The 144,179-nt window shown below is 38.6% G+C and overlaps 1 protein-coding gene and 1 long non-coding RNA gene across 3 annotated transcripts; one reads left to right on the forward strand and one right to left on the reverse strand.

Moving 5' to 3' along the window:
* Window positions 1-4,014: 4,014 nt before the first annotated feature.
* On the forward strand, window positions 4,015-24,977 carry LOC121402162. Its single transcript, XR_005966635.1, has 4 exons — window positions 4,015-4,053; window positions 4,931-5,025; window positions 24,141-24,217; window positions 24,665-24,977. It is a non-coding gene; the product is annotated as an uncharacterized LOC121402162 (long non-coding RNA).
* Window positions 24,978-29,596: 4,619 nt separating this feature from the next.
* LOC108712923 (hepatocyte nuclear factor 6) lies at window positions 29,597-61,088 on the reverse strand. 2 transcript variants are annotated; one of them, XM_018255448.2, is made up of 3 exons: window positions 59,545-61,084; window positions 41,867-41,971; window positions 29,597-33,587 (listed from the first exon to the last, which is right to left on the reverse strand). In XM_018255448.2, exons 1-3 carry the CDS (start codon window positions 60,893-60,895, stop codon window positions 33,295-33,297), a joined length of 1,749 nt encoding a protein of 582 aa, XP_018110937.1. In that variant the 5' UTR covers window positions 60,896-61,084; the 3' UTR covers window positions 29,597-33,294. The 2 variants fall into 2 exon arrangements, with proteins under 2 accessions (XP_018110937.1, XP_041444241.1); XM_041588307.1 differs by lacking the exon at window positions 41,867-41,971 and having other exon boundaries at window positions 59,545-61,088.
* Between the last annotated feature and the right edge of the window lie 83,091 nt (window positions 61,089-144,179).

Consider the following 144,179-nt stretch of genomic DNA (forward strand, 5'->3'; position numbering starts at 1 on the left):
AACCTTCCTTACAGCCTCACTAGAATTAAACCCATTTCCACAGGACAGCCTTCCTGTGAAAAGTAAGCTCCAACATGTGAACTGGACCACTGGAATGGATTGCCAGCTTCCTCCTTAACACTATGGGGCAAATTCACTAAGATCTGAAGTTGCGCCAGCGCCAGCTTCGCTGCAGTTCGCAAGACGTAGTTTCGCCAGTGTTACGCAAATTCACTAAAATGCGAAGTTGCGCTAGCGTTAATTCATCAAGCAAAGCGAAGATACGCTAGCGATGCCTAATTTGCATACGACGCCAAGTTAAAGTACAATGGACATATGTGTAGCAGCAAATACATTACACTACACAAGCCTGGGAAACCTTCATAAAATAAAATAGAGTTGTTATTTTGCCCTACACATGTGCCCACTGTATAGTTGAGTTGCCATATGTTAGGAAATGTAGGGGGGGAGGAGGGTACCCCCAAAAAAATTTACGATCTTTTTCAGACTATCACCCTTAAAAAAGGAAAAGACGCCAGTGTTTTTTGGGACTTAGAAAAAATTTCAACGTTTTTTGAAGCAATCCCTATCTACTCTATTGCTCTTCGCCTGGTCTGAGGTGGCGAAGGCAAGTCTGGCGCAAGAGGTAACGTTCAGTAAAATGCGCAAAGTTAGTGAATTAGCTTAGTTACGTTCCTTTGCCAGATCGCAACTTCGCCTGGCGTAAGGGTGCGAAGTAGCGCTACAGTAGGTCCACTTCGCTAGCGAATTTATGCCAGCGTCCGTTAGTAAATTGGCAAAGTAACAAAATGACATCACGCTGGTGAATTTGCGCTACCGTTTGCCGCTTCGAGCTTTAGTACATTTGCCCCATAATAACTTCCAGGGCCAGACCACAATATCCTTTTTCTCTGTTTAGACACATCTCCCTTGCAGCTTTCAACTCCTACAGGGAAGAAATTAAAGGCAAAACACACTTTTTAACACTTCTCTGGGGTCATTCTACCACAGGGTGAAAAGGTCTCCTGCTATCTATCTATAATGTCCTCTAATACACTTGTAAAGTGTAATCATGTCCCCTCGCAAGTCTACCATCCAACCTTGAGTAACCATCTTAATGTCTAGGATTTTAGCATCTACTGTATTCATGGGAAAGGACTGTAGTGCCAGCATCATAGATTCTCCATTTTCAGGAACCAAGAAAAGAGAAATTATACTACTGATGGGCTAATTTGTGATGGGTGTCAATTTGCGGGCATTAAAAAAATGGAATTGTCGCTGGCGTCAGAATTTTCACTGCAATTTTGCGAATTTATTCGCTGGCTGCGAAACGTGGAAATGCACTGCGAATTCGCACCTGCAAATTAAATTCGCTCATCATTAATTATAACTAATTTATAGCATATATGTGACATGCTCATGGACAAAAAGTCACTGGACGAAAAAAACACGCCAAAGGGTCCATGTCCATGATGTAGCACTTACACTCTAATATCTTATAAAGGCAAGTTTTATTACGTATAAACATACCAGTATAGTACCAACAAAAGGTAATAAAAATATAAAAATAAGCCTAATCCACATACCTACCCCCCAAACTCTATCTGCAGAGAGGTGTCAAACCAATCATACGGGTGCATATTATATCAGTTCAGCGTTAGCCAACCTTAGCACAAATAGAGTATGTCAAAAACTCAGAATATGTATCTTTCCAAAATCAATATGCCAGGAGCTCTTTCATTTAATCCATGCTGTAGTTAACATGGCAACATACTGCATAATACAGTATGGCAGATCAAAGAACCACTGGCCCAATGAGATCAGCAGACATGACTTTACACAAGTATTTACTTTGCCCTGTTTCGCAGGGCCACAAATATAATGAGTGAATGGCAGAATCTGGCTGTCGGCAGAGAGAGCTCCTGTTCTGATTTCATAAAAAAAAAAATCACTCAACTACATTAACCCATTTCAACTAATAACCAACCAGCTTTTGTCAGTGCATTAATTAAAGCAAGTGCCTGCTGCTTGGCAGCTGTGGGTTATAGCTTTGGGGGTTAGTAATACATCAGCCTGGTTATATAAAATGACAACTGTTTTCAAGTGAGTGCATTATAATGAATCCCTTGTGTTATTCTTTATATGCCCCTATCTATCAAATGCAGGGATGGACAACTTACAACCTTGCATATGTTTCTGAACTTTATTTCTCATCATCTGACTGGTGAATGCTGCCTGAAAGTTGTAGTGGTATTGGAATTATAATACTGTTATTCCCACTTCAGAGTATGTCCATTCAGTTGCTGCTGCCTAATAAATACACAAGGCCATATATCACTGCACTCACCCAGAAATAGTGGCAGGGGCAGTGTTAACATATTAATGATGCTTCTGTGTATTGCACTCTCCCTCTGTGCTGGACTGTCTGGGAGTAATTAAATACATTTCCTCATATGAGGAAAACCATATAGTTCTTAACCTATAGATTGGGCCCCATGTTGTTTGGATGGGATACCCTTATTACCCCTGAATACAATGACATTTCCTCCTGCTATAGAAAGTAGTCATTTGAATTGGATAAAATAGCCATTTTGGGTTGCAAAGCTAATTCTCTGACATAGCTAGGAAAATTTCACCTCTGTAGAAATTTAGGTTGCTGCTCTTTTTCCAACAGACAATGTCCATTCCCATAAAATGGATTCACACTGATACTTTTGATCTTTTACATGGATCTGACGACTTCACTAATATCAAGGCAGGTCATAATTAGAGCCATGCAGGCCATCAGGATAAGAACTATATCAACACACAGAAACAGGCCTCGTTCCAATGGGAAAATCAAATCAGTCTGATGAATATCTGCCCAATTTCTGGCCAGACATTGACTGGGCAGGCCTGTTAGGTGGCACCATACACAGGCCAATAAACTGCCAGTTTGGTCTGGAAGGACTGATGTGTCAGCCTTTATCAGCCTGTGTATTGTCACCTTTATTGGGAATGGGAACTATATGTACTAGTGCACCATAAACTTACTGACATTATCTACAAGCTTATTGGATTTCAGGATGATTAGTCAAAACATACTTACAACCTTGCATTCATGCCCAAATGGCTGGGTAGTATAGCCAAAATCAGCCTATTTGCCTTACAAAATATTTACTTTTCAGACAAGCCCCCATATGTAATCAAAAGAACTAAATATGTCCAGTAGCAGTTACTCATAGTTACTCATAGTAACCAATAAAATGTTTGCTTTAAAACCTGTGAGCGGTAAATTCTACCTCCTGATTGGTTCCTATGGATTACTACTCCTGGGCAAACAGTGTCTTTTAGTACATAATCCGTGTGCCTGCATCACAAATCATAGACATTTGGTCTGTTATTTTGCAGGCTGTGGGAACATGTATAAGTTATAAGTGGTGCTGTAATAACTGCAAATGAAAAAGCCATCAACAGTATCTTGCAACTCTAATCATCTAATCAACATTAAAATTAAGCATCTCACATTAATTGTGTAGGGATGTGAAAATCTTAGACACCCTTACAATTTACAGACAGGCACATCCCTAGTAATATGGACACCTCAGTGGGTCCTTATGGGGACCTTGTGCTTATGTAAGCCCTGCAGTTCACACAGTGTACACTAGTGGCACTGTGCCAGAGTATAAAAGGTTTAGGAACCATGTGCTCTGGGTCCATTGCTTTAGCCCAACCAAGCAGGCTGGAAGGGAATGGGTAGTGCTGACCCTAGGCGCCTTGGCCCTAGTAATTAGACAGCTATACTCGTTTTATAGATCACTCTAGGAGTGATAGAGAGGTTATTTAGTTGAGCAGCTCAAGGCTCCGCCGAGGAGATTAGAGATTAGATTAGAGATTAGAGATTAGAGAGGAGATTAAGATCCCAGGGTACTACTGACCCAGAGTAAGGAACCAAGTGTTGAGATAGGGATGTCAGGAGTTCCCCTAGTCTGCCACTGGAAGATATCCTGAAAACTGGGCAATACCCATCACATGCTGTCAACTTACTCTCTGCTGTATATTCCCTAGCCTGTGGGGATTCAGCCTATACGTGCTGTGAGTATATGCTTCCTTTATGCTGCTGTGTATGTTCTATACTCCATTGTGGATCAATGTGGTAAATGATCTCTGTGCTATTGTTCAATAAATACTGTTCTTTGTTTAACTGTAAAAGAACTACTGGCGCCCATCATTGTGCTATCGCATCAGATTACAGTTACACTACACCCTTGCCTCCACACCGTTGCGAGGGCTTACCCCTGAGAAAGAGAGCTCATCGGTGGTCTCAGCCCACCAAGGAAAGTAGCTTAAACTGCCCTAGCACAAGTCAGTTTACTATAGCGCTACAATTGTAACTGACATTATAGCTGAGTCATACATTATCTCTCTGCCTGTTCTCATTTAAATGTTGCTTCCTCTAAAACGTTTGGTGCTCTGAGTAATGTGGCCTAGGGCCTTAATAAAAATAGATCACAATATTGATAGTAACACTGCAATTGGTTAAGGGACACTTTACGTTTGAAATTTACCCACGATGCAGAGTGAATTAATAATTGCTGTTTTGAGGTCTCATTCGGATGCTGACATTCATTTTGCGTTTGTGATACAATTCCCTAGGAAGTGAGGGATGATGAAAGAGTCACATTCTGTTTTTGTTTCTCTTTGATGTAGATGTTTACCTTATAGATTCTAAATAAACTGCTACTGAGTTATATAAGCAATTTATTTTGTATATAACCTTGACCCTCCCAGATGGTGACAGACCTATAAGATAACCCCCCTTCAAATGACTTTTAATTGGAAAAATAATAAAAAATGATCTAGGCTATTTAATACAGAGTAATATGTAGTCTTATGTGTATGTCTTGCCTTCCATAAGTCAGCCGTTTTCTATATCTTGTTTAATGACCTTCTGGATCATATTGTATTTCAGGGTGGTACCTACAGCTGGCCCATGTTACTTCCTGGTCCTGATGGCCTTGTGGTCCTACATTAACACTCATTCTGGGATTCAATTAGTGTGCAAAGGTAAATACCAGGGATAGGGCTGTATTCATGTACAGAAATAGCCTAGATACATAACCTCTGCCTGCCACTACTCATTCCAACTGGCTCCCACCTTCACTGGATTTAGCAAAAAATGTCTAGCGACAGGCTGGGGGAAATCTTTCTTTTTATACAGGCACCTCAAAACATGGGCCCTCAGTAACTATATAGAAATATGTCCTTGACCAGGGGATTCTCCACTGCACTGAATTTACACAGTCGGGTATCTACAGTATACTTTTGAAACAAACCAAGGGTACTAATGCTCATTACTCCTTGGCAGAGATTTGGGTTGCTCTACTAAATGACCTTGACTACATAATAAACCATACCACCCTTTGTGACATAAGCTTATTAGGTTGGGTTTATATAGAAAAGATATATAAACAGTCTCTGAACTTCTAGAAATAAGTATAAATGTACTTACATGCCATAGGCTCCCATTGTGAAGTGATGGAATCTGGGACTTAAATTCCCTCTGCTTTTCATCCCGGGTGGTACACAGATTTGATACACTTTACAATAGAACAGTGTGAGGAAGGGGTTGGATCACTGTGCCTATTCAATGGAGTGGAGGAACTGGTCCCTGTGACACAGGCAGACTATCATGGTTTCCTTTCAATCTATGGAATCAGGTATGTCTGTTTAAAAAAGTTATTTTTGGAGGGTCAGATAGTGTTTATACAGATTTTTCCCATAAGCCCAATTGAATAACTCATGACATAAAAGAGGAACATTTTCCCTTTAAGAGTGACTACAAGTAGGATACTGTATATGCTGCCACTAACTAATCCTTGGGGCCTTTCTAACCCATTAGCTCTCTTCACTGGTGATTTTCCTTCCCCAGTCTTCTAGCATCATCTAGCTTACTTAATGAGGAGAGTCCAAGAGAACTAATGTAACATAATACAAGAATGGTGTTTTGTTGAGAAATTGAGAAGTCAATCTTCTTGAATGAACATGAATTAAATTGATGTATTACTATCAGGCTTTAGTGCACAGTTGGTGTTATGTTGCCTTCTTTGAGATGATTAAAATGTAATGCGTCTGATCTTTCTAAATAAGTCACCATTCATTAAAGAGTCATACTTCAAATGCTTGGAAATTGACTATGACTTGAATTATTGAAGTAAAGCAGCGACACCTTCAGGAATCTAAATATATTGCACTGTTATTTGTGGGAAGGTTTGATAAAACAGTGAGACACTGTTTTATTTATATACTGTTGCACTATTCTTAAAAAAGTTTGTGGACGGTGCTGAAATGTTAGTTATAGAAAGATTATGATGCATTGATATACAGTATATGCAGGAGTGCAGGTGATGTCTTTATACATTGCATAACCATAAATTATGACATCACTGCAGTAGAATGCCAATATATTGCACAATGTACAGGCACCAGCATTTTTGTACAAAGATATGATAAGCAGACAACTGCATGGGAAATACAGAAGCTGAAGGAGCCAACCCGATACTTAACAGAAGCTCTCATGTAGCATTGCCCCAGATGAAAGGGCTAGAACACTAAGGGGCTGATTCACTAACTTCGAGTGAAGGATTCGAAGTAAAAAAACTTCGAATTTCGAAGTTTTTTTTGGGCTACTTCGACCATCGAATGGGCTACTTCGACCTTCGACTACGACTATGACTTCGAATTGAAGGATTCGTAGTAAAAATCGTTCGACTATTCGACCATTTGATAGTCGAAGTACTGTCTCTTTAAAAAAAACTTCAACCCCCTAGTTCGCCATCTAAAAGCTACCGAAGTCAATGTTAGCCTATGGGGAAGGTCCCCATAGGCTTGCCTAACTTTTTTTGATCGAAGGATATTCCTTCGATCGTTGGATTAAAATCCTTCGAATCGTTCGATCGAAGGAATTATCCTTCGATCATTCGATCGAACTATCTGCGCTAAATCCTTTGACTTTGATATTCGAAGTCCAAGGATTTTAATTCCTAGTCGAATATGGAGGGTTAATTAACCCTCGATATTCGACCCTTAGTGAATCGGCCCCTAAATAATGCAACTTTGTTCCCCTTAAGGCCCATGCACTTTGTCAAACGCAGGCAAATCTGAATTCACAATAAACTGCAGCTCTTCACTCTCCATTCTAGGAGTGCAAAGAGCTGAACCTTAGTGTGAAACCTTTGGGGTAAAGTACCAAAGAGAAAAGTGTTTTATTTCCTCACTGTTTCTTACTCTCACTCCTTCTCACTCTTTCTCACTCTTTTGGACCCTCTGTCAGAAATCTTGCAAGGAGCACCTTTCATGTCCGGTTTAGGGTAAAATAATGTTCTTTCCACTTCCAGATTATGGCCCCAACAGTGCTCACTGGTACATTCGGAAACATAGATATACATCTGTAACCAATGCCATCAGTATGTTAAATATATATTTACTGAGAAAAACATTGACATATCAATACTCGTGTGTGTGTGTGTATATATATATATGTGTATATATATATATATATATATATATATATATATATATATACTCAAGAAAGATGCTGCTGCACACCAGGGTTTATTGTGAAAAAGTTAGTCCTTTATTTGATCGACGTTTCGGTCCTCACCTTGGACCTTTATCAAGATACATCAACAGACAAGTGAAAATAATTAGGGCTAGCCCTAAAAAAAACTTTTTGGAAATCACATGTCAGTTGATTGAAGGTTCACTTAATGATTATCACACACACCTGCAACAGGGGCGTGGCTTGGTGGTGGGTGTATGGTGGGTGAGTCTATAAATTATTTTCACTTGTCTGTTGATGTATCTTGATAAAGGTCCAAGGTGAGGACCGAAACGTCGATCAAATAAAGGACTAACTTTTTCACAATAAACCCTGGTGTGCAGCAGCATCTTTCTTGAGTGAATATTGCATCTCTGTATTGCACCCAGGTATGTAACTCCTTATGTGTGTGCCCTAGCCTTCCGTTGCATATATATATATATATATATATATATATATATATATATATATATATATATATATATATATATATATATATGTATATATATATATATATAGGGAAAGAGATTTGGTTCAGGCTCTTCATACAGCTAGGCAAAAAGTGAAGTTACAACAAATTAAAAATGAGAGGTTTGCCCACTGATTCTCTCCACTTGCTTTAATGATCTTCTATAGACCAGGTCATTCAGGTTAAATGGAAAATTATAAAAGCAGATGAATATTTGGGGAGTTTGTGCCCAGAACCACCTATGATAGGTTATCGTAGGGGTCAAAATCTCTGGGCCCTCTTCGTGGAGAGGAACCCAGTAAATTGTTAAATGACAAATAATTTATTGACATCTTGGTTACCTTCCAAAAAATGGGTATGTTAGAGGTGCCTATCGTGTCTGCAGATATATGAACCTAGGGACAAGTTTTGTGCACCCACAGATGGGACATAGATGCAAAATTCGACATCATATTACATGTACAACAACTCATGTCATTTATTTATTTACTTGTCCCTGCATATTGTCATATGTTGACAGAGTTTCCAGGATGGCGGTTTTCTAGCCAAATTGGGCTACTTTTAAAAGTCCAACCCCGCCAGTGTATAGCTTTGGGCTAGTTTTGGAAGTTGCTGCAAATTTGGACTTTCAAAACCTGCCCCAATTTTTTTATGCAAATTACAATTGCGCCAAACTCTCCCCAGCAGCCTACCTATTCTGCCAGTACATTACCCAGTGCATGCTGGATCATCCTAACGACAAGGAGAACCGGAACTCATTGATATGGGGGATTATATGAAGCTCCAATTTACATACGGTACTAATATGCATGCTTTTGGCAATTTCATTTATTGGGAAGCACCCAGGATTTAGTTGAAATATGGTAAGTGCCGTTATCTCTCTTGCACAGAGAATTCTGTGTAAATCCACAAAATGTACTACTTAAAGACACACCTTATGGAGACACACACATATAGATATGTATAGATACAATATAACATATATGACAAGAAAACTAAAAATGTTGTACACAATCTGTGAGTATTATGTAGATCAATTATATCATCCCTATAAAAGTAATTACATTGTTGACTGTTGTTGGCGCCCAGGAGGGTGAAATAGCATTGAAAGCCACCCTGCATCTTTTCTACTGCAGAGAAAGATCTTTGTGTTATGTGTGCTATGCTGGATTTGTCAATTGCCTGTGAATATGGCCAAAATGCATTTATAGCAAGGAATATGATTTAAAGGACCAGTAATAAAAAAAAAAATACTATTTATATCCTATATATACAGTGCAACGGAACATTGGTACCTATTTGTATCCAATATATATAGCAGAAAGGTTCTTGAGTAACAATATTTTGTATATACAGTGGAGAAGAACCTGGGTTCTTATTTATGTCCTGTATAACCAATGGAGAACCTGGGTATCTGTTTATATCCTGTATATACAGCAAAGAATGTGTTTGTGCGTGGGAATAATTGTTGCTATGCTTGCCATTGGATTGAGTGCCGCATTAACATGCAGATGTAGTCCTCAATCTGATGGGAAAATCAAACCTACCTGATCAACATCTGCCTGATTTTTGGCCACATATCAGTTGGATAGGCACATCAGATAAGATGCCGAATCAGTTTTAATGGGGCAAATCGTCATCTTAATTCTGCCTGTGTATGGCTAGAGAGACTGACAAATACAAGAGTCCTCTTCACTGACATTTTGTGTATACTGCTACTAAAAAATGCCTTACCCTTTAAACAAAACAGGGATTGTTTGTCCATATATTGCAATATATATATTGCAATATTTATTCAGCTTAAATATATTGCAATATATGGACAAACAATCCCTGTTTTGTTTAAAGGGTAAGGCATTTTTTAGTAGCAGTATACACAAAATGTCTATGTCTTAAATATATTGATAATGGGTTGAGTGCAGAGGACTCTTGTATTTGTCTATATGTATTTTGTGGTCACAGACTCATTGCACCCCCGCCTAATGGTTTTAAAAATTAGTGAGCACAACTTTTCCTTGTTTGTTAGAGAGACTGACACCACGGAAGCTGAGCAGTATTAAAGTGTATGGTTTCATTTGCAAGTTTTAAGACTTTAACCAGTGGCACAATAAGGGATTATTGTAGTTCTACCCACAAACAGTAGGTGTCAGCAGTCATCAAATCCTGCCTTTAGTATTGAAACAAAAGGATTCCTCTAGCAGCGTCCAATTTCATATATTCTCATTTTGGCTTTCATGCACAAGATCCCTCCATGCCATGGAGCCAGCAACTAGATATTAAGGCCAATGGTAAATATTTATCTTCTACATTAGCTCATCCAGCCACAATTCTTATTATTAGATGGTTGAATCTGAATTATTATGAATTACTTAGTGGAGATAGTATGTTAGATAACACCAGTAAAATAAAATAGTAGTACAATGGGGCTTTGAGATATTTTATGAGAACTTTTTAATTACCGTTAGAGACAAAATTAAACTTGTCCAGAAATTGACATTATATCTTTATGCAATGTTCTTGCATTGAAAGGACTAGGTTAGGGAGGGATACAGAAGCCAGAGGACACTTAAGATATCTGCAAAGTTGCCTCTTGACCTCACTTACCCCCATATGTAATATGAGGCACTAAACTTGCCCTGGAGCAGTAACCAATAACAACCAATAAGATGTTTGCATTTAAACAGGTGACCAGTAAATGGCACCCGCTGATTGGTTGCTATGTGTTACTGCCCCAGGGCAAACTTAGTGCCTTTTATTACATAACCCTTATGTTCTGGCCAGCCCCTCTGTTGTAAATGGTATAATGAGTTGCAAATACAAGGGCAGAGCATACAACAGGCAATGACAACAGTCATAGAGAGGCAGAGCGTAAAATGTAGGCGGAGCTGGGTACCTGTAGGCTTATACCATATCCCTATGATATGGGTACAATTATTTTTGTAGTGCAAATTTGACCTTATAGCTTAAATTGCTTCTATACATCAAGTGCTAAACATCGAAGCAGATGCATTTAGCCAGCTGGTATGGCATAAATGCAGTGCAAAAAATCAAATAAAGTCCTGGAGTCAGGCTTAGGCATGATAAATTTAAGAATAAATGGAAATTCAAGAATTTGCTTTTGAAATGCAAAATGAACTGAGCATATGCAAATTAGGGTTCGGATTCGGTTTGATATTCGGCTGAATCTTTTGCGAATGATAGCGGATTCGGTGCATCCATATGTGAAAGTGAAGCGCATTGTTTCCAGACTAGAGACACTGGTAGTGCCACCAGAAACAGTATTAATTTATGATCCATTAGTGCAAATCCAACATACCAAGAGATCTCTGGAAAAATCCCTGAAGCAAACTTCAAAGCAATGTTTATTTCAGGACACCATCATGTGCTGCATACTTTGCCCCTTATTTGGCCAAGTGTACACAACAGTTGAAAGTTGGTGCAAGGCACAAGAATTGAGGAACACAGTGTCAGGCTGGCCCACTGGGATACCAGGAAAACGCCCGGTGGGCCCAGGTTTCAGTGGGCCCTTGTGCTGCTAAATATTTGGCCTATTTCATGGCCATTCCCTATTTCAAAAATGTTAAATAGATGGAATAATAGATTATGGTATGTAAAGAATAGAGACTAGGAGAATAGAGGTTGAGTGAGGAGAAGATGAATAATAGTACTGAGAGTGGGCCCCTGGTCTATGGTTCTTTGGTGGGCCCTTGGTCTAAGGTTTTTAGGTGGGCCCCTGGTGTCCCAGTCCGACACTGGAGGAACATGACACATTGTCAAGAGTTAGAGTATACTTTCCCCAGAGAATCACGTGGCAATTCTGAAATTTGTTTTTGAGGCACATTTTTAATGCATTGGTTGCAATAGACAGGTGGGTCTCTCCCTTACAGCTGCAATAAATCTGGAATTATGGGGAAAATGCTACATTGTGGGCAAAAACATGGGCATCTAAAATTGCACTTGTAAATGAGCCTTTTAGACAACTTCTGTAGGGGACATTGACAGAGATGGACTGAGGGAAAATTTCCATAGGAGCTTGTAATGTTTGAGCTGGTCAAGCAGTTTGGTCAAAATCAAAACTTTTGTTTGAAACTTATAGCCAGCTTAAGGGATAGATACCAGCAACATTTGCAGTTTATACCCAACATACATATTGCTACGTGAACTTTATAAATGTAGCTCCATCTTGTGTACAAATATGTGAACAACAACCTTGATGTGTAAAAAGAGGATTTCATTCAGCCTCATTCACAAAAGCACTTGGGAATGATGTAAAGAAATGTTGCAAATATGTACGAGACATGCTCCATATAGTACAGTAAAGGATCAGTAACACCAAAAAATAAAAACATTTTAAAGAAATTAAAGGGATTCTGTCATAGGAAAACATGTTTGTCAATAGAGCAAACAGATTTTTTTACATACAATTTTTTATATTTAATTTGACATGGGGCTACACATTTTGTCAGTTTCCCAGGTTCCCCCAGTCATGTGACTTGTGCTCTGATAAACTTCAGTCACTCTTTACTGCTGAACTGCAAGTTGGAGTGATATCACCCCCTCATTTTCCCCCCCAGCAGTCTAACAATAGAACAATGGGAAGATAACCAGATAACAGCTCCCTGGATGATATAAGAATATTACAAGTAAAAAAAACAAAACAAAACAATATATATATGTGTATATATATGTATATATATATATATATATATATATATCATATTTATATGTTAGAGTGAATTATTTTCAGTGTAAACAATGTAATTCAGAAATAAAAGCATAAGAGTATCCCTTTAAAATATAATGTACTGTTGCTCTGCAGTGGTAAATTTATGTGTTTGTTTACAAAGACTACTATAGTTTATGCAAATAGGCTATTGTGTAGCCATGGGGGCAACCATTCAAACTTAAAAAGGAGAAAAGGCAATTTGTTTATTGATATGTATATTACATTATGTTTATTTACATGTCAATGTGGCAATGTAGCTTTATGTGATATGTTTTCATACAATGTAATAATTCTCCTCTGCGTAGGAGAACGAATGCATTTTATAAAGAAAAATTTAAATGGTTTGTCAATATTGATGGATAATAAAAAAGTTTTGAAAGAAAAAGGAGAAAAGGCACAGGCTACTCAGCAGATATGATCTGTAACAGCATGTGGGAATGCATGTGTTATCTGCTATGTAACCTGTGCTTTGAATGGTGTCCCCATGGCTACACAGCAGCTTGTTTATATAATATATATATATATATATATAAGGGAAAGTTGTGCTCACCACTATTTTTTAAAACCATTAGGCGGGGGTGCAATGAGGCTGTGACCACAAAATACATATAGTCAAATACAAGAGTCCTCTGCACTCAACCCATTATCAATATATTTAAGACAGAGACATTTTGTGCATACTGCTACTGAAAAATGCCTTACCCTTTAAACAAAACAGGGATTGTTTGTCCATATATTGCAATATATTTAACCTGGCCAACTACGTCAAAGTCATCCCATATCTGGCCAGTCCTACGCTCAATTTTATCTGATTCATTAAGAATTCTATTGCTTCATTATACATTTTACAAAGGGACTAGGTTTTACCTGCAACTTACTTGCTGCTTTCAAAGTAAACCTCCATACTTGGCTGCCCTTTTATTAGACACCAGTGGGATCACCTGACTATAGCTGGGAAGGGTGGGAGCTACAACATGGAGCTGGTCACTGCTCCTGTATAACTATAACAAACAAGGGAAAGTTGTGCTCACCACTATTTTTTAAAACCATTAGGCGGGGTTGCACAAATGTCGCTGTCTTAAATATATTGATAATGGGTTGAGTGCAGAGGACTTTTGTATTTGACTATATGTATTTTGTGGTCACAGCCTCATTGCACCCCCGCCTAATGGTTTTAAAAAATAGTATATATATAAATATATATATAAATAAAAAATACAAATGTTGGTAGGGATTCCTTTGGGGTTACATGCTGTAAAAGAATGTGTCTTTATAATATATGTGTGCAGTTTAAAACTATTTATATGGCGCAACAGTAGCTTTTATATGGACATTCCCACATGTTTTTAGGATATTTTTTACATGAATTTACTTTATTCTTACTTCACATCAATCAGGAGATGTTGATGTAAACTGTCTACTATGGATGCACTAGCACGTTAGCACATGGATTACTGTTTGTTTTTATATGGTAATTACTGAAGGGTCACTTCCTGTTTGCATTTGGGAGGGGAGGGTATTTATTCAGTGAATTGTTTGGCACATGTTTCACCTTGAGAAAGGTCCCAATGGGGACCGAAACGTCGGTTACATATGCAATAACACTCTTCTACTTACAAAAATCCTGGTGTTGCTGGTCTTTTTTTATTTTATATACTGGTCTTACCGAGCACCCAGGTAAAGGACTTGGAACGGAGTGCTGTCCACTACAACAAGATATATATATATATATATATATATATATATATATATATATATATATATATATTTTTTTTTTTTTAAAAAGCTACAAAACGAAGGAAAGAGAATCTGAAATGAGCAAATTACTTTAAATATCATATATCCTTGAAATGCTACTCCTGATTCAGACCTAATGAAAACAAAGTTTTCTGACGCATATCTTCCTAGAATAATCTTATGCCAGCTCATCCTTATTTTGGTGACTGTGGTTGCAGTACAATTGCTAGGGGAGTCATATGTTTGTTTATAGAGATGTAACAAATAAGGGAACGTTGTGCTCACCACAAAATAATCCTTTGTTTCAATACTAAAGGCAGGATTTGGGACATTTGCCATTGACTTCTACACAGGTCTGAGTTGGAGTACATTTTATTCTGACTTTTAACACCATTAGGGTTTAAAAAATATCAACAAATCAGAGTTTTTTAATTTCTATGAAAAATTGTGTTATTTTCCTTTAAAGGTCCGACCAGAAATAATCTGACTTTAATAAATAACCTGCTGAATGTATCTGAATTTCTCTTACTTATGCAAAGGGAGTGTTTTATTCCATGCATCCAGGGGTGCTGTTTATACCAATTTATTATTGCAAGACTATATAATAGTTTCCTGGATTTTTGAAATGTGCCTTCTTGTAGCAAAACACCATTGTCCTATAGTTGTTAGCATGTGAAGTTCAGTTTTTTCTTTGTGCCTTGTAGAGTTTTACACATTCACTTGAACCCAATCACTATGTTGCTTTTGCTTTTAACAAATGTATCCCCTGATGCTCTTTCTGTCTCATAAGCAACATTTCATCTGTAGCAAGAGCATCTTTGGTATTCATGGCGTGACCCAGGACAAACATTTGTGAAGCCGAAGATTTCTTCTTTCTCCTGATCCACTGGATGCTTAAAATTGATGAGGAGTTTTCAATGTGCCCCTCTCCCCTCTGTGTATTGTTTTATAGATTCCATATAACAGTTTTTAACTATATGTTCTTTGATATAATCCTTTACTACTAAATCAGGTTTGTTTGTCAATTTCATTGGGGGCTGCCTAAACTCTTGCAGCAAACAGTTAACGTTAGCCACACAAATAAATTAAGATGGCATACGAAACACACATGGCCATGATCATGACAAAAAGATTTTGTTCCAAGCCATTAGACCTGGAAACAAATAGAAGCCAAGGCTGTCTCCTTTCTCCATGATATACATCATTGTGTTAAGAACCTTTGTCCTGTAGGAAAACATTAAAAAACATATAAAGAATCTAGGGTAGACCAGGAGAAAATTGAACTATCTTGGCTGATGATATATAGTGCAAGGCTTCTAGTCCACTAGAGAACATCCCACAAATTGCAGCCACTGTCATAACACTTGGATTCTTCTTAAAATTTACAGTTCATTTTCACATATAAAATTGAAAGAAAATGTACTACATGTTTGACTGGGAATAATTTTTCCTTGTCAAGGATTAAAATAAACACATTGAAATAATTGGTAGGGTCTGGTAAAAAAAGAAAGTTATGCTGTATTACTTTAGTAAACATTTGTGGATTAGATATATATATAGTGCTGTCATTCATGAGCCTAATTTAAAGTCTGCAATAGGATTGGATTGGAAAAAACTAACTACAAAATGCAGAGAAAAAAGACCTCTCCTATATTATTAAATGCGCTGATTCCCGGCAGCTTAGAGAGATATGAGATATTATCTGTCCAATATGTGCAATTACTGTTTCTATAGGTCAACTACAATCAGAAATTGTAGGAAGTATAAATCAGTGTATATGACCTACTCCATAACTGCTCTCATTCATTTTTTTAACGTTATTGTTCCATAAATGGAAACGGCCCATAAACTTAATTTGAGATTGAAAAAGATTGCTATAGAAAATTCCTTAAAACAAACATAATTCATTTCTTACTTCGAGTTTTATGCAAATGTTTTAAGACTTTTGTTTTTTTAACATGAATGAACTCAGGTGTTAACACTTATGTGAATTTAAATTAAAAAATGTACTCTATTTATGGATTAATTGACATAATGTTTTTGTGTATATGAATTGTATAATTGGCCTTCGCTGATTTACTAACAGGCACAGGCGTCACTTCGCTAGCGAAAGAGATAGATGCTAGCGGTGATTCGCACTCTATCGACAGGTAGATTTTTCTCTGGCGAATGGACGTTACTCCGCAAATTCATTAAGATTTGCCAGCTCAGACCAGGTGAAGTGCACTGGAGTGCATAGATCTTCTTCATTCTTTTGGTACTTACATCATATTTTTAGTGGAAAAAGTTTCTAAGTCTTTTTCTTTTTTCAGAGTGATAGCCTGCAAAAGTCCTTACATTTTTTTTTTGGGTAACCGGGTTCCCCCATACATTTTCTAACATATGGAACAAAAACTATATAGTGGGCTCATGTGTAGGGCATTATAACAACTCTACTTTCTTTATTAAGGTTCCCTGGGCTTGTGTAATGTCATGTATTGCTGCAACATATACATCCATTCAACTTTAAATTTCCCGCCATATGCAAATTAGCCTGATCGAAGACCTCTAACAAAGTTGCGCTAGGCAGAATTGAACGCTAGCACATCTGCTCTTTGATTTGCTCACATTGCCGAAGTAATGCTAGCAAAAATTTGCCAGCGTTCGGCGCCCTGGTCGCAACTTCACATTTCAGTAAAATAGCATTGTCTGAGCGAATTTTCGCCTAGCGAAGTGTTTTGCGATGGCTGCAAAGCCGTGGCTGGAGAATTTTTGTAAATTTACCCCATGGTTCCTTGAGTAAGTGCGTATTCATATACAGTGGAGCATCACATGTGTAATTACAAATGTATGCAGAGCTTGCAATTTGTTAAATCACTTTTCTCTGGTCAGTTCTAAGCAGAGCAACACAAAATATTGCTTTTCTCACAAAACTTATATTCAATTGACTTTCACTGTTCTGTTGTTTCACTTTCATTATATTAGCAGTTTGAAAACTGCTAATATCTTCGAAACACTAGCAATAACTTAATTACATAAGAAATGTCTTGCGCTAGTTAGTGAGCAATTTTCTCCCAAAATTAATTTATAACTGACTTTAGCCAGTCAACCAAAATTAAATGGTAGAGTTTTTTGAATTACATCCTTTATGGGCTTAAACATATTTTTGATAATCAGGAAATGCTTCACTTGGGACTCTTTCACTTCTCTCTCTTTTCCCTTGACTCACTTGAATGTTGAACCGGTGGTTGATTTGAATAAAAAAAAAAACAGAAAAAAACCATTACAATAAGTGATATTTCTGCAGAGGAATTGTGTTTAGGGAGCTTTGTAAATACATTAGCAATAATTAATAAATGTTCCAAGAATATAACAGGCAGTGGCACAGATAAACACTTCTAATATTGCAGCTAGCTACTTTAATATTTAATAAGACAAGCAGTTAAGCTGAAATCTAATTTACAGCTGGGTTGAAAGCTTTTATTTCCTCCACACTCCAAATCAGTTCCACTGCGATCAAAGCAATTTCATCTCACATCTAGCTTGGGGAACACAGGAACAATGTCGGAAAAAATGTTCGCGAACATGTTCGCGAACTTCCGGGCAAAAATGCGAACGGTTCGCGAACGTCGCGAACCCCATAGACTTCAATGGGAAGGCGAATTTTAAAAGCTAGAAAAGACATTTCTGGCCAGAAAAATGATTTTAAAGTTGTTTAAAGGGTGCAACGACCTGGACAGTGGCATGCCAGAGGGGGATCAAGGGCAAAAATGTTTCTGAAAAATACATTGTTGACACAGCGCTGCGTTTTGTGCTGTAAAGGGCAGAAATCACACTACGTCACTCAGGTGATGTTTCTGGACACGGAATGTGAAAAAGCTCACACAGCTAGGTGGCAGTTGTTTGAAAATGAAGAACACACTGGGCAAACAAATTGAAACAATGCCTGCAAGGTCAACGTATACACTACAGCAGTGGATACGGAATATATTATTGCTGCTTGAAAAACGTCACTCGGGTGGTGTTTCTGGAGACGGTATTATTATTGATATTTAGACAGAATGTGAAAAAGCTCACACAGCTAGGTGGCAGTTGTTTGAAAATGAAGAACACACTGGGCAAACAAATTGAAACAATGCCTGCAAGGTCAACGTATACACTACAGCAGTGGATACGGAATATATTATTGCTGCTTGAAAAACGTCACTCGGGTGGTGTTTCTGGAGACGGTATTATTATTGATATTTAGACAGAATGTGAAAAAGCTCACACAGCTAGGTGGCAGTTGTTTGAAAATGAAGAACACACTGGGCAAACAAATTGAAACAATGCCTGCAAGGTCAACGTATACACTACAGCAGTGGATACGGAATATATTATTGCTGCTTGAAAAACGTCACTCGGGTGGTGTTTCTGGAGACGGTATTATTATTGATATTTAGACAGAATGTGAAAAAGCTCACACAGCTAGGTGGCAGTTGTTTGAAAATGAAGAACACACTGGGCAAACAAATTGAAACAATGCCTGCAAGGTCAACGTATACACTACAGCAGTGGATACGGAATATATTATTGCTGCTTGAAAAATGTCACTCAGGTGGTGTTTCTGGAGACGGTATTATTATTGATATTTAGACAGAATGTGAACAAGCTCACACAGCTAGGTGGCAGTTGTTTGAAGAACACACTGGGCAAATAATGCCTGCAAGTGCACTACTATTGGTGCACTACTATGAAGAACAGCAAACAGCACTGGACACGTTAAAGAACAGTAAGATAAGTAAAATAAAAAAATATGTATATTTATATTAAAAAAAATAAATTACTCTGGTTGGTGCTGAACTACTAGGAGCAGCACACCAGTCCCACTCCCCAACACAGCTAGACTAATAGCACTGGGCTCTTATAGTAGCAAAGTAAAAAAACAAAAAAGAAAATAAAAGCAGTCCTTACAAGGACTATTGGGTTACAGGCAGCAGTCAGCAGATGAGAGATCAGCAGCAGTGCCCACAGCAGCTACATACAGAGCACTGCAGTAGAAGGTAGATTACTAGCCAGCAAAGCTACCTAACCTAAAATGTCCCTCAAATCCCTGCAGAGTTCTGTCCCTACAATACAGAGCAGTATCAAGTAGATTACTAGCCAGCAAAGTTACTATCAACTGTCCCTCAAATCACTAACAGCTCTCTCCCTACACTAGCTCTTCCAAGCACACACAGGCAGAATGAAAAAACGCTGCAGGGCTTCAGTTTATATATGGAAGGGGAGTGGTCCAGGGGGTGTGGGGGTGGTCCAGGAGGGAGAGCTTCCTGATTGGCTGCCATGTATCTGCTGGTCTGGGGTGAGAGGGTAAAAATAAGCGCCAGCTAAGGCGAACCCAAATTGGCGAACGTCGCGCGACGTTCGCGAACATTCGGCGGACGCGAACACCCGATGTTCGCGCGAACTAGTTCGCGGGCGAACAGTCCGCGACATCCCTACTGGTTATGATTTTACACACTGGCATTTAGTGCAGATTACACTGTGGTTCCACCCTTCCACCTCTTTGACTTACTACCACATGATGATTATTATTATTAAGACATATGTTTAAAGTGTTTATATCCTCAACATTGTGCAACAATGAAACATACAAACTACACACAATACTGATCAATACAGGAGTTACAGTTGTCCCTGGGAGACCTACTACAGGGCAACAGAGCAAAGTCTACATTAGTTGTACCTCTACTGTCCTGTTTGCCTGCCAATTATACACACTTACACCACTAAGGGCAGAGACAGGTGGAGATTCGGGGAGATTAGGGATGGGCGAATTTTTTAGCCTCGTTTCGCCGAAAAAATGACGCCCATAGACTTGTATGGCGGCGTGCATCAAAAAAATTTTTGGCGAAACGAAAAGTGTCAGATTCGCCCATCCCGTTCGTTTTCTGAAGTCGCCCAAAGTTGCCTCACGAGGAAACTTCGGGCGACTTTGGAAAACGAATCGCTCCGAGTGCCATCCTGGTGGTGATTCTAGCCAGCAGTAAGGCAGTTTGGGGAGTTTAGTCGCCCAAAGAAGAGGTCGACACTCCACATGTGTCTCTGCCCTTATACCCAGATAACAGAGCTACAGGGAGCAGGTTGTAAAGGCGGAATAGGAGGTTGAGACTGAGGCAGGGGCTTTGGGAGCCCTGAGGCAGAAGTCCTGGACCTCCAGTACGACGCTGGTTAATACCAGTCAGGGCAGTGCACAATAGTAAACTCAACAGCAAACTCTTCTGTCTTGTCTGAACAGAAATGTACAACAATACAAAACAGATAAGCTCTGGAAGTATGTGTTTTCCGTCCTGCCTAAAAAGTATCTATCACCTATAAGTGATATAAACATTGATATTTGCATATTAAGATTAGTTTACTTGTTATTGGGTTCAACATCCTTATTACTCTGCTTTACTGTTGATTGTGTTCCAGTTCTTGAATCAAAGTCTGTTCTTTGTTTATGATCCTGTCCTGGATCTACTCACCTAGCCTCCTACACCACTCCAATCCTTCAGGACTGCCTTCCTGGCTCTCACCCTGGTCTTGCTTATGACCTTGGCTATTACAACAAATCAATCATAGACTAAGAGCTTTATTTATCAATTTAAATTTGTGAAATCTCCATTTTTTTGTACTTCCAATAAACAAACATTTTTTTGAAGGAAGATATTTTTACACAATATGCCTTCCCCGGTTCTGTTATGGTAGTTATGAACACTGTACATTGCATTCACATTTTTACAACCCAGATCCATACATTTTAATAGGTATGGGATCTATTATCCAGAAACCCAGTATCCAGAAAGCTCCAAAATTTACAAAAAGTTTGTCTCCCATAGAATCTATTATACCCAAATAGTCCAAATTTTTTAAAATGATTTCCTTCTTCTTTATAATAATAAAATAGTACCTTGTACTTGATTTCAACTAATATATATTTAATCCTTATTGGAAGCAAAACCAGTCTATTGGGTTTATTTAACATTTACATGATTTTATAGTAGACTTAAAGGGATACTGTCATGGGAAAATTTTTTTTTTTCAAAATGAATCAGTTAATAGTGCTGCTCCAGCAGAATTCTGCACTGAAATCCATTTCTCAAAAGAGCAAACAGATTTTTTTATATTCAATTTTGAAATCTGACATGGGGCTAGACATTTTGTCAATTTCCCAGCTGCCCCATGTCATGTGACTTGTGCTCTGATAAACTTCAATCACTCTTTACTGCTGTACTGCAAGTTGGAGTGATTATCACCCCCTCCCTTTTCCCCCCAGCAGCCAAACAAAAGAACAATGGGAAGGTAACCAGATAACAGCTCCCTAACACAAGATAACAGCTCCCTGGTATATCTAAGAACAACACTCAATCGTAAAAACCCATGTCCCACTGAGACTCCTTCAGTTACATTGAGAAGGAGAAACAGCAGCCTGCCAAAAAGCATTACTCTCCTGAAGTGCAGGCACAAGTCACATGACATGGGGCAGCTGGGAAATTGACAAAATGTCTAGCCCCGTGTCAGATTTAAAAATTGAATATAAAAAAATCTGTTTGCTCTTTTGAGAAATGGATTTCAGTGCAGAATTCTGCTGGAGCAGCACTATTAACTGATTCATTTTGAAAAAAAATTTTTTTCCCATGACAGTATCCCTTTAATAATAAAGATTCAAATTACAGAAAGGTCCATTATCCCAGGTCCCGAGCATTCTGGATAACAGGTCCCATACCTATCTTAATATCATGTTATAAAAGCAAAGATCCCACAACATTTTTAGCCAACTCAGATACTTCTAAAATCCATATTCCTAAATGACTGATAACGGGGCCGATTCACTAACTTTGAGTGAAGGATTCGAAGTAAAAAAACTTCGAATTTCGAAGGTTTTTTGGGCTACTTTGACCATCGAATGGGCTACTACGACCTTCGATTACGACTACGACTTCGAATCGAAGGATTCGTAGTAAAAATCGTTCGACTATTCGACCATTCGATAGTCGAAGTACTGTCTCTTTAAAAAAAACTTCGACCCCCTAGTTCGGCATCTAAAAGCTACCGAAGTCAATGTTAGCCTATGGGGAAGGTCCCCATAGGCTTGGCTAACTTTTTTTTGATTGAAGGATATTCCTTCGATCGTTGGATTTAAATCCTTCGAATCATTTGATTCGAAGGATTTAATTGTTCGATCGAAGGAATAATCCTTCGATCATTCGATCGTACTATCTGCGCTAAATCCTTCGACTTCGATATTCGAAGTCGAAGGATTTCAATTCCTAGTCGAATATCGAGGGTTAATTAACCCTCGATATTCGACCCTAAGTGAATCAGCCCCAACGTGATTTTAGGTATTTTTGGGCATTAACAGAGAAAGGTAATTAAGTCAAACAATGGTAGCAATTACTGTGTTTTCTACTCACAATGCACTTTTCTTTCCCATTAGTCCAGCATAATTGAACTCACCTCTATAAAGGGCAAATCTTTGCTCCTGGTTCTGGAACAAGGGACCTATAGGCAAAAGGTGCAACTGCATCACTGTTCTTAAAGTGATACTGACACTAACAAAGTACTTTTTAATATATGAATGTACATTAAAGTTACCTATAGGTCATGTGGATCATTCTTTGCTGAGATGTTTGTTTTTGTAAGTAATTGTTAGTTGAAGTTCCTAAACCTGACTGTTTTGCCAATCTGCCTGTCCCTTCTCAGTCTGTCAGTTAAAGTTTCTAATGCTAACGGACTCTTGCTGCACAAATATGGCAGCCTCCTCATAGGCAAACACGGGGAATCAGGCAATGTAAAATCATTGGGTAAATTTTTTATGGCAAAATTATAAGTAGCATGGAAGGCCAATATTAAGATAGATGTAAAAAGTGTAAACGTTCTGGTGTCAGTATCTCTTTAATGCCTGTTCAGGTCAGTGCAAAAAAGACTTACAAGGAATATTGAATATTGTAATTTATGTACAAATGACAAACTTTATGGACATTTGCCTTTTTTAAACTCTATGTATCTATGTTAAATATTTAAGCCCAACAGACACAAGACAACAAACATCCTAATCAGTGTGTAATGATGGTAAATGATCCTTATAGTGTAATATTAATCTGAAAATGTCTCTGCACAGATCATTGCCCCTGGCACAGCTGCTAATTGTATGGCCCTAATTGGATTTAATATTCCTCCCCTTCGTGCTCTTGCATTTGTGCCTGGGGCAATGGTAAATGAGCCCTATGGTGTTAAATTAATCAGCGCAAGTTACAAATGAAGCAGGTTTTAAGAACATGTTCATCTCAGCACTATTTAACAGATACCGCGCTTTCTATTGTAATTAATGGTGTCACCATTGGAGTAACTAGACAAAACTGGGCCCCAAAGCAAATAATTTTTTCAGGCCCCCAAAATGTCTAGAGGTTGACCTGTTTTACCAATATTTATTGAAATTGTACATGAGTTAGGGCCTCATGGGGCCCCTGTACCTCCTGGGACCCCCTACAGCCACAGGGTCTGCTTCCTCTGTACTTATGCCCCTGGGTGTCACTCTGCAAGTAGCTATTTGTGGGATAAACTGAACTGAGATTGTGTGTAACATGCAGCCTGCTCTGCATTTCAGGTATGGATAAGATGGACAAATCAATTTACCTAATTTCCCCTAGGTCTCTCCTGGTGATAGTTGCCCGGTGCTGGCTGGAGGGGTCGGCGCCTCTCCTTTGCTATGATGGACAAATGACAGGTAATTATAATCCCTTTGTTGAAAGACCATAAAGATGGCCAAGTTAGTGAACTCTTGATACAAAGGCACCCTGAAACCTTCAAGTCCTGATACTGCAGAAATGGCACCGGAAGCACATAAGATAAATATGGAATTTACATTAAATATCTTGCAGGTGATGTCTGAATAAATATAACATTAAAAATCATGTATCTATCATGAAACAATCAACACTTTATTTCAAAATGCATTCTGTTCAAAGCTGTATTAATATCAAAAACTGCCAAATATTTTCATTTGCTGTTTGTAAAAATAACCAAAAGCAAAAAAAAAAATTTAAAGTGCTGGGAAATCCAACAATTTATTTACTACAGTTTCATGACTACATAAATGCAGAACATTTTAACACTGAAAAACATAAGGACATCTTTACTTATCTTTTTTTCCTTTCTTTTTTTTTTTTCTAAGAAAACACAGTAGATGATATTGCACGGTGTATTGTGAGAACAGTATGGAAGCGGAAAAGAAACATAAGGAAAAAGAAATAACGTTTTAATGTGGCACAGGAAAATACGGGAAAATAAAGTAGAATGCCTACTTCATTACTTTAGAAGCTACACACAAAAGTACATAAGATTCTATGGACCGAGAAAAGGACTAATATTAGAGAAGTACTGGGAGTAGGTACAATCCACATATACTAAAAATGTATATGCAAACATGACATATAACAACTCCTTCACCTGTCTAGGACAAATTAAAATTATGGTATACAACCATCCCCAAATTTGTACTTTCTTCATTCAAATATTTTCACCACTTATAATGCCAGTGAGCAGTAGAATTAGCTCTTTCAGGCAAAGCGTTTTTAATGACAATGCAAGATCTTCCTAAGCCAGTCTATTAGAAGATTGTATATCTCACACTTCACCAAGCATATTCAGGCTTTAAAAACTATATTTAATAGTTGTAAATCTAAACCCTCATTATCCTCAGCCACCCAGTTGATAGCTCATGATAATGGGAGCTGGTGTCCCATAAAAGCTGGAGAATCGAGCTTGGGATCTCTGTTATTTCTCACCATGATTGTCTTCAATGACCTTTTATCAAATCAAAGCTAACTTAGATGTGGAAATAAAATATTGCAAATAATTATGTTTCTATGAACAGAATGGGTAGACATTCAGCTGTTTGGTTCAATTTACATGTTTATTTTTGTGGCTAACATTTGGAGCAACACAGGTGTTCACCATGAGCAAAGCACACAATCAGGGCTACAATATTTTGGGGGGATTTATCGCCTTGTTGTGTGACTATGGGATTTCCCATCAACTATGATGGGACAAAATCTTTGCAACAGTCCCGAATTTTGTCCTTGTGCCTTTTAACAAAACGACAATGAAACAGTAATTGCGATATTAGAAGACAGTTCTATGTTCACTTGTCACTATGTTCTGTGGACTGACTGAGTTTACAGAATCAGGCCTCTGATCTTTTGTATGGTATTGAGATGAACAGGTAGTAATGGAGGTCAGATTGTTTTGAAGATAAAAATGTATTGTTGGATATTGTTTCTAATAAACATTATCTAAATGTGGTGACCTATTGATGGGTTCCTCTCACAGTCAAACATCTCTAAAGTGCTTAGATATGTTACGTTTCTAGACTGCAGGGTGTCTGTTGGATGATGATTTGCTTATTCTAAATGTGGTACCTTGGATATTATTTGTCTGATTATTGGATTTCTTCCATCTTTTAAACATGCAATGGGCCCAACCAATACTCGTCTAAGAAAACCAATCCAATGTAGGATAACTATTTAGAGCAGGGGTCCCCAACCTTTTTTTTGAGCAACATTCAGATTTAACAGGAATTGGGGAGCAACACAAGCATGAAAAATGTTCCTGGGGTGCTGAATAAGGGCTGTTATTAGCCATTTGGTAGCCCCTATATGACTGGCAGCCTACAAGAGGCTCGTTTTGGCAGTACACTTGTTTTTTGATGCATCCAAAACTTGCCTACAAGCCAGTAATTAAAAATTAAGCATCTGCTTTTTGGCTACGGGGAGCAACATCCAAGGCTTCGGAGAGCAACATGGTTGGGGACCAATGAATTGCGAAGGCACAAATAATTGTAAAATGCATATTAGATGTCTTTGTTGTTCTATTGGACTGTGACCCAAGAATGTATTTCACATTTTCTATAGACAGGTTTGATCCAGAATTACCCTAATAGTTATATCAGGTGACTAATGATTTCCTGACCATGTCACTGACAGACTTTTGAAAACATCTAGCAAGTCGAATCTACATACATTTATTTGAAAACTTGTGTATTACTAAAATTTTCAGTTTTCTCTTGGGCTGGCATATTTTTTGATAATCACTGATATTGAAATGGGGAGAATTTGGGACGCCCCCAAAGTTATAGAGCATAGCTTTGTTCTGGGTCTAATTAGGTACTTTGATAGTGGACAATAAATAAGGTGGGTTTGTGTTGGTTCAATACAAAAAAAATGTTTCAATATACATATGCAAGTAATAATTTGAGGTATCATAATTTGTGAGTGTACCTAGGAGCATTTGGTAACACTGGTTGTACTTTAGTATGTCTCACCAATATATTGCATTAGATCATTTGCACAGGACTGCTGAAAAATATAGAAAAAGGGCACACTGAACAGAAGAGAAATCTATTCGGGCAATTCCCTTTCTTTTATGTTGAAACCATAAAAGGAACATTGTTATGGGAAATAAATTATAATATCTAACTAACCAGGAAGCTAATAAAATGGAATTGTCCTAGGTTTATTTATGAAATGCATGCAAGGTAAGTTTTGCCAGTCTAGTGAATATTGAAGGAATCTTTCATGTCATTTACTTATACTGATATATCTCGGCAATATACCGTTTTTTTGTCACTCAGAGTAAGTAGTTAAATTGCTGCCATATCAATGATCAGTATATTAGCAATGAAATCTATTCCATAACTGTGTGATCCAATTCTTGTATAACAGACCTAAACATTATATAGCATTGGACTGCTAATAAATCCTGTAATGATTGGTTAACCACTGAGATACACTGATGCCGTTTATTTTCTGACATCCTCAAGTAATTGTCACTGCAAATGAATGGAGGGTATGAAATATGCCGTGTGGGTATCAGAACAGAAACAAACATGTGACATTTTTTTTTTCAGCATTACACTTTTACAGTAATCATAGCAAAATAATAAAACATGTTCAGACATTTACTCCATCGCTGATAAAAGGTGTCAAATAAAACACCTACAAATTTAGGACCTAATTCCAAGCTGCGACGAGTTTAATTGCCATCTGACATTGACAAAAAAAACATAGGGATCTCTGATTATTGTGTATGTGAGCACACAAGTATGACAATGCTAAACACAGATATCCTATCCATGTTTAACAGTATTCCTTGCATTGCTCAATGTTGGATCGCAGTTAAACAAAGTGCATCCTAAAAGCAGGTGCAAATGTGCTTGTGTGCATAATCCTTCCCCAGTTATTTCAAGAATATGAATTGTATTTCATGTTTGTCACCAAAGTACACAATGTTTGCAACAGGTAGCAGTCCAGCTGCTTTTGGTGGCTTTTATTGTATACCCGGTAACCAAATACAATGGTCCAGTGACATTGGGTGCCCATCCACCTCTGTAAACCACAAATTCAATTTACAACAACCATTTATTTATAAAGTAGAGAGATTTTCCAAATACAAGTCAGTTTGTCTCCACCACGTGACAACTCATCCTTCTATACCCGTGCTTATGGCAAAAATTACCCACAAATATTTACACAAATGAATCAGTGGGGAAAAGTAATGCTTTCGACAATGCCAGTGCTTGATCAACATTTAACAATGCTTGGAATAGTTTTGGGATTTGCAGGTTAAACCCACAAAGTAATCCCTCTGAAATAAATTAACAGAACACAAAAAACAGAAACTATACATAAATACAAATTACTGTTTTTTTTTTTTTTGGTTTGATTACAATACCTTGATCCATACATTAGACAAATACAAGGTAAGGGACTCTGGCAGTGTTTTTAAACACGTATCAAGGTGTCTTGCTAAGATTAATCTTTATACACCCTGCACGATAAAGAGAAATGCAACTCTCCCTCAGTACATCTTAGCAAATGAAACAATAAGGAAAAAGATTGTAACATGATAACTTTGGTTGTTTTCAAAATCGACTATTTACAGGCATTTTCAACTACAGTCATAAATTAAGCAGAGATTAAATAAAACAGCAAAAATAACAGAAACAAAAGCTCACTGAACATTTAGAAAAAACAAGAACTAATTGTTACATCTGAAAATGCTTTTCTTTCGTTGTTTTACCCTGTGAAAAGAACATTGAACATCAAACACAAAGCAGCAGATGTATTAAGGGTCGAATTAAAAATTCTAATTTTTTTATGGTTAAAACTCTCAAATTCGAATTGTGAATTATCCAAACTCGATTTGAGTATAAATTTGAATTTCAAGATTTATCACACTCTGGTCTTTAAAGGGGAAGGAAACCTCGTTGGCGCTAACCCCCCACCCCCCCCCTCCCGTGTATTGCCCCCCTCCCTCCTCCCCCCTGGCCTACCCCTCCCGCTGGGCAAATGCCCCTAACTTGTTACTTACCCTTCTGCGCAGGTCCAGTCCAGGGAGTTCACAGGCGACATCTTCTTCCACGCGATCTTCTTCCTGCTTTGACCGGCGCATGCGCAGTAGATCCGTACCGGCGAACTGCTCCTACTGCGCATGCGCCAAAACGCCGGTCAAAGGAGGAAGAAGATCGCGTGGAAGAAGATGTCGCCTGTGAACTCCCTGGACTGGACCTGCGCAGAAGGGTAAGTAACAAGTTAGGGACATTTGCCCAGCGGGAGGGGTAGGCCAGGGGGGAGGAGGGAGGGGGGGCAATACACGGGAGGGGGGTTAGCGCCAACGAGGTTTCCTTCCCCTTTAAGAACTCGACTATTCGCCTAAAAAACAGTATAAGCCAGTGGGAGAGGTCCAGGGACCAATTTGGACATGTTAGTAGCCTTCCTGACATTCAATTGAGTTTAGTCAAATTCAATTCGAGTTTTCAAGTTGGTAAAATTCGTGCCAGTTTAAGATATACGATTTTTTAATTAAATAACCCCCAATCGAATTCAAGTATAGTTGAATTTAATAGTGTTAAAAAAACTCACATGAATTTGAAATTTGACCTTTAATAAATGTGCCTCAAAGTGTCGTTGTCTTTGGAAAAAAAAAAAGCAAAGACGCTTTAACTTCATTGCATTTACTTTTGCAACCTGTCCTGACCCAACCCCTTTCTTATCTTACTGGAAATTTTTTTTATTTAAGAGCAACTCAGTTAATACCAACAGAACAAAAGCCTACAAAATAAATAATGATATAACTTTTGTATGAAGGTTAACAGTTATCAAACTAGTATGTTTTGTGTTATCACATAGACTTTCTATACAACATGTTCCTAAAGATTTCTTATACTATGAGGTATTTGGAGAAATTGGTAAGAGAAACTGCACGGCCTACATCCAGGCAACAGGTACTCAGAGCGAAAGGATCAGGTTGACAGATGCTGCCAAAAACTGGGACACACTAAGACTTTGGTTTATCAGCTAGAGCGAAAAGGAAATGCCTTTGGTATCAAAGAAAGGTTATTTGCATGGTTGCAATGCAAAAGCACCACGGTGAAGAATTATTCCATTATTAATATTATTATTTAATCAGTGTCCTTTCTAAGAGGCTGAGGTATTCAAAGAGTATAAGGTGAGATAGATAGAAGAGGTCAACGGTGGTTAACACTTTGGTTCAAGCAAGGCACTCGTCCTATGGAGTTTACAATGTTTGCAACATATTTGCCTAAAGCTTTGTTTATTTCTAAACATTATTAATAGTTTGTTGCGTACTATTCTAGGTTGTCCAGATGACAGCAGATGACTATGGGCAGGCTGCTGGAATCTGATGTCCTGGTTTTAAATCTCAAATTATCTTGCAGACTTTACAGACGTGGCCATTATTTCTACTAATGGGTTATAAAACTTTATCAAGGTCTTGTAAAAATAAAAGTCTTCCCAGTTTAATTTAAAAAATGCAGTTTGTGGTTGTTATGACATCAGCTATGCCCAGCATAATAGGTTTTTATTCGGGCACTTCCAGCAAGGAAAATTGATGAGGCTAGGCCTTGATCATGAGAAGCCATCTGGTCTCTTTGCTATTGACTTTGTCAGTCCCAGGGGTGTTTTAAGCACCTCTGACCCTGAAGGGGTAAATTGTAACATATCTGGAAAAAAAGAAAAGTGTAATATATATATATATATATCTAAAATGAAGGTCGGGGTTGCATGTCAGGAGTCAGGGGAAGGTCGCAGAGTGCCTTTGGCAGACGAAGGCCGTGCAAGAAAAATCTTTGGTATTCTTTGGTATCATCAATGTGATTAAAATCACGAAATGGAAATCGAGTGAGGTAGCGTCTTTGGTTCACACTATAAATAGTAGATCTTTACATTTTTTTACATGTGGAAGCAGCTATCTCTTTGCTGCTTTGTCTTAGTCTTAGGAAATAGTTACCAAATGTATTGTAAAGCTAACCACACCACAATAAAGCAGAAGGCCAGCACAAAGAATCCAGACTGGCTTCTATTACAGGATTTGAACGCACCATAAACATCAGTCAGACAAAAAAACTGCCTGTAGTGCTTTCTCTTTGTTTGTTAAATGCATAGTTTTCTTTTCTTTATCCTCCCTTCAATTCTGTGTAGAATAAAGGGACCTTACAGTACTATTGCCTTTCCACCTCGACTGAGAGGAGAATGTAAAAGGATTCTTTGGTATATCAAGGGCTTGCAGGACCAGCACAAAAGGAGCCGTTGTCAAAACAAATAAACAGATTGAAAAGCTATAACAAAAATCAGATCTTATGTCTATGTATGACCATTAATAAAATGTTCATTAGCATATAACAATCGCCATGAATGTATGTTAAATCTAGAATCTGAAGCCCTGAGATCTAAACACTTTACTATATCCATGAGTAGATGCTGCTTTGTTTGAAGAATGGCTTATTTAAAGAAAGTTGGTGTGCTCCATGTGACATAGATGCCAGATATTATGGATTAGTTATCTGATTATGCATATGGTGAAGAGTGTCTCAAAATGCATACTCCAAGGTCATTGCTCTCAGGATAGTGTATCTTTGGTATAAGCAATTCGTTGGGAGGTTATATTCCAAAACATTCCAAACATTATAAAAAATGAAACATAGAAAGAAAATATTGTTATTTTACTTAAATATAGTATGTTTTCTCTTGTGCAATATATATATTTTATCTTTGGGATATATTGGAGTTCATCTACGTAATAAAAAAAAAAAAGAACAAACAAATATTTTTTAAATAAATCTGCAAAGACTGCATGTATTAACGACTAATTTCAGTGCCCTGTATAAACATTCCAAACTGACAAACTAATCTCCAAAGGGATTTTTACCTTTGGCTAAAAAGTTGGGAAAATGCCACATGCCATGGTCAATTTTCTTAATCACAAAATAAGACTGTGCAGCAGAATATATTGATTTACCATTCTTGTTTGCACTAAAAACTAGATCAAGTTAGGTTTGGAAGAGACACCATATAGAATTTTGTAAAATGTATAGATTGTTATGAAATGATGATGTCCTTTATTCATTCTCATTCATTAACGCAAATAAAAATGGGAGTATGTAAAATAGTGGGTATGTTAAAAAAAATATTCAATAACATACTATACAGCCCTCAGGACTTTGCAGAAAAAGTCATGGATAATAACAATTTCACTTTGAGGGTGTTCCTTTTGGTCTCTCTTCCAGTTTGGAAAGTAAGACAGGGTTAATAAGGGGAGGGTCCAGATTTCAATGGTGTTTCAGCATTGGTTTGAAAGAAATGGCAAGTCAAAAAACGATTCATAAAGGTATAACCTGCTATATCCAGACAGTAGCAATTTGAAATATAAAAGTTAGTCATTTATTGGCCTAAGCCCTAATAAATCACTAATTCAGATTTTTGAGTGCTGCTCGTATGTATTATGACTCTCCCAAGCTTTATATTAAAATGAACCTATTCTATGTGGGATGGTATTTGAAAATATGTATATTCTTTAACAAAATACTTTTGTAGGGTATTATTTGCTGAAACTTGTGCTGAATTCATGTATGAAGGCAAAACTCTTAAAAAAAGTGTAAAATGGTAAGTGTGTTATAATAACACATAAACTAAAATTTTGTGCTCTCTTTAAAATAATAATATTGTAAGTACAAATAAGACTTTTGCACATAATGCACTTTAATTTAAAAAAAATTAAATGATCTATAACTATATTTTGTGTACTGTGTTTAGTGTAAAAACATTGCTGAAAAGAATCAGTAGAATAAACTCCAAGTGAAATACTTTTTTTTTCTTTGGTATGATTCTATGGTAGGAAAGGTGTAGTTTCTTGTATGTAATCAACCCTTAACAAACAGAGAGAATGCACATGTTTAGGTACTGTTCAACAGTTTGAACTTTACCACCATATGGCGGAACTACTTGGTTCAAACAGTGAGAGTCTTTTACACTCCAATAATCTCAGATGACTTGTTGGTCAACCCACATCCCATTCCGTAGACATTTTTTGACCATATTCCTTACCATGGGTTTGTATTAATTTCTTATCTGCCCTACACCTTCTCGGAAATGTATTGTGAGAATGAAGACCCCATAAAATGTCCATTCAATGACAAGAGATCACGATGTTCTAAACCACCAGACATCAAAATACTGTGGGAATAATGATGATGACAGGTGAAGGTGTAAGGTCAGCGGGATTGGTTTTGGTATTTTGACTCCATTTTTTTTTTTGCAAGTCGTTCTCCTGAAAAAATGTCTTAAGAATAAAAGTCACCAGGAGAAATGAGTCTTTGGTTTCTTTGGACTTATAAATTATTTTGGTTTCAAATAGTTCTAAAGTATAAACCTACTAAGCTGAGGTCCTCGTCTTTGTATTAAAGCTTTTCCACCGAGGTTTAAGTTTCTGGGATTTGTGTCTTTCCCTTCATGCTTTGGTACAAGTGCTTGATGAAGATGATGTGTTGCCAGACCCAGAGTTTCCCTCATCCTGCCACTTATCAAGACTCCTCCTGCGAGCATTCATGAAAAAATTACTGACTGTGGTGAGCTCCAGGCCTAGCTGCTGGGAAATGGTGATTTGTAACTCTTTGGATGGACGCTTATTTTCTTTAAATATTGCATGGAGAGTTCTGCGTTGGACATCTGTGAAGACCAACCTTGGCTTTTTTGGTGTGTTCCCTCTGTCTTTTCCATGTTCTTGTTCTTTTCGTTTACATGCTACAAATAAAAAATAAAAGTACATGTTAGCAAGTGTATTGAATTGCATAGCAATAAATGCACACGCTAAAATTAAAAGTCCAAGTACATTCCAAAGGTTATATTGTGGTTAATGAAAACATCACAACAAAAACGGACTTTCCTATAAGCCCATATGACTTATAAGGACTATACATATATATATATATTTGTTGCATGCTGGGCTACATGAGCATTAACATTTTTACAAGTGCAATCTGACAAATCATTTTCACTTTCCACGTGGGGACACTGCATTAAACAATACCCAATAAAATATATCTGGTCAATTGCCAACTTTGTGCCAACTGGGTGCATATTGTAGGACAGAGTGTGATGTGATCAGTTTGAGTTGATCAAATTCGTCATTAGTTAACACTTTTGCTGTGTTGTTCTGGGTTCATTTGGTTAACAGTAAAAACAATGCTATAATAGCCACAAAAATACATTCAGTAATATATTCCCATAATAAAAGAAAGATCAGAGCTTTAGAGAGTTTGATCCACAGGGTGCGGTATTAAGATTGGGGAAAATAATTATAGAACCAAAAAGAAGTCCAACATGTGTTCCTGCAGATGTAGTTACACTAAAGATCCCAGTATCCAAGGTGGGGCCTTGTAGGGTCACATTCCAACCCACAGGCTTCCAACTAGAAAGCCCTATTGAATCAAGATATTTCTACATGATTCTACATGATTTTATTATTACCAGACCCAGATTTGTGGCGAGGCCACAAAAATGTAGGGATGGCATGCCGCCCAGTAAGCTGAGCTGCACTGGGGACGCACAGGTCCCTGGTGCTCCAGCTCATGCATACGTACGTTTGTGGGGCCGGGGGTGTGCGTGACATGCAGTTGGTGGACCCTAGGACCGAGCAGCCTCAGGGCGCCTCAGGGTGCCGCCGAGGAAAATCCGGCCCTGATTATTAGAGAGAAATTTGTGAATTATTTGATTAAAATGGACACGGGAAATTTACTAAAGGGCGAAGTGGCACTTCGCTGGCATAATTTCGACAAGGAGATAGACTCTGACAACAATTCGCACCCTAACGCCAGGCGAATTCTCGCTCTGACGAAAGAGCATTACTACGCAAATTCACTACGTTTTTGATTTTATTGACCGTTACCTCTATAGCCAGACTTGCCTTCACCACCTCAGAGCAGACGAAGTGCAATCAAGTAGATATAAATTACCAAAGTGCTTTAAAATCAATCTTGAGAATTTCTCACTGTGTGTTTTTGATATAACATGCATGGCTATTTCTGGACTTGTCTTATTATAAAGGTGGCTAAAATTTTGGTCATGTTGTTGGGTTTTTTTTTTCAGTAGAAACTGACAAATGCTTCTAAAATTAAAATAAGGATATATATTATGCCAAATGCATTTAAAATGATAATATATTTAAAAAATAATGACTGGGGCTAATTGAGTAACTAAATCCTGCATGACTAGTAACATCATTTGTTTATAGATAACAACAAGGAAAATGATTGTTCTGAAATTATGAAGCCTGTGTTCACATTAACACTATGCTCCTTCGTTTCCTGGGGCTTCGTGATTCACTTGGGTGTTAGAGGACACCCCATAGAATGAAGTGTGTCTGCTTTAGCATTGGTCAACAAGTTGGTCTTTTCAGTAAACACTTTCCTGACTGTCAGCAAAGTGGTAACTTTTAAAAATATTGAATGGCAGGGAATGCTTTCCTAGCTCAGTATTTGATGAATCTCTCTCTACGACTTATTTTCAAAATGAAAGTAAATCGACCTTTCCATTTACTCAAAGGAGAAGGAAAGCTACAGAGGCATTTTATTGCCAATAGATTAGCTGCAATAGTACAAGCTAGAATGCTATATTTATTCTGTAGAATGGTATACTATACCTGAGTAAAAAGCTCTAGAAACTCTCTGTTTGTTTAGAATAGGAGCTGCAGTATTAACATGGTGTGACATCACTTCCTGCCTGAGTCTCTCCCTGCTCTGGGCTCAGATTACAGCAGAGAAGGGAGGGGAGGGGGAAGAGGAGCAAACTGAGCATGCTCTTGCCCAGGGCAATGAGGTTTAAGCTGAAAACAGGAAGTCTGATACAGAAGCCCATGAGTACACAATAGAAGGAAAGAAATGTGCTGTTTCTTTTGACAGGGGACTCAGAGCAGCACTACTTTGGGGAATTACTGGTATATTTAGATGGACCTTTCTGATAAGGCTTACTTAGTTTTAACCTTTCCTTCTCCTTCAACACACCTACACTATAGTGTATTTTGATTTTCAGTTCCTTTTAAAAACATCCAACAGTGTATAAGACTCAGCTAGTGCTCAGTATTCAGAGATTAAACCACACAATGCTTTTTATTGTGCAAAGGATTATTGAACAACATTTGAATATGTTGACAAATCAAAGCAAATAAACAAATAGTGTATATAATAATAATGGTATCTTTGGCTTTCACATTCCATGGTCAGCACAGGAAAATGAGTAGGATTATAGCCAGAGTTTTAAACACAGAGCAAAGTCAACTTTAATACGAAATACGGTTCTACTCTACTTTTATCTTTTAAGTAAAATTCTTGTGAACGTTAATAAGTTAATGAGCACATGGAGACCTATCTCTTCTGTGATAAGGAGGCGCCTCACATATTGTATTGCTAGTAGCACTTGGGAACAACACCTATCTATTATCAGAGTTTTGTCTGACTTTATTGCTCTTTAACATTCACACAAAGACTATACACAATATGCTATGGTTCAGGAAGACTGTGTGTCTGCAAACTTATCTTCAAGAAATATAATTGCAAGAAAAAAATCAATATTCGACAGCAATAATACCTATGTAATAATAGCCATACCATTTGTTGTATTTTAGGCTCATTTCTGCAATTACTGACTTTGTCTGTGCATTTAAGGTGATAGGAATCTTATTTGAAGATAAATGTTTGTGTATCTTACATACCTAAAGTTCAGATATTTATAAACGTTTGCTTACAGTGGCTACTCTGTAGCAACAACTGCTTTGTAAGAATATCACTTCAAGTTTCCAGCTCTAACTGACCTCAAACAAATGTTCACACATATGGTATAGCTGATGATAATGGCCAACCATCAGAAGTTCTTAGCAAACATTGTAACCTACCAATTGCTAAGTGGGGTAATTAAAATAAGATGTTAACAGTGATTGTTTCATGGAACTGATGTCCAATCTGGTCATCAATATGTAAATTTGTCTGATCCTGGGATGGGGCAGGTGGCAAAAGAATATGAACTGAGACTGGTCGAAAGAAGAATTCACCATGAGCATAATAAGAGTATGTTTACTATAATTGTATTCAGGTATTCAATCTCCTATTAAGATAAGTGTTATTTCCCCACTACTAAAGAATGGGCACAGAAAGTACAGGAACTGTATCTGTTTGAGAAATTAAAGGACACTGATGGGAATCGATGCAGCCTAAAGTGGTTTCACTGGCTGCTATATACAGAAACTCCGGAATATAAGGCCTTAATCTCCTCAACACCATAAAATTCTTAATACTGAGATCATCTGGTGGATGGATGGGTTCAGTGCTGGATCGCATAGGGGTGCTCTTGGGTTCCTCCCTCCTGCCATGCGTTTGAAACAACCTCAGGTTCTAATTTCCCTCGCCTAGATATTACCCCTGAAATATTAAGCTGCAGATACCAATGCCCGCCATATTGCTTAAAAACCGAGCGACTAGGAAGTCCTAGCAATCGAGCGGCACATCAGATAACTTCACTCTGATCTTGTTGAAGTTCCTCTCTTTCTTTTCTGAATCATGTCTGTTCCCCTCCCCTCTTTTTATTTTTATTTTTAGTTTTTTTCTGGATTACTAGCATCATACCAATAGCTGATTTATATGTCATAGTGATACTACAACGTAGAAAAGTGAAGTCATAAGGGAGTCTATGTAGCTTGAGAAGTATGATATGCTGATTTTGGCCAAACTCAAATGTTGCTGGTTTGGATAAATAGGACAATAAAGACTTATACTCAAGTAACACACTCCATAGTCATAATCAATGGTAATGATGTGTGTAGATGTAAAGGTTACAGTATAGGCTTTTTAACATGGACTTAATCTACTTTCAGCTATCTAATTGCCAGGATGTATAAACCTCTATTTGGCAATAATTTTTGCTCACCCCCTGCTTCCCCCTTTCTTTTTTCTGTATCCCATTTTCTCTTTATCAAAATGAAAAATAAAGAATTTAAAAAAAAAAAGATAAGTGTTATTTTTGAGTCAGAAAGGAATATTTTTTGTTGAGGATGATTCAGGATTCTATTGTTATACTACTGACTGACAGTGTGAATTAGCCCTTAAAACCTATAAATATCAATTATATAAAACTGTAGCAATAGACAATTATTAGGAAATAATCTAGGACCGTTTGTTGCATTGATGACTTCCTTACTTCCACCCGCTCTCTTTCCTTCTCTATAAATATATTGATTATTGCACAAAAGTTCAGGTCCATCTGTTTAGACATGTTGGATGTGCACATAAACCATCCTGACATTATCAGGAGATGGCTAATGATTGTTAGAAATCTCTTCAATCTGCATTGTCCGGCCATTAATAGAACTACCCTGTTGTTGTATAGACATGTTGATGTGCCAAGTTCTGAACGCATCTTATTGCTTCCTTCTCTGCTTGGCTAGCAGCTGGGTATGTATATATGGCGCCGTCTGCTTACTCTCCTATTGATTTTTCCTCCAACTTTCGCATTACGCAACTTTCAACCAACTTGCGCACCTAAAATCATAATGATGGGTAGTTGAGCAGAGCCTTTTAAAATGTCCTCATATATTCATACCAATTATGATCTTATAATCTAGATATACAAAAAAGGAAGCTACAGTTATTAGTACAGAACACTGACAGACAGAGGGAGAGATGGACTTTTAATGAGAGAACTGGAGAGAGATTTCATTCTGGAATGATGAAGACAGTAGACTGTATACCTACATATGAAATAATTCAAGCCGAAAAAGCATGAGGATAAACTCAAAATGCATAATGTTGTATGTTGCCTAAAGAATTGAGAACACTCGTGTCTTGTAGACAGCCAAAAAGATACACAAAGTCACATGTTGTACAGCAGTGCAGCCAACAGCAGGGATCATATTGCGGTGACAGCAGTGACACCATTTTAATTCTGCATCCAGCAGCCACTACAGTTATAGCAACAGTTTAATTAAGGGTTTGGTTCTCCTTTAACTCTACTAAAAAACCTTTTAAAAATGAAATATACCCAATAGGACTGTTGGACCTATAATAAGGATTAACTAAAATATATCTTAGTTGGGGGTTAAGCACAAGGCACTGTTTTATTATTACAGAGAAAAAGCAATTTGTTTCTAAATTTTGAATTATTTGATTAAAATGTAGTCTATGGGAGATGACCATCCCGTAATTCAGAGCTTTCTGGACAACGGATCCCATATCTGTACTTGTATTTACAGTTTAGCCAATAGATGTAATTTTGTGTTAACCAGTTAACAATCAATTAGTGTAGGGCAATAGGCTGTCTTATTACATCTCCATTTGAAAGCCAAGTGAAATTAAATGTAGTTTTGCATTATGTGAAACATTAGTTTTCAGCTTGGCTATGGGCGTGGGGGTTTATCCTGTGAATGTGGCATGAGTAATTAGTATGTAATTACTGCAACTGAATCTTCATTTGCCTGTGTGCATTAAAAGAACCACTAATTGCAACAATTAGGTTCTCTTAATGAACGATTTTTTCATTTCATCAATACTTTCATTATGTTAGCTGATTGCATTTTTTCAGCAGAGTTTGCAATTAAACCAACAGGCAGCGCTGTTGGCAGGCAGCCAAGGGTCATTTGATTACACGGCTTTCTATATAAAAGGGATGATGTACCTACAGTAAAAAATAAAAACATAACCTATGAGTTCTGTTACTGTATAAATACACAAGATGTGTCACATTCTTGCATTCATACCAAAAAATTATATATTTCATTGAAGGAGGTGCATTAGTTTTTTATAAATATAACCTGCGCAGTATTTGTTCTTCGGCCATAATTAGCTTATACTGGTTAAAAACTCAAACATTAAACACATACTTAATATACACATTATTTAATGTTGTAGTTTTATTGAGGTTTGAATGGGACATTTGAGCTGGTGGGATGTGGGATTTGTTTAGCCGGAGCTTGGGCTGTCTGCAGTTCTGAAGCAGATCAGACAGAAATGCATTGATTATCATTACTGGGTGGCATAGGACTGTCTAATGAAGGGAATATATGCTAATAAAATATTATCATTTATTTTTAATTTCTTTATCTTCTGTTTTTATGCCTTCATGTTGACTGTCTTTCCCATGCCATCATGTTTTATTTTGTGATTTGAGTATTAAGGAGAAAGGTTTAAACATTTCCAAGGCAGTCTATCTGTCTGTCTCTATCTTTCTTTAGCCAGCTTTACATTTCTATCTATCTGTCCGTCCATCTATCTAAGGGACAAATTCACAAGCGACGAATTCGCTAGCATTGGTCATTTTCGTTACTTCGCAAATTCACTAACAAACAATGGCGTAAATTCTCTAGTGTTTCTTCGCACCCTGACGCCTGGTGAATTTTCGCTACGGACGTAACTACGCAAATTCACTAACGCGCGCATTGTACTTAACGCTACCTTTTACGCTAGACTTCCTTCGCCACCTCAGACCAGGCGAAACGCAATAGAGTAGATAGGGATTTCTTCAAAAAAAGTTCAAATTTTTTCTAAATCCCAAAAACACTGGCGTTTTTTCTATATTATGGGTGATAGGCTGAAAAAGATCGAAAAAATTTTTGGGGCTCCCCTCCTTCCCCCCTACATTTCCTAACTCATGGCAACTTAACTATACAGTGGGCACATGTGTAGGGCAAAAAAAAAATTTTATTTGATGTTTTGAAGGTTTCCCAGGCATTTGTAGTGATTCTACGTATTCCTCCATTGAAATCTGAATTTGGCGCCGTATGCAAATTAACCATCGCTAGTGTAACTTTGCTTCGCTTAGCGAATCAACGCTAGCGCAACTTCGTAACCTTATGCTAGCCCTGAGCGCAACTTCGGATTTTAGTGAATTTGCGGAGCGCTGGCGAAACTATGCCTGGCGAAGTGTGGCGAATTGCGGCGAAGTGCGGCGAAGTTACGCCTGGCGCAACTACGAATCTTAGTGAATTTGCCCCATATCTATCTATCTCTATCAACACCCTGTGTCACTCCCGCATGGATAAGGTCAGCATTTCCCAACACAGGCTGAATCTGAAAGGGCATCCTGCAATGAAATAACATTATAACCTTTACGACCTGCAAGAAATACCGACATGTTATGCTTTATAGAAACAATTCTTCATGTGGACAGATTTCAAACACATTGTTATTTTGCATAAGAATATTTCAAAGTAATAGTCAAAATGTAAATAAACCCAAAATGTTCTATCATCTATCTAACTATATTTAACTATATTTATTTCTGTATGTCTGTATATCTATAGCTCTTTATATATTATCTGTGTAGCATATATATATATATATATATATACTCCAAGAAGACCAGCAACACCACACCGGCACTTTTGTGCAAAAATGAAGGTTATATTTTATGTGAGCATATAAACAGCCAACGTGAAGTTCCGGTCCACTCAAGGTTGAGAAAGGTCCCGGAGTGGATCAAAACATCACCTTGTTGCTGGTCTTCTTGGAGAATGTATGACAATTTACATTGGATAATGTTACATTGGAAGTGGAGTGTCATCCTTATATATATAAATATTTATGTATAGAAATATACAGATATATCTGTCTGTCTGTCTATCTGCATATCATCTGTTTATCTATCATCTGTCTACCTGTCTTTCCACATAATAATAATAATAATAATAATAATAATAATAATAATAATAATAATAATAATAATAATAACAATAATACTAATAATAATGTGTTTAAACTGTGAGCAATTTGTTCAGAGGCAGCTAAAATCAAAACACATTATTCATGAAAATGGCATGACACAATGGCTATAGCACATACAGACTTTGTTACAGCTGATGCTGGGTGGTGTGCAGACTATTGGCTTCATACATTTTCAGTTCAATCCACTCTAAAGAAGTGACATGGTTTTCCATTAGTCATTATAACACTTTTACAGGGAGACTTTACTTCTGTACGATTATAACAATGGCTCTGGAATATTGCCTCAAGAAATGTAGTATGTATATACTGTATACTCACACATGTGATTAGACTGGGTGCTTTGTGATGGATAGCCGATTTTAACGAGGGTTTCTGCAGGCAACTGTCCAGAGTGCTGAAATACCGGATCGGCTGGTACCAAAGCTAGTTTAGCAAAGACATTAAATAATTTAAATAATGGTAGTTTCCACCTCAATTAAGCAAGTCAGTTAATGCATTTTCCATTTTACTTATTACAGTTCACTGCACAGGCTGTATACATTTAATTAAAAAAAAAGAATACAAATTTTGACATTTTCTTCATTCATGGAGTACCCCTAAAATTAAAATTATGAATAAACTATGTTACTTTACATAGAGGAGGTCTTATAGAGCTAAATTATCAAATTACTATACTATGACCTTTATATTGGCAAAAGAAAGAGAGGACCAGCAGTGTGCTGTAGGTGACTTTGCACAAATGGATGGGGGGAGCTTTTCTGTTAAAAAACACGTGTTGAGCATAAAGCAAGTTTAATACAGTGGCTTTGCCCACTAATCTTGGTCATTAAACAGTCAAAATATTGATGGATATTGTATGTTAAGATAGATCAGAGATGTGAAGGGCTAGCATTTGATAATAGGGGCCCCAGAATTGCAGGAAGTTGGGGTCCAAGTCTGAGTGAATAATAAAGGTAACAATATTAAATCTTACACTCTTCAACTATTCTTGAACTCCAACTCAAAAGCCTTTTTCTATAATATTGATGCTGCAGGGAGTTGTAATTCAGGAATAGCTGGAGGGCTGCAGCAGTGTATATACAAATATATCTAGCAAATACAATCTGTCATCTGTGCTTTTATCATCGTTTATGATATTATCAAGGCAGAGGAAAACAGCAAGGGGCCTCTGTAGGCAGTATCCAATCTCTAGCCTCCCGGCCCTAAACTGCACTCTCACCTCCCATGGATGCTGGAAGTTTAACAAGAGTGACAGAAGCAGAGATTGGGCATGGCTGGGGTAGATAAGGAAAGATCATATTACAGTCACACCAAGAGTTCATTCAGTTGGCTATGTATTCTTTGTAATATGTCTTTGATATGACACAGTTCACATGTACTTACAGAATTGTGCTATACATATTAGTATAAATTCATTAATAAAGCAGTTCATGTTATGCACAAATTTGATCCAAAAACCAGTGCAGTTTTAGTACATTAAATCTTTCATGCAGGATCAAATGTAATGGCAGAAAAGGGCTGGGTGAATCAGAGATGAGTTTGAGGCATATGTTACAGAAATCATGACTACACTAGCCTCTATCACCCCAGTCTTGCTACTGGGCAGGTCAAGTTGCATGGCAGACAGGACATTTGCATTGCAGAATGCTAAGATAAATTAAGTATTCATATCAGGCATGTCCACACTGATGACCCCCGGCTGTTGGTTTCAACCTCTAGCATCCCAGCAGCAGCCAATGTAGAGTATAAACACAGAAGGATGTTCAGTGATTGGAAATCCCTGAACTTCATATATGTTTTCTTAAAAAGGGGCCCCAGCCTTCCTACATTGATCAGGGATCCCTCACCTCGAAATAAACAATTCATTTATAAACTGTTACCCATGAGTAAAATGACGCAACACACATACAGTACATACAATAAAAACATTCAAATGTTCACACCCTTTCAAAGAGAAACCCCTAGGTATGGTCATAGATATTTAGAATCATTGAGTCAAAATGTCAAGCAACAAGCTTTATAAACAGTCTATGTTCAATATTTCCCCTACTGAACTACAAATTTTAAAATGCTTAGCAAGTGGTTGGCTGGGGATGATGGGAGCTGTAGCTGAACTGCGTCCAGAAGGCAAAAATTGGAGTACGCTGCTGCAGAGGAATGTGGTTTATTATGAAATGTTGTTTAAAAATATCTTCGTATTGCAGTATCTGGCCATAGATAAACATTAACCCAAAGCAAATGTGGCAATGCATTAGTTGGCTATAAATCAATCAGTCTACAAGGACACTGACAACAGACCATTTCACAGGTGGAGGACTTTCTCAGCAATGGATTTTCTATCTGTTTCCTTATCACAGGCATAATATTGCTGAGGCTGCTCTTCAGTAAACCAAGGAGAAGGAGATGAATACACTTAGCTCTGTGTGTGCCCTGCAACATCGGCCCACTGATCTGTATGCTCACCTCCTGTATCTTCAGCTAAACACACAATCATTAAGAACAGGTTGGACTTTACAGGGAGATTAACAAAGATGCATTAGTTGTAACTGCTAAGGTATGGGTGGTGAGGGCTATTTCTTTTGAGTAATCAGAAGAGAACAACTGAAGGATGGAGGTTTTATTCTTAAAAGAGGCATTGTAGTTCTGCCTCTGGCTCCAAGTGCCAGAATATCCAAGTGCTTCTTTTTTTTCATGGCAGTATATAAAAAAGTATATCTCTGCATATATAAAAATCCATTCTGCACTTTATTATAGCATGATTAAGAAATATGCAAACCCTACAGTATATGACCTTATGTGTTTTGTGCCTAAATGACATTTTAGCTTCCATTGTCCTACCTGCAGCTTGCTAAATAAAGCCAACCAAATAGTTTATCAGTTGCTATAGGTTGTTGTCTACCCAGTGTTTATAAATGAACTAGTATGCTCATATTTTCTGATGACTGCATTGGTGTTTGGATGCAGTCTGGATATCATTTGTCCAAATGTAAAAAACGAATCCGGGATTGAAGTTCCCCCAAAATCCAGCAACTTCTTTTAGGGCTCTCCTCTGCCCAAACAAAAGCTTCACAGAAATAAACGATGTTGCTGTATCCCTCAGAGAGGAGGGGGGAGATAACAGAAAGTATAGTAGTAGTAATTTCAATATTGAGTAAAATACACCCACAGTGTCCTCCAAACCTTACTAAAACACTTTTTTACTGTGATGCAATAAGAACATACATTTGTGTGTTAAATTAACTTATTCACCATATGTGTTCAATTATAGCTTTTTCACCCTTATTTTAAACAGGAAGACAGGGGTGGGTGGGTCCGTAACTAAGGGATAGTGAGGTTAGCAACACAAATCCGGATTGTTGCTTTCCGGTGGTATTATATACTCACAAGAAGTGAGTTTCAACTAGGGAACTAGTGTAATAATTTCAATATTAAGTAAAATAAACCCACACTGTCCTCCAAACCTTACTAAAACACGTTTTTACTGTGATGCAACACAGTAAAAAAGTGTTTTTATCATGGAACTCCGAGGTAACTTCTAATACCCTCATATTTTGCAACTGGGGTACATTATTTATTATAATACACAAATTTCAGTGAGTCATGTGACAGAAATGACATCAGAACTCACCGTTTATAAGGATATCATTTACAAGATATTTATAGCTTTTGTGTATTTTATATATATATATATATATATATATATATACACACACAGTTATGGGACTTAAATTAAGTCCAATGCTTTAATGGTGTAAGCTTTGCACATAAATTAAGTCCCATTAGTGTTCCGTGTTCTTTATGCTGATATTACTTTTTGCGGCAGCACCTGGGCTTTTTTGCCTTTTTCTAGGGGTGAGTGTGCTGCTCTTCAGACGCTCTCTCTCTCTCTCTCTCTCTCTCTCTCTCTCTCTCTCTCTCTCTCTCTCTCTCTCTCTCTCTCTATATATATAGGATTATAAAATCAATAACTTCAAGGGGCACATTTACTATTGGTCGAATATCGAGAGTTAATTAACCCTCGATATTCGACTATCGAAGTTAAATCCTTCGAATTCGAATATCGATGTCGAAGGATTTACCACAATTCATTCGATTAATGATTAAATCCTTTGAATCGAACGATTCGAAGGATTTTAATCCATCGATCAAACAATTTTTCTTCGATCAGAAAAAGCTAGGAAAGCGTACGGGGACCTTCCCCATAGGCTAACATTGGTGCTCGGTAGGTTTTAGGTGGTGAAGTAGGTGGTCGAAGTTTTTTTTAAAGAGACAGTACTTTGACTAACGAATGGTCGAATAATCGAACGATTTTTAGTTTGAATCGAATGTAGTTCGCAATTCGTTCGATCGAATGATTAAATCCTTTGAATCGAACCATTCGAAGGATTTTAATCCATCGGTCGAAGTCGTAGTCGAAGGTCGAAGTAGCCAATTTGATGGTCGAAGTAGCCAAAAAAATACTTTGAAATTCAAAGTATTTTTTATTCTACTCCTTCATGTAAATGTGCCCCCAAGTGTCTGCTCTACACCTTTGTCCTGCTTTACATTTTTATCTTACAGATGTTGCATATACTCCACATACAAATTTGATAAACTACAGACACCCACATTAAAGAGATACTGACATGTTCCTATAAAAATCATAGGAACGTGTCAGTATCAAGTAGTTGCTGCACCTGGAATAGTTCCCCTCAAGGCCCCCATAAAAGCCACCCCTGGCCCCGTGAACCTGAATGAACCCGACCCTCCGACACTGCTAAAAGATCTTCGGTGCTGTTTCAGTCACATTGGGCTGGGGGCGGCACAATCCTTCCATAGGCCAATTATGAATGAAAACAGGACTTCAGCCTATGGAAGGATCGCTCCGCCCCCAGCCCAAAGTCACTGAAGCAATGCGGAAGATCTGTTAGTAGTGTCAGTCTGCTGCACCAAGGTTCATAGGGCTGGGGGCGGCTTTGAGGAGCTTTTGCGGGTGCAGCACCTACTTGTTACTGACACGTTCCTATGATTTTTAAAGGAACGTGTCGGCATTGATTTAAGGGGCATAATCATTTGCAATTTTCAGTAACACATATAACCCAGCCAGGTTTGTGTGCAGTAGACAGGGTAGAATGGTAAAAGTATATACTGTAAATTAGAGTACATAAAATTCAGCTTTACCATAGCCCTAAAAGAGTAATCTTCAGACTTGGGCTCAAGCTCTGTTTGTGGGCCAACATTTGGACAGGGCCCCCTCTCTCAAAACAAGCTTATCGATATGTAACAATCTTCTATAATTCTGCCTATTTTATAGGCCAAAAGATGTCCATTCACAGAAATATTCCACCTAACTGCCCTTTATAGGCTAATTTTAAATATTAGAAGAACAAATAAGCCTTCACTTCAACTTTCACCCTAACTGGCTACCATCCACCATTTGGGTTCCATCAATGGAACCAGTTTTTAAGTTTGGGAGCACTGGTTGTTCAATTATTTCATTTCAAGCCTCCAACCTTTATTCCAGCTGCCTCTTAGTACACTAAATGAATACTGATACAGAAAAATATAACTATCTCAGTCATAGCTCAACATATATCTAGCAAATATATATATATATATATCTCTATATCTCTATATCTATATCTCTATATCTATATATCTATATCTATATATCTATATATCTATATCTATATCTATATCTATATATATATATATATATATATATATATATATATATATATATATATATATCTCACCCTAACTGACCCTCAGACTGGGATTGCAGTTGCTCTAGGAGAGCAAATAGCCATTTCCCCCAGTTCTCACCATAACTGACCTTCAGCTGAGCCTCTCTGCTACTATTCCAAGAAACCACTGACCAGAGGAAGGCACAAGTTAAGCCAAAGCAGGAAAAACACCAATTCAGCACGACTAGGAAGCCTTCCACCTTATGCCACATTTACTATGGATTGGAAAGCATGTAAGAGTGAAAATTAAACTTGATAATAGGCATTTAAAAATGATAATGCAGACTGGAGACTGAGCATTTGCATCTTACTGGCCCTTACACATAAACACAAATATAAAGGAGCAACATTGCACAAATCTGTAATTTAGGTATATCCATGGATAAAAATAATGTGAAGAACCACTAATTTCCTCTGTCTCCCCCAAGTTTTGATACTAAGAACTTCCATATACTGCTGACATCACTTAAACCTTCTGGTCACTCCTGCTGCAGAACATAGCTGGGGTAAATAAGAATTTCAATGTAGATTTGACCCTAAATACAGAAAGTGGGCACTTTGCTTAATTACTCACAAATCAAATCATGGCCATTTCACTGTACCCATGCACCAGAGATTAATATACTGTACGTGCACAGGAACACCGCTCAAGCACACATGGTGATCCATTGCCAGCCTGTATCATGAAATGTCATTATCAGTGATATTTGACTCATTATTTGCAAATGGAAAGCCCTGTCACCCCTTATCTCTACTGGATTTTGAAACTAATTCACTCCTCCGTGATTAAATATTTCTCATGGGTTTAAAACAATAGCTTACTATACCAAGTTCTTTATTCATTAACAAAGTTTCCTAAGTGTCTCATTACAGCTGCTAGTCGTAGCACTGAAAGTGAGCTAATGACCAGATATAGTTCAGCGACCTTTAAATGGGTCATTTTCTGCGATATCTCCACTCACTTATTAATCGTAGGGCCAAAGTTCCGTTGATGATGTCATCTGGGGCGTAGCAGCCCTGTTGCTCTTCTGGAGACTCGTTTTTATGCACCGACTCATGCTAATTACCTACTAATTGAACGCTGCCATGATTATAACAAAAAAACTGACTTTCACTGAAATCTCAACTGTTACCTGGATCATCATCCAGAGCATGTGAGCAAATGCTAGCAAAAGGGAGCTATGAAAGGCTATACATTTATATTCAGCATATGCTCAAAAGTTTTGCTTTGTTTTAAGTTTAAAAAAATATACACAAAAAATTGCAAAGCAAATCATTATGTTTTTACTTACAATACAGCATTTTCTTTACCCACAAAAATAAAAACTTGCTGCCACTTGCACTTTGTTCACCATTCAAACAAGTGTCTGGTTTGGGAAGTTTGTTTTTTAATAATTATTGTGTAGGCAAATGCTATCACTTCTGGCTTGCTGATACATACAGCCCATTAAACAGTGTTGGTGTTTGATTCATGAGGTGCCCGTCAGTTCCATGTTTAGGTGCAACATGTATTAGGGACCACTGGACGTATCAGATACCTACTGAAAGTAGTTTGTAATTCCTGGGTCTGTGTACTCTGGACTTTGTACCTTCAATGCAAATCATCACATGCTGTGCATGCGCAACGGCACTAAGTTGCAAGGAGTGTGTGCAACTGCAGGTAGCTTTGTGAATCACATTTAAATTCCTGCAGCTTTGTGACTTATATAAATGAGGTTGGTAGTTTTGTACCTGGAGCATTGCTTGTTCTTATGCTTCCTACCTTGGAAAGTGCAGTGTCACATTGAGAGGAGAGAAAATATTTTGATTTCCCTTATTGTTAGAAGAGATCCAGCAATATGTGTAATTGATAATGGTCATTTTGTATGTGGTTTTTGCATAGCAGAGGTGCTTGTTCTGTTTGCAGATGGCAATTGGATAACCTAGCTAAATCCATCAGCAACATATTTTGATCATATTGATCCTTTGAACATGATTGATCCTTTGCATGAGGCCTCGACTGTCCTATATATTAGGTCCAACTGTAGGGGAGGGGCAGCAATTTGTTCAGTTTACCACTCTAACACAAATTAAATTAGTTTAGATTAGTTTAAATTTCCTGGCTTAATGTACTGGTGCATCTATTTTTGTTCATTTCTATTATAACCTGTATTTCCGATAGTTCGCTTTCATTTCTTAAAACATTATGTCTAAAACTACTTTAAAATCCACTTTGTAAGGCTCTTAGGGCCAATGTGTAATATCCAACTATCAATGGAAGTGAATGGATTTCAGTTTTACTTTTCCCTTAAGTAATGATTAACAAGCCTCACTAAACTATATCTTTCAGCAATAATGTACACACGCATGTGAGCATGTGCTCCCTGAACACAATATCATGTGATGCCGAGGTTTACAAGATGTGACAGAGGCAGGCTTATTCCTACAGAGGCAGGACTGGGACATTTTTTGGAGGAGCTGTGCTGTACAGTCCCAGCCCACAGAGGCCATATAATTTCTGTAAAGTGCAGTGGAGTATTTTGGGACAACTCTAAACTGTGACATTGGGGTCCACAAGTATAATTAAGAGAAAATCACAGGTGGAATAAAATATGATGACACAGTACCTTGGATTAGGTGCCTTCAGGTGGATTTGGACCCAATATTTTAGGAAGCTAATATAATTCCAAATCTAGACCTATTGATTGTTAATATTAGTACTCTTGCCCAGGAAACCTCGAATCACTAGATTCTGAGTGGCTGGCATCACATGCTAACCTCGGATTGGCAAGGGTAACAATAGAGGGGAATAGGGTGCACCTGAGTGACTATAGTAGTGCAAACACCTAAAAGGTAGTTAAACACATATTTAACAACACAATCTTGCAGTTGTATTCATGCATAAATAATGTTTTACGCATACTCCTGTAACTGTTTCAGCTCTTTCTTATTTACTTGTGGTAAGTGTATGAAAATAAACATGCAAGCAAGCAGATTGGCCTAGTCCAGAGATTGGGTGAGCTTCACCCCTCAAGAGAAATGTCAGTATATTCTAAGTCAGCCAGAAAAAGAAAAAAAGTTTCTAACTTAATTGGCTTTTAGCAGAGAGCACAGAACAGCTAACAGGTGCAAATAAGATACTCTGTAACAATTTTGAGACACAAAAAAACTGTTTTGATGAGAATTATTTTCAAACTTTCATAACCTGCCAAATTTTGTAAAATGAACATGGTAGTTAGGGGGTGTGGCCACTGAAAGGGGTGTGGTCAAACATTACTGTGCTACGTGCAAAAAAAATTTTTGTCCCTCTTTTTACTTCCAAAATGTTGAGAGGTATGCAATATGCAAAAAGTCCCATTCGAACAATATAGCTTCAGTTGTAGGCTTCAGGCTGTGGCACATTTGGTAGCAGAAGATGGTGACCTTTTCACAAACTATAGTCTTTGTTAAGAAATATATACAATATTCTAGGCTTGGCAGCAGCATTATAAGTAATTGTATGCAACTCCAAAACATAGTAAGAGATGGTGAAAACAATACTAATAACAGTACAAAAATAGCAGAAAGCTCTCCCTAATGTTTTACTAATGTTCAGCTTTCAATCAAATATTGTCTGCCCCCTCCTCTATGCCAATGGCATAGAGGCGGGGCAGACACTTACTTTCACTTTTCATTCAGCACTTCTTAGATGTCTCTCTCCACACATTCCCTCATTCTCTTCACTGTTAAATTGTGTAGCCAGGGCATGGGGATGGACAACAGGTTCCCCATTCTGATGCTCAAACAAGATTCTGAGATTATATAATGCTTGCCTTAATAACAGTGTCCACAAAATGGCTCCTGCCTGCTTGCTATAATTTTGAATTCCCAGACTGAAGGAAACAAGAATCAAATAATTTATATAGTGTAAATAAAGTTCATTTTGCTTGACTAATGTGATAAAATAGGATTTTGAATATTTATTTTGGGTGATGGGTCCCCTTTAATTCTATATCTTCTAATGCTGAGAAGGAAGGATGCTTAAAACGCAGTGTTTTAGCCATAACCATCAAGCACGTCATGGTAGGAAAGCACATTTAAGTATCCATAGAAGCTATTTTTGCTTGTTGGCAAATATTCAAGCAATCTAGCAAGGGACAAAAATATTATTAGAGGAAGTGAGCATGCAGAAATGCAAACGTATAAAGCATTCAGAATACAAGACTGCCTGTACTGCACATAATTTTTCTTAGTTTCTATAAACACGATTTGCAGAATATTGGTACTGTAACCCTCCAGGGAGATGTCCCTGGAGGACGAAGTGGCTAAAGCTAGCGAAAATTTGCCAGTTTCACCATCCGCAGGGACACCGCCTATTTACTAATAGGCACAGGCGTCAATTTGCTAGCGAAAGAGGCCGTCGCTAGCGTTCGTTCTCACTCTATCGCCAGGCAACTTTTCGCCAGAGTTGACTTTGCCACCTCAGACCAGGTGAAGAAGCTAGATCTTCCTCAATCTTCTGTCACTTATATCATATTTGCATTAAAGTTCCAAAAGCGCAGGTGACTTTTTCTTTTTTTAGGCGGAATTGGCTGCAAAAGTGCTAACAAACTTTTTTTGGGTAACCGGTTTTAATTTTTTTTTATAATATATGGAACATTCATTTTACAGTGGGATCATGTGTACAAAATTATATTAACTCTATTGTATTAATTAAGGTTCCCTGGACATGTGTAAAAAGTGGTAACAAGCATTTGCACCAACATTTATAATAAAGACCCCCATACAACTTTAAATGACCCGTCCTATGCAAATTGACCAAAGTGCAAGATCACTAGCGAATTTTCACTAGGCACAAACGAACGCTAACACATCTTCGCTAAGAAATGCTTGCACTGCCGAAGTAACGCTAGCGAAAAGTCATCAGCATTCGGCGCCCATACTAGTGCAGTCATACCTCATTTGCGACTGGCAAACTGGTGCAAGCTGTGCGAAGCTGAAGCTGGTGGAAATTTGCCCATTAGTGAATATACCCCATAGGCTCAGACTTAAGGGGTAATATGATAATAGAAGCATAGTTCAAATCAGGTTTCAAAACTGGATTCTTATAGGTGTCGCTGACTGATCAACATCTATGTTTATTTACCTGTATCCACCTGTCCATCTCTGATGTCACCAGAGGGGGCGGGTGGGTGTACCTGTTTAAATAACAGCGACATAATAATGTTTTTTATGTTCCATTGAAGGCAGCTGTTAGAATTGATATAATAGTTGCTAATATTCCACAGATACTGCTGAGAAATGTGTCAAATAATTAGGGATGCACCGAATCCACTATTTTGGATTTGGCCGAACCCCCGAATCCTTCGTGAAAGATTCGGCCGAATACCGAACTGAATCCCACTGCCAGACTTAACTACCAGAGACGGGAACATTCAAGTCAACTAGAATTTAAGGATAAAAAACAAATTAGAAAGAAATTGAAAAAGTCTTTATTGCTGATGTACAATCTGAAAACAACTGAACTTAAAAAAAAGTGTTAGGAAGGAGAACAGTCTCTTTAAACATTTAAACATGTTAGACATATTTTCCAAATTATTATAAACATATTTTTAAGCAGCTACTACATTTTGGTGAACTGTATGTTATATTAGAGTCAGTTACCCTTTAACTAGAAAATGAATGTGCTATAACTGGCTGTTTTATTGTTGTGGTATTGTATCTCTTAGCTGTCTGAACAGTTCTAGGTATCTGTAAATAATCGATTATTTGAATAAGACTTTTCCTTCTATATAATAATTGAATAAACTAATAGACTATAATGAAACAGAGGGTAAAACTTCTTGTCCTTCCTGTAGGCCACATAAAGCAGTACTTGCTATTCTATAAGGCACGAGGGATTAAAATAACTGTTCATCTGTGGGTCTCTGAGAACCATGTAAATTGCTAACAATCTCCCTAGCACCTTTGGCTTTGACCATTCCTTGCCACTACATTTATTTCAAGCAGAATTTACACGAAAAAGTTAGAAATACAGCAAAGCAGACTTGGAAATAGGATCTGTCTATACTATATTGTTATGATATTTTCAGCGTAAATAAAACTATTATTCAGCTGTTTTACAGGGAGTAAGATTATCATATGGCACTGCATGTGAGGCACGGGCTTTACCCTTACCAATAATTTATTTGGCAAAGTGGCTTCTTTATATGCTACAGTTATAATGGTTATCATTTAATTCTAATGCTACTATAATTGTTTAAAAAACAAACAAACAAAAAAGGCTAAGTAGCTTTGGGCTGCCATTTCCAATTGGGGGATCATTCTGTGATGTGTTACATTTATTCAAATGCAAATCACAAGACATAATTATTACTTAAAATCTCTTAAAGCTGAACCTAGTCAAAGAAATAACACCATGTCCAATACCCAAGGGACCCATTTATTATGGATGAATACATGATGCTTACTCACCTCTGCCATAAATAACTGTATGCAGTATGTGGCGGATTTAATCTCACTTGTGGTAAATAGATTGAGCAAAGCTTCTGATATAAATACAAATATAAACTATTAGCAGAATAAACAGATTTTAATTCCTCCTCTGCCTTTTATATATGACAGCCACTCCCCCCCAGCAGCTGCTCATTGGCCCTTTCATATTATGGCCTCTCCTAAAAAAATAGTGGTAATGTCTAATGGGTTGAAATGCCACTAGAGACCACTAATTCTAATATGCCACTCAATAATACAGCAAATATTATTAAAGGATTTATTTGAAATATTACTATACCCTAGGCAGACACACACTACCTTTCTATAAATTGTCTACCAGCTGGACCAAGGATTTTGATCCTTCCCAGTTCCCACAATCCTCTGCTCATTTTCAAGCTCTAAGTAGGGATGTACCGAATCCACTATTTGGGATTCGGCCGAATCCCTGAATCCTTCGTGAAATATTTGGCTGAATACCGAACCGAATCGGAACCTTAATTTGCATATGTAAATTAGGGGTAGGAAAGGAAAAAGTGGAAAAAATTCTTCTTTTGTGACAAAAAGTCATGTGATTTCACTACCCGCCCCTAATTTACATATGCAAATTAGGATTCGGATTCAGTTCGGCCAGGCACAAGGATTCGTCCGAATCCGAATCCTGCTGAAAAAGGCCGAATCCCGATCCGAATCTTGGATTCAGTGCATCCCAGTTTAAGTTCCACAGTTTGTAAAAGTATTCAAACGGCTAGGGAGCATACTAATCTGAGCAAGGCTACACCCCCACCCCAAAAAAGAGGAGCACACCCTGACACCAAAAAGGGATATCAGATATGCCAGATTTAATGGTCTCCTCTTCTGCAGACAACATGGACAATATGATCCCATAGGAGTCAGCTGCTGCTGTACTCTTTATATGTAACTTCCTATGAATACTACAACCAGCAGGGAAATATGCTGCTTTAAAGGGGTGGTTCACCTTTACGTCAACTTTTAGTATGTTATAGAATGACCAATTCGAAACAACTTTTCAATTGGTTGTCATTAATTATTTCTTCTAGTTTTTCGATCATTTGCCTTCTTCTTCTGACTCTTTCCAGCTTTCAAATGGGCGTAGCTGACTCCCTTCTACAAAACAAATGCTCTGTAAGGCTACACATGTATTGTTATTGTTACTTTTTTGTACTCATCTTTATATTAAGGCCTTTCCTATTCATATTCCAGTGTCTGATTTAAATCAAGGCATGGTTGCTAGGGGAATTTGAACCCTAGCTACCAGATTGATTAAAATGAAAATTGAAGAGCTGCTTAATAAAAAGCTAAATAACTAAAAAACCTTAAATAACATAAAATGACACTCAATTGAGAATTGTCTCAGAATATCACTCTCTACCTCATATTAAAAGTTACCTCAAAGGTGAACAACCCCTTCTAAATCCTTCTAAAGGGAAATGCATATATCTGTCACTAAGGACCCCAGCATCTCCTGCATTTGTGGCACCTACATTAATAAGAACCCAGTATCCAGGGTCCCACCTCTCACACACCTTGCACACTTTAACCTGCCATTCCCTTGTACTGAATACATCTGAAAACAAATCGAAAATATAGATTTTCCCTAACTGCATAAAGAAACCTTATATACAAGCAATTATTATATAGTGAATAAAGTACCCCCTCTTGTAAATGATAAGGATATTATATTATATTATGACCATATAAAAGCCCAAGGCCGAAGGCAGAGTGTTTTTATACAGGTCATGGAACTCCAAGGTAACTTCTAATATCCTCATATTTTACAACTGGGGGTACTTTATTTATTATAATACACAAATTTCAGTGAGTCATGTGACAGAAATGACATCAGAACTTACCGTTTATAACTGATGACATCAGAATTCACTGTTTATAAGGATATCATTAACAAGATATTCATGGCTTTTGTGTATAGTTATCTATGGAATATGGAGGCTATATACCCGGGGCCTAATGATCCCAAGAGTAGGTGACAGACAGGCCTCTATAGTAACCCGAGAAACATAAGTTTCCTCGAGATGGATATTTGAATTGTAAATAAAAGTTTATATTAGAAAAGGAAAAGAACAGAAATAAACGACGCGCGCCGGCGACAAGCAAATCGCGGTCGTCGAATCGTAATTCTCGGGATACATTTGTGATTCCTACAATAAAAACTCATACAATTAAACTTCGTACAAAAGAGACAGGGCTCCTGCTGAGTTGCCAACCAGTGACTGTAGCTCTGCAGCAATAGCAAAGCGCAGGAAATAACCTGATTGAGCAGTCTGTGCGTCTAGAAGCGCCGTGTCGCACACTCTCACTTCCACGCAGAAAGTGGGCCTGGATTTTAACTGGATATTCACGTGGCGAATGGAATCAAAGACACACGTTAATCAATAAAAAAAAAACATTCGTCTATTTGAAATACCCCGCATTTCACAACAAGTATTTATTCCTATCTGGTTTTAATCTATCTATCTATCTATCTATCTATCTATCTATCTATCTATCTATCTATCTATATCATCTTGCTATTAGAATTATCGATATTTCCCACCTAAACGACAGCTATTTGAATTTCTTGTCTGTCGCCTGCGTGTCAGTCGAAACGAATGAATCGGGTAATTATTTTAATTGAATCTGCATCTGAACAAACGTATTCAATACGTGGAAAGTGAATACAAATAATTGTTACAGTTGCTAAGCTGGCACATTACTAATTAGTTCCAGCATGTCCTCACTTTCACTTTTCTTTATTTTTCTGTCTTATTCTATGTTGAATAATATATATATATATCTATATATCTATATCTATCTATCTATCTATCTATCTATCTATCTATCTATCTATCTATCTATCTATATATAAATAAATATATATATATATATATATATATTATTTGCACGAATACCATACGTATAAAGCCATTACACCACACTTCGATCGGATCATTAAAAATAACTACAGTAGAAAACCCATTTTACGGTTTTCAGGAGACCAGAAAAAGATTATGTGAAATCCAAGAAAATGTAAAATCAGGGAAATGTATTTTGCATAATATATAGGTGGGACCACAAAACAACAAAGTAAAATTAGGGAAAACGTTAAAACTTAAAATCAGGGGATGTTCTAATGTGTATATATAAAATTATCTGTAGTTGGCAGAATGAACGGCTTAATAAAATGATGTGTGTGTCTGGGGGTGTGTGTGTGTGTGTGTAACCGATTACATAAAAACTAATTGAACCAGGGGATCCTACATTATCATTCAAGTGGTTGTTTCCCCTATCGACCTATGTAAATAGCCTGAGATTCGGGTCACCCAAATTTTCGTAAAAATAAACTCCAAATCGAAGTAAGCACAGTCCTTTTTCAGTCATCACCTTCAAGGCGAATAGGGCATTCAGTATTAAAGTCTTCTCAGTCCTCCACCCCCACCAAACACACACCCTGCCCCTCTTCTTCTCTCTCATTAGCTTCATCTCTCATCACTCCTTCAGCCTCACACCCCCTTCTTTCTCTCCTATCCTTCTGCTACTCTCATTTCTTCCTGCACCCACCTTGTGATTTACACACATACACATATACACTGACATACAATGCCTAATAAAGTCATTAATTAAGCTAAGTGTACAATTAGTCTTCATACTTGATAGATAGATAGATAGATAGATAGATAGATAGATAGATAGATAGATAGATAGATAGATAGATAGATAGAAAGATAGATAATAGATAGATGATAGATAGATAGATAGATAGATAGATAGATAGATAGATAGATAGATAGACAGACAGACAGACAGACAGACAGACAGATAGATAGATAATAGATAGATAGATAGATAGATAGATAGATAGGTAGATAGATAATAGATAGATAGATAGATAGATAGATAGATCCAATGAACTGTACACACACGTGTTGTAGAACAATAGTATTCTACAGATGTGCCTGCATTCCTAATATGCTTTCAATGAGAAGACTCCCCCCCCCCCCACAAGGAGTATCATAGTTGCACCCTGCAGAAATGCCAGCTCTCTGGAAAGATCCAACAGAAAAAAAGGGGAGGCGGCAGTGCAATGAACCCCCTGAAGGATGGGATTGGCCCTTCCCTTTTTTGTCCGTAGATGAGAGCATCTGACAGCAACTCCAGCTGACTGCCTGGTATTCTCCAGGGAAGAATTAATGAAGACCCACCAGTTAATTAACAACCCCTCACACTTATGGATTTCCATACTGAAATAAATATACAAGTGGGGTTACACAACCTCTGGGTTCTGATTACACTCTGCAAACGTACTACCCCTAAATACACACACAGCATTAACCCTCAGCTGACAGCCAGAGTATAGAAAGGAGAATGGCCCAGGTTGTCAGGTGGTTCAGCAAAGTGACACAAGGAATGACATATATCAGTGCCAACGCCACTAGGGAGAAAAGCTGCGATTCTGAGCAATTCTGTAGAAACAAAACACAAGCTCCCTTTAACAGTCTCTCCCACCTCCAGCCCAGTTCCTCCAGTAGCAGTAACAGCAGGGTTACAAACATGCACAATCTCTACAGCAATTAAACCTACTGGCAGAGCGCTATGGCAACTCCCCTCTGGATAACAGAATGTTTTGTTTTAAATAGTAAATGCCTGAACTGAAACCTTAAACGTGTTTATACATTGTACAGAGTAGTTACACATTGTAACTGGAGAGCAAGAAAAAATGTTACATCTCCGCTGGGCTGAAGTCTCAGCAACTATTGATTTATCGACTGATTATCAATGAATCGATGTTAATTGTTTGAGAAAGACAATGGGCAGAAGCGTGTGTGTGTTTGTGTGTGTGTGGGGGGGTTATAGGGATTCTCTATGGTCTAGTGGCTGTTGGGATATTACCTACTCACTTTGTAGCAATTGCCAACAATAGTCATTAGGGCAATGGTGTGTTGCTATTGTGGCTTAGCTGGTTTGGGCTGTGCGGCTACAAATATTCAAGCTTTATAAACATAATGGAGTGAATTAGTATGGAGAACTGGTACAATGTGCAGTGAGCAGACAGCTAATTCGGTCTCCAAGACACAAATAATAACTATCGCTTTTCAGGAAACTCAGCAGGAACAGGCTGAATTGAAAGGCATTAATTCAAGCATTTACTGCAGCTGGATATTTAGTTATTCAATATTTAGTAAAGGAATGCACCTGGGCTTCATCTGCATTGGGGAAAAGAAGTTGTCGGCTATTTGGTGTTCTGTATGAGTTTGTAGTTGGGGTTCTGTATGAGTGTGTAGTTGGGGTTCTGTATGAGTGTGTAGTTGGGGTTCTGTATGAGTGTGTAGTTTAGGTTCTGTATGAGTGTGTAGTTTAGGTTCTGTATGAGTGTGTAGTTGGGGTTCTGTATGAGTGTGTAGTTTGGGTTCTGTATGAGTGTGTAGTTGGGGTTCTGTATGAGTGTGTAGCTTAGGTTCTGTATGAGTGTGTAGTTGGGGTTCTGTATGAGTGTGTAGTTTAGGTTCTGTATGAGTGTGTAGTTGGGGTTCTGTATGAGTGTGTAGCTTAGGTTCTGTATGAGTGTGTAGTTGGGGTTCTGTATGAGTGTGTAGCTTAGGTTCTGTATGAGTGTGTAGTTGGGGTTCTGTATGAGTGTGTAGCTTAGGTTCTGTATGAGTGTGTAGTTGGGGTTCTGTATGAGTGTGTAGCTTAGGTTCTGTATGAGTGTGTAGTTGGGGTTGTGTATGAGTGTGTAGTTGTGGTTCTGCATGAGTGTGTAGTTGGGCTTCTGTATGGGTGGCTATGGTAGGAGTTTCTCACCTGCAAGCCTAAGAGCTGACATTCTCTGGAACTCAGGCTCCTGCAGCCACTTCCACATCCTTCGGAAGGTTTCCCGGCCGGACTTGAGTTTGCTCCAAGGCTTGGGGTTCCTCAGCAGGTCGGACAGGGTCCCTTGAGATCGGCACAGAACCCGCTGGGCAAAGATCGCCTGGGGGATACTGTAACGCTTTAGCTCCGTTGTGATTCTCTGAGCGACTTCTTTGGTATTGATTTCTTCCATTTGCCCTGAATTACTTCCATTGTTCATTGGTGATCCAGTCATAGAAGGGGGATTTTGATCCATGGTGGAGGTCAGGATCTGTCCGTGGCTTTGGCCATTTAGATGGGCATGAGGGTGATGGGCAATGCCATTGAGGGGCACCATGCCGGCAGATTGAGGGGTGAGATGTTGCTCCCCGTGCCTCTGTAGCATGGCGGGATGGTGGGCTTCAAATCCATTGGGGGTGAGCATTTTGTCGGTGGGCATGGCGGCACTGGGGTGGGCATAGTGGGGCAAGCCTTGCTGGGCACTGTGAATACTCCCGAGGCCGGATCCCGAGAGCGGAGACAGACTCTGGCCCATGCCGGTAACCTCCTTGTGGTACGGGCTGTACAGATTGTTCATAGACGCCAGTCCCCTCTCGTCCCTCATTAGGGTGAAGCTGCCACTGACATTGGCCGCTATCCGCTGGTGATGGTGATGGTGGTGATGGGGGAATTTGTCCGACACGGTGGAGATTGGGGGTAGAGGCTGCAGAGGGGTGAGAGTGGTGTAGGTGCTGCTCATGCTCATGCCGGGAGGGGCATCACAAGCCATGGTCATAGTGGGGTGCAGGGGCCCCGTTAACGCGTGATCTGGGGGTCGGTGGTGGTGGTGGTGGTGGTGATAGTCCCCTCCATCGAGAATGGAAGCCATGCCCATGGCCCGGGGGTGAGCGGTCAGATGGTTGCTCCGGTGACTGACTGAGCCCCTGTGGTGGGGACTGTTAACCATCAGATCAGAGGGCAGCGGCTCATGGCTCACCCCGTGCAGATCGCCCATCGAGTCCATAGTCAGCTGAGCGTTCATGATGGGACGTGCAGGCGAGTGGAGCGCACATCTATCTGCCGTGTGCTGGGCAAAAGTCCCGGCAGTTGTGGGCATTAGATCCCGCTCCCCGATCTTATTCCTACAGATTGGTCCGATGGGATTGTTTAAATGCAGCTGGAAGGCCCGATCCCCTTTGTCAGAGCAGCAGCAGCGACGATTGGAGCCTGCTCTTTCCCCTCGCCATCTCTTTCCATGTCTCTCACTGCTCCAATGTGTAAGTGACAGAGCTGCCCCTGCAGCTGCCGCGGGTGTACGGCGCATGCGCTCTGGCCAGGAGTGTACAACTCAACACACAGCTCCCTGTGACATCACTGCACGGCTTTGTATTTACCATCACTGTGCCCTGCAATCGCAGCCGCCGAACAACAGATAAAGAGGAAGGTTCCCATGTGCCTCGTACCTAGAGATCACAGTGTGCACAATACACATCGCCCAGCTTCTTTATCTCAGTGCCTTTCACTTCACCTTACAACTCAGAAGAATTTATTGTTGGGCTCAGTGATTTTGCTTGCCACTTCTCAACCATAAGCCCTAACAATGGGTAACCTTTTCCTTGTGCCCAGGTTATAATGGCTCACACTTCATTGGCCTGACATTGTTTGCTATTGTGCTCTTATGCCAGTGTAATGCCATAGGGAAGGGGAATAGTTTTATAAACAAAGCACATATACATCGCCTATAGCACAGGGTGGGTATAATAAAGGGAATAGAGTTCAAAGGTTGAACTTGATGGACGTGTGTCTTTTTTCAACCTAACTTACTCTACTATGTATAATAGTAATTGTATTCACAGGTCCCTCCTCTTTGGTGACTATGCACTGGGACTTCTCAAATAGAATTTTAATATTATCTGCAGGGGTATTCCTCTTCATCTTCCTAGCACCAAGCTAATAATGCACTGATTTCTATGTAAGGAACATAATAGGGCCAGCTCTCTTTATTTATTAGTATGTATATATATATATCCATGCAACTGCTCCCTTATTAACTCTGCAATTAATCTGGATTCCTCTGATAGATTTCATTTTCCCCACCTAAATCGGCATGTGTGTTTTCTGAGCTTTCAGGCTTACCAAATTGCAGCTACAGGCAGATGTTAGGAGAAGCCAGTGTAGGATTTCTGATGAAAGCCTGGGCAGATGTGCCTATTGTCTAATACACAACAGAAGAACACATCACCCAAAATGTCGTTTCGTTTTGTCCAAGCTGAGCTGCCAGGGAGATTGATTTCCTGACATTTAACCCATCTGCTGCCATAGCCTACTGCCTCTCTCTCATCTATCTATCTATCTATCTATCTATCTATCTATCTATCTATCTATCTATCTATCTATCTATATCCATCTATATCCATCTATTTCTATCTATCTATCTATCTATCTATCTATCTATCTATCTATCATCTATCTATCTATCTATCATCTATCTATCTATCTATCCATCTATCTATCTGTCTATCTATTTTTTTTTTAAGTATTTCTCATAGTAATCAAATGCTGCCTGAGTTACTGGACATAAAAGGAAGGGAACTATTTGCCACTATTTACAATATTTGCCCCAGCCTTTTCCTACGTGACTATCATGTGCTACCGAGGTGAAAATATATTTTTCTAAATATTGATTAGAAAATGGATGTCGTTTTTGTTTATTTTTTTTCTCCAAAGAGATGTAGCTGCTTAATGTACATGTAATTAGTGATAGGAGGGAGCTCGGCGGATAACCTAGATGGCTAAAAGCCAAGTATACTTCGGCTGGACCAAAAAAAAAAAAATACACGTGTTAAATTTAACCTTGAACAAAATACATTTAAGCAAATCAGTCCAAATCAATCACTGTTAATGTAGCAAGCACCATATATTCAGCGGAATAATCGTTATCTCCTTAAGGACTTTATTTGATAATCGCATGCAAAAAGGAGTTCAGGGCACACTTCTCTAGCTGGGTTCAGGGCAAGAGGAATTGTTTCATTTTGATGATGGATAATTATACTGGGTAACAAGATCGCCACGATCCACCTATCCACAAGCTGTATTTGTCTGCAGCTAAAATAACCTGCCCATATAGATGCCATTGCTTGTGGGATTCCAATGTATGGAACAATTCCCCATAGGGAAATCACATATACGTTAACTGGTTAATTGCATGTTACTTGGAACTCATGCTAAATATGTATATGTATATGTATATATATATATATATATGTGTGTGTGTGTGTGTGTAGATAGACACACTGAGTGCACATTGCAAAGAAGTAGTATAAATAAACTTTCAGCTAAATATATGTATGTCTTTCCTCTTACACCATCAATTTATCCACAGTATCTGTCAGTTTTTACCCTTTACTTCATTACTTTAGTTATCTATCTATCTATCTATCTATCTATCTATCTATCTAATCTATCTATCTATCTATCTATCTATCTATCTATCATCTATCTATTTGTTTATCATATTTTTATCTACCATCTCTACTTTTCTTATATCAGTCTCTTATGCAGTACAATCATCTATAAATCTACTGTATTTGTTCATCTATCTAGCTAACTTCCTCAGTTCTATATCAATCCACCTGTCTGTGTACATTTCACACTTATTTTTATTCAGTAATAGCTGAACGCATGTAAACCTATAATTCCACTTGTGTAGGGCAAAACATTCGTATCTAAATACCCCCCCTCCAATCAAACACACACACACACACCTGCCTTTCAGTTATTTGTATTGCAGTTGGTAGAAGCAAGGAAGGAGCAGCCCCCTGCAAGCTGTGCTTGTTTGATACATTTTTGCTCCAAAGGGAAGGAGGGGAGGGGGCCTGATTAGCTGTCTAATTAGCAGCCAGTGTATAGAGTTGCTGGGGTAGTAGGCGGATGATTACGCCCCCGCCTCCCTGACTGTCCATGTTTTGGAGGTGACAGCTTGCATTGGTCAGTGGTTGGGGGGCTTTGCTCTTCTGAGCCAACATGTCAAAGGTGAGGCGTGAATGCAGCAGCTGCCAGCTGGACAGAAGTATATTAGCAGCCTTCCCTCTAGCTGCCTTCTCTACAAGTACTTCCTCTCCCAAACACATCTGCCCTTCTCAATTCCAATAATAATGGAGATAAAACCTGCAGAAGGCCTGGAATCATTTACACACTCGTTTACAGAATGTTTATTGCACAACACGTGCATGTTGCATAGACTCATCAAACTTCCACACTTTCTGGCTTTTACAGGTATATTACTACTCCAAGGGTACGAAAGTTGAGTGCGAAGCAGGGAAGGCCCAGCAGCGCCGACTTGTTGCCTTTTAGTAAATACGGTCGGCATCTGCTCGCGTTCTCAGGGCGGTCGATATTGCAGATGAACTCGTGTCTTTCTGGTTTGCAAAGGAGGAAAAATAGACTTTTGCTAAGAGCCATTCGAGCGATGGGAGTGCGGTATCTCTGCCTTCTATCAGGCCATTAGTTCACTAACATCACCTACACACCAATCGCAAATCTTTCCACTTGCACTGGGTTCAGCCAGGGTGGGAGCCGGCTGGCAGGGAAGGGGTTAAGCGCAGAGCCCTCCATTGTGGGATAAATGGCCATTAGTATAGAGCCAGTCCGCATTATACACATTATAGTTTTTGTGGGCAGAATTCAGTAATGATATAGCTGAGATATCTCTGCCACATAACATAAGCCAAACTATCTATCTATTATCTATCTATCTTTCTATCTTTCATATCATCTATAAATCCCTTTCTCTATCTATATCATCTATAAATCTGTTTCTCTCCATCATCTATATCATCTATCTATCTATCTATCTATCTATCTATCTATCTATCTATCTATCTATGTATCTATCCATGTATGTATCTATGTATCTATTATCTCTCTCTCTCTATTATCTCTCTCTCTCTCATCTATCTATCTATCTATCTATCTATCTATCTATCTATCTATCTATCTATCTATCTATTATCTCTCTATCTATTATCTCTCTCTCTATTATCTATCTATTATCTCTTCTCTATCTATCTATCTATCTATCTATCTATCTATCTATCTATCCATCCATCCATCTATCTACCTATCTATCATCTAATCTATAAATCCCTTTCTCTATCATCTATAAATCTGTATCTATCTATCTATCTATCTATCTATCTATCTATCTATCTATCTATCTATCTATCTATCTATCTATCTATCTATCTATCTATCTATCTATCTATCTATCTATCTATCTATCTAACTATCTCTATCATCATATCATCTATAAATCTCTTTTTTGTCTATCTATATCTATCTACCTGTTACCTATCTATAATCGATATATTTGTTTATCTATTATGTGTTTCTGCGTATCATCAGTCTTTCTGTCCATCTGTCCCTCCAAGTTTGCACAGAGTAGTGTTTATTGCTGAACACGGTGTCTCCTCAGCAAATAAAGTGCAGACTTGCCGGTACAATTACATTGTGGCCCCACTAAGTTAAAAACCTTAAAGTAGCATTATTGAAAGAGACATAGATTCCTGTATTAATAATTTATCTCTTGATGCCTTCCTTCGTTTCTGACTTATTATTAATTAGGCGCCTCTAGTCTTTGCACAGAGAGCTCCACGGGGCTGGTTGCAGCTTTAAATATGAATTAAAAGCAAATCCAAGCTACTGTAATGCGAAAATGATTCCATGTCTTGCATGGCAGAGATGAATAGCCAAATGGATCAATATGGTGAAGCTATGCTGCAAACGACAGGGTTATTGATAGCTTGTATTAATGATGTTAATGATGGACGCCAAAACAAAAGATCAATGCTGAAACTTTCCTAGCTGCTAAAATGCAAATCATAAACAAGTACTCGACACGAATTAATAGGATTTCAGCATATGAAAAGGAGAAGAAAACCCAATTTCCGAAATCCAACTATGGCGGAATTGCATTAAGCAGCTAAGCGCTCAAGCACTCAATCGCGCGCAAAGTTAGCGACCTGATCGCTGCGGGGAGGCACAAGTTTTACCCCCTACAAGTTCCGAACTTCTGAATATTACAAAAAAAAGTGATTTTGTGAGCGAGAAATGAGAAAAGACAGAATTTTGAATCCTTAGAGAATAACTATAAACAGAATAATAGCCAATAATCACCAACTCATTGGAATAACGCTTTTGTATTCGTTGACTATTCCACAGTTTCATATAGCAAATAAATATTCATGAATAAAAAACTGTATCCATAGCTGAAAAGTTACAATATTAACATCTACTTTTTGAAAGCTTATTTATAGTTATTTTGGGGGGTTGTATTTGTTGTTGTTGTTCTTAAACACACGGTAGAATTTGGACAGTTAAAGTCAAATGCTAATGATAAATTGGTAATCTTTTAGGCCACTATGCGCAAGAATAAAAGAATAATGGGGAGAATAATTGTTTTTTTTTTTTTAAATAAAAAAATAATCCTGATACCTGATCCTGATGTCCCAGCCGTGCCATTTATATAAACTACGGAAGGGGGTCAAGGCATTGCCCCAAATATTTGGAGTTGAGCTAAATACCTCCGCATTGATTCATTTGTGAAATTTGACTTGGAACTGCACCATTTGGCTAGAAAAGAATGGCGTTGCCAAGAGACGCTGCGGCTTGTGTGTCCCTATCACTGTTTAAATATCAAGAAGTTGACATTTGCACTCAAAAAAAGTTAAACATTTCCAAGTGGTAGTCATAATGTTTGCCAGATTAATCTACTGTCTCTTGCTCCTCTACATTTTGTGTAATCTTAATGATAAATATAGAACGATAAGGACTGGAAAATATCTCTTACCACTCACAGGAGCTACGGGGGACCTGATACTCCACAAAAAAAGACAATTGTAATGACACTGCTAAACGCCGAATTGATTTCATTGGAATTTCAAAAGCACTAGCTGCACCCGCAGCCATTTATAGTCAGTGATTTACCAAAGCAAACACGGTTAAAGGACAGGAAATCTGCTTTGGAAATGATCCCTTGCCATGGAGACTGAAATTACTGGGCTCAAAATAAGTTATTAATTCTCAAGCAGTCTAGGATAAAAGAACAGGTCATGCATTCGTTTTTATATCTTTAGAATCAAGTTAAATTAATGAATTAATAACCATAAGGCCAATAACAGATAGTCATCTCGTTTAAATATATATATATATATATATATATATATATATATATATATATATATATATATATATATATATGTATGTATATATATATATATAAATATATATATATATATATATATATATATATATATATATATATATACACACACACTCAAGAATAACCATAAGGCAATAACAGATAGTCCTCTCATTTAAATTCATAATATATATATATATATATATATATATATATATATATATATATATATTCAAGAATAACCATAAGGCCAATAACAGATAGTCCTCTCACTTAAATTCATAACATATATTTGGGATATATTTATTTACTTTACGACTGGCACCCAGACATTGTCCATTTGAATGGATGTGCGTCCCACTATCGCTCTGTATATATATATATATATATATATATATATATATATATATATATATATATATATATATATATATATATATATATATATATATATATAGATATAGATATAGATATATATATATAAAATCAAGAATAATAATATAGTAAATATATTTTACATAGAGAATCAAAAGTAACAATACACCGGTAACAAATCATTCAATAATACACAGAGAGAGAGAAGGGCTGTGCATAAATAATAAATTCAAAGGTATTATTGTTGTGTTTGTATTTTTTAGGTTTCACTTTAGGTGTTCCCGGAAGGGAAAGTATTCTTTTGTTGTTTTTATGTGTGACTTTAGTCCATAAACGCTGATTTTATTCTCGCTCAGAAAGGATAAAGGGATCAGATTTACATCTCTTGTTTATTCTGCAAAACAAATGCCTCGGACGAGGAAGAAGAATCATTTTACAGATGTCAGATCTCCAGATACCCGTTCATTCAATGGAGGGGGAAAAAATCGATGCAAAAATTAGATTTATAACCCTTTTAATGGTTAAATAGAGAAGAACTGGTTTCATTTTCACAGACAAACACAGTAGAAAATATATTTACTGAAAATAATGTGCTAACCCTGCTGCAAGTATCAACCATACCTGCTCCTGACAAAACAATGGTTAGTGGGCTCCTCACTTGATATATTTTAAATTCATTTACTAAAGTGGCTTCTAATTCAGGAAGCAATTTCGATACTCTGCTTAATGTCAATTAAGAACAAAGTGGGATTTAAAATACAGTCGTTTCTGCAAGAGGGGAGGATCACAAGCATACAGATACAGAGCTATGGGTAAAGCATGTGCCTATAGGATCTGCTTACCTCTCATAGTATATTTGCATGTGTTTCCATATCTATCTATCTATCTATCTATCTATCTATCTATCTATCTATCTATCTATCTATCTATCTATCTATCTATCTATCTATCTATCTACATCCATCTATCTCACATATGTGAATTTAAATGACTATTTTGACCAATCAGACCTCAGCTAAATCTTTTTTTATTGCTAATTATTATTGAATATAATTAGTCATGTGTCACAGTTTCTACTACACAGAGCCAATAGATCTCATGAATTAGCTGAATATTACTAAACCCAGTAAGCAGAAAAGCTGAACTGCCCAAATCCCCACACTGATTCAGCTTCCACTTTCACATTCTGCCTTTCCCAAGCTCTTGCAGGCAACAACATATTTGCATATTGATTTGTTTGTTAAACCTCAAGACACTAAACTCTAGTCAATCACATTTACTCAGCACTGTCCCTGCTGATTCATTTTAGCCCAATGCATTACTACAATGCTGAAATGAATATTTGTTTGGAACAGGCTTCTACACCAAACACACTTGTGTTTCCTTTGTGTGCATTTGTTAGAATATTCAAGTCGAGACACACCAGTGTACAGAGACTGCCAATGCCACATGATGTAAGGATATTTATATACTAGAATATAATCAGTAATGTGCAAAGTGGTGCCAAAAAAACGAAGGATCTGATTGCCGGGTTATTTCCCTGGCTGCATTAAGTTCATCCAAGACCTGTGTGCAAAGCATCACATTTAACTGTGCAGCTACATTATCGATTCCTATGTCAAGCCTCATCATAAATTCTCGCTATGGTTTTTTTTTCTGCCACGGAACCACAATATTTTTGTATTTTAAGCCTGTAGGGCACGTATCCATTTAATTATGTATAACTGCATATACAACCGTGTTTTTACCAGATACAAAGATTAGGTAAACAGTGCATTTTCCTAGTGATCTGATGAGCTTGACCTGCCAGATATTTTTTTTTTAATTCACTTTCTATTGGGCCCCAATCATCATTTTATTCCAGTCGCCATTTCTCCTTGCCCCTATCAAATTAGAACCGTGTGATTAATTGCTAAATATTCTACTGTTAACTCTGCCAGGTAAGATGGCTAGGGGCGAATATTATCAATACAAAATAACATCATATTAATAATACAACACAGGACAAAACAATATCCCCATTATTTGTCCTGGGTATTCTGAAGGTTTCAAATTAAAATAGGTAAGATTAGGAAACCGAACTAGTATTTCGATGGATCATGCCTTCAATACACATACACACCTCATAGTGTGAGCACATTCAATGCAACGTTTCGGTCTTCACTATGACATTTGTCTAGTATAAATACCAGACCAGATGGGCTCATAAAAATGGAAAGAGAGAAAAAGAAAGAAAGAAAGAAAGAAAGAAAGAAAGAAAGAAAGAAAGAAAGAAAGAAAGAAAGAAAGAAAGAAAGAAAGAAAGAAAGACAATTGCAGAGAAAGGATTCCTCCTCTGTACGGCCTGAATGTCCTAATGAAAGTTGCAGGCAGGATCAATAAAAAGAGAGAATAGCCTTTCTACAAACAGCTGGGGTCTGTTAGCCTGGGAAGACATATACATAAAACTAGAGTGAATTACTCACACATTTGGTATAATAATTATTGCAATATTGCTGCCGCAGTCACCGTTTCTAATTATTTTGTTTCTTTTTTTTCTGTAAAAAAAAAATAATTGCCAAGTGAATCATTACTCTTCTAAGCGGAAATATAGATATTAGTATATACACTATGGACTATTTTAGTTGCCGGGATTAAACAAAGAATGCTACAATAAAGTCGGAAATTTTAACACTTAAGGTGGCCATAGACTCAAAGATCCGCTCGTTTGGCGACATCGCCAAACGAGCGGATCTTTCCCCGATGTGCCATTAACAGCATGGCTATATCGGGGGTAATTCGAACGTTCGGCCGTATGGCCGAACGATCGAATTACGATGCGCCAAGGGGCTCCGACGGGTCGGTCGGTTAAAAATCCAACCTTCCCGATCGATATCGTGGCCAGATATCGATCGGGAAGACCCGTCGGAAGCCCCCATACACGGACAGATAAGCTGTCAAATCGGTCCAAACGACCGATATCGGCAGCTTTATCTGCCCGTGTATGGCCACCTTTAGTGAGGCTCCAAAGGCGAAACGATCTGGGCATTGTGCTTTCTGCTGCAAGCGACATTCGCGCCTATGTCTGGCTACAATCAGCTGTGCGCTTATAGTGCGCATATGGCGCAAATCTGCTCCTGCGATTGTGCTGTACTGTATAAGTGCGTTGACATCTAAAACCTGAGAGGTCTTCCTGATGTTATGTACAGAAATATGGGAACTGCTAACTATAACATAGGTGCACATTCTCACACCAGTGTGCGCCAGCCAGTTCGTGGGGTACAAATAAAAATACTCTGCCCATGAGCATGAATTTTACCAGTGACTGTATCTTATGGTTCGCCTAAGGCAACATGGGCTATTTATACTAAACAACCACCACAACCAATTGTGCGGTATGGAGGGCGAGTGCAAAGTGAAGAGCCCCCAGTGCAGTATAGAATCAGTGTACACAACAACCAACAGAGCTAAAGCTAAGGTCAGTATTTAGGCTAACCTCAGCCTGTGTGTGACCTGACACAGGCTGATCAGATTCAAATCAATGCAGCAGGGCCACTAAGCAGATCTGCTTCTCTCAGCCTGCCAAAATACGCAGCCTGGCAACAGCCAGAGGGATCAGTGTCTTTTTGGGGCAGAGAATGACAAAGTGTCTGTTCACTTCTACACACCAGTAATGACGTAGCCGCCAAATAAATGTTACTCAGTCGCACCAATAATAGTGTAAGAGACTGAATGTGTAGAAATTAATTTTCCCTGCCCCACTAATATGTGTGTGCAGAGTGAATATTGCTCTGCCCTACTAGTAACAATTTTAAAGGGATTGAGTGTGCAAAGTGAATATTCCCTGGCCCCCCTTGTAACAGTGTATTAGGGACTGAGTGTGCAAAGTGAATATTCTTTGGCCCCATTAGTAACAGTGTATTAGGGACTGAGTGTGCAGAGCAATTATTTCCCTGTCCCACTAGTAACAGTGTATTAGGGACTGAGTGTGCAAAGTGAATATTCCTTGGCCCCACTAGTAACAGTGTATTAGGGACTGAGTGTGCAGAACTGAATATTTCCCTGCCTCACTAGTAACACTGTATTGGGGACTGAGTGTGCAGAACTGAATATTTCCCTGCCTCGCTAGTAACTAACAGTGTATTAGGGACTGAGTTTGCAAAGTGAATATTCCCTGGCTCCACTAGTAACAGTGTATTAGGGACTGAGTGTGCAAAGTGAATATTCTTTGGCCCCACTAGTAACAGTGTATTAGGGACTGAGTGTGCAGAACTGAATATTTCCCTGCCTCACTAGTAACACTGTATTGGGGACTGAGTGTGCAGAACTGAATATTTCCCTGCCTCACTAGTAACTAACAGTGTATTAGGGACTGAGTTTGCAAAGTGAATATTCCCTGGCTCCACTAGTAACAGTGTATTAGGGACTGAGTGTGCAGAGCGATTGCTTCCCTGCCTCCAGGGCAGCCATCAGGTGGGTACAGGGGGAGAGTTGTAGGGGGCCCCAAGGGTAAGGGGGGCCGGCCACGCCACACTTACTTGATTAGTCGGGCCCCCCATCTTTCTGAAAGCTGCTGACTTAGGGAAAGCATGGATGTTTAAGGGGCCCTGCCACCAATTTTCTCATAATGTGCGGCCCCTGGCCACCAATTTTGCCCACCAACTTTTTTTTCTCGTGTGGGGTCCTAGCCACCAATATTTTTTAATGGGGGAGCCCTGGCCACAAATGTTTTTTTATGGGGGTGCCCTGACCACCAATATCTTTTTATTTTTTATTAACATGTGGGAACCCTAGCCACCAATATTTTTTTTGTGTGGTGGGTGGGCGGACCTGTGGGGTGGGGAGGGCGGACTTGTAGGTGGGGCTTGCGGTGGGTTCAGCCCAGGGGGCCCAGGAAATTTTGTCCTATGGGGCCCTGCGATTTCTGATGGCGGTCCTACGTGCCTCACTAGTAACAGTGTATTAGGGACTGAGTGTGCAAAGTGATTATTCCCTGGCCCTACTAGTAACAGTGTATTAGGGAGAGAGTGTGAATGGCGAATGTTCCGCCAACCCAACAGTAAGTAATATACAGATGGAAAGACAGAAGAGCAGATCCAGCAGTCATATAGAGTGGAGATGAGGAGACACCCTTCAGACAAAGCTGTGTGAACCTTTAGGTGAGTGCAATGCACAACGGCTGATGGTGCAGAGTGAGTGACTGCCCTCTACTGGCAGTGTCATGTGTACAGTGAGCGGACCTTCCCCCCAACAACAGGGCACAGGGGAGTCTTGGACAGCTGCAATTGGCCAGTGAAACGGAATGACCCAAGTGTAAGGGGTGCAAGGACTAAAGCCACACGAGTGCCCCCTGCAATCATTGTTGTGCCAATATACGTTTTAACGGACATTACACAGAGGTAACTGAATGTGAATTGTACTTAACAGCAAATACCAACTATTTGCACAGTGACAGCACCGACAGTTAATGAATGTGTGCCTACTGTCTACTCACAGGTCTATCCTAGCTAACTACTGTATCAGGTGCTACTCACAGGTCTATCCTAGATAACTACTGTATCAGGTGCTACTCACAGTGACAACTCATGAATGACCGTGCGACAGTGCCGCAGAGAGTGTGCGCAGTGAATGAGCCCCATAGCGACAAGCCGCTAAAGAGTGCGCGGTCTCTAGTGATAGGATACCCAGACAATTCACTGGCACATAAAGATAAAGCAATAGGGTAAAACCCTTACAATTTCATTTTTATCCTAGCATAAGAAAAATATTTGAGGGTGTCGATCCCTCTCTATCATTGTGCACCAGGCTTCTCTAATTTGTGGTTAGAGGTAAGGGTGTGAAAGCGCTGCTATAAGTGTGCAGAGTGATTGACCCACACAGTGAAAATGCAATTACAAGTGTGTAGTGAGTAATTGATGCCAACAGTGATAGTGCAACAGTAAGTGATTGGGCAAAGGTCGGTGGGCAAAGTGTGTGATCCTCACAGTAAGTGTGCTGAGTGAATGAGTCCCACACCGACATGCAGAAGTGATTGAAGGTACAGAAGTGAGTGTAAAGAAGCAAGTGTACAGAAGTGAGTGTACAGAGGTGAGTGAGTGTATAGAAGTGATTGACCTGACCCAACAGTGAGTGCAGGGTTATTGATCTTCGCAGAGGTATGCAGAAGTAAGTGAGTGAGTGAATGAGATGACAGTTCAGCAGTGAGTCAGTGGCTGAGTGAATGAGATGACAGTTCAGCAGTGAGTCAGTGGCTGAGTCAATGAGCTGACAATTCAGCAGTGAGTCAGTGAATGAACTGACAGTTCAGCAGGGAGTGTGCAAAGATAAATGACCCCCCCCCAGTGACAGTGCAGATACATTAGGACAGAGGTGCGATGCCCGTTGCTGCTGTGACCTCTGTAGCCATTGCGCTCACTAAACACAGTTTGGTACCAGATGATCTGTCACCTTTGCACTTTCTCCAAGTGCTGCCGCTATAGCGCTCAGTGAAAGCGACGTGTTTGCGCTCTTGGCTCTGAGCTCCATCCCAATCCGCAGTACAGGGGCGCCACATGGCAGCTTCCTCTCTGACGTCCGATTACATTTCAGCACATTAAGTCCCTACAAGGCATCGGCTTCATTTCAAAAGAGACAAGGGCACAACAGGCTGCATAAAAAACGCGCAGTTAAAGGCCAAACATCAATGGATCTCCGGGCATGGGGGGTGGAAAAGCATTGCAGAGACTTCTGTGTATACCTCCTCTATAGGCCTGGGGACATGCTGACAAAATCCCCCTTTCCTTCTCCATCCCCAGTCCCTCGTGTGTAGGTCGGGGTAGTGTCCCTCGCACAACAGTCCAGCTCGCAGCATCTCCCCATCCACTTGCCCCATTTTCTTTCCATCAAAACTGCTCCGATGCCTTTTCCCCTCCATAGAATCCAGGACCAGTCTGCTGCCTCCATGCAGAATGTAGATTGAGAAATTAGAAGCAGAATGAGACATGGAGCAGGGGCTGCATTATCCTTGCCTGAGCCTGGCTGTAGCTCTTTAGGCGAGCCCTGCCTGCATTTAAGGCTGCTTCTTGCATTTGAATAGCTGGCTGGCTGCTTATAGATCTGTAGGGCTAGCAAAGGGAATCAGTATGCAAATTGTTTCAGTTACAATCGAAAGGTTCGATCTGCAGTTGCTGCGGAAGTTGATGTCAGCTCTCTCCCTCTCCCTCTCTCCATCAGCTGGGCCTTGATGCCTTAGCCAGATCCCAGGCTCTAATTAAACACACACAGCTATGGATGCTGCTTATCATTAAGCCTGGGTGTGGATGGATGACATTACTAGTTGGCATTTATTAGGCAGCAGGTGTTATTGGTTCCCTTGAAATAAAACATTTATAAATGGTTAAATGCTTGCACTGAAGTAAGTTGATTAGGTTTGCTGCCTGAGCCCTCCTGTCCATGCAATATGGGCTGCGGATCAATATGCTTTTACTGTAACCCCAGTGATTGCAGGAATCACAGCTTTCATTTTAAAGGAACAGGGACCCTCTCTAGGCACATCCTATTCACACTGCTGCTGTGCCATTTGCTTTATCAGGGGCACTGCACACACCGCTGGATATTTATTTAAAACATTTAAAATTATTCGATTATTTAGAAACCTTGTTATGCTTTATGTTAAGTCAGTTGCTGCTTAGTAATATGGGGGAATAACTACATGGGTGCAGGCAGTGGCACTATAATGAATAATGCAATTGATATCAATGCCTGAAAATAATGAATGATGTTAGTATGGGGGGAAATGGTTTAATTACTGGCTGTGCTCACACAGGTAGTTCTAATCAAACGCTCAGGTCTCATTTTCTCTCACACAGTGGTGATTTATGGCTGAGATTTTTGCTATCACTCTAGCAGACAATCCAGGTCACAGTGGCCAGAGGTCTTATCTGAGGCTCAGGGATTACAGCATTGCCCGATATTGAGCCTTAGAGGGTTTGAGATATGAAAAACAGGGCAAAAGAAAAAAAAAAATTCCTTTTGAATTATATATATATATATAAAATGTAATACATTGGATTACTACAATAAAAGTATGCATTTGGTAACAGAGAAAACTACACCTAAAATTATACATGATATAAAAACAGTGATGTCTTGGCAGTGCAGGTAAGGGACCTGTTATTCATACCCATGCTTGGGACCTGGGATTTTTACGAATAAGTGGTCTTTGCAGAATTTCGATCTCCATACTTAAAGTCTGTCTAAATCATTCAAGTAATGTAAATAGTGTGTGCTTCAACCACCTTTCAAAACCATTGCGGGCAGGGTGCAACACAAAACAAAACATACACTAGAAGAAAATCGCTGCAGCACCTCTTTGTTTCAAAAGTGAGTTGTGTTTATTTGGCCAGAAAAAAACAGGCAACGTTTCAGGCTGAATCTCGCCCTCTCTCAAGCAGGCTTAAGAAAGGGCAAGATTTAGCCAAAACGTTCCCTGTTTTTTTCTGTTAAAAGCATTCAAACATTAGCCAAACCACATAGGATTGTTCTGCCTACAATTAGGACTCATTATAAATTAGTTGGGATCAAGTAAAATGTACTGTTTTCTTATTACAGATAAAAACAAAATATGTTTAAAAATTTTGAATTATTTGATTAAAATTGAGTCTATAAGAGACAACATTCCTGTAATTCAGAGCTTTCTGGATATCAGGTTTTCGGATAATGGATACCATACCTGTATCTATTTCGAGGCAGGATACCCAGTGTTAATCATTAAGGCAAACAATATGGCCTTTTCCATGTATAGATATAAAGAGAATAAATATTTTGTGTACACAGAGAGCTATGCCTCATGTTTTAGGGAATGATGGAAGTCTCTACTTTTTAAATAGGGTACATTTTGATTTCAAAGGAGTGGGATAAGGCAGGAGTGCCCATACTTTACTAATGCGGGGTCTTATTTTAATGATGTTGTCCCATTATGATCTACATCCATAAAAGCATTGTTAGCATTCTGTTCCATGGAAAATATTACTTAAATATTATATTGAATTATGAGAGAATTTATATTTCTATGTTTAACAACTTTTTCTTATGTAACCTTCATTTAATAAATATCTGAATGAAAAACATGAAACAGGAGGGTGATATAGACAAGGTGTTTGTTGACAGCGTCTTGAGATCTACTGATCACCAGCTAAAGGTCTACTGGTAGATCCCGATCTTCCTTTTGGGCACCCCTGGAATAAGGTTTACTTGAGGTGACTTTTATACTCGGGTCTGGATGATGTGTAAGTAAGGGGCATGCACAGTGGGTGCACATGAACACCAATGGGCTTTCTACAATGCCCACCCTTACATGGCAGGTGCAAGCTATACTTGCAAGCACTGTGAGCAAAAAACATGGTAATTTGTTCAAAATTTGTCCTCCCCTTCATGTCTATTAACATAACTCGCAAGCTGTATCTCCAAAGTGATCTTCTTATTCCCACCCTCTATATAGTAAGCTTTAAAACCAGATTATGGGATATTAACACCAAAACATCAGGTCGCAATAGGTGTTGTAACGGAAAATAGGAGTTATTAACACTCCAACACTCACATATCTCTAGCTGTATATATTGGCGTGCATGCAAAATCGAAAATAGCTTTTATTGGTCTTAATTGTAACAATTTAATTTAGATGTTATTTCCATAAATAGGACAGAGCCAATAAACAGCTGATGACTCTATAGCAAATCATTCGATATTTCTAAGAAATAGGTAAATTATCATTAAAAAAAAGAGAGGAAACATCAGTCTTTTAGTGAAATGCACCAATATTGTGTTAAACAAATAGTTAATATGTTGCCCAGTTACCATGCTAAAGAACAGAGAACTATTCTAGAACTGAGCAGTGCACAGTGTGTATTATAGACCAGAGTTATGTAGAATAATACTGAAAATCCAATAATCAGCGGGGGATGCAAGAGGACCAATAATGTCTTATGGTTTTTTTTTTCCAAATGAAAGCGTGAGTGTCTGTGACCCGAGCAATTCATTTCCCTGTGTTGCAATCATGTCCCGTTTAATTAGAAATATTCATCAAAATCACCTGGTCATTGTCTTTGCAAAAGAAGCCATTCTTCACATTAAAGACAACACAATGGGCCAAAAATGGCATTGATAATGCAAGTAACCTTTAGCATCTCTAGAGCTATCAGCCAACTGACCCCCGTGATCTTTGCAAACTTAATTCACAAATCCTCTGTGTTGGGCATTTGGTGTCCAGAGGTGTGGGACCATTATGAATAAATCATACATCCCTATTACTATGACAACCCTGTCTCCTGTCTCTATGGTACACGGTGTATCACTACTGCGCTACCCCAATCCAACAGTTCAATTAATGGGGGTTCTCTGACATCTGGTCCTTTTTCTTCACCTTATCTTCTGCAGCATGCCACCAAAAGAACAATATGTCTCCTTACAATCAAGCAGATCATTATACCATTTAACATTTAGACAATGCAGCTAAGCCCTGGGTAAATAGAATAATACAATATATAGAGGCACATTATTAGATTAACTCTTTAAGGATAAATAGACACAGTCGTCAGATAAATGTTAGATGATAGTAGATAGTGAACAAATTAAAAAAAATGAGTTTCTAGATATATCATCATATATTACGGAGGCAATAGCATCAATAGCGGTTATATGCAAAAAAAGAAAAAAGTTTTAAAGCTGGGCATAAATATAGAGATAAGTAGAATTTTGTAATGATAAAATGAATGTACATGCTGCCTTATAGATCCCACCCATGTGTATCAAAGTCAGAAATAAAAGAGTTGGGGAGCAATGCAAGCATGAAAAAGGTTCCAGGGGGTGCCAAATAAATGCTGTGATTGGCTATTTGGAAGCCCCTATGTAGACTGGCAGCCTACCGGAGGTGCTGTTTGGCAGTACTGCTGTTTTTATGCAACCAAAGCTTTCCTCAAAAATAAGCACCTGCTTTGAGGTCACTGGGAGCAACATCCAAGGAGTTGGTGAGCAAGGAGCCCCTGGTTGGGATCACGGATCTACTGGAACAGTACATAAGTATATATATATATATATATATATATATATATATATATATATATATATATATATATATATATATATATATATATATATATATAAATAGACACTTCATCTGTTGCCATTAAGAGCAACTGTGCAGTCCTACAGTTGTTGCTGAATTACAACTTCCATCACCCCCCGAGAGTCAAATAGGTTGTCGGGAGCTGCAGTTCAGCAAAAGCTGTAAAAACCCATCTATGTCTCTGCTATCTAGATTCACTGAGCAACACCTACAGTTCAATGTATTTTGTATCTTAAAACTCCAAAGGTGGAATAAAATAATGTTTTGTGTTATATATATATATATATATATATATATATATATATATATATATATATATATATATATATATATATATATATATATATATACTGTATAATCAAATAGAAAAAGAAAGGAAAAAGTGAGGTGTTTGGCAGAGGGGTTGTTTGGTCATTGTTGTGACATATTGCAATTTATGGCAGTCAGAAACTACATCAGTAAGATAAATTATGTTCTGTAAAAATGTTATGTACCATGCCACCATCACTTCCAAATAATTACTCAGTACAAACGGACTGAGCTGATTCTGTTTCATTAAAAAAGAGAAAGTGACATCCAGTCTTTCAGATTCTATTTTTATTTGGTCCCAGTTATGAGAGCTAGAAGCTGAGCAAGCATAATGGGGAGATATTGGAATTAATGGCAAGGGTGTACCTCGGCCGTATGGCTTATGGCAGGGGTTAATTCAAGTGAACCTAATTTACAAGGGTCAACGTCCATCAGCCCCCATATACATTCTGATCCAGCTCTTTTGAGAAACAAATACCGATTTGCTTCTCCTTGCTACTGGCATGGGCCACTTTAGGGCTTCTGGTTCTCTAAGCTGACCATCTGTCATTCAATTAAGGTTTCAAGGCAGCTGATAGGGGAGCAGAGGGCCAGTGACCTCAGGACAAAACGTCCTGCTGCCTCCAAACACAGAAGAAGTTCAAATGTTAAATGCTGTACACACTGTCCCATCCTGGCTCTTCCACAAGCTTTGCCTTTAGATCAACAGCTCTTTAAAGAAACCAGTGGAGGAGAGGAGAACATTAGTCATTAGCACTCAGAAGTCTTTCTAAGAGCAGGCACCCTTCTGTTCCAGCAGTAGGATTAAACCCATTACATGTGTGCTACTGCTTTCTAAACTGGGGGGGGGGGCAATTAAATCAAACAGAAGCACAAATCTATAGTGGTTTGACATTCTTTTTGTGATGTGCAAAATAAAGCCATCATAGAATAATGGGGAGACAAGATGGCCAAACAAACCCAATCTCTCAGCAATTAGTGGAGAATCAAACTACACACGTGGCTAAAATAAACATAGGATTAGCCAACCTTAGCAAAAGAGAAAAAAAGAACCCCCCTATTTTAGCTTTAGTTTATTGGTGCAGATTAGAGCAGTAACAACAGAAAAAATATTCCTTTCATTCATAACATACACAGTTGCACAATACAATGTGACAACCTCACAGCATCCTACTATAGACAATAGTCTCCACTAGCAAGAGAGGAAGGTCTGCCGCTCTATCCCTTTTTTAAATCATCCTTGCACCAGCGTATAAGGAATATCCACTGTAAATGAGAAACTTCAAATGAAAAGGTCATTAAACTGAATGAGGGGTTTTCTGAAACATGGTATATATTAAACATTGTAAACTTGCTGTGAGTGTAGGCTGGACTTTTTGCCAGGACTGACTGTGTTAAACGGGTGGTTATAACTTTTAGTATGTTATAGATTGGCTTATTCTAAGCAGCTGTTCAATTGGTCATCTTTTCTTTTTTATAGTTGAATTATTTGCCTTCATCTGATTCTTTCAATCTTTCAAAAGGGGGTCACTGACCCCATTAAAATGCTCTGTAAGGCTACAAATGTATAGTTAATTGCTACTTGTTATTACTCATTTTTCTATTCAGACCCTATTCTAATTATATTCCAGTCTCTTATTCAAAACAGTGCATGGTTGCTAGGGTAATTTGCATCCTAGCAACCAGATTGCTGAAATTGCAAAGCTACTGAATTACTGAACTAAAAAGCTCAAAAACGATAAATAAAAACAAAAGGCAAATTATCTCAGGATATTAGTTTCTACATCATACTAAAAGTTAATTGAAAGGTGAACAACCCCTTTAATAACTCAGTGTGTATAGCGTTAAAGGGGTTGTTCACCTTTGAGATAACTTTTAGTATGATATAGAGCGTGATATCTTTAGACAATTTGCAATTGGTTTTCATTTTTTATTATTTATGGTTTTTGAGTTATTTAGCTTTTTATTCAGCAGCCCTTCAATTAGCATTTTAAGCAATCTGGTTGCTTTGGTCCAAATCACCCTAGCAACCATTCACTGATTTGAATGAGAGACTGGAATATGAATATGAGAGGTCTGAATAGTAAGATGAGTAATAAAAATCAGCATTTGAGAAGGGGGTCAGCGACACCCATTTGAAAGCTGGAAAGAGTCAGAAGAAAAAGGCAATTAATTCAAAAAGTATAAAAAATAAATAATGAAGGCCAAATGAAAAGTTGCTTAGAACTGGCCATTCTATAACATACTGAAAGTTAATCAAAAGTTGAACAACCCCTTGAACTAAATACAATTTCTAAAACTGTCTAGATCACCTTCATACTTTTAAGACAGATCTTGCCCTGAACGGGAAAATGCATTCTGCCTGTTGGAGCCACTGTCCCCAATTATTGATATTTATATTGCTTTTATTAATATTCAGGCCCTCTTCTACTGACTTTCTGTTTTGATTCCCTTACTGCTGTCTGGTTGCCAGAATAATTAATCCCTAGCAACGAGATAGATACTAGGGGGCACATTTACTTAGCTCGAGTGAAGGATTAGAATAAAAAATACTTCGAATTTCGAAGTATTTTTTTGGCTACTTCGACCATTGAATTGGCTACTTCGACCTTCGACTTCGAATCGTTCGACTATTCGATCATTCAATAGTCGAAGTACTGACTCTTTTAAAAAAAACTGCGACCACCTACTTCGCCACCTAAAACCAAGGTCCCCATAGGCTTTCCAGCCAATTTGTGATCGAAGGAAAATCGTTCGATCGATGGATTAAAATCCTTTTAACCGTTCGAATCAAAGGATTTAATCGTTCGATCGAATGATTTTTCCTTCGACCGTTCGCTCGTACTAAATGCGGTAAATCTTTCGACTTGGATATTCGAAGTGGAAGGATTTTACTTCGATATTCGACCCTAAGTAAATGTGCCCCTTGGATTACAAAAATGAAATAATTTAAAAAACACAAAAAAAATAATGACTAGTTATTATTGTTTGTATCATATTCACATTTAATTTTTAAGGAGAACTACCCATTTCAGTCTGTGGTTATGTGTAAGGAAATAAAATGGAATGTTTTCATCAGGACTGAATTGGATGTTCACAATGCCAAGAACTTCCCATTATAGTTAATAGGAATTATTCTGCTTAATACAAACTCTTCTGCCTATGACAAACACCCATGCCTTTTCCCCCACAAAAAATATTGAGTCCAGAGGTCACAAGTGCTGTGGCCCTTATATTTAACCTCGGAGCCACTAGAACTGTGGGGATTACTACATTTATTAGTGAAACTAATTTAATCTGTGTTCTAAACGCATTGTGGGTTTGTATATGAATCAATCACATTTTGCTTTGCACTTTATCATCTGTTTCATAGACACCACCATCATAAACATCATCTATCTGAACTCACCTTCCCGTTGCCTTCTAACAGGCCATATTTTATTATAGTTGACCTTGGCTGCAAGGTAAATGGTGTAACAAGTTTCTTTAAGCAGGACCAGAGTAAATACAGCTCCGGAATGCTAAAGTGGAGCGGATCCATCTCTTTACTGCTGACCACTAAGGTACAGTATTTCCAGAGGGCAGTCATTTTTTTCCCTCTTGAAATCACACCAGAACAAATTGATGAATTGTGCTTTCACTATGCTAATTTAGATATTATAAATATTTAACTAACATCCCTAATAGCCATGTATAGAAGACCCTTTCTGCTTTACACTCTGCCTAATCTAAAGTAAATGCTTTTCCCATTAATAGCCTGCTGCCATATCAGCTCTTTTGGAAAGCATCTCCCTTTAGCTCAAAATAAGTAATCTCTGTAGGATTTCACTTAATAAGTGAATAGCAAGTCATGAAAAAAAGCATACGCATAGACTTTCAAGTGGACAAAATGCCAGGAATCGTGGATGCTTTCAACAAGCCTCCTGTCTTCTGTTTAAGTATCACTGGCGGGTTAGATCACAAATACCTCCTCTACTAATGGTACATTATTGTTAATATTTTAGGACATGACATATTGTAGATGGGTGATTGCAGCCATCAAATGTATTCCCATGTAACGTTTTGCATTACACAGTGCATGCAAGGATCTAATAAAGTGTATTTATGCTATAGTGAGTACACCATTATTTGTATGTTCATCCAGGAATAATACATGAACTATAGGAAACGCAAGGATTTCTATGTGATCAAGAAAGAAATAGCAACTTTGATCAGCCTGGAAGACCTGAATTAAAAGCAACCATAGAATTGTGCAGTTTCTCCTTCTAGCTCTCGTTTTTCTCTTGCAAACTTGTCACCTATGTGAGGGACCTGTTTTTCCAGAATGCTCGAGAACTGGGGTTTTCTGGATAATGGATCTTTCCATAATTTGGATCTCCATACCACAACTCTACAAGAAAATCATGTAAGCATTTAATAAAACTAATAGGCTGGTTTTGCTTCTGATAAGGATTAATTATATCTTAGTTTGGATCAAGTACAAGGTACTGTTTTATTATTACAGAGAAAAAGGAAAACTTTTTTATAGATTTGGATTATTTGATTATAATGGAGTCTATGAGAGACGGCCTTTACGTAACTTTCTGGAAAACGGGTTTCTGGATAACAGATCCCATACTGGTACTACAGAGGAGATAGGACAATGAGGATAACACACGGTCATCGTGATGACCTCAGATCATGGGTTCATTGCTGTCAGGATATCTATTTAAATTTCATTGCAAGCAAGTGCAGCAAAAGTTTTATGGCATCTGTAGAATGCTCCACTATGTTCTGGGTAAGGTTTCATAATGATGACAGTATTTTGTGGCTAGAGGAGGAAAGAAGAGGTTTGCACCGATCTGGTCAATTGGCCTTTGGATCAGAAGATGACTTCCCAAATGTTGTGATAAATTAATACCAAGCTACAAAACTGCTGACATTTTGCCAAAATGATCAGAAAGTGGCTCGGTGATATCCCTACATATTTTATCACTTTAAAGTTATCTACTTAACTCAACTTTGCTCAACAGCTGGGGAATACTCATATAAAAAGACAACTTGTGTAATGATGGTGTAATCACATTATTCAGATAAACAAAAACGACATCCTATGTACGCACCTATAATTATACACTAAAGGATATTATTATATTTTGTGTTTGATTAATTGGATGACTCATATGAATGTGTATCAGGGTCCCCTTTAAAGAGCATAGTTACAGCTACGCAGTTAGAATGGTTACATCTGTTGGTAGCATAGGATTAGGAATTGTTCTTCTATGTTTTAAAGTCAAAATGCTCTTCTGTATAGTTGTGCTTGGCACTGCTCAGTCTTTCCTGCCATCTGTTCCAAATCAAGCGCTGCTGAGTCTACTGATGCAGGGGAGCCCTGGAGCTAGCACCATCTCTTGACCAGGCGGTGGCCAGGGCCGGATCAACATAAGGGTCGCCCCTAGGCCTGCTGCCATTTATTGTCCCTGTCCCCTCCCGTTTATTTGTGCAAATTTTCATCATTCGGATGTAGGCAGCATGCTTCCCCCCTAAAATCCTGCCGCCCTAGGGCCGGGCCTTGGTGGCCTATCCACAAATCCGGGCCTGAGCCAATTCCGTTATGATGTAATCATTCAATCTTCACATCAAATAAACAAATCATATTTGATTTGTCTTCTAATCCCTGTTCCTTTTTTCCATCAGTTTATCTAGGTAAAACCCCTTTCCTTCCTGTACCTTGTTCACATAAAAGAGATAGAATAATTGTTTTCTGCAGACAAAAACAGGCATTTCTTGCTTGTGTCTACTGCAATTGCTTCAAACTCACCAAAAAGAATGCACATGCACTTTGTCCCAAATGGGGCACAGTTGTGCTGAATATTTTAGAATTTTGTCTAGCGTCATTTTTGGTGTTCGGCATGCAAGTGATGTGTGCCCCTGATCTTTTAGGTGTATTGATGCAGAGCGCTGAGGGAAACCTGGAGCCACTGCCAGGCCTGGATTTGTGCAAAGGCCACCAAAGCCCAGGCCTAGGGCAGCAGGATTTTAGGGGGGAGGTATGCTGCCCACATTGGTTCCGAAACAGCAGGAATGATCGTTTTTAAATTTCCATTGTGCCAATCCCCATTGCTCCGGTCCAAATGCTAAAAACTTGCACGAATAAAGGGGAGGGGACAGGGGCAATGAACGGCTTGGCATTTATCAATTTCTGTAATATATTAGAAACTCAGTCTTGGGTGTTCACATAAAATTTCATTATTATTTTCTGTAAAGCCTAGCATTATAAAGACACATACTTTCCCAAGAAATGGTCATTTGGAAGGAGTTTCTTGCCACCACCTAAAAGCAAAAATAGCAGACATTCTAAAAGTGTAAGTTAAAATGTCTGCAAAACTCAAATATTTCTTCATATCTGCATGATTTTACAAAGCTAAACAACGCAAATTAAAAAGCAGCAGTGCTTAATGCCATATTATTTTTATGTAAACAGGCAAGAAATTGCATTTTAGTGAAAAAATAAACATTTGTATGAAATTGGCTTTTTCCCTTATGTTCAACACAAATAGCTACAGAAGCTGCAAATTTAATGTAGACTGATAGTAAGTGACAGGTAAAAAAAACCTAGCTAATAATAACAATGTTCCTTTTTTTGGGTCAAGGCTTGAAAAGTCCCTGTACAATCTAAGAATTTTTATCATGTTGAGTGGCGGTTTGTTCTCAGAGCAATTATAGAAATAATTTCATTTTCCGCTCTAATGAAAGTTTCTCAGTTCAGGAGGCACAATCCTTTTCCTATACAATTCCTATTTCCTATACAATTTAACTAAGTTGCAGGCACATGGATCAGCTGCAAAAATATAGCATTCGAAAGATAAGGCATTTTGCCCATATATCAGATGATGCCCTAATACTTATTATTCTAGCTATGTTTTTTAAGTCACCAGGTAACACTGAGGATGAAAACAATGCATACAGCAACAGCGAAACATCAATCGTCACGCAAGGTGGCGCGAAGTGTGGCAGATCGCTTGCGGGCGAAAATTTGCCCTTAAGTAATTTTACCCCATTATCTATAATCTTTTATCATTTATATAACTCACAGTTACCTGTATTCACAAACTGAATTCATACAGAACCTGTAATTGTCTACAATGACATCCCATGACATTAAGTAATTTTGATATAAGTTTAACCTTTGTGGTAGTTGTTAGTTGACATCTCCTGGCAACTTACATCTCATGCTAGAAGAACGAGTAACCAATCAGCATTCACAAGGCTTCTCTGCATGAAACAGCTGATTGGCTGTTGCTGTATGCATTGTTTTCATCCTCAATGTTACCTGGTAACTTCAAAAATTAAAATAATAAGTATTAGGGCATCATCTGATATATGGAGAAAATAAAGCTCACTATGGGAATATGCCTTATCTTTCTAATGCTATATTTGTGCAGCTGCTCCATGTACAGTCCCTTCAACTTAGTTAAATTGTATAGGAAATAGGAATTGTATAGGAAAAAGATTGTGCCTCCTGAACTGAGAAACTTTCATTAGAGCGGAAAATAAAATTATTTCTATAATTGCTCTGAGAACAAACCGCCACTTGACATGATAAAAATCCTTAGATTGTACAGGGACCTTTCAAGCCTTGTGCCAAAAAAGCAACATTATTATTATTAGCTAGGTTTCTTTACCTGTCACTTACTATTAGCCTACGTGAAATTTGCAGCTTCTGTAGCTATTTGTGTTAAGCATAAGAGAAAAAGACAATTTCATACGAATATTTATTTTTTCACAAAAATGCAATTTCTTGCTTCAAAACTTTGCTTGTTTACATAAAAATAAAATGGCATTAATCACTGCTGCTTTTTTTGCGGACATTTTTACTTACACTTTTAGAATGTCTGTTATTTTTGCTTTTGCGTGGCAAGAAACCCCTTCCAAATGACCATTTCTTGGCAAAGAATGTCTCTTTATTATGTTAGGCTCTACAGATAATAAGAATTCAATTTTATGTGAACACCCAAGACTGAGCTTCTAATATATTACAGAAACCTATAAATGCCAATGTGAAAAGAAAGAATAATATTTCTTTGAGAGTATATATTAGGTGCCTGTCTAGTGTTAGTAATCAATATTTCTTTAGGTGAAAAGAAAGCAGACAAGACAGAATAATGCTTTAAACTCTTCCCCCCCTGTTTGTCCCTTTATTTCTAATTTATTTTATACCTATATTTTAAACTATTGCTTTAACCTTTTTTTGACCAAGGAAGAACCGTCCCCTTTCAGATATTAGTGTGTAGTGATAGAAGAGAGATTAGCTATTGGAGACAAATTGGCAAAACAGGTAATAAAGAATGCTTAAAAATGGTAAGGGAAGAAGGTAAGCAGAAACAGAAATTTGCCTTAATTATGTCAGAAAACCCACATAAATTAAAATCACATGAATTCAGTGTAATCTGGGTACTTTATTTCACTAACACTTTATTTCACTAACAGCTTATGTAAGTTTGGTGATCAGATGAAAGGATCATTGCAATGCCTTTTACTAGCAGGTCACCCATTCATCTACCAGAAGGGAAAATTAGACACTGGTTGGAGAAGCCTATTGTAGGTACCATTGAACCGCAGGGTAACAAAAACCTGGGGATCCTCTTGAAACCTGGTCTTTGTATGATTTTTCTTTTTTTGCCTATAAGCAACAGGCATATCAGTAGACAGGAGAAAGGTCAGGACAATAAAATATGACAAGCATAGAAGGTTCAGTGTTAGGAATCAGACTAAGGACAAACTGGAAACCAAAGGCAGGTACAAGGCCTGTGAGTGATATATCTGAGCAGTTGAACACATCTCTGCACTAAAACATGCCAGAACAATCCTTATTTCCAAATGCAAATTGCATATAAAGAAAAATAATTCAGTTAATTACAGTATTTTCCCACTAAAATGAATCATTCCAGCAAGGAACATAAATTGTTGAATCTAAAACCTCCAGTTATGTTTTACCATTATTTATTACTTTTTTTTTATCATATATACTCTATGTTCTATCCATTGGAATCATTTTACAGTGCATAATTAGTGATGGGCGAATTTGGACCATTTTGCTTCGCCGAAAAATTTGCGTATTTCACGAAACGGTGAAAATTTCACCTTGTTTTGGACGCCAGCGTCCGTTTTTGGTGCACATTCGAATTTACGCTGGCGGATTTTCGCAGCTGCTTCGTGAATTTATTCGCCCATCACTATGTATAATGTTATGTAAAGTAGTTTACGCTGGAGATCATATTCTACTTTACTTATAAACAATATATTGGCACTTTAATTTCCTGTCAAGCAGTTATACTGTATCTTGCAGTATTTTAAACATACACTCAACCAAGACACACTTTATGTGAAAAGCTAATTAACATTTGTTTGGAAATGTTTGGATGGTTGGAAAAGTGTACGATAAAAAAGCAGAGCTGAGGGAAGGAAAACAGAAGCACTGAACTTTTGAGATATAACTAGAACGTTGACCTCTAATGTGATAGAAATACCTCTAACATGATAGAAAATAATGCATCAAAAAATAAATCATATTATAAAAAAAGGTGTAATTATGTGATGACAGAATCCCTTTAGGGTAGGCATCTCTGGGTACTCTAGGTATTTCAAGACACAAGGGGATAACGATATATTACATAAACACATGGAGCTGACATTGGGATTGAAACCAAGGTCTTCGGGTTGAGAGTCAGTTATTAGAGACTATTATCCTATCTAGAATGAAGGAAAACATTTTAAACACTTTGCTATGATTCATACCCCCTTTACCCTCTCTGCTTTGTGGTTCTGCTTTTATTCAGAATGTATGAGCCAATCAGCTATGTTCTCAGGCCAATTGGCTTGTAGACACTATCTTTGGCAGACCAATGCTAAAATATAAGAAATTGTTATTTATTTGAACAGAAAGCTAACAGAGTGAACCTTTGGAAATAAACCTTCTTGTAATATATGTAATGAGTAATAAAAGAAAGAAAAGATGTGAAAAGAAAATAAGTAATAACAAGGGGTAGGGGTAGGGCACATAGGGAGGGTAGAGGGGAACCCACTCATAGCTCCATAATACATTATACCGTTATATTCAAATTAACCTAAGTGCAAGAGTGCTAGTGAAGTTTCGCTAGGCAGAAATGAGCGCTAGCGAAAAATCATTATGAAATGCCGAATTACCGCTAGCGAAATTTCGAAAGTTCGGCTGCTGAGACCCAACTTCGCATTTTTAGTGAATTTGGGCCTGTTGAAGTGGCACGTAGTGTGGCAAATCGGTTGCTGTCGAAAATTCACCCTTTAGTGAAGTTGCCCCTATGTCGTCAACGGGGACAGTGGCATTATGATGAATTCTGGGAAAAAATATGCATTATGGAAAAATGAATGCTGAATCTTGCAGATTTTTTACAAAACTGGAATTTGGATAACAGTTTTTAGGTATCTATGGCATTTATAACATTTATTGCTTTTCATTAATAAGAATTAATAATAAGAATTACATAATGCAGAACTAGGCAGAATATTTGATGGTATACAAAATCAATAAAAACTATATATATATATATATATATATATATATATATATATATATATATATATATATATATATATATATATATATATATATATATATATATATATATATATATATATATAACTGGAACATACAATGTATGTAAAATATAGAGCTCACATTCTTCCATGCACAGAGCCTTGAGCTGTCACCATCTGTGACAGTGATTATCTTGATTGTTTGAAGTGATACTGTTTTTGACAATGTAAGTAAAGATTCTGATTTTTGACACTTTCACCCTTTCCTTTATCAGTGCAGCTAAAAACATGAATGCTTTTGAAGTAGTGTCAACTCGTAGCGATTCAGTGCAATTTATGTAATCACTGCAGGACTTGGTCATTTAATGTCCATTTACTTCATGGCAGCACATATACTTATGTTCTGTGTTGCATAGAGAGCCCAGGATATTTGCAGTAAATGGTTGAGACAAGATCAATGGTTCTAGCTGAATTCCATATCTTCTAATAAACTCTATTTGGTAGCTTTACAGAATATTAAAATAGGGAATGCAGACAGATTCTCAACATATCAACACTTTTGCCACATATTACCAGACTCCTGACTGCTAGGAGTTTTTGTCAAATCGACCATTTATCAAAAAAGATCAATATGCTGGCTTATCTGAGTGTGTTTGAGTGCTCTGAGCAGTCAAACACCATTCTGTTGAAAGGGGTGTTAGAGCTCAGTGGCAGCTCTCTATTTTTACTCCTCGATGCAAGGATATGTAATGGGATTGAAAAAAAACAAAACATTTTTAACAACCTAGTTGGATCTGTATTTTTTTAATGACTGTTTCCAATCAATATAAAAGTACATTGGCCCATAAGTTCCTTTCCATACGGAAATCTCTTTATAGTAGTTGGTATACAACAGGGAATAAGAGCAATAAGTAAAATATTTGTTGAGCTACCAGATATAAAGAATGGAATTACATTACAAATTCCCGTTGGGTAAAAACAACTACCCAGAGTATACATTGCAATTGGGCAATTAATGCTAAATGAAAGCAGATCATAAAAATATCTGCTCTTATCCGTGCTGTCTTAGGCTGCAGCATTGCTAAAATATATGGTGGGTTTATTATAACAAATAGGCACAGGGTCCTCTTGATGCCGTCTATGAAAAATCTTAGTTCATGGGGACTCTGGATATGCTTTCTGCTTTAATAAGGTTTTTAATGTGTAGTTCATAGTGTACAGGATTAACTATCCCTTCCCTAAAATGATAATTGTGCTATTGACATTTCTTGTGTCGTAGATTGATGATGTGCTTTATACAGTCACTATCTGTAATACCACTAATGCAGGTTATATTATTGTGGAATTTGGGACTTTCAGACGTAATCAGGATATCATTTTAAAATTATGAAAAGTTGGTTACCAGAAGAAAATTAGAAAATGCCTGGATAACTAGATACAACGTTGGAGAACTGGTGCAATGCCAGATTAAATGCATTACATAAGTTATATTATCCAGGCAACAGCAGCAAAAATATTAGGCACTTGCAGTTATACATTCTCAGGGTCTTGTTGGCTGATTTTCTTCTTAGATAAAAGTACCCGTTTATTGTGTATTTACTGTAAATCTTGTGTGTAAGTTAACTTACAAATCTAAATTGTTTGGGGGGAGACTTTCCACATTCCACACTTTCCATATAGAGAACTCCCATGTACATCTTGGTCAAGGATATCTTGCTCACAGAATTACATGAAATACATGAAAGCTTCCCCACCTCCTTTAGACACAGAAGCCAACTTTAAGGGTTTATTTATCAAAATCTACATTTTTCTGATATTTTATTTAAAAAAAGTCAGACTAAACTAGAATCCACGATTTGACTTTATTTAATATTAAAAAAGCTCAATTTAATCCCATTGGGGAAAAACTGAATAAAACGAGTGAAAACCCCTAAGAGTTTTTTCCAGAATTGTACAATTCGAATTTTTTTTGATTTTTCCTGAAAAAGTCGGATTTTCTGCCTAATTCCAGTGCAGACCACAGAAACTTCAAATAGGATAGGGACTTCTCCCATTGACTTATATACAACCTTGGCAGGTCTTAGATGGATTTTCAGATTTGGCCTTTTTTTCATCTTTGGGGTATAATAAATTTTGAAAAATTCAAGTTTATTTTTTCCACGAAAAATTTGTATTGTATAGTAAAAAAACTCAAACTTTTTGAATTTTAATAACCCCCTTAATATTTAAAATCAAATTTTCACCAATGATATGCTTATCATCTCTCTACACATGGTTAGAGTTATTGAATTATTTTCTGTAAAATTATATTTATTCTGTAAAATGATGTTTATATTTTTGCATAGTTTATAGTTCAGGAAACTGATAAAAGAAAGACCTACTCCCATTCTATCTGTGTATTCAAAGGCAGTGTATATGATTTCTGTTGTATGATTATGTATGCATTGCTTTTGTTCATCTTGACATTTGTACCAGTTCTGCATATTTTACCTTGTGGACTTTACTTTGACATTTACCGATACTGTTCCGTAGATCACTGTCACATTACTCATTAAGACTAACACTCCTTTTTAACTTTCTGCCTGAAAAAAGATAAGCATTACTAACTGTTAGCATTAATCATCATGGAGCTAATCAATGCAGTTGAGTTTCACTGTACCAGCCCGATATGACTAGTAACTTGGAGACAGAGAGTCAAAGGCCGGCAATTCAAAGCTGTACTGCAATGTGAAAGCTGGCTCAGTGTCAGTGTGCAGAATATTAGTAGGGAGTTACTTTCTTGAACAATAAATTACAAACTTTCATTTTTCTTAATTAATTAATTTTCTGTATTTAATCAAGAAAAGGGTCTCTGTTTTTTTGACATTGGAAATACAGAGCCCCCTTTTTAGATAAAAGAATCTCTAAAAATGTATATGGGCCATCATAACAATGTGTGCAGGAAAGGGGCCCAGAGGGGGTCCCCCTAATCTTGCAGGCCCCCCTCAGCTGTGGGGTCTGCTCTCTGCTAGTTACCTCACTAGACTAACTAAACTAAAAAAAATATATAACGATTCAGCAAAATGAGATGCACTTTTTTCATGCCATGCCATCTGTGATGTGATGGGGCCTAGTGCTGGGGCTAGGGTTGCCACTTTTCCGGTTTTTGGAAGGGCTGTTTGGGTGAAAACTGCCTGAAATTAGGAAATCTGGACAGGACATTGAAGTAAATGGCATGGCGATCAGCCAAATGCCATAAGTCCTGCCCCTGACATCATCAGCCCTGCCCTTACAACACCCGCCCCACCCCCTGCCTGGAGTTGGGCAAACAGAAAGGTGGCAACCCTAGCTGGGGCCCAGGTGCAGGCAGACCCGGTGGCTATGCCTGCACTGCCTGTACCTGGGCTCCAGCACTGATAGTTCCATTATTGCTCATATAAAGAATTTCAATCAGTAACTTTGTGCCTTTATATGGTCATGATACTTCTCAGTGGTTACTAATATATCTATATTTATTAGCAGGGGACAGCTTTAGATTGTAAATTCTTTTGAGCAGGGCCTATTAATTCTCCAGTTTCCCTCTTTAACCCTGCTTTTTAGTTTATTGTAAGCCCCCTTACTGTTATAATATTATAAACCTTGCTGGTGCAGAAAAAATTGATGATCATAATAAATATTATTATTTTTATTATTACTACCTGTATATGTTTCAGCAATGGTGATAATATATATTGCTTGTACAATAAAAAAAAAAACATCAGCTTTTTGGAGAGCTAGATACAAATGTATTCGGATGAGGGTACAGGAAATAAAGGTACATCTTCGATTGAAAAGTGAAACTAGATTAAAAAAAGTTTAAAACTGCACAAGAATTTTATGCAGTCATTAAAAGCCTTTGTTAAATGGAACAGACTGAGCAAAATTTGACCTAATCAAGGACCTTGTAAATTAATCAGCGCTATTAAAGCATACCCATTACAAGAAAATTACAGTGACCAAATCTACTCAACAGAAAAGGATGAATCCTAATTGTGGTTAAACTCTGGCTCCAGTCAGAAAATCTCCTGCATGCAGCTTACATCCTAAAATAATATGATGGTTTATTTATGATGCTCATGTATTATGCTATCAGGTGGCAGTAACTCTTTGCTTTCACTTGTAGGTTGAGCTAGAACTGAACTTTTAAACTTCAACTAAATGGTTTGTAGCACATGCTGAGCTAGTGGGGTGGATTTCTGCTACTTGCCATTTTGCCAAAGGCTTCTAATCCCTGATAGACTTTGCTATCATTATAATTAAATATTTAATGGCACACATGGTGCTTAATGAGTGGCCCCTTTCTTTTCTAATTGAAAAGGGCTAACACTGCCTAATGCTCCTGATGAGGTCCTGGGATAAATCAAAAATTCAAGCTGTAGGACAGACAATTACATGGTATTTTGCACAATCAAGGCTAGGGGAGCAGTTAACAATTACACAAACACACGTAAGAAAATTAGAGTTCATTATTATAGTTTTTAATGCAATAATTAGGGTATAGTCCTATATCATTGCAGAGGAATACAGAAAATATATTTATCTAACAAATCCACCACTGGCTTGGGAAAGCTTCTCATTCTCTGGGTACCATTCGGAATTCCTCATAAACTCCAGCATAAGTCAACATAGTGATGTATAACTGCTCTTGGAGTAGAGCTACACTAAACATAATAACCATTTTCTTGCTTGCAACTGGTCTTTCAGCACTTCATTTACCTCCTGAGTGGGATTTAATGTAACATGGCTAATGGGAACTATTCTCACTTGAAATTCATAATGATGATAATTACTTCCCTTGCAATCCTTCACTCTTATGATTTAAACTAGCAATAGCGGCTTCCTGCCGGAAGAAAATACTATAAAGAATACAGAGGAAATCTGCTTGCTTAATAACCAATACTCAGATTACTTTTAAAAGAAGCAGGCATGAAACAACTACATTTATAGATTATTCTTCTTGTGACCGACATCTGCAAGCAACATATTCCTTGGCAGCAATAGCCCTAGGTTTAATAAGAACATTTTATATAATTTGTTAATGTCTCCACTTAAGTACTAGTTGGCTAGAATAATGCAATGTTTCGGGGTTAGACCCCTTTATCAAGCATAAAGATCCCACATACTGTAGTTATGATGATCATCTATAAGCAATTTGTTGATTCATTGAAGCAATATTTTAATTTCAGCTTGATTCAACTTTAGAAATATGTTGAGCTTCTGTGGCTTCACTGTATATACTGTGATGTTTACATTCCTGGAAATTGATGCTACTGTATACACTGGAATTTCAGAAGAAAACACAAACAGCAGACAATTGAAGTTAATGAATGTGAACAATGCTATTAGAAGCCAGAGTGAAGAAACCAATAAAAAATCAAAAGCAGAAGATGAGAATTGTGTTGATCAAATCACAGGGCGAGTATGGGAAACAGATCTGAGATTTATCTTCTACCAATCAACCAATGGTCATTTTTTACAATGACTGATAAACTGAGCATGTAGTTGTGACAAGCCACTGGAGCCACAAAGTCAATATGTGATGAGATGACAGAAAGCATGTTTTGTGCTAAAGGCATGTTATGCAATGTTGGCATCAAAACTTGACTTTTGGCACATCACTATTCAGTAAAAACAGGATGTCTGTTTGAAAATGATTGGTCCAATGATACAACCAAATGTTCATTCTGTGTGGGGAGGGGAATAGTAATGTCACGGTCAACACCCTAAATTCAGAACCAACGCTAAGCACCCTGTTCTTGGCTCTTGCTTCCACCTTTAACAGCCGCCTTTCACCTCGGGAGGAGATCTCGGCTAATCGGATGCCGCCAGGTCTTATTAAGAGAGGTGCCAATCGAGGGGTTCTGAAAGAGCAACGGGGCGCGACTGTAAAGCAAAGTCTTTTGGGCAGACAGTCACGGTACAAGGCATAGACAGGAAGCGTAGTCAGATTATGCCAGATCGGGGCAGGCAGATTACAAACAAAGTCAAGCAGGCAAGGGTCAAACCAGAAGATCAATCAGAAAGGGATAAAGATACAGCGGAATTGGTAATCAGGCAAGGGTCAGGATTCAGAAATCAGGATCGTCAGTAGCAGACAGGGGTCACAACAGAGTATCAGATCACAAAAAGCTAAACAGCACAGAGGCACCAGGAAATTCAGGAGCAAAGATCATATAATGGGCAAAAAACTACAGCCCAAGTGCGCGTCCCTGCCGACTCCCTCCCACTAGACCACCACGATACGTTGTCACATTACCCCCCCCTCGAGGGGGGGCCACCGAAACCCCAGGTTTCTCAGGAAATTTAAGGTGGAACTGTTTCCTGAGATGATCAGCCCTTACATCACAAAAAGGAACCCAAGAATTTTCCCCCTTCCATTGCACAAGATATTGCAACTTACCCCGCACAAGGCGAGAGTCAAGGAGTTCCTGTACTACAAATTCAGGCTCTACCAACACTGGGGGAGGAAAGCAAAAAGAGTGTAGGGATAATGATACCATGAAGCGCACAATTGCTGCTGATGGAAAATAAAGGACACATCAGCAGCAATTGTGCGCTTCATGGTATCATTATCCCTACACTCTTTTTGCTTTTCTGAATTATGCTCTGGGTGGGAGCAAGGGCAGAGGATACCGAAGTTTTCTAAAAGGGCTCTACTGCACCAGTTTTTTTGCTTTACTACTGGGGGAGGAAAGACTTGTGGCTGGACCTGTGAGGCTGGTTTTAAAAGAGAGACATGAAAAGAATTAGAAATCTAGTTAGTTAGTTTGAGATGAACAGAATAATTTTTTATTTCAGTAATGGGGTTTGGACCAATAAACCTGGGCCCCAACTTGAATGAGGGAACCTTAAGTTTGATGTTTCTTGTGGATAACCATACTGAGTCTCCTACCTGATATTTGGGTGCCTCTCTACGAGACCTATCAGCTGCCCTCTTTTGAGCGGCCGTAGCTGCCGTGAACCCCAGACCAGATCTTGGCAAATTATTTAACAGAGGAATTGACAGAGGATACAGAGGATAATGAACCAGAAAAAGAAATGCTTTGGAATGTAAACCATTAACAATGAAAAATGGAGATTGACCAGTAGAAGCATAAGTAGCATTATGGTAAGCAAATTCTGCCCAGGGTAATAATTCAGCCCATGAGGATTGGTTGTCAAACACAAAACACCTTAAGAATTGTTCAAGGGACTGATTAACCCTTTCAGTTTGTCCATTGGTTTGAGGGTGGTATGCAGTAGAGAAAAACAAATCAATCCCAACCAGAGAGCAGAATGCTCACCAAAATTGAGAAACGAACTGTACCCCTCTATCAGAAACAATATTGACCAGAAAACCATGTAATTTGAAAATATTAGAAATAAATAACAGCCAAAGTTTTGGGAGATGGGATGTGTGGGAGGGAAATGAAATGACTCATTTTGCTGAACCTATCCACTACCACCCAAATCACTGTTTTCCCTTGAGATGAAGGGAGGTCAATGATAAAATCCATAGACAGATGGGACCAGGGTCTGTCAGGAATAGGTAATGGCCTTAGCAATCCCTGTGACAGGTTCCTAGAAGACTTTGACCTCTGACAGACAGGGCAAGAATTAACAAAATTTTTGACATCTTGTTTAAAAGAAGGCCACCACACATGGCGAGACAATTAAGACACAGTCTTAGAAATACCAGGATGTCCAGCTATTTTTGACTTATGATCATCACCCAGAACCTGTTCCCTTAAGTCCTCAGGTAAAAAATAACCTCCCGGCGGGAGTTTCTACCGGGGCAGAAGATTGAACTGAAGACAATAGTGTGGCAAGGTCTGATCCCAGAGCTGCCACGATTAACTCACCCGGAATGATTGGAATACACTCACTAGGTTCAGACAGATTAGATTCAAAAGTCCTAGAGAGTGCATCTGCCTTAGTGTTTTTGGAACCAGGCCTGTATGTGAGAGAGAAATTAAACCTGGTAAAAAATAAAGCCCATTTAGCCTGCCTAGGATTCAACCACTTAGCAGACTCGATGTACAACAGGTCTTTGTGGTCAGTAAAGACCTTAATAGTATGTTAAGCCCCCTCCAACAAGTGTCGCTATTCCTCAAAGGCCCATTTGATAGCCAACAATTCTCTATTCACAATGTCATAATAATTGGCCCCAGCAGGAGAAAATTTCCTAGAGAAGAATGCACAAGGATGCACCTTGTTGGTTATTGGATGCCTCTGAGAAAGGACCCCCCCTGCCCCATCTACCTCAACAATAAAAGGAAGAGTAGAATCAGGGTGACAGAGAATGGGAGCAGACACAAATTATTTTTTGAGAAATTCAAAAGCTAGAATAGCCTCGGGAGGCCACATACTCGGATCTGCACCCTTTTTGTTTAGATCCGTGATTGGAGACACCACCAAAGAGAAGTTTTTGATGAAATGACGATAAAAATTAGAAAAACCTAAGAACCTTTGGGTTGCACGTAAAGAAAGAGGCTGAGCCCAATCCAGTACGGCCTTAACCTTCCTAGGATCCATTTCTAGACCCTCACCAGAGCTATTGAACCCCAAAAATTGAACAGAAGAAACCTCAAAGGTGCATTTCTCAAGCTTCACAAATAAATTATTCTTCCTTAACCTGAACAACACCTCCCGGACATGTTTTTGATGGTCACGCAAGTTAGAGGGAAAAATTAGAATATCGTCAAGATATATCACTACGAATAACCCCAGCAGATCCCGGAAGATGTCGTTGACAAATTCTTGGAACACTGTGGGGGCGTTGCAAAGACCAAAAGGCATAACTAAATATTCGTAGTCAGGGCTGCCATCAGAAATCACGGGGCCCCGCACAACAAAATTTTCTGGGCCCCCCTCGCCCCCCTTCCCTAAGTATGAAGGCCACACAAGAAACAGGCATTAAAACATTAAGTGCCCCCCTACAAGTTAAAAAAATAACTTTGGTGCCCAGGCCCCTCCTACAAGTTTTGGTGTCAGGTTAAAGAAAAAAAACATTTGTGGCCAGGGCCCCCACACATTTAAAAAATAAACAATGAGCCAGGGCCCCCACACATTAAAAAAAACAATAAGCCAGGCCCCCACACATTTTAAAAATAAACAATGAGCCAGGGCCCCCACACATTTAAAAAAAAAAAAAATAGCCAGGGCCACCACACTTTTTTTAAATAAACAACAATTAGCCAGGGCCCCCACACATCTTTAAAAAAACTAGCAAAGGGCCCCCACACATTTAAAAAAAAACAATTACCCAGGGCCCCACACATTTAAAAAATAAACAATGAGCCAGGGCCCCCACACATTTAAAAAAAACAATTAGCCAGGCCCCCACACATTTTAAAAATAAACAATGAGCCAGGGCCCCCACACATTTAAAAAAAAAAATAAAAAAAATTAGCCAGGGCCACCACACTTTTTTTTAAAAAACAACAATTAGCCAGGGCCCCCACACATCTTTAAAAAAAAACTTGCAAAGGGCCCCCACACATTTAAAAAATAAACAATGAGCCAGGGCCCCCACACATTTAAAAAAAACAATTAGCCAGGCCCCCACACATTTTAAAAATAAACAATGAGCCAGGGCCCCCACACATTTAAAAAAAAAAATAAAAAAAATTAGCCAGGGCCACCACACTTTTTTTAAAAAACAACAATTAGCCAGGGCCCCCACACATCTTTTAAAAAAAACTTGCAAAGGGCCCCCACACATTTAAAAAATAAACAATGAGCCAGGGCCCCCACACATTTTTTAAAAAAAAACAATTAGCCAGGCCCCCACACATTTTAAAGATAAACAATGAGCCAGGGCCCCCACACATTTAAAAAAAAAAAAAAATTAGCCACGGCCACCACACTTTTTTTTAAAAAACAACAATTAGCCAGGGCCCCCACGCATCTTTAAAAAAAACTAGCAAAGGGCCCCCACACATTTAAAAAAAAACAATTAGCCAGGGCCCCCACAGATTTTTAAAAAAAAAACAATTAGCCAGGGCCCCCACAGATTTAAAAAAAAAAACAATTAGCCAGGGCCCCCCACACATTTTAAAAATAAACAATGAGCCAGGGCCCCCACACATTTAAAAAAAAATAAAAAAAATTAGCCAGGGCCACCACACTTTTTTTTAAAAAAACAACAATTAGCCAGGGCCCCCACACATCTTTAAAAAAAAACTTGCAAAGGGCCCCACACATTTAAAAAATAAACAATGAGCCAGGCCCCCACACATTTTAAAGATAAACAATGAGCCAGGCCCCCACACATTTTAAAGATAAACAATGAGCCAGGGCCCCCACACATTTAAAAAAAAAAAAATTAGCCACGGCCACCACACTTTTTTTTAAAAAACAACAATTAGCCAGGGCCCCCACGCATCTTTAAAAAAACTAGCAAAGGGCCCCCACACATTTTAAAAAAAACCAATTAGCCAGGGCCCCCACACATTAAAAAAAAAAAAAAATAGCAAAGGCCCCCCACACATTTAAAAAAAACTATTAGCCAGGGCCCCCATACATTTAAAAAAAACACAAATTTAAAAAAAAATAAAAAAAAAATATCAAAGGCCCCCCACTCATTTAAAAAAAACTATCAGCCAGGGCCCCCATACATTTAAAAAAAACACACATTTAAAAAAAAATAGCAAAGGCCCCCCACACATTTAAAAAAAACTATCAGCCAGGGCCCCCATACATTTAAAAAAAATAAATAAACAATTGGTCAGGGCCCCCACAAGTTAAAAGAAAAAAAAACTGCACGTACCTTAGCCAGGGAGTTCAGATGCCGGTATCTTCAGTTTCTTGTGCTCTGATTCGCCAGTGAAATGTAAGTCCCGGTAAACCCGCATGGTGATTGGTTAAAGTAGAGGGGAGGTTCAAACTTCTCCCAACCAATCCGCATGTGGCTTTACCGGGACTTACATTTAATGGCGAATCAGAACACAAGAAGCCAGTCATCGGAGCTCTGATGCAGGGGCCCGGCTGTGCAAGTAAATGCAAGTAAGTGCAAGTAAATGCAGCACGGCCGGGCCCCCCTTAACTCCCCAAACCACCAGGGCCCGGGACAACAGTCCCCCCTGTACCCCCCTGATGGCGGCCCTGTTCGTAGTAGCCAACCCTGGTGTTAAAGGCGGTTTTCCACTCATCCCCCTTCCCGATACCTAAACTCAGAACCAATGCTAAGCACCCTGTTCTCGGCTCTTGCTTCCGCCTTTAACAGCCGCCTTTCACCTCGAGAGGAGCCCTCAGCTAATCAGATGTCGCCAGACCTTATTAAGAGAGTTGCCAAGCGAGGGGTTCTGAACAAGCAAAGGGGCACGGCTTTAAAGCAAAGTCTTTTGGGCAGACAGTCACGGTACAAGGCATAGACAAAAGGCGCAGTCAGATCAGGCCGGGTCGGGGCAGGCCGAGTACAAAGAAGTCAGGCAGGCAATGGTCAAACCAGAATATCAATCAGAAAGGGATACAGATACAGCGGAGTCGGTAATCAGGCAAGGGTCAGGATTCAGAAATCAGGATTGTCAGTAGCAGGCAGGGGTCACAACAGAGTATCAGATCACAAAAAGCTAAACAGCACAGAGGCACCAGGAAACTCAGGAGATCCTATAACGGGCAAAGAACTACAGCCCAAGTGCGCCTTATAAACCTTTCAAATTTCGTGCCATTGTGCTCTGACGTAACAACGTCGGCGTGCATGCGCCTATAAAAAGAGCAGCGGCACACCGCGCGCACCCTTAGAGCAAACTAGGAAGCACTTTAATGAACTACACTGCCATGGATTTAGTTCTAAATTTTTTTCATTCACTTATACAGTACCAATGTCAACCAAGGCAAAGTGCACACTAAGAAGTAGATACAAGGCAAGCAATCACAAGGCATAGAGAAACAAAAGGAATGATGACACTTCCTCCTTACCTGTGTGTTCTTTTTTTATTATGCTTGTCTTATAAAGCAGTGCAGGATATAAACATTATTATTATGTAAATTATACATAATACTATATTGTATCATATAAATAATAATGTACAATATATTATAAATAATCATAACGATATTATTAAGTATATTTTCATTTATTGTAGTTTTATATTGCAGATCAACCTCTGTTTATCATAAAATGTTACTCCTCAATTGGCTAGAAATCACATTAACTGGTATTGTTCCACTTTCTGCTTAAAGGGACATAAGGACATAAGCTTATTCAGTTGGACTTAGAAAAGTTGCATACACACTATATTAAATGACACAACATTTTCATACATAACCTTGGGTAATATCAGTCCTAATTGGCACTTTTCCACACCCTTTCACCTTCTGCATGACTGTGTGTTGTGCTCACTGAAGGCATGCAATCTATAAGTAGGAAGGTGTGTTTTTCAGTTAAAAAATGTATCAATTCAGGAAATTAGCCATTTGTCAGGATCTACCTTTTTAGGATTGTTTCTACCTTGTTGTTGTACCTTGGGTACAGCTAAGGCCGCAGTTTGAAACAGCTGGCCAAACCAGTCCTGACCAATTTTTTTTAAGTATGAGTAGAGAACTACCTAACCCTAACCCTAATTCTAACATTTAGAAAAACACTGGTTTCCTCTACTTTGTTTTATGCCAGTTTTGACATAAACACAATGTGCAGTCTTTCCTATCATGCATACCCACATTATAAGCATTCAACCAGTAAACATAATGATGAATCAGTGAAATTACACATGCATAAAGAAAAAATCATACTTAGGGTTTGTACCCTGGGGCTGTGCATCTGGGTGCAGCTTTTATAAACCATCTAGCAGTTTAAATATTGCCAACCTGGGCAATTTTGAGTATAATTTTCTTGACTACTGACTATTGTAGGGTCATACTGTACTGGCTACTCCCAATGTATTCTGTAACAGGTAAGTAGAAATGGTCTAGAGAGGTACAATAGTGACATCTATATAAAAATACAGTTAAAATAGTGTAGAAGTGGAAGTATGAATGCAGTCACATGCATATGTTATCAAAAAGTTACAGAAATTCAAATTATATTGCAATCTTACATACTTAAAATGTGTGCTGTAAAGGGCATGATCACCATACTTACAGCTGACTTTTCCCCACAGTATAAATTTAATGACTTTATTGTCGAGATTGTGCAGTTAATTTATCATATTTGTCCTTATCATGTTTAAAATATATTAGTATTCATTGGAAATTTATGAGCACATTAAAACAATTATGAGATACACAGACAGTTCACACAGAGTTTACAGTATATAAGAGACTGATGTGCAATGCTTTTATTTGAAAGGCAAACTAAACCACAGAAATAAAACTTTGATGAAACAAGGATTAAATACTGGGGATTCACTGTCAAAGATTTATTTCAGAACAGTTTTTTTGTCACATAGAGGGAATGCTGTTATATTTAGTTTATCAAAGATTATTTTGTTAGGAATAACTCAATATGAATATTTATTGGAAATCCTTTTTATCCCCAGTTCATTCTGGTATTTACAGGAGCCAGTGTGGGGAGTAAGGACCTGGACTGTAATTAACTAAACTTAAGCTTGGGTGCCTTCTATTCAATTAATAAGAAAAATAACTCCACTTTATTCTGATCTGTACATCAAATAGAAACTAACCTAAGTTCTACCTAAGTTCTACATTGACAGGAGTGATTCAAGGCACTTTGGCACTTGAGCTATGACCTTAAAGCCAAGGGCCAACCCATGAGTGCAAATATGACTTTTTTTTCTGTTTCTTCTACCCTTTGCGTTAATTTAAAGAAATAAGGGGGAATATTTTTGAAGCATTTTGAATACATATGTTTTAGGACACCCTGTGCTTATGATCAGAACATGACATAATTAGGATGGAGGGGGGTTCATTGCTATCATGAAAGAGAGAGATTACTTCTCACCCTCTAGCTCTAGCCCCTGGGTGCCCCCAATTTCAAATCTCTGCAATTTAACGTGCCACGTCATTCAGCCTCATAATCCAAGCAAGAGCATGGAAGGTTGGGTTCCAGCTTTAAAATGGCAATTGTCTCTCCATACAATGGTTATTTACAACTTCTGGCTAACACATTTATTTAGCATCCACTTCAATTATGGGAATTGTACATTAAAAACCAGAGAGTTTGATGTTACACATAGCAGGGCCGGACTGGGAGTAAAAAGCAGCCCAGGCAAAAAAAATCAAAGCAGCCCACATGTAAACACACAATGGTTGCTAGGACCCAAAATACACTAGCAGCCATGCACTAATTTGCATAAGAGACTGGAATATATGAGAGGCCTGAATAGAAAGATTAAACAGTAGCAATAACAAGTCAACAGCTTATTGGCCCGTGTGTGGGGCATCTGACTGGCTGATCGGGCAGGTTAAAAAATCCCGTCGGATCTCTGCCGCATGTGTGTGTTTATGCGGCCCTGCGATCTGACTGCCCATATCAGATGCATTATAATCCAATCGTTGGGCCCTAGGGCCCACAATCGGATCAGCCCGATATCGCCCACTTCAATGTGGGCCTATCGGGGAGAGATCCGCTCCTTTGGTGACTTCGCCAAACAATCAGATCTCTACGTCTATGGCCACCTTTACAGAGCATTTGTTTTTTTAGATGGGATCAGTGACCCCTGTTTGAAAGAGTCAGAAGAAGGCAAATAATTTAAAAAAATCTATAAATAAATAATGAAGACTGATTGAAAAGTTGCTTAGAATTAGCCATTCTACAACATAGTAAAAGTTAACTTAAAGGTGAACCATTAAAAACAGCATTGCATGTATTTTGACTACATGGCATGGCATTGGTAGAGAATTTCATTTCGTCAATGTCCTCCAAGACCTATCAACAAAGTTTAAAGGATTACAGGGTGGTCATGATTGTGCATGAGACCTAAAAAACATGCTGGCTGTGTGGCCAACTTATGCACCCCTCCTGAAAATGACCAACATTCCATTGTAGTCTACAAACCACTTCCTTCTCCCTAATAAACCTGAAGGTAGATTTCTGCATGGGTATCACAACAACTGTACTTGAGTATCAACAACATGTGTAAAGTTTTAAAAGATGACTAACTACTTAAAACCATTCTCTGCTTCTTCTGGGACCAGTTTAACCTTACTGTTGCCAAAGCAGTCATTAAAGCTAATCGTCATCTTATTATAATAGTTGAGTATAGTAAATAGCAGAGTTATTCCAGTGAGTCTTATTAACCTGTAAACTGGCACACTGCATAACTAGTGACTCAACAGAGAGAGAGAAAAAAGCGATTTAAAAGAACATAGGCTAGATCGTTATAGTTATTATGAAGTCAAAGAAGTAATTTTGGGGTTACAAGTAGGGTTGCCACCTTTTTAAATAAATTTACTGGCCAGTGATGGGGGGCGGTAACGCAGTGACGTAAAAAGGGGCGGGCCACGGGTAAATGGGCGGGTTGTGACGTTAAAAAGGGGCGGATCCACGTGCAGCGTGATGCGAAAGGGGACGGGGCCCCATCACAAGAGGGGCAGAAGATGAAGGAGGGGTAAGTTTCAGCCGGAGGGCCAAGGGCTTTTGTTATAGATATTACAAATTACCGGCAGCTACATTGCCGGTAAATTTGTAATACCGGCCCCGGCCCTTGCAGGTATTTTAAAATACCGGCCGGGTGGCAACCCTAGTTACAAGGTGCAAGAGAGGATACTCCCTGGCAAGTCTGAATCATCCTTTTCCAGTGTCTGCTTCTCTTTCCATATCCCAGTTTCCCCACTGTGTGAGTCACATAGTCTCCTAACAATCAGCTCTTGGCTAGCAGGCTGCAAGCAGCAGATGTAATGTGGTGCTCACTCTGCAAATCCACCGATCATGTCTGCTGTTTGCAGCCTGCCGGTAGAGAGCTGATTGTTAGGAGAAGTACAGGAGACAGCACGGCTGCAGAAAGATCTTTCAATGCTCCACACAGTCAATACAAAGGGCAGGGGGAAGGGGACTTGCCAGGGCAGTAATCAGTTGACTTCCAGACAGTAGATCAGGAGCAGCCCACTTAGCAAAAAATAGAGCGGCCCCTCAGGCATTTGCCCATATGGGCAGATTGCCAGTCCGGGCTTGACACATAGGCATAGTCACACCAAATTCTTGCACTGCTGGGGTCCTGATTTAAACATGGAGACTAATAGCAAGGAGTTTGTTATTGTATCCACTTGCAGTTCCTCCAACAATCCCATAGTGTAAAGCCTTATGCTACACACATAACAGGGCCTTTATACCAAAAATGAGATTTTAATTCTCACATAACCAGGTTGGCGTCTCTGATCCAACACTGCCAAGACTGAAATATGTTCATTGGTTCCAGGTAAGGCTGTAAGGGGGGCAATGTGATGTAATGCAATGTAAGTTTTATTCAGTTTACAACACAGAGAAGCCTATTAATAAAAGCTTCCTTTTTACACATCACTGGTGGACTCAGGAGGAAGTTCAAATAGAAACTAGAACATCTGCAAATAAACAAAGGTCTAGGACCGGATGGTGTTCACCCCAGGAAAAGGAGCTTAACTCTGTCAGGCCACTTTACTTAATCTTCCATGATTCTTTGATGCATACATTAGTCACGTTAGTTTTGGACTACAAAGTTTATAAAGCACTATGCCCTCAAGATAAGCTCCATATGGTGTAACTATTAATCTTTAGTCATATTTTAAGTTGCCAATTGCATTATCTTGGGAAAAGTGTTTCCTGATCAATGAATTGCTTGTAAAGGCTTAACCCCTCTTGCAACCTTATGCCTTATGGTCATGTGCTATTTGTGGAGGAGCCCACAAGCTCATGTTTGAAAATTAAAGCCATGCTGTGGCCTTTGTTGCTTTTTGCCCATGTAAAGAAGAGCCTTTCAAGGCATTCACATTTGTACTGCTAGCTGATTTCTGTTAGGTTGTTAGGCTGAAACACCTCTGGTGTAGTGATGGGTGCTTCGGCGAAAAATTAGCAAAACTACGCCGGCGTTCGTTTTTGATGGCGGCGTCCATTTTTTGGATGCAAGCACACATTCACCGGCGAATTTTTTGAAGTTGGCGAATTTCCTCCGCGGTTTCTTGAATCATGAAATTTTCCCGTGAATTTGCGCCTGCCGAATAAATTCTCCCATCACTACTCTGGTGATTTATATTCAGGGCAAAGTATTTTTCTGTGTTTTCTCATCAACAGGGCACACTATTTGCCAGTGGGTGACAAAGCACTCTGTGTACCATTTGTCTTTAAGATAACCATAAGGTTTAGGTTTCTCAGAGTTTGAAGCTGCCCCAATGAGCCCCAAAGCTATAGTTAAGGTAGGGGAAGTGTCAAGGCCAGATAGGGGAAATCTGTGGTGAATGAATAGTCCTACCCAGTCCCAGCGTAAAGGCCAATAGGTGTGAAGATTGTATTATTAGAAGCATGACAGATCAAAGAAGAAAGACATTGTCATAAGTAAATGTATTGTGTAGTAAAGGAGGTCTTAATTGATATAATTAATCAATTGAAGAATTAACACATCTTCATAAAAAAAAATAATCGCAAAACTCTGATAACCACTGCCATAAGGAACCACTGGAATTTTCTATTCCATTATTCTTTGATCTGCTAACAAAAGACATATGATTTAAGAAAAAAATGAAATGTTTTCCATTTCAGATTATTATAATTGCCACTCTATTTTATTGAAACTTGTTTTAGCTGTTACTTCATTTTGCTACATGAAATGATTTATTTGGTGTATTTTTGTCTTTTTAGACATCCCTTGGCAATTGTCGGGACTTGAAAACTGTAATTTGTTTTTACGAATTTCTTTATAAAGCATTGCAAGCAAAGCAGCTACTTTAAAAAAAGGCTGTGAATTTGTTATAGAGCAATTATCAGTTAATTTCTTGATTCACTTTGTATGTAATGTCAGTCAGATAAATGTAAAAAGAGATCAGTTTCATTGCCATGGTTGGCTAAACACTGAATAGTTGCTATTTTCTGGATTTTTGCCAGCCCATCTGAGTCTCTGGAATGATAGTACATAGTAAGGTAGTAATTATCCTGAGATTATTCTGCATGGCTAGCGATTTTGAAGATACTAAATAAGAAATAGCTTTTATCCACAAGACTGCACCTTCAAATACAGAAATCATGAATTCAGGCATTAGATGGCTTGTATGATGAACATAATACTGACTTCTGACAAAAAAAAATATAAAAAAAATCTAGTAGAATCGGGGTCATTTTAAGAATAGATACACTGGATTCAACAGCAAACAAATTCAAAGAATTTGTCATTTTCCTCCTTATATCCATTGGTATAAATGATTGAAGGTCTTGCACTTGAACTGATTCTCTTTATGGCATATAAAGTTGACTTAACTTAATTTGCTTATAAGTAATTCAGAGTCCTTCTTGAACATGTAATTAATAATATAAAACAGGTAAAGTAAATATGAATATTAGAGCATTGACAGAGTATAATATCAATTTATGGGCTCCATACATCTTTAAATGCTTTTTTTAAAATTCTTGATATGGATCACTAGCATATATATATATAGAAGCAATTAAATGGTATAATCATATTTGATCATGGAAAAATGTTGATCACAAATGTATTGTTGTGAGGTGAATAATTAGCAGTACCAGAGCACTGATAATCCCACCTTTAAAAAGAATCCTGCTAACAAATCAGTCACAACAATGGGTGATTGGATGAGGCTGTACACTGGTAATTGAATCTATCTCACAAGGACCAAGTACCTTGAATTTTCCAGTGTCCCATCTTTAGCTCCAATGATTTTTCATGATTAAGAGAATAGGCAAAAAGTATTTTTAAGCACAAGTACTGTTCATTGAATGCAGGATAAACAAGTACTTATACTATCCCATTAACAAACTTGAAAAGAAAATGTTACTTAAAATATTGAGATCTTTCCCAAGCTTGGCAGTTTTTAGTTGTTGAACTTTGTCATTAATTTTTTGCATTCTTTTCTTAAATATATTGCGACTATTACACTGTAAAAAAAATCATACTGGAGTGTATTTGCAATCAACCTTTTTGCTGTGTTTTTCCATCCAGAAAACGATTGCTCTGTGAGGCTACACTTTTATTGTTATTTATACTTTTTATTGTTTATTTTTCTATAAAATGCCTCATCTATTAATTTTCCAGCCTCTCATTTAAACTACTGCCTGCTAGGCGAATAAAACCCTAGCAACCAGATATCTGCTGAAATACCACATGGGACAGTAGATGAACAAAAATCATAGCTGAAAATTTCAAAAACAATTGAAGATCAGTTGCAAATTGTCTCAGAATACCAATGTCTATACAATACTAAACGTTAAAGGAGAACTTAACCGTAAAAATGAATGTGGCTAAAAACGCCATATTTTATATACTGCACTTATACCACCAGCCTAAAGTTTCAGCTTGTCAATAGCAGCAATGATCCAGGATGTCGAACTTGTCACAGGGGGTCACCATCTTGGAAAGTGTCTGTGACACTCACATGCTCAGTGAGCTCTGAGCAGCTGTTGAGAAGCTAAGCTTAGGGGTTGTCACAAATAAGGTTGGCCTGTAATATAAGCTGATGCTACAGGGCTTATTATTAAATTCTGATGCTAGTTGCACTGGTTTCTGTGCTGCCATGTAGTAATTATCTGTATTAATTACTAATCAGCCTTATATTGTAATATTTCTATTCTATGTGTACTGTATATTGTGAGTGGGTCCCTAAGCTCAGTAAGTGACAGCAGCACAGAGCATGTGCAGTGAATCAGCAGAAAAGAAGATGGGGAGCTACTGGGGCATCTTTGGAGGCACAAATCTTCACTGCTAAAGGGCTGTTGTTGCCTTGGGCTGGTACAGAAACCCAAAACATAAAGTACAACATTTCTAGCCTACTTCATTAGTTAAGGTTTAGTTCTCGTTTAATGTGAAGGCAACTTTTAATTCTGATCTATAATCTACACAAGATGTTAAAGGGATCCTGTCATTGGAAAACATGTTTTTTTCAAAATGCATCAATTAATAGTGCTACTCCAGCAGAATTCTGCACTGAAATCCATTTCTCAAAAGAGCAAACAGATTTTTTTATATTCAATTTTGAATCTGAAATGAGGTTAGACATTTTGTCAATTTCCCAGCTGTCCCTGGTCATGTGCTTGCACTTTAGGAGAGAAATGCTTTCTGTCAGGCTGCTGTTTTTCCTTTTCAATGTAACTGAATGTGTCTCAGTGGGACATGGGTTTTTACTATTGAGTGTTGTTCTTAGATCTACCAGGCAGCTGTTATCTTGTGTTAGGGAGCTGCTATCTGGTTACCTTCCTATTGTTCTTTTGTTTGGCTGCTGGGGGGGGGAAGGGAGGGGGTGATATCACTCCAACTTTCAGTACAGCAGTAAAGAATGATTGAAGTTTATCAGAGCACAAGTCACATAACTTGGGACATCTGGGAAATTGACAATGTGTCTAGCCCCATGTCAGATTTCAAAATTGAATATAAAAAAATCTGTTTGCTCTTTTGAGAAATGGATTTCAGTGCAGAATTCTGCTGGAGCAGCACTATTAACCGATTCATTTTGAAAAAAATGTTTTTTCCCATGACAGTATACCATTAAGAAAATGCAATATTAGTGCTTATACTTAGGGACTGTTGCATGCAGGCCTGGATTTGTGGCGAAGCAACAAAGGCCTGGGCTTAGGGCGGCAAATTTTCAGGGACGGCATGCTGCCCAGCTGCATTCTCGCTCACACTGGAATCGGGATGTGTGTGTAAAAGAGGCACTAGGACCTGCTGGCACGGAAATCTGGCCCTGGTTGCATACTTTAACAGTAGTGGTTCTAAGTGCAAAATATTTAAAAAAAAATATTCTACTACACCAAAAGCCCACAATAAATAAGAAACGAAATACTGGGGATTCTTCTTTAATACCCAATTAAAAAAATATACATTACAGCCTGGGGAGACAGAGACTATCCACATTGTTGCAATGCCTGAAGCATCACCATGTTTTTGACCCCATGCCCCATAGGCATTTCCCATAAGAAAGGTCTGAAGCAGCATTTTATTGATTGATACAGCCAAGCATCTGATGTAAAAGATCAGTCCGGCCTTTATAATAACTTCAGAGTCTACATTATAAGGGGAAAGTGCGTGGCGGAAGTAAGAAAAAAAAGCAGCACATTTAAGATATAATCTGTTGGCTCTATATAATTAAATAATAATAATAAATATAGAATAATACGTAGGTCTCAGAAAACTTTGGAGGCGGTACCGGTGATGTGCCATTATTGAGACCTGGACAATTAATTCCATGCATTTCCGTTAACTATGCCCACTTGTTTCCTTACCATATATTTGTTATCCAGCAGTAGTTTAAAACAATACATATATGTTACTTTGTTATTTAATGCCTGTCCTCTGCTATCTGGATGTCTTTTAGTTAGGGATGCATCAAATCCAGGATTTGGCCAGGATTCAGCCTTTTTCACCAGGATTCAGATTTGGCTAATCCAAGTGCCTGCGTGAATTCCAAAAATTATACTACTTTTTGTCGTCAAACAAGAAAGTTAAAAAATATTTAACTGTGCGAACATCATGCGGTTCTCTTTGTCCCTTCCTTTCCCTAATTTGCATACGTGCATATTTGAATTAGGGGTTGGATTCAGTTGAGTATTCGCCTGATTCAGCCAAATCCTTAAATAGTGGATTTAATTCATCCCTACTTTTATTTGAACCGAATTATTGGACCACATGCCAGGGAACTTCCTGGGAATTGGATACATTTTTGTATCAGTTTGAATCTCCCTCTCTGTGTGCAATGCCTATGGGGTTACCCAGTGTGCCAGTCGAGTTATTGCACAGGGTATTGTGCTACAGAAGAAGAACTACTGGTTTGCTGTTGAATAGCCCTGGAATGAGAAAAAAAAGATACCACGAAAGGTATTTCTGGCTTATCAACACAACTGGTAACAGAGAAGTAGCTGGACAGAAGGTTTAGGATTAGTGATGGGCGAATTTGTCCCGTTTTGCCATGAATTTCTGGTAAAAAATTTGTGTAACGGTGATTTTGATGTCTGCGACATTAAAGTCAATGGGCATCCGTTTATCGTCGCCGGCATCTAAATTGGTGCCGAAATCGTGATGCCGGCGAAGTATCGCTGCAAATTCACGAATTTATTCGCCGGCAGCAAAACGGGCAAATTGACCACGAATTTGCGCCTGGCGAGTAAATTCTTCCATCACTATTTAGGATGTTTATTTTTTAAAACAGGAATATGGGAAATTCTGACAGTTCCATTTTGCTGGTGTTTTAATAACCACAGAGTATGTAGCCTTGGTAAAGTCTATGCAGAGGAATACTATCGGGGGAATGTAATATCGGCAATGTGAAAAGTTATGCCTTTATTTAATAACCCGGTAACTGTTTAGCGACCACTTCCGACAGTGGAAGACCATTTGCGAATTTTATAGTTCGCACCATTGCGCAGTCAATGTAATTAAACTTCTTACTGAAAAAGTCGTTATGTTTGCTCCAAAAGATTACGACACCTTCAAGCACTTCTTTAGAGTAAGCAATCAAAAATCCTCAATGTGCAATTAAAATTGGCAATGCAATAACGGTTTAAGGAACAATATTACATTGCAAGATGTGGATTTTTTTTCTTCTTGGTGCGAATTGTTTTTCTTTTTGCGACTTTAATTACATTCCCCCCCATATTGTATCATAACTGACAGCTTCTTTACAATGTGCAATGTAAATTATGATAGTGATAGCTTTTGTTTTCTAATGAACCACTCACCAAATTACTCGATTATTGTTTGCATAAGCATGGCAATTGTAGGGCCAGTACCACAAAAAATTAAATAACTTTTTATGCATATATATAGATTATAGCTGTCCAAGTTAGAAACCATAAGATGACCTTGTACTTGACATGTGGTTACTACTAGACATTAGAATAATGCTAATACAGTTCACCCAGGGACTATTATATATCGTTTGGCCATTAGGAAGTAATGCCAGTGATTGAATTGTCACTGGGAAGTAAAGTCAAAGGCAAAGAATTTTAACGTGTTTGTCAATGTCATGTCTGTGTCAGCCTTCAGCAGCATGCCCCAGTTTGTATTCTCTAAGGAATGTTGTTCTACATTGCAAGTTTATTAGGAAAACATTTGGGCAAAATATAGAAATTGCTGATAACTTCAAAACAATAGCTAAGATTTGGAACAATGGCAGTCTTTTGTTAAAGTATTTACCCCCTTTTCGTCAGGATTATTTCCTACTCTAGTAAGTAAATAGTAGTACGAAAGTAGGAACAATATCTTACATATTATTACATATGGCAAAACCTTCCCAGGAGATACACAAACAATTGCTTTTAATTTCCCCTTTGAATTTGTCCAATGAAAAATTATGATTATGGAATGTACTTTTTTCTATTTCCTCCCCCACCACTGTTTTTTTTTCTACCACTTGTGGTGATACTATTTGAGCTCATCGTTTTAACCTTGCATAAGTAGCCATTCATTCATTCACCATTAAGTGATCACGTTTATGCATAATCTTATGCCTTGAATCATTAGGGGCCATATATTACATTTTGAGTAAGTTTCCTGAAAGTCAAGTCACTGCAGTGAAGTCAGTATGTGTTAGATATGTAACAGCATGCCTAGAAATGAAATGCATGGTTTTGAATTCTTTATTTTATATGAGTTGATGTTTATCAAACTCACCATTGCTCAGTGTGGGTCAGTTTAATATACTAATGCAAGCACACAGCCATGAGACAATAGTGAAATTGTTGATAGGTTTTGCCATATATATTTATAGTTTATATACAAAAATGTGATATTAAAAGGCTTTTGTCTTATACTATATTTGAAATACAGGTTTTAAATATATATCTATCTTGGTAACGGCCTCCAAATCTGTGAATCAGGCTGAAACTCACTGTCTGTTCCCAAACCAAATGGAGTTCAGAATATGGCTCATTGCATGAAGACCTTTACTTTCTCCAGTTGGAATATTTTGTCACACCCACTTAAACCACTTACGGTAAAATAGCTAATGGTATATGAGCACCAGAAAAACTATCTTTGCATAGAGAATATATCTTAAATGAGCAGACAGTAAATCGTGTTTGCTAAAGGGCTGCTGGATCAACTGACTCCTGGCCTTTTGATAGCATCTTTGAAATGGAAATGACCATCTGCTTGACCTTATGTTCAGTGACCCTTTTTGTACAAAGTCAAACTGCAATGACTCTACAGCTGCAATTCACCTATGGACATAAACTGATTTCCCTGGGTTTTTATTTGCACTCGTATCGATCCAGTTTTTTTCCAGCACAATACAAAATAAAATAACCAACGATGGAAAAGGAAATACCTAAAAGATGCAATGTAATGCAGTGAGTTTCAGATAAATGCAATTAGAAAATGATTATGCTATCACTGTTTGGAATTTGATATTTAATTTAATGCTGGTAAGAGAAGGCTGCAAGAGGAGGAGGGAAACAGAAATGAGGTCTATTCATTGGAAAATGTCAACTCTAATTCTTTTAATACATTCACACACACACATACGCGCGCACACTCATGCACACTATATATACACTGTGTATGTATATATATATTTATTTATTTTCTATGAGTACACCCATTTATTGTACAGTGATGTGGAATATGTTGGCACTTTATAAATACGTGTTATAATGTATACAAATATTTAGTACTTTTCTCAGCACCTTACACAGCTAGAAGGCTATACTGAAGATTAGAGATGTCGCGAACTGTTCGCCGGCGAACTTGTTCGCGCGAACATCGGGTGTTCGCGCTCGCCGGAAGTTCGCGAACGTCGCGCGACGTTCGCCATTTTGGGTTCGCCATTGTTGGCGCTTTTTTTTGCCCTCTCACCCCAGACCAGCAGGTACATGGCAGCCAATCAGGAAGCTCTCCCCTGGACCACTCCCCTTCCCTATAAAAACCGAAGCCCTGCAGCGTTTTTTCACTCTGCCTGTGTGTGCTGAAGAGATAGTGTAGGGATAGAGCTGCTGCCTGTTAGTGATTTCAGGGACAGTTGAAAGTTTGCTGGCTAGTAATCGTTTTGATACTGCTCTGTTATTGGAGGGACAGAAGTCTGCAGGGGTTTGAGGGACATTTAAGCTTAGGTAGCTTTGCTGGCTAGTAATCTACCTTCTACTGCAGTGCTCTGTATGTAGCTGCAGTGGGCAGCTGTCCTGCTTCTGATCTCATCTGCTGACTGCTGCAATAACAGTAGTCCTTGTAAGGACTGCTTTTATTTATTTTTTTGTTGTTTTACTACTACTACTACTACTACTATAAGAGCCCAGTGCTATTAGTCTAGCAGTGTTGGGGAGTGGGACTGGTGTGCTAATCTGCTGCTCCTAGTAGTTCAGCAGCACCAACTTTAATTTTTTTTTTTTAATATTCATTTTTTTTTTATTTTACTTTTTTTTATTTTACTACCGCTGTAGTAGTGTATAAGTTGACCTTTTAGGCATTATTTGCCCTGTAGGCATTTTTTGCCCAGTGTGTTATTCAACCAACTGCCATCTAGCTGTGTGACCTTGTTCACATTCTGTCTAAATATCCATAATATTACCGTCTCCAGAAAAAACACCGGAGTGACTTTTTTCAAGCAGCCATAATATATTTTACGTAATCCGTATCCATCGCTGTAGTAGTGTATAAGTTGACCTTTTAGGCATTATTTGCCCTGTAGGCATTTTTTGCCCAGTGTGTTATTCAACCAACTGCCATCTAGCTGTGTGACCTTGTTCACATTCTGTCTAAATATCCATAATATTACCGTCTCCAGAAAAAACACCGGAGTGACTTTTTTCAAGCAGCCATAATATATTTTACGTAATCCGTATCCACCGCTGTAGTAGTGTATACGTTGACCTTGTAGGCATTATTTGCACACTGTTTTCTTCAACCCGCCATCTAGCTGTGTGACATTGTTCACATTCTGTCTAAATATCCATAATATTACCGTCTCTAGAAAAACCACTTGAGTTACTTTTTTTCAAGCAGCATTCATATATTTTACGTAATCCGTATCCACCGCTGTAGTAGTGTATACGTTGACCTTGTAGGCATTATTTGCACACTGTTTTCTTCAACCCGCCATCTAGCTGTGTGACCTTGTTCACATTCTGTCTAAATATCCATAATATTATCGTCTCTAGAAAAACCACTTGAGTTACTTTTTTTCAAGCAGCATTCATATATTTTACGTAATCCGTATCCACCGCTGTAGTAGTGTATACGTTGACCTTGTAGGCATTATTTGCACACTGTTTTCTTCAACCCGCCATCTAGCTGTGTGACATTGTTCACATTCTGTCTAAATATCCATAATATTACCGTCTCTAGAAAAACCACTTGAGTTACTTTTTTTCAAGCAGCATTCATATATTTTACGTAATCCGTATCCACCGCTGTAGTAGTGTATACGTTGACCTTGTAGGCATTATTTGCACACTGTTTTCTTCAACCCGCCATCTAGCTGTGTGACCTTGTTCACATTCTGTCTAAATATCCATAATATTATCGTCTCTAGAAAAACCACTTGAGTTACTTTTTTTCAAGCAGCATTCATATATTTTACGTAATCCGTATCCACCGCTGTAGTAGTGTATACGTTGACCTTGTAGGCATTATTTGCACACTGTTTTCTTCAACCCGCCATCTAGCTGTGTGACCTTGTTCACATTCTGTCTAAATATCCATAATATTACCGTCTCCAGAAAAAACACCGGAGTGACTTTTTTCAAGCAGCCATAATATATTTTACGTAATCCGTATCCACCGCTGTAGTAGTGTATACGTTGACCTTGTAGGCATTATTTGCACACTGTTTTCTTCAACCCGCCATCTAGCTGTGTGACCTTGTTCACATTCTGTCTAAATATCCATAATATTATCGTCTCTAGAAAAACCACTTGAGTTACTTTTTTTCAAGCAGCATTCATATATTTTACGTAATCCGTATCCACCGCTGTAGTAGTGTATACGTTGACCTTGTAGGCATTATTTGCACACTGTTTTCTTCAACCCGCCATCTAGCTGTGTGACCTTGTTCACATTCTGTCTAAATATCCATAATATTATCGTCTCTAGAAAAACCACTTGAGTTACTTTTTTTCAAGCAGCATTCATATATTTTACGTAATCCGTATCCACCGCTGTAGTAGTGTATACGTTGACCTTGTAGGCATTATTTGCACACTGTTTTCTTCAACCCGCCATCTAGCTGTGTGACCTTGTTCACATTCTGTCTAAATATCCATAATATTACCGTCTCCAGAAAAAACACCGGAGTGACTTTTTTCAAGCAGCCATAATATATTTTACGTAATCCGTATCCACCGCTGTAGTAGTGTATACGTTGACCTTGTAGGCATTATTTGCACACTGTTTTCTTCAACCCGCCATCTAGCTGTGTGTATTATCGTTTCCAGAAAAACCAACTGAGTTTTTGTTGTTGTTGTTGTTTTTTTAAAAATAATGCCAGGCAAAGGCAGGCCGCCACGCAGAGGCCGTGCTAGGGGCCGTGCTGCTATGCAATCCTGTGGCCCTAGCAAATTGCCCAGTTTTAAAAAGCCAATGACCCTGAACTCCCAAAATGCTGAAGAGGTAGTTGACTGGCTTACACAGCACACCCCATCCTCTACCGTTTCTAACTTTACCACAACATCCTCCTCATCCTCCACTGCTATGGCCACCCCACGTAACACTTCCTCCACCACCGGTGCCCCTTCTTCACTGGGGTCAGACGAGTTATTTTCCCATGAGTTTCTTGAACTGAGTAATGCGCAACCATTATTGCCAGAAGAAGATGAAGGAGATGAGGACCTTACACCAGATTTAATTCTGGCAGAGAACACGATAGAGATGGACATAATGAGTGATGAGGAGGAGGTCCCCGCTGCTGCTTCCTTCTGTGATGTGTCAGAAGAAATTGATGCATCTGAGGAGAATGATGATGAGGAGATTGATGTTTTGTGGGTGCCTAGTAGAAGAGAGCAAGAGGAGGGTAGTTCAGATGGAGAGACGGAGAGTCAGAGAGGCAGTAGGAGAATAAGACTTAGAAGAAGCAGGGAGGACAGCCCGCAGGGATCAGTAGGGCAACAACATGTATCGGCACCTGTGTTCAGCCGGCCAACGCACCCGCCATTGCCGCCAATACCGCCAACTCCGCCAACTTCTACTGTTACCGCCAGATCGCACACTTCCAAAAAGTCAGCAGTGTGGGATTTTTTTAATGTGTGTGCCTCTGACAAAAGCATTGTAATTTGCAATGAGTGCAGTCAGAAACTGAGCCTTGGTAAGCCCAACAGCCACATAGGTACAACTTCTATGCGAAGGCACATGAGCGGCAAGCACAAAGCACTTTGGGAGCAACACCTCAAAGGCAACAGGCAAACTAAAAGCCACACTCCTTCTGGTCCAGCATCTTACTGCTCTACCTCTGCTCTCCTTGACCCGTCTGAACCACCCTCCACTCCGCCTTCCACCTTGACCACCTGTTCCCATTCCCAGTCATCTGCCACCAGCCAAGTTTCTGTGAAGGCCATGTTTGAGCGTAAGAAGCCAATGTCTGACTGTCACCCCCTTGCCCGGCGTCTGACAGCTGGCTTGTCTGCACTCTTAGCCCGCCAGCTTTTACCATACCAGCTGGTGGACTCTGAGGCCTTCCGCAAATTTGTAGCAATTGGGACACCGCAGTGGAAGGTACCCAGCCGCAATTTTTTTTCTAAAAAGGGAATACCACACCTGTACCAACATGTGCAGAGCCAAGTTACCGCATCTCTGTCACTTAGTGTTGGGCCAAAGGTCCATATGACTACTGACGCATGGTCCTCCAAGCATGGTCAGGGCAGGTATGTCACCTACACTGCCCACTGGGTGAACTTGGTAATGGCTGGGAAGCAGGGAATGGGTAGCTCAACAACAACAGTGGAGTTGGTGTCACCGCCACGGATTGCACGCGGTTCTGCCACCACCTCTACTCCTCCATCGCTCTCTACCTCGTCTTCTTCTTCTTCTTACTCTGCTGCTGGGTCCTCCTTCTCCTCCTCCACACCTGTGCACCCCCAGCTCCCCCTAGGCTATTCGACGTGCCAGGTACGCCGTTGTCACGCTGTCTTGGGGATGACGTGCCTGGAAAGCAAAAACCATACCGGATCTGTACTCCTGTCATCTCTGCAGTCACAGGCCGATCGGTGGCTGACCCCACACCAACTGCAGATCGGAAAAGTGGTGTGTGACAATGGAAGCAATCTGTTGGCAGCGTTGAGACTAGGCAATTTAACACATGTGCCCTGCATGGCACATGTGTTAAATTTAATAGTCCAACGTTTTGTCTCCAAGTACCCAGGATTCCAGGACGTTCTCACCCAGTCCAGAAAGGTGTCGGCCCATTTCAGACGTTCCTACACAGCCATGGCACGCCTTGCTGACATTCAGCAGCGCTACAACATGCCAGTCAGGCGTTTGATTTCTGACAGCCAGACTCGCTGGAATTCAACGCTCCTTATGTTGGAACGTCTGCTGCAACAACAAAGGGCCGTCAACGAGTACCTTTTTGAACTGGGTGGTAGGACTGGATCTGCACAGCTGGGGATTTTTTTTCCCCCGTTACTGGGTGCTTATGCGCGATGCCTGCAGGCTCATGCGACCTTTTGAAGAGGTGACAAATATGGTCAGTCGCACCGAAGGCACCATCAGCGACCTAATACCCTTCGCTTTCTTCCTGGAGCGTGCCGTGCGACGAGTGACAGATGAGGCTGTAGACCAGCGTGACGAGGAGCTGGAAGCGCACGATTTCTGGTCGGAATCACCAGAACGAACCCAGGCACCTGCTGCAACGCAGGGAGAGGTGCCAGAAGTGGAGTCAGAGGAGGAAGGTGGCTTTGTGGAGGAGGAGGAGGAGGACCAACAGGAGCAGGCTTCCCAGGGGGCTAGTGGTGACCTTTTGGGGACCCCTGGTCTTGTACGTGGCTGGGGGGAGGAGACCGTGGATGATGCAGTCCTTGATAATGAGGAAGCGGAGATGGATAGCTCTGCATCCAACCTTGTGAGAATGGGGTCTTTCATGCTGTCATGCCTGTTGAAGGACCCCCGTATCAAGAGGCTTAAGGAGAAGGACCTGTACTGGGTCGCAACGCTACTAGACCCTCGGTACAAGCATAAAGTGTCAGAAATGTTACCAACATACCACAAGTCCGAAAAGATGCGGCATTTACAAACCAGCCTGCAAAACATGTTGTACAATGCTTTTAAGGGTGATGTCACTTCAGGAACTCATCAACATTCCAGGGGCAGAGGTGCCAGTAATCCTGCCACGAGCACACCTGCAAGGACAAAGCCCTTTGGCCAGTCTGTAACGTCAGACATGCAAATGTTTTTCTGTCCAAGGCAGCGCCACAACCCTTCTGGATCCACCCTCAAAGAACGCCTCGACCGGCAGGTAGCGGACTACCTGGCATTAACTGCAGATATCGACACTCTGAGGAGCGATGAACCCCTGGACTACTGGGTGCGCAGGCTTGATCTGTGGCCAGAGCTGTCACAATTTGCCATGAACCTCTTGTCTTGCCCAGCCTCAAGTGTGCTCTCAGAAAGGACCTTCAGTGCAGCAGGAGGGATTGTAACTGAGAAGAGAACTCGCCTAGGTCACAAAAGTGTCGATTACCTGACCTTTATTAAAATGAATGAGGGGTGGATCTCGGAGGGTTACTGCACGCCGGAAGACTTGTTCTGACTTCTATGCAGCTGTCCTTCTCTTCAAGCCTCATGACTCCACACACAGCTGTCCTTTAGCGTCCTCCTCCTCCCTCCGCCACCGTTACAAACTAGGGTGCAAACCCTACTGGTTTAATTTTTTCTGGCCTCTGTGCTTCAGTGGCTGCAACCAAAAAAACTGGGCAAACAATGTCTACAAGGTCAACGTATGGCAAAAAATGACTATTTTCAGCATTTATATGGCATATTTTTTCTGGCAACTGTGCTTCAGTGGCTGCGTCCAAAAAAATGCATATTTTCTGCATTTATATGGCATAATTTTTCTGGCAACTGTGCTTCAGTGGCTGCGACCAAAAAAATGCATATTTTCTGCATTTATATGGCATAATTTTTCTGGCCTCTGTGCTTCAGTGGCTGCAACCAAAAAAATTTATATTTTCAGCATTTATATGGCATAATTTTTCTGGCCTCTGTGCTTCAGTGGCTGCAACCAAAAAAATTTATATTTTCAGCATTTATATGGCATAATTTTTCTGGCAACTGTGCTTCAGTGGCTGCGACCAAAAAATTACTATTTTCAGCATTTATATGGCATATTTTTTCTGGCCTCTGTGCTTCAGTGGCTGCGGCCAAAAAACTGGGCAAACAATGCCTACAAGGTCAACGACGTTGACCTTGTAGGCATTGTTTGCCCAGTTTTTTTGGCCGCAGCCACTGAAGCACAGAGGCCCGAAAAAATATGCCATATAAATGCTGAAAATAGTAATTTTTTGCCATACGTTGACTCAACGTATATGGCAAAAAATGACTATTTTCAGCATTTATATGGCATATTTTTCTGGCAACTGTGCTTCAGTGGCTGCGACCAAAAAATGCATATTTTCTGCATTTATATGGCATAATTTTTCTGGCCTCTGTGCTTCAGTGGCTGCAACCAAAAAAATTTATATTTTCAGCATTTATATGGCATAATTTTTCTGTCAACTGTGCTTCAGTGGCTGCGACCAAAAAAATGCATATTTTCTGCATTTATATGGCATAATTTTTCTGGCCTCTGTGCTTCAGTGGCTGCAACCAAAAAAATTTATATTTTCAGCATTTATATGGCATAATTTTTCTGTCAACTGTGCTTCAGTGGCTGCGACCAAAAAAATGCATATTTTCTGCATTTATATGGCATAATTTTTCTGGCCTCTGTGCTTCAGTGGCTGCAACCAAAAAAATTTATATTTTCAGCATTTATATGGCATAATTTTTCTGGCAACTGTGCTTCAGTGGCTGCGTCCAAAAAACTGGGCAAACAATGTCTACAAGGTCAACGTATGGCGAAAAATTACTATTTTCAGCATTTATATGGCATATTTTTTCTGGCAACTGTGCTTCAGTGGCTGCGTCCAAAAAAACTGGGCAAACAATGCCTACAAGGTCAACGTATGGCAGTTGTTTAAAGAGAACAGTAGATTACTAGCCAGCAAAGCTACCTAAGCTAAAATGTCCCTCAAATCCCTGCAGACTTCTGTCCCTCCAATACAGAGCAGTATCAAGCAGATTACTAGCCAGCAAGCTTACTATCATCTGTCCCTGAAATCACTAACAGCTCTCCCCCTACACTATCTCTTCCAAGCACACACAGGCAGATTTTTCAGATACATTTTTGCCCTTGATCCCCCTCTGGCATGCCACTGTCCAGGTCGTTGCACCCTTTAAACAACTTTAAAATCATTTTTCTGGCCAGAAATGTCTTTTCTAGATGTTAAAGTTCGCCTTCCCATTGAAGTCTATGGGGTTCGCGAACCGTTCGCGAACCGCTCGCATTTTTGCGCAAGTTCGCGAATATGTTCGCGAACTTTTTTTCCGACGTTCGCTACATCCCTACTGAAGATAAATTAAGGGCCTAAAACACTCACAAGAATGCATAAATAAGTGACATATGTGGAGGAACAGTTCCCAGTCTTGTTACATATGCAGATATAATTTTATAATTGATAGCTCTTTGGGACAGGACCCTCTTTACAGCTTGTATTGGTTCGTTTTTAGTTGTTCGAAAAATACACCAATTTATTGTACAGTGCTGCGTAATATGTTGGTGCTTTATAAATATTTACTACTACTACTACTAATAATAACTAAGGTGCACAGAAGAGAGGGTACATCATTGTAAGCTAAATGACTGGAGAAGGGAACACTTTATAGCTGAAAATATACATACAGGAATTATAAAAAAAAAAAAGGGTAATAAGCCAAATAAGAATTATGTTTGGCTGCCTGCAGCAAACTGTATATCACTACCTCACAAATTTTGCCTGACTTAAACTCAATTTGTATTTTATACCTTGGAGATGAAAAAAAAAATCACTGTTGTAGACTAAAGACTACTAAAAAATAATGCCAAGCTTTCCTTGTGTGTTATTTTAATATGTAAAAGCAGTGCTGTCTCTCATTATAAAGTGTGTAACACCAGTTTGGAGGCCCATTGAACAGAGCTGCAATATCAGCAGATTTGGTCCTATCTGATGTATTTTTTTTTAAACTTGCCTGACAGATATTTGGCCATTTTTGTCCAGATATCAGGCTGGAAGATCTGTGATCTAATATCGACCTGGGTAAGTCAATGGGGGGCTGTTTTGTTGTATTAACACAGTGCATTATGTCATGGATTTTCACAGTAGACCTAGTTTTTAGGAGATTTTTACTGATCCTGTTTCAAATGTTCCCTTTGAAATAATAATTTGTAACCGGCATTATTCTGGAAAAGGGCACAACAGAGTCCACTGTAACACAGTGTTATATGAAATGCTCCTTGTGGCAGGCTGCCCAGCCTTGGAGCCAACACACAATACAGTTCATAAGTACAGCATAATTCAATCTGAAGCCTTTTGTTTCCAATAGATCCACTACAAAATTACTATCCTCCATATATTGATTCAGTTCTTGGCATTGAAGTAATATTGGTCAAATATGGATGATTTTTGAAAGTCTAATTCAACTTAATCATTTAGACAAAACAGAAAGTGACACAAATCACCTAGTGATAAAAAAAGTGTCTAAATGTCTCATTATTTAGAAAGATGAAATCGTTATGTTAAATTAACTTAATTACTTTTTAATACACCATTACATGGCTGTCCATTTCATATAATATTATCTTTTAATTTGCTTGGATTTATAAGATGCATGTAACTTTCATCTGCTTTACACCATTCATGTAATTAAAGCAGCAGCATGCACAGCTTCTGGCCTGCTGCTTCTTCTTAAAAAAAATGCTGGAAACTTTGTAAACTACCCAGAGGGCATAGCTTCTTGCTTTGGATAGACCTTTTTACCTTTTGGAATTACAGAAACAAAGACTTTGATTGATAGATATTGTGATGTCAGTGTGGGAGAAGCTTATGTCATTGCAATGTCTGTGTGTAATTATTAGGATTGGATTGGATTGGTGTTTATGTCAATTTATCAGAGAGCCCGCTTTGATGCATTTTAAAGATGGATTCAAAGAGTTTTTATGTAGCTGCCCATTTTCATCACAGTGCGCGGTATGACTTTCCTTTTGTTTTTATGTAGCAAAGTACTCACAGGAGGGAGATGTTGAATGCCTTGGTGCCTTCAGCCTTCCATTGAGATTTGGGTCAGAATTATGATATTATAGGATAACCATGGAGACCCCTAGGTGCTAGTTAGTGGATTGGCTATTTTGTTAGCTTCTCTAGTGCTCCTGACAGAACTAATAGCACTCATACATGTGTACTATTTGGGAAAATGAAATGCACTTAAAACAATTAATTATCAGTGATTGGCCCGCAGGGATCCCCAACCAATAGCTCTTGAGCAACTGGTTACTCTCCAACCCATTGGATGTTGCTCTCAGTGTCCTCAAAGCAGGTGATTATTTTTTAATTCCAGGCATGGAGGCAAGTTTTAATTGCATAAAAACTGAGTATAGTGCCAAGTAGAGCCCCCCATAGGCTGCCAGGCCACATAGGGGCTACCAAATAGCAAATTACAGCCCTTATTTGGCACCCCAAGGGACTTTTTCATGCTTGCGTTGCTCCCCAACTCTTTTTACATTTGAATGTGGCTCACATGTAAAAAAAAGATTGGGGACCCCTGAAATGATTTGTATTATTTTGTTTAAAAAATATATAATATGCTTACTCTACTCAGTTGTCAGTGTAGCAGAAAATTAGCCATGATCAATGACCCTTATCAAAATGACAACTGATAACGTGAAATGATTGGAAATGTAATATTGCTTTTGTTTATTGTTTTTCTCCCCCACTTTCCATGTGTAAATAAATTATTAAGCCAATGTTCTCTGATGGCACATTCCATTTTCTCTAGAAATGTATTTCAGCTGGTAAAAAAAGTGCCTAAAACAGCCCAAGCTACCTCCAATTCTTTTGAACTGGAGCAGGAGCACCACTGGCAGTGCCAATACTGGTGCTTTGAAGCCTGAAAACATTTGCAGGAAAATGAGTAGAGAATTGTGTGTTGGTATAATAAAACAGTATGATAAATGTTCTGATCTTGTGCCCTTTTTTGCTTTCTTTAATGTTGTTGATTCCATATAAAGTCAGCTTATATTAGCAATGTCATACTTTAGGTTGTCAGCAATCGTAAACAGATCTGTCAAAATAGAGCAGGAAAACAGTTTGTTACAACTCAGATTTCTATGCCGAGAGTTGGTCAAATAATGTCAGATGAATGGAGGTCTAGAACGTATAAGTCTATATATGTACATCTTTATTTTTATAGTGTTACTGTATAATTAGTGTTGTACATGCTTACAATACTGTATTACTATAGTTAGAAAGACAAATATTACAATAAAAAATACACAAGATTTAAGGAGACCGAAACCCTAAAAATGAAAATGGCTAAAAATGTAATATTTTATAAACTGATTTTATTAACCCAGTCTAAAGGTTCAGCATCCCTATAGTAATAACGATCCAGACCTTCAAAGTTGTCACAGGAGTTTATCATCTTGGATTTAGTTAGATGAGTTAACCAATATGTTAGGCATCTCTTCCAGTAAATTCAATTGCTAATATAATTTTTGAAGCCAGAGTTTCTCTGTGGAAAAAATCACCATCCAGGGGAACTTCATAAACTGCCTCTTACCTTTACTTTCATGATGTTCCGCACTAGACCCAGGAGCAAAAGTGTGAAATTAAAGTTCATCTCAGTAAAATGTCACAACTTTCTATTTAGACGTGTATTAATCTAATGGTGAATGCTAACATTCAATCATAGGAATAGAAAGTGATGAAATTTATTTTGGTGATAAGTCTAAAGCTGGCCATACATGTCTGATAAAAAAATGGGTTTTTGGAGAACTGGGCTGATTTTTCAGTCGGCTACAGGCTCTTTGCTAGGGATGGGCTGCACCTCAATGATGATGGGGCAGCTGTTTTGGGAGAGAAGATGGCTAGAGGGTTGGAGGAGATTTTAAACTAGGTGTGGGGGGGGAGGGTTCAGTAAAAGATTCAGTGGTAGACAGGTTAGATGAGATAGTGGGCAAAGAAAGGGAAAATGGGGGAGGAGATTTGGCTAGGGATACTGTTAAGGATAGGGAGGACCACATGTCATATGTTCAATATGGTGCCAGTATTAAATGTATGTTTACAAATGCAAGAAGTCTGACTGGTAAAATGGGAGAGCTGGAGCTGCTGGTGATGGAAGGAAAATATGATGTGATTGGTGTGGCCGAAACATGGTTGAATGAGTCGCATGACTGGGCAGTAAATATCAGTGGCTATACTTTGTTTCGGAGGGACAGAGGCAATAGAAAAGGAGGAGGGGTATGTCTGTATGTTAGGCAGGAATTAAAAGCTCATATAAAGGAGGAGGTTGTGTTAGAAAATGAGGGGCCAGAAGTCGTATGGGTGGAGTTCTTCACCAATTGTAAAGAATCCAGCAAATTAATTGTAGGAGTATGCTATAGACCCCCTAATGTAAGTGAGGAGGAAGAGACAAAGCTCCTAATGCAAATAGAAAAGGCTGCTAGTTTAGGTAAAGTAATGATAATGGGGGATTTCAATTACCCAGATATTGACTGGAGCAACGGTACTGCTAGATCAGTTAATGGGAACAAGTTTATAAACTTATTGCACGACAATTTTTTAGCACAGGTTGTTGAGGAGCCTACCAGAAAAAATGCTATTCTTGATTTAGTGATCTCAAATGACCCAGAACTTATAGCAAATGTGCATTCATTGAACCCCTGGGTAATAGTGACCATAATGTTATATCTTTTAATGTCTGGTGCAAAAAACAAATCTATACTGGGGCAACAAAAACCATGAATTTTGCCAAAGCTAATTTTAGTGCCTTGAGGGCTGCCCTACAGAGCATTGATTGGGGCATTAGGTTTTCAGCTAAAAACACAGAACAGAAATGGTTGTCCTTTAAAATGATATTAAATCATTACTGTTCTCAATTTATTCCCTTAAGGACTAAACGTAGAAGCTCTAAGAATCATCCTGTGTGGCTTAATACAGAGGTAAAGATGTTAATGGGAAAGAAGAGAAAGGCATTTAAAAACTACAAATCTGTAGGGACAGAAGCTGCATTTAATGAATATAAACACTGTAATAAATGTTGTAAATCAGCAATCCGGAAGGCTAAGAAAAGAAATGAAGAGTTAATTGCGGTGGAGGTGAAAACTAACCCTAAAAAGTTTTTTAAATATATTAATAGTAAAAAGATGCAGGTTGAGAGTGTTGCTCCATTAAATAATGGTACCAGTATGGTTGTAACAGATACAGATAAGGCAAATGTGTTAAATCAGTTCTTTTCTTCAGTGTACACAATAGAGGAGTCTGGGTTCACAGGCTCACTTAATAACTGCACGAATGATCCAGCTCAATCTAGTCAGTGGCTGACTCAGGATATGATTCAAAAAGCTTTAATACAAATTAATGTAAACAAGGCTCCAGGGCCTGATGGCATACACCCCCGGGTTCTAAGAGAGCTTAGTTCAGTTTTAGACCAGCCCTTATTTCTGATTTTCTCTGGTATGGTGCCTATGGATTGGAGAAAAGCTGATGTTATTCCAATATTTAAAAAGGGATTACGATCTCAGCCTGGCAATTATAGGCCAGTAAGCTTGACATCTGTGGTGGGCAAATTATTTGAAGGCTTGTTAAGGGATCACATTCAAAATTTTGTCCTAATGAATGGCATTATGAGCAACAATCAGCATGGCTTTATGAAGGATAGGTCATGTCAGACGAATTTGATTGCATTTTATGATGTGGTAAGTAAGATTCTGGATAGTGGGGGGGCAGTAGATGTGATCTATTTGGATTTTGCCAAAGCGTTTGATACTGTGCCCCACAAACGACTGCTTTCTAAACTAAGGTCTGTTGGGCTTAATGAAGTCGTTTGCACATGGATAGGAAACTGGCTACAGGATCGGGTACAGAGGGTGGTTGTTAATGGGACATTCTCTACTTGGAGTAAGGTTCTTAGTGGGGTCCCCCAGGGCTCAGTATTGGGTCCACTTTTATTTAACTTGTTCATTAATGACTTAGGGGAGGGTGTTGTAAGTAATGTATCAGTGTTTGCAGATGACACAAAATTATCCAGCCCAATTAATTCCATCCAGAATGTGGCATCCTTGCAACAGGATCTTGACAAACTGGCAATCTGGGCAGCTAAGTGGCAAATGAGATTCAATGTTGATAAATGTAAAGTCATGCACCTGGGATGTAAAAATATCCAAGCCACTTATACCCTTAATGAGACTGCACTAGGCAAATCCATTATGGAAAAGGACCTTGGAGTCCTTGTAGATGATAAACTTGGCTGTAGCAAGCAATGGCAGTCAGCAGCATCAAGGGCAAATAAGGTCTTGAGCTGTATTAAAAGGGGCATAGAGTCACGGGAGGAGGGGGTCATTCTTCCACTGTATAGAGCACTTGTAAGGCCCCATCTAGAATATGCCGTACAGTTTTGGTCTCCATCACTCAAACAGGACATTATTGTATTAGAGAGGGTACAGAGAAGGGCAACTAAGCTGGTAAAAGGTATTGAAAATCTTAGCTATGAGGAAAGACTGGCCAAATTGGGGATGTTCACGCTGGAGAAGAGGCGCTTAAGGGGAGATATGATGACTATGTATAAATATATAAGGGGATCATATAACAATCTCTCTAATGCTTTATTTACCAGTAGGTCTTTCCAGCTGACACGAGGTCACCCATTCCGATTAGAAGAAAAGAGGTTCCGCCTAAATATTCGGAAGGGGTTTTTTACAGTGAGAGCTGTGAAGATGTGGAATTCTCTCCCTGAATCAGTTGTACAGGCTGATACATTAGATAGCTTTAAGAAGGGGTTGGATGGCTTTTTAGCAAGTAAGGGAATACAGGGTTATGGGAAATAGCTCATAGTCCAAGTTGATCCAGGGACTAGTCTGATTGCCATTTTGGAGTCAGGAAGGAATTTTTCCCCCTCTAAGGCAAATTGGAGAGGCTTCAGATGGGTTTTTTTTTGCCTTCCTCTGGATCAACTGGCAGGTAGTTAATAAACATACAAAAAAAAAAAAAAAGGTTGAACTCGATGGACATGTGTCTTTTTTCAACCTTACTTACTATGTTACTATGTTACTTTGTTACTATGTTACTATGTAATAACTACTGACTCTCCAGACCAAAGTCACAGAAGTGTGTCTAACATTTTGGCATCTCTTAATGAATTCAGTTTTCTTGTCCTTTCCTTTTCCTTGTTAATTATTGTGTTATAAAAGGTTATCTGCTATGTATTGAGTATTACCTACCAAAGGCTGCATTTGCCTCAGAGTAATCTTTTTGGTGCATAATGCATAGATCAACCAATTGTTTTTAGCTCTTACATTCAGTTCCAGTGTTATCTGCATTGCAGGCTCCATCATTTTCATTTTCAATGCCTAGAAATATGATACTAAAGGAAGGGCACTCACTTTTTCCCTTAGCCTCCGAAACCCCAACATGCAGAACACAAGTGTAATATCATCTAGATAGTGGATCACTGAAGTGTGAAGTGTGGTCCCACTTGTTGTCTAGTAGGCTTCCAAACCACCAGAAATTGGGCTTGTCCCTGGATGCACTCTCTTTCCAATACTAGGTCATTCAATCCTGCCATGTAACCTCTAAATGTGTGCTCAGTCCAAATTATCTGGTGTTGTTGCCCAACTTTCTCCCCCCCCCCCTCTTTAAAGTATGGATCAAGGATTCAACTGCCACAAATAAATAAAATAAATGTTGCAAATATGTCCACTTTCTCTCCAGTTGATTCTGTGGGTTCTCTATCAACATGGTTGTCCTTGAACTGGCTGCACTTGTGACTGTCATTCCTATGTGGAATGTAAAGTTCCCTGACTGGTACTGCCATATTTTTGAAATAATTATGACAGTAAAAGGAACACTCCTCCAGCTCAGCTACCTCTAAGATCACTATATTCACACTGCTGCATCCTCCCCTGTGCCACGAGTACAACCTGGACCTGAGCTGGCCACTCCTTTTGTTCCAGCAGAGGCATGGCTGCTCCAGGTGCTGTGATGCTTCCATCCTCTGCTTAGCTCCAACCCCATACCACTTTCCATCCTCATCTATGTTCCTGTTTTCTTTCTGTATATCTGATCCCTTTCTGCCATCACATCATTCCCTCAACTTCTCTGTTCTTCTCCCTGTCCATTCATTTTGCACCACATGTCCTTCCATTGCTGTTTTGGCTCACTCTTTCTTGCATCTCTGCTTGTGCTGGGTTTTCACATACTTTCCCAATTTGTCCACTTGTCTCTCATACAGTGAGCATGTGAAGCTGTTCTGCTCCAAAATCCACCATCAGTATCTGTGGGCTCCTGTGGGTGAAGAAAGGACTTATTGCATTTTGCAAATGGAGCCACCACTGGAGGCCCATCATTGCCAAATGGGATGGAGCTTGGGTGGGCCAGGGGCAAAAGTTGTGCATGGGGTGGATGACACTTATTCTGTTAAAATAACAGAAAATAAAATGAAGTGAAACACTGAAAGCCAAAGTGATCATTGCCTTGGTTTTGTATCTGTGTAGCAATGAAATTCCCTTACAATTTCTAGGGGCAAGGGGTTCCCACTATGCCACTTCTTTGTTTACTTATGGAAAACTTCCATCATCTAATAATATGGTAATAAAAAGATTTAGGTAAACTGACAACATTTATAAAATAAACTTCATCCATTAAAATGTATTTCCTTTGCCTGGCAATTTTGCTGCTCATTTCCTAATACATGGTTTTCACTTACAGTCTAATAGGAAGATTGTTAGCAAGACATAGACTTTTATTTCTTCTGGCCAGTGGAATAACATCCTTTTCTTTTTTTTGCAGAACTGTGATGGTCGGGAATAGCTTATTGTCATCAGACTGAAAAGAAGGCTTTGCACAAATCCACACAAAATCAATATTTCAGGCTCTTTCCTAAAAGTCAGAAAAGCTGCAAATGGCCACATATGACTCTTATGTAGATCTATTCCCTGCTAACTTGTTCTGTGGGTTAGTCATCTGGAGTAAGCTTTCAGTCTCTCACATTTCTTGCGGCAGTCCTAAGTAAAGTGGTGCCTTTTAGAAACCACCTCTTTCATACAGCATGCGCATGTTGTGCCTTTCTTTGCTATTGATCATCACACCAATGTGAACATATGTGAATGTCTTGGTGGACTCAGCTTTGAAAAACCACTTACTTGAAATTCCTATTTTGAAAGTAGAATCTCTATTCTAAGATTTATTCACAAAATGTGAGGTATAATTGTGAACTGTGCCTCCACATCATCATCCAAACCTTAGGTTATTTTAAAGTAGCATTTTTAGATAAGTGATTAGTAGTGATGGGCGAATTTATTCGACAGGCGCAAATTTGCCCGTTTGCCGCCAGCGAATAAATTCACAAATTTGCCGCGCCAGTTTAGACACCGGTGATGATAAACAGATGCCCATTGACTTTAATGGGCGCTGGCGTCAACCACTACCAATGTTAGTGGTAAAATCAAAGTAGTTTTTTTTAAAATCCTGATGTGTTTCTTCAAAAATGTTTCTAGACGGGTACAGTAAGTCTATGCTTCTCCTAAAGAATCAAATGTCTTCAAAGGGCAGTAAAGGGGTCTTAACCAATTGTAATGATACAGAAAACTCAGCAGTTATTGAGAGTTACTGCCTTCTGGAGCATTTTTTTACTTTCACTCACATTAGGAAAGACAGATGGTATAAGCATACAGGATTCATAAGAGACAAGTTCTTCCATTTAACAGGGCTACTCATCTCAGCAATCAAATAAATAATAAAAATAACCTCTGCCTTCTGGGAGCTACCCACACACTTGGTGGACTCTCACTATGCGGAAGCTCTTGCAGAAATAAAGGACACTTTATCATGCTTCTTTCCAGTAGAAACAGCGGGTTACTGGACAGTGAAATTATCAGTTTGTGCTGACTTCGAAGATAGATTTGAACTTATGTAGCCTATGTCATATCATTTCAGGAAGCAACACTTGCCAAGGGACACATGGCACACAAACTTAGTTTTGGTGATGGAGCAAGTCAGATGACTTCTTAGCTTCCATAAGGAATGGAATGGAATGCAGTGATAATTCTGCTGTAGAAAATAGGGGTTATTTATGAAACTCTCTGCTAGAGCATTATGGGGTGCAAAATGTGGCCCCTTAGTGCTGGTTTTCAAAGAACTGGTGGGTGGGATTTCTATTCTGCCTGGGGCTTGTACCTTATGCTAAACCCTCAATGGAAACAAGGGAACCTACATACCACCCAATCCGCCCCTCAAGAATACAACACTGTTGAATGCAGCGGTGTATTAATTGGAAAAGCTGAGATCTTGTTATCAATTTTGGAGAGCATAGACCTGCACCTATTGGTACAACACTTGGGCAAGGGGCAGAATGCAAATAACATGGTGGTTGCACTTGTCCTCTGCAATCTGTACCTAGCCATACATGCTGAAATGAACCCTGTGTTTCAAGCAGCTATTGTAAAAATTGTGTTTTCCTTTTTTTTGTAATGCACACAACTTAAATGTAAGCATTGGCCAATTTTGAATTCCAGATGGAGTCCTAATTTAATTACTTTGCAGCTACCAAACTAGTCAGATTTGGTAGTTACATATATTCAGTTAATTGAAGAATTTACAAATTAAGCTTAGTTCCACTGGTATCATTTTGCAAATTTCTGACCATGTTTCAATATCCTTTGATCTTGCATATGGCATATTAACTTGCAGTTACAGTGCAGATGAGGAGTTTCTATATTTCTGTAGCAATCTAGTAGCAAATATTTTATCAATCCAATAGATACAGAGAGTTCTATTTAAAGGACACATATTCGAGAAAGTTTTTTACCTTACACACTGGCCCTTATTATATATAATCCTGATGGGGATTAAGGAATGTTAAACTACAACAATAAGGGGAAGTTCCACATGAGATGCTATTCTAGTGGATTTAAGGGCAATGTAAACAAAGCCATTGCTATGGAAACAGGAAACAGATAATAGAAACCAAATGAACTTCACTACAGACTGCAGTGGCAAGAGCGTACATTATTAAAATGTTTAGAAAAGGGTTGGGCGAATTTGACCCGCTTCGACGAAAATCTGCCGCAAGCAAAATGTCGCTGATGACCGTTAAAGTCTATGGGCGTCAAAATCTTTTTTTTTTTGACACGCGATGCCATACAAGTCTACTGGCATCATTTTCACGGCGAAACAAGGTGAAAAAATTCGCCCATCCCTATTAGAAACATGAGAAGAATGATTGCCGCTAATCAGACCCTTCTCCAGTCTATCATTCACAAGCAGGGTTGTCAGGTCCAGTTTTCAAAACTAGTCAAATACCATCTCAACATGAGCCTAAAATAGGTCAGTTTGTACGCTGAAAAATCTCAATAAAATAAAGTATTAGCTTGTTAGTGAATGCAGCGCATGGTGTAATATCTTGACCTCATCCACTCAGGAGCTACAATGCATGGGAGTCTAATAATGGCATTAGAGTGTGTGTCGCTTGGTGCAAGTCAGTTGGGGGATGTATGTGTGAAGTACCTTGTCAATGCATTCTCCATTTTGCATCTATTTTGATTTGTTGTCAATGCAGTTGCATTTGTAAATTATGCTTTTACTGGTGAAAAAATGTAAAACCTTTATTGTTTGACTAAAGTGTAATTAATGGCTTGATCTTCTTTTTAGTTAAATTGTGGCTAAAAGAAGGTTTATGGGCAATTTTCTTTTGGCTTTGCAGTAAATGACACAGTTATGATTGAACTGCACAATACTGTCATAATACTGTCATAATGCTGTCATGTCAAGTAGCAACCTGAAAAAAAAAAACAGTGAACTATGGTTGCCACCTTTTACATGGAGACAATCCTGGACTGGGGCAGACTGGACGACGATGGGAGAAGAGATAATTACACCACTGGGAATAGTCACAGGTTTCAGAGTGCTGCAGCATGTGTTTCTTGGAGTTATATGTGGGTCCCTGGCAGGGGGACCAGCAGCTTGCACCTGAGGCTACAACAAGCAGAGAGTTATAGTTGAGCATTGCCTGCATTTGATTGCATATACAGTATGTAGTTACACAGAAGCAGAGCAGCCTAAATATGACTAGTAGTGATGGATGTGAAATGCTAAAGTTTTCATGAAAAATTCATGAAATTCGAACGTTTTCACTCAAAAATCGAGCAATTCGAACGCTTTCACTAAAAAATCTAGCAATTCGAACCTTTTCACAAAGAAAATCACGAAATTTGAAAGTTTTCACAAATAAATCATGAAAACCGGAAATTGACGATGGCTAACTTTCACCGGCTAATTTTCGCTGCAGATTTGAGAATTTATTCGCCGGCGACGAAACGCGGGAATTCGCCGTGAATTCATGCCAGGCAAATTTATTCGCCCATCACTAATGACTAGAACTATTTATCCTCCTAGCAAAGGAAAATAGAAAATTATTTGCTGCTTACAAATCTTCAGCCTAAATGTGGCGGGATAGCCAGAAGAATAGCTCAAAGCCTCTTGTAGGAGCAAGAATTGTTGTGCTCCACCCAATGAATTCTGGGCATTGAAGGTTTGCAATTACCTGTAGACCACCCTTCTGGACATTCTACTATATAGGGGAGGTTGGATATCCACAATGAGCACATTTGGTTCCTAGGACCCAAGGTAGAACTGGGGGCAGTATAATTATTTTCAGTGTCTCAATTGAAATACTGGGGTCACTGAGCCATTGTGTGATTTTGTCACTGTGTTCACTCAAGGTTGCTATTTTGTCAATGCGACATTATCTACTCTTCAGATTGTACCATGGTGTGAAGACATATTTTGTCAATGTGCCATGATATACTTGTGTTACTGCATAATTTTGCACTTTTATTACTAGACTATTAGATTTTGAGTGCCACTGTGCCATTTCAGCAAGGGTTACTGCATCATTATATTCATTGCTACTGTGCAATTATAAGCTAGGATTCTCTCTGCCATTATATGCATTTGTCAATGCATCATAATTTATAGTGCTGTCAATGTATACTTTAATCACTTTGCCATTATATTCTGGGGTCACTGTGCAATTATATGTTGGTGGTTGTGCTCCATGTTTTGCAGGGCTTCCTAAATCATTATATTCTTTGTTACTGGCATCATGTGTGGTTGCAGTTAGAAATTGACCTTTAATCAGTTGTGCTCTTTTCCCCCAAGTCAATCACTGATGGGCTTTACTTAAGAGCTATAAGGAATTGTGAAAATAGGTTTGGAGGGGAGATACAATTATTTATTCCCCCACCCACCCAAGCATGTGGGTGCCACTTCTGACTGTAGTTCCAGATACAAAGAAGTGAGGGAAGGCATCAGGCACAACGTAAATTACTACAAATACACAGGATACTAATATAGCAGTCAATTGTCTCCAAGAGAGGATTGTGGGTATTTGCTTAAAGTTTGTTTACCAGTGGATACAATTAGACTGACTAATTGATCTTTGACCCGGAATGTCCTATTGTCTGTTGCATCAGTAGTACTATACCCAGCCATTTTTTATCAAACTGTTTTTTTATGGTGATTGGCCATATTCGTGTCTTGCACTACTGCCATTCTCGAAGGCCCATTGCAACTGAATATGAAATAAAAAGAAACATTCCCTTTCTGTTTGATCATGTAAGCCTTTAGAGAGTATGTTTAGAGTGCGTAAGAAAGGTAAGTTAAGGACAGACTGGCAGAGCAAGGAGAAACATTTTGTTTGTTACACAGGGTATAATATTTCTTTATTGCTGGAAAAGTAATTGTTACATTTTTTTTCTTGTACAGAGAAGTCGATTTCCTGATACCGTTACGTGACTGCGTATAATTCACTTTTCTCAAATAACAGCAGACCTCTCATGCTATATGACTGACATTTCTCCACCTTTGAAACGGAACATGAGTAATGGAACCTTTAACTTCTAGTTTCTGATCCAGTGGTCCATGTATACCCATGGGGCATATGTGTATATCTGGCAGAAGGTACTCTAGTGCTTGTTTGGGTTTCTACAACTTTTTTTTTAATAACTGCACACATATAATTGAATACACTGGGGATATTTTTTTAAAGGTTAACTCTGTGCAAGATATTTTAGGAGAAAAGGTTAAAAAAAGACGGATCTCTGAAAAAAACGTATTATTTGCATAATTGTATTTTTTTTTAATAATTTTACTTACTAGTAAACGTTCTTGACTCACAATGACAAGTGTTGTATGTAAAAATGCAGCTGTAAAAATAAAATGGCAAGAAATAGGCCATATTTACAGTCCCTTTTAAGAAGCCCAAAAAAACTACCAAAGAATGGCAATGGACTATATTCTGTGCTTGCATTTGCGCTTGCAGATAGAGCTGTTCCTTAGTGCATGGCTCTCCTAGCCAAGCAGGAATCAAGACATATTTTGGGGATCATCTATTAACACTGGACAAATAAACTAGCCGTTTATCGATGGTAGAAAAACCCAAGCAAACCTCCAATTATTGGTATAGGTTCCTGCACTATGGCAAATTTGCCCTTTTCATAAATTAGCTTCTTTTTGACCCCTCAATTATTAAGTTAAAAATGTCCCTTTTGATAAAATAAGACTTTTAGATTGTAAGCTCTCTACTAGAGTGTAAGCTCTTATAAGCAAGGCCTTTTAGGGCTAAGGCTTAGTCCTGGCAACATATGCACATATGCACTCATTTAGTTATGCATGTGTGAGCATGTCATGTGATCAATTTGGCCACTGTTGCGATTTCACAAAGATTGATTGGTCAAAATGAAGAACCGAGTTGACTGATGACCGGATTCAGGCCATGTACTGGGTCACTGTCCTGAAGCACAAGCATTTCCCTGCACTTTTGCCAGGTGACCTGTTCCAAAGGTGTGGATCAACACACGATGGCTATCCCCATTGCACTGATGTCCAACCAGTCCTCCCTTGGATATACAACACCTCAGCTTATGTCTGGACATCTTAAACTGTGAATTATTAATCTGCCCCACAATGTATTGTAGGGTTTTTCCTAAAAATCAGGCTGCTGTTAACACAAAAAGTTAAATGAAATATAATGTTTTGAGTCAAACCAACCACATGCAAGGAAGCTAAACTTCTTCAATACAAAATTATTCATTCATCTTTTAGACATTTGTTATCAGCAACTGCCAGTTAAGATTTCTCCCCATCTCTGCTTCATTTTTAAGATATTAAATTGGGTTATATTTTCTGTCTTGTAGGATGAACAACCTTGCTCAACCATTACGTGATAGAACAAAGGTTGGGAAGAATGCTGTGTAGACGAGGGGGGATATTACAGAAGGAGCCAGTGTTTGGATGTCTTTGTTGTGTTAGAAGGGATTTTCAGTGTGATTTAGTGGGGATTGATTTGCAGTATATTCTGCAGTCATTGTTTGTAATGTGCTTTGCCAGCTCTTGTACTCTGAACCTTAATTGTTCTAAATTAAACAATGGGGACCAGACATCACACATTTCAATCAGAATGACAATATATTGCACAAATCACCAGTGGGATGTGTAATCTTCTGCATTGACTGAGGAGATTGTGCACATGAACTCCGGTACGACGGCCACTTTATGAAGTAATTTCAATGCAGTTCTCAATTTCTGCTATCAAAATGGTGTATCACAATTGCATTGTTTTAATTAATGGCCTCAATAATGCTGCAGTGCATTTGAGATACACTCCCGATGCCTCTGGAGCATTGAAATGGTTTGTGATGGAGATCTAGAAAGTAACTGGAGCTCATAGCATGCCATTTGAGACAACTGCTTTAGGGTTTAATGAAATTCAGTTTAAAAATGTGATAATGACTGCTTTGCTATCCATTTGGCATTTACACGACATGAGATCTTGCTAAGCCTAATAGTCCAATTGTATTGAAACTTACATAACAAACAGCTACAGTCAAAGCTCACAAATGTCTCGTAACAGATGCCTTTTAATTAATAGTAATCATGCTTCTTTTGATTAAGGGCAAGGCCAGACATGGCGCTTTTACGTTGCATTTTTAAAAAAGCTCCGCCAGGCGTAAATACACATAAACTGCACTACCTCTAAAACTAATGGAAATGCACTATGGCAATTCACACAGGGCAAGCCGAAATCCGCCACAGGACGCCATTATTTGCGTTTTTCAGCAGAAACTATTAAATCAATAGACTCTATGGGATCTGCAGCGTATTTTAAAATGGCATCCAAATTCTCAATGAGAACAATGAGAAGTGCACGTTGGGAAACCTACGTGCTGAAAAACGCATGAAAAAGACATGTTGGCGATTGCGTGTGGTTTCAGTGGCATATTTCTTTTTTAAAAACGCAACGTAAAAACGCCATGTCTGGCCTTGCCCTAAGGCTTTACTGTGATAAAAAACATTTTATGGTATTTGAACAAGAGAAAAACAGGTTTGCAGTATTATTCAAAATAGAAAATGACTGCCTAAGTCTTCAGTGACCAAAAGTTAATGTTTTGATTCAATAATGCTGTATTTAAACTAATCACCTGATATTTCATGACAATTACTCCATCCAGTTACCTACCAAGTTCTTGGTACCAACTCTGCCCTTAAAAGCTGTAAAGCAACTTCTTTGTGGGATTTCCAAACTTGAAATAATAAAAATATCAGGTATTCCATATCAACTTTATGTGGACATTAAGGCACCCCTTTAAAATACCAAGCTCTTAGCTTTAAAAAAAAAAAAAAAAGACATCTGAAAATGACATGACCTTATGGAGGGTTTTAAGAGATGACCTGGTGTCCTGTTTGAAAACTCTTAATGAATTGGGCTCCAGGGAATTTTCGTAATAAGGGCCTGTATATTTTGATTAAAATTTTAAAATATCCCACCTGAGGCTCCATAGCTCAGATATAGATAAGCATATTGTTGACAGTCTCAACAAAACTGAAGACCTTTTTTAATTTGCACTCGTCATCTTGTTTGTTAACCCTTACTACAGTTCCATAACGGCCTTTTTATGAATCAACTCCCCACAATTTCATAGCTTCTGGCAGAATGAGAATAATATACACTTTTTAGTATTTATGCAATTCTCTAGCATACGTAAGTACTGTACTTTACTGTAATGCTTTGTTAGCATATCTGATATATCTCTAGTCCACTGGCAGAGAAATAAAGACAATATAAATTCTATCCATAGACACTTAGTTAGAGCTGGACCAAACACAATGCTTGCCTGTCCCCAACCACGGAGCTTGTATATAGCTATCGCAATCTCCACCCCCATAAATTCCCTGTCAAGGATTAGGTAGGGGGTGCTGAGGAGACTGATGAGGAAAGGACAAGTCCTTGAGGCAGGAGCTGTATGTGCCTAGGGAACATGTAGGGAAGGCAGGAAAAGGTTGAAGAGGGCGATGAATCAGACTGGAACAGGTGCGAGAACAGAATAGCGAGAGGACTAGAGCAGATAGCAGGAGAGGACTAGAGCAGATAGCAAGAGAGGACTGGAAAAGGCAGGGCAAGATGCAGAGCAATACGAGGGAAGATATAGACAGGGTACAGGTCAGAACAGAAAGCAGGAACCAGAAAGCAAGGTTAGGTCAAGGCAGAGTACTGTTAAAGCAAGATCAGGTTTGAAGTGAGGAGCAGAGCAAGATTCAGAATAACAAGGAAAGCTGGGCAGGGCAAGGTCACAGCAAGGTTAAAGCAAGGAAAGATCAAGGTTTATAACAAGACCGGAGCAGAACTGGAAGAGGAAGGCAGATCAAGACAGGACAAGGTTCAGAGCCAGGCAGGACAAGACAGGGAAGGGTTCAGACGAGACAAGGCAAGGCAGAATAGGAAGGGGGCTAGAACATGAACCCATAGCTATTGACAATGCCTCACTGCTAGGATGGGAACCAATGCTCAGGCAAGGAGTGTTTGGACGGCTGGTCTTAAATAGGGCAGAGTCAGCCCTGATTGGCTGACTCAAACCAATCAGGCTGCTGCTGAGCTGGGGCTGCAAAGGCCAGGTAATATATTGTGAGCAACCCTGCCGGCTGCTCACATGGCCCAGAGGTCAAGGCATCGAGACAGAAACCCAAAAGTCCCTGGTTCAAATCCCAGCATATCCTGACATTCACCCACCATGATGGTTCAGCAAGGCACCCCCACTGCTTGTTATGCACACCCTAACTGCCATTCTCCTAACTATTTTGCTGAACGTTCCCCCTCCAGCTGTACCCCCAGTCATTGCAACTGAGGCATGTACCTGTCTTGCCTACCCCTAGTTCTAGACCTGTCCTCAGTCAATACAGACTATAGAAAAACTGACTTGTAATCTCTTGCAAGGAAATAAGATCATTATATTGAAGACAAACACAGGCAATAACTATTATAGAATGATAAACAACCTGAGTGCAATAGATCATTGCTGATGTCCTATTTATTTATACAAAATACACCTATAGTACAGGAAGAGCAGAGCTACATCTCCTCAAATGGCTTTTTGCTGCAACAGTGACCTGAAACAATGAAATTGAGTTTTGTTTCTGTAACATCTGTTTTACTGGTGAAATAGCAGTTTTGTTCAGAAAAACAGATGATTCAATGGGCTACTGAAGTCAAGTTTCAATAATGTCCCCATTAAGCCCCCTATTTTGAAAGTGGAACTGATGTAATTTCTTGCTCCACATTCATCAGATATGCTATAAATACAAGGTAGTTTGGCAATCTAGTGCAATGGAGTACAGCCCATTCTAATTTCATAAAGCATAAAGCATATTTCTTGCTTATTTGTTCTCTGTGAACTGCACCGGTAACAGATGGGTAAATTCTTGTTTTGTGCACCATTGCCGATTCCGGTTCATCTTTGTTGATCTTCTTTTGAAAGATGCCATTAACTTTGTTTGCCCAATACACACTATAGAATTTAAAGCTACAAATTTAAAGCTACTGTTCACTGGAGGCACTGAGTGACAAATAATGCCTCAAAACTGTGATCATTCTTATTGTTAGAATATATATATATATATATATATATATATATATATTATATATATATATATCTATATATATATATATATATATATATATATATAAGTCCTGTGGGCGTCCGCACTCTATTTTTGTATGATAGCTGAGGTGCAAGATCAATTGTTCATTTGTAGATAGTGAGGAGATCAGCACACTCATTTTCAGATGAATCAAAAGTGCTTTTATTCAACACAGCTTTGTGTTGAATATATATATATATATATATATATATATATACAACCTTAGAAATGTTTTTGATAGGATCATTTTGTGACTGTAGTTTTCATATCATCTAACCCTGCTTCATTATAATATGCTACTTTCTCTTTCTAACCTTATTTGTACTTAGTAGTGAGCACTCGTTGCCAAGTTCATCCCAACTGCCACAAACAATGTTACGCCATTGCTAGGACATTTTTGCCTGGAACATTTTCATGGTGAAATTTGCTCTCACTAGATTATTACCCTGGTCCGATGTATTTTTCAACAAAGAGGATTTATAATAGCCCTGAAGTAAAGCGCATAACAATTTGGCACTCCCCAGTGATTAACCACTTCTTTGTCCTTTAATATAAACTCAACAGAGAGAGAATAAATACATAAGTGTTTGGAGCTTCAATACAAAGTAGTAAGGAGCTCTCTGCACTCTGAACTTACAATCAATGAATTGCATTATTCTTGATAATGAATACACCTGTACCTTGCAGAGACATTCAATGTTATATACAAGTTAAATACTTAGTACCCTGTATGTCTACTAATCATTATTTATGCTCTTGACATAGTCACTGCTAGTTCTTCTTGGTAGACAAATGGCTAAGCTTAAGCAGTTTGAGCAATTATGGAAGCATATTTGGTCTTGTTTGTAGCATCTTTCCTATATGATAAGTCCTTCTCAGGAAAACTGTTCCTCCATGCAGCTCCAGCACTTGCATTGATCAGTGGAAAAGTTCAAGGCAACAACTCATCAAGCTCAGCTTCAATACTGAATGCCAGACAAGGTCTGCAATAAATAAGAGCAATAACAAAGCATCATATTTTCTCAGTTCTCAGAAAATTAACAGTGACAGTACGAGATTCCGGCATAAAAAAAGGACAATATTACATGGAAACAATCTCTGAAGCTCAGTGATTTATTATGTAGCATAACCACATAATATATTGTGTTAATTCTCCACTCTGAAATGCATTGAAATACACTGCCGAATGCACAAGTGCTTGAGCATCTGATTTCTCAATATTTCCTAACATGTTGAAATGCTCTTATGCTATTTTGCCGGAGTTCTTAGAATCTATTATTCTTACCTGAATGGAAGTTGCAAATTTTTTTTTTCATAATTGCTCAAAGTGTTCGAACACAATCTATCGCAGTAAGTAGACAGCAAAAAAAAACTCAAATAGCAGTGTGCTAAAAAATATACACCCTATGAGGCCCTCACAGATTATTGCTATTGATTTCTTTCCAGGAGACGTGGAAATGTTTCCAAATGGGGTGTTAGGCAGTAAGTGTGTGGGTGCAAAGGCAGTTTATTGCTGCTGCCTAGAAATCACTGCAAAACCTTCACAATTCTCTTTGCTTTTGACATATAAAAAAGTAAATTGTCCCAGACTGGCCCTTATAGAGAAAGTCTTGAGCAGTGAAAATGTCCAGCACCCAGAGCATGTGTCTTTTGTGAAAACTGGCTCTTTGGTAAGAGCGTAAGGAGATTTGGTTCATGTTTTGAAAATTGCATAAGAACTCAGGTATTTTTCGGGCGCAAATAAAATGTATGCTTTATTATCTGTTCACAAATAAATTATAAAGATCTGTTATTTCAGGGTTAATATGCTAATGCTGACATTGGAATGCAAAAGCAATGCACATATTCCTCTGGAGAGTACAGACCAAAAGTCTTTATTACAAATGTAAGTGCAAAGCACTAAAATAGATGCAAAACTTTTTAGGTGTAGGTTACATTATCCAGAAACTGGTTATCCAGAAAGCCCAGAATTATGGAAAAGTTCTCATAGAATCAAATTTAATAAGACATTTTTCAAAAATAATTTCCCTTTTCTCTATAATAATTAAACAGTCCATTGTGCTTACTTCCCAACTGTTTTTTTTAGTAGACAAAGTATGGGGTCCAAATTATGGAAAGACCCCATATCTAGAAAACCCCAGGTCTCAAACACACTAGAGAATAGATCCCATATATGTACTATGGTCCTTACGACTGGACTTACTGCTAATGTACAAAGTACAATGCAGCAAATGTAAGGGAGCCCTAAAATTTTAAGCACACTGACGTTTCAAGCACCAGCAACCCCCACCTCCCTATTGCCCTTAAAGGACAACATGCCCAATATACACATACTGAACATAGTGTTACTCATTGGCTTGTAAATGGTTTAAACCAATTTATGTTGCATATTCACTATATGGTTCTATTCCATTTGCTTATAAAGGACATGTAACCCTGTCTACAAGCAGGAATAAACTGACTCTCATATTGCAGCACCAGCAATCATTATCCAAAAACAGTGAACTTTAAAGTTCAAATTGGCCACATCCAGAATATATAAATATAACTCTCAGTGGTGCATTGACTCTAAACTGCCCACGCACAATACACATATATCGTTACACATTGGTTCTTAAAATCAATCAGTGTTATCAGTATTTATTTCTCTATCAGTGTTAAAGTGCTCACTCCCAGCTATAGCCATATGAACTCACCTTTGCTCTTAAAGGACCCAAGCCTACACTATATCCATCTTTAAGGTGGTGAAACATGCAGTCTCTGGATGGATGCAGTGTCATTAAACTGTAATTTTGCCAAGATAATATTTGTTTTTCAGCAACTTACTGACACATGACCCATTACTCTCACAAGACTGACACACACACACACTTAAACATTTTTGCAGAATGTTTATTACACATAACCAATCTCATATACCAATATTTTGAGCTGCACAGGTATCTTCAACATTGCTCCCAAGTTATGTCAGCAGGGGCAGAAGGCTTCTTTTCAATACAAGTAATTCACTGGTAGAGAAATACAACATAAAACTGTACCACAGGCAAAGACAAACAAAGATATTTCAGGCTTTAATTACCCATTAAATAACTCAATAACAGTGATTCAACTGGGCAACAAAACTGTTTGTATTGAGGCTGAGATGTTTTTCTCTCCAGGGTACATTCAGCCTGGATATATCCATAAGCTCTGCCTAATAATGCCAATGGTTATCAATTTATATCATTCTTTTACAGAGCATTTCCTTGTGTTAGCAATGGGTTGACTTATTCTCTCATTGATCAGTCTCCCAAAAACACCTTATTCTTCCTAGCTTTGAAAAGTAGACCTCTGTTACCTGAATATGAGCTTTGGGCTATTCATGGAGAGAAATAATAAATACAAGAATTGTTTACTAGAGACGTATCCAGATTACAATTAGGTTCAACAAAATCCTAAGAGAAATAGCTCCATAACTATATCTAGAATGAGTAAAACATCTCTCAGTGCCTGCCAAACAGTGATTGTAACTTAATATCCTTTTATATGAAGCTCTTCATAACTTGGATAAGAACTAAGTTAGTCATAATGGAAGACGTGGTCTTCCTTTATGGGTAGCCCAGTTGACCATCAATGGTCTACGACATTTTATAAAAATAAGCTTATTATATTGTGTCATTTTCCACAAGCATTAATCATACAGTTTAGAAAAAAAACATAAGGTGACTACAAGGTTTTGCAGCAGAATATTTCTCAAATGCCAGAAATGTGCAGACTTTTCTCTATACTGATATACTGCTCCATTCTTGGGTTTGGCAAGTGAGCTGCACAGAGGAAAC

This window comes from Xenopus laevis, chromosome 3S (assembly GCF_017654675.1).
Source record: "Xenopus laevis strain J_2021 chromosome 3S, Xenopus_laevis_v10.1, whole genome shotgun sequence".
Taxonomy (NCBI): domain Eukaryota; kingdom Metazoa; phylum Chordata; class Amphibia; order Anura; family Pipidae; genus Xenopus; species Xenopus laevis.

Excerpts from the sequence above, each read along its gene's own strand:
- LOC108712923 (XM_018255448.2), bottom strand. The coding sequence starts at position 60,895 with ATGCGCCGTACACCCGCGGCAGCTGCAGGGGCAGCTCTGTCACTTACA. Across the intron at positions 41,972-59,544 it reads GTCAGCTCTTAGGCTTGCAG|CTTTGGTACCAGCCGATCCG; the intron begins GTGAGAAACTCC and ends TTGCTAAACTAG. Across the intron at positions 33,588-41,866 it reads CACCCAGTCTAATCACATGT|CATGTAAACGAAAAGAACAA; the intron begins GTGAGTATACAG and ends TTTTATTTGTAG.